This window comes from Chinchilla lanigera, unplaced genomic scaffold (genome assembly GCF_000276665.1).
Source record: "Chinchilla lanigera isolate Chin_1 unplaced genomic scaffold, ChiLan1.0 scaffold00030, whole genome shotgun sequence".
In the NCBI taxonomy this organism is placed as follows: domain Eukaryota; kingdom Metazoa; phylum Chordata; class Mammalia; order Rodentia; family Chinchillidae; genus Chinchilla; species Chinchilla lanigera.
The window spans coordinates 16,942,068-17,064,219 of record NW_004955431.1 but is presented as its reverse complement, the minus strand read 5'-3'; the positions used below and the strand labels follow the sequence as shown (position 1 = coordinate 17,064,219).

The window sequence follows — 122,152 nt, the reverse complement described above, 5'->3', positions numbered from 1 at the left end:
TCTTCTTCTTCTTCTTCTTCTTCTTCTTCTTCTTCTTCTTCTTCTTCTTCTTCTTCTTCTTCTTCTTCTTCTTCTTCTTCTTCTTCTTCTTCTTCTTCCTCTTCTTCTTCTTTTTGCTTTCTTTACTGTATGGTAGGACCTTGGCTTACTGAACTTTATGTTACCAGCCTAGAACTTCTTCTTCTTCTTCTTCCTCTTCTTCTTCTTTTTGCTTTCTTTACTGTATGGTAGGACCTTGGCTTACTGAACTTTATGTTACCAGCCTAGAACATAGTAAATGACCTTTCTGGTTTTGGTGAGTGAGGGAAACAGATCATTAGAAATCCCAGTCATTGAAATAAGTCTTGGTAAAAAAGAGAGTAATTTCCAGAAGAGGTAGTCAGAAGAAAAGTAGGATTAAAATGCTGTATCTCCTTTTCATCATTTTCCTTCTTAACCCTCAACCTAACAGTAAAAAGAGCCCTCAAAATTATTGTCATCAGAATTTGCCATTCTCTAAATCCAGCTTCCAAGTATTGTGCATGAGATTTTAGTTCCACATCTGTCACTTTGTCACACAATGTAGCTGATGTTGCCAGTGGCCATCTACTCCTTTTTGGCGCTCACTGTTCTGGGAATTCTAATGTCTTCTCCTACAGGTTGCTGGGACTCCCTATCCAAGGCTCAGTTCAGTGAGTTCAGTCCTTGTGTGAGACATAGTAGAGATGCTAAGGGAGTTGGTGGTTTAATGGTTAGCTAAGAATGGAAAGAAACATTAAAAATACCTAGGTTTTTTCCTCTGTAAGTGTGATAACTCTGAGGTATGCTTTGCACTGTCACCATACTTGTCTTCAGAAGAATAGACAAAGGTAACCTACCAGTGACACACGTGAAATTGCCTTTCTTCTATATCATTAACAATCTATTTGAATTCAGATCCTTAAGTTTTCTTCTCAGGAAGCTAATGGTAAAATATATTTTAGATGGCTTCTTAGTTAAAGAAATTTGAGAAATATTGGGTTAAAGTTACACAGGGGTCTGCCTCTTGGAGTTTTTAATTTGCTAATATTTATTGTGAATCTCAAAGGTAGCACATTAGTGTATGGTATTCCCAAAGTTAAGTAGAATTTTTTTGCCTGCCCCCTAGCATTTGATGAGATTAATTTGGGAACCTTACTTTTAAGACATCCTAACACCAACAAATCCTCCTTATAAGAAATATTTTGCTGCAAGATGCTTAGCCCAAAAAGATGAGGACTTGTTATATTGGACTTATTATTTATGACTAATTTGCATAACCCATCATGATTTTCCAAGATGAGAATCTCAGCCTTTGTAAGGTCATACCTTTGCCTCTACTTTGGATGATCAGCTTGATGAGTAGTTTAGTCAAATGATGGGTTACCATAACCCCTAAGAACCTTGCAAAGAATAATGGCAGTGATGAAGGGGGGACTATATTAAACCTTTTGGTTCTAAGAGAAATACAATACTCTGTGATTCAGAGATATTTCCATATCAATTATATATATGTATATATAATTCCTATTATACATTTATTCTTGTTACATATAGATATATATTAATCTCAATAATATATATAAATATATACTGAGATTATGCTTCAATTTATAATAAATAAATCTATATACATATCTTAGAACACATCTGTTTACTATCATCTATCTATCTATCTATCTCTTAGAAAGCTTGTGTGAAGTATCAAAGTCACATTGCTAAAAGCAAAAAGGCCAGGGTTCTAAGTCACATCTTCCACTTCCTAGCCCAGCACTTTCTTTTATTCAGCACTGATTTCATACATTTCAGGAACAAAAGGATTGGAACAGAGATAGACTGGAGATAAGGGTGAGAATGTGGGAGAACAGAGCTCTGGTTTGTACCATGCTTAACATGATGTATCTTTGGACAGGATTAAAAGTCAGTGTTGACTTCCTATTTGTGTCAGCTTCTTTTTTTTCTTCCTTAGACACATTCTGGCAGCTATGGCAGTGAGCAAGGTTTCTACCCTGGTAGTGTTTTATGTCACAACCTCTTTTCTCTACTCAGCTATATCTTTCTAAGAAATCCAATTTGAGGACTGAATATTTGATTATAAGAGACGGTCTTGGGTTAAAACTGTTTTCTTGCTATTGAACAAAAGAGCAGGGGTGAGAAGCATCTTTATTTACTCCTCAAGCATTTGAATAGAGAAAGCTTAATGGTATAATCAGGAAAATTCTACAGCTCCAGATCTAGGAAGAAAATCCACTAGAGAACTTTTTAAAGAAAGGAGACTGGGTGATGATAAGTGGATATTTTATTTTTCTCAAGATACCAAACATACCCATCATCCAAGGATATCTCAATTTTTATTATACTTCTAATCTTACACCCCTTGGCAGCAATTTTTAATCTGTTCTTCATTTCTATAATTTTGTCATTTTAAGAATGCCACATCTAAATGGAGCCAGACAGGATATAACCTTTTGGAATTTCACTTTTAATTCACCGTAGTATGTGTAGTTGTGTGTACTGATAATTTTTTGTTGTTATTGCTGAGTAGTATTCCATGACATGAATATACTACATTGTATAGTTTGGCCATTCATCAACTGAAAAGCATCTAGCTCGTTTCCATTTTTTATTATATCAATAAAGCTGCAAAGGAAATTTTTGAGATATGTTTTGAGTAAGCCTAAATCGTAAGTTCAGTGGAATAGAAGTCTCAAAGTGCAATTACCGGAGCTTTTAGTAGTTACAAGTCTAGAGTTACAAGAATCTGTCAAATGTTTTTATCAGGAATGTGTAAGCAATATGTTTTTATCAGGAATGTGTAAGCAATTGCTTCATGCTTGCCAATTGCTTTTAATTTTAGCCTTTTAGCCAGGTATGTAGATGATAGCTCAGTGTGGTCTTAATCTCGATCCCCTGATGGCTTATAAACATCTTTCTTGTGTTAATTTGCTATCTTTGTATTCTTTCAGTGAAAGTTTGCCTCATGTCTTTTGTTCATATTGTCCTTGGATTATTTGCTGTTTTAGAGTTGAATTCTGAGAATTCTTAAATCTAGATACTATTCCTTTCTAGGGTAGCTCTTCCACAGCAGAAAGTTTTTAATTTTAATGAGGTCCAACTTACTTATTTTTCTTTTGTAGACTATGTGTTAATGGCTAATACTCAAGCTTTCCATGTCTAGGATGCTTTTATATCTAGCCCTAGAGCTTGAATACTTTCTATTATTTCTTTCCTAAAATTATGGTTATGTTCAATTGCTCCAGCAGCATCTATTTAAAAGATATTCTATCTTTTATTGAGGACATTTTTGTATGTTTTAAATAAAATTAATTGGTCATATTTGTGTAGGTCTATCTATGTTTCCTGTATTCTGTTGCATTAATTTATGTGTCAAGCCTTCTGTCAATGCTGCACAGTCTTAACACACCTCTACAGCAAGATTTGAAAGTGATAGACTATTTCCTCCCACTTCATTCTTGCTTAAAATTCTTTTATCCGTTATGTTTTCCTTGTCTTTCCATATACATTTTACAATAATCTCATACTGGGATTATGATGGAAGGTGAGTTAAATTTATATGTCAATTTAGAGAAAACAACATTTTACAATGTGTCTTGTTTCCATCCATGATTACGGTATTTATTTTATCTTTTTTTGTTTTCTGCTATCAACACTGGATACTTTTCAACATAGACATCTTATATATGTCCTGTTAGATTTACATGTATTTCAGTTTTGAGAAATTTTAAATTATTGTAGTATAGATTATGGTGTCTGTGTGTCCATTGCTAATACACAGCAGCACAACTGATATTGAATATTCACCTTACATTCTGTAAGTTTGATCTTTTAAAACTCGATTCTGGAAGGTATGCTTTGTAGATGTGGGGGGATTTTTCTAAGTAGAGATTTACGTTATTGCCAAATAGGTTTGGTTTTATTCTTTCTTTTCCAATTTTTATATTTTCTGTTCCTTTTCTTACCTTATTGCATTGGCAGGACTTGCCAGCCCTGTGTTAAGTGAATGTGGTGACAGTACATATTCTTGTCTTGTTCTCAGTTTTAGGAAGAAATTATTGTTTTTCCAATGGTGAATATAAAAGCTATAGACTTTTGTTGGTTGCTTCTTACTGAGTGGAGGAAGTTTCTCTGTTTTTATTTTTTCAAAGACTTTTTATATAAAAGATTATCAAATTTTGTAAAATATTTTTCCATAAAAATTCATATGATTTCTCTTCCTTAGTTTGTTAATATTGATTTTGGAACATTATATTCATGAAGTAAACTGTGCTGGGAATAGTATATAATGTTTTTTTGTACATCGATGACTTTGATAAGGTTTTGTTATGTTCATGAGAAATATTTGTAATTTTCTGTTCCTGTACTGTTTTATCATCTTCATCTGGTTTTGGTGACAGGGTAATACTAGCTTTATAAAAAGAATCAGTTGTTATTTCAACCTTCCTACTGTCTCTAAGAAATTGTGTAGCCTTGATTTTAGTTCTTCTTTAGAGTTTGGATAGAATTCTCTGGTTAAACAGTTCAATTTGGAGATTTCTTTTTTAAGTTTTAAAATTATGAACTCAAATTTCTTTAACATTACAACAATAAGTTGTACCAGTTTGGTTCTTTTTTTTTAAATTTATTCATCCTTTTAACCTGCACTATAAAGTTCATGTATGTAGAGTTGTTAGTAGTATTCCCTATTTATACTGTAATTTTTATGTATACCTCTTTAAAGTTTTAGTTTTTCTCTTATTGTTTCTGTTACCATAGCTATGATGACAGATAATCCCAATAACCTGCTTCTGGGAGATTCAGCTGCATGCACCTAGATCAAAACGAATGACTGAGTTTCAGGATACATTTAGAATGATAGTTCACAACTCACTATAAATTTAGATTGATGAAATAAACTTTCTCTGGAATTACTCATGGGAGTTGATTCACATATTGCTAAACCAAATGGAAACTATCTGTACCCTTCTGTGGCACATCCATTGCTGAGAAGGGATGGTGCTTGAATCAACTGGGATAACTGGATGGGAACACCAAGATTACAACCATAGATACAGTACCCTAATTGATTCCTCTTCTGTGCTAGTTTTAATGCATCCCAATAAAGGGCTTTCCTTTTTAGATATTGAAACTTGCATTAGTGCATATATCTCACTCTTGTTTGCCTCCATCTTTTTAGTAAGGTAGGATATGAGCCTGTGTTAGTGAAGGAAGTGAGGATGGGATGGCAGACTCAGGAGAGAAATGCTCAGAAGCAATCACTGTAAAGATCAAGGGAAGGAAGAAAGGCAAATTATAGCTGAATATCCTGAGAGCTTTTGGCAGAGCTAGCAGCCTTTCATCCTCTCTCATTGGGCTACGAACCCATTGAAGCCAGGATGGTACTTGAACATTTCACAGCATGCTCAAATCAGCACTTATTAAGGTTCCAAAAGTACATTTCAATTGAAGGAGTACAGGGAGACAATATTTTGTTTTGACAAATGGTCTGAGTTATCCAATTTTATAGGGACCTAAATTATTTTTTAAATATCCTGATAATATTCCCAATATTTACCTTCCGAATAATTTTATTCTAAGGCAGTGGTTCTCAACTTTGGATGCACAGCAGGATCATATAGTTTGATAATTAGTCGTATGTGTCAACTTGCCCAGTTGTTTGGTCAGATGTCGTCCCGTTGTTGCTGAGACATAATTTAAAAGAAGCATTTTTAAAAAAAGACTTTAAGGAAGACAGAACTACCTTGCACAATGCTCTGCTAATGAGAAAAATTTCCTCCTGAGAATCTTTGCTTAATGCCTAGCAAAATTTCATTGGAAGATTAGACCAGAGAATTAAAATGAGGTCCTGTTTCCTAAGTGGAACTCTCTTATTTTTTGATTACTAACAAGAAAGTTTTTAAACTCCTGGAGAGGGTTTTAAGAGCTCCAGTCCTTTCCAGGAGCTCCAGAGGTGCTCGGTGGCTTTTGTTCCATGGGCTCAAGATTCTCTCCTGCTTTTCAGCGATGCCCCCGACAGAGTCACTGAGTTCCAGCTCTGACCAGTTGTCCGCGCAGCAGGAGGATGCATTTCAAAACTACAAAGTGAGTATAGGGATTATTAGTGAGAAAAAATAAGTGCTCCCTGGACAGAGTAACAAAAGGAGAAGAACAATCAGGAAACATCAACAAGGTAAGGTGCCTTCTACCTAAGTGGGATAGAAAAGAAGCAAGATTTCATTGTTATTGAACTCTTATTTTTAATTATGTTTGCCAGATGAAGAACTGTAAAAGGAACTTAAGGTTTGCTCTTGTGCAATTGCAAAAGAGGCTGTTGGTAGAATTTTTTAATTCTAATGTCTGTGAAGGCCAAAGAAGCGTCAGACACGAAACTCTTAATGAGTTCCAGGCAGTGTGCGGAGTGTGAAGGATAACTTAAGAGAGAAAGTGAAGGTCTTCTTTTGATTAGCTTAATCACCCTACTGAGAGGGAAATGGATCCTAAACAGAGAAGGACAGGAGAGAGAAGGACAGATCTCCAGGAAATGTTTCTGCTTCGAGCCACAAATGCATAAAGTCTTTCAGTGTCAGTACTGGAAACAAAACCTCAGTGTGTCATGAGCCAGGGAGCAGAGCTTTCTATAGCCCCTGGAAAGGTGTATCCTGGAGGTGCAAAGGAAGATGTTTCTTTCTGTCCCTGATGCTCAACTTTTTCATGCATTTTATTTGGTCTGAAGTTAGGATGCTGAAGAGGGATTTGCTGATGCTCTTATGTTGTTCTGAAGCTGGTAGTCAGCTCTCACTGAAAGATCTGATGAAGTCTAATGGAACACATGGGGCAAAATACCTGATACACTCATTCTGTGATTGGGCTCTGGACATCACAGCCACTAGCTGGGGATAGAAAAATGGGAAAGAAAGAAGTGTACTTCTAAGTCAACACATTTTTTGATTAAAGCAACATTAGTTCCCGCCCAGGAATATTAAGTTCTTGGTAACATATCTGTTGCTTAGTAGGAGACTACCATTTATGGAAAAGAAGTATGAGAGGAAGCACAGGATAACAATGTGCTGGTAAAGTGCCCAGGGAGGAGAGATGGGGGAGTTTTAGTGTTTGCTGATTGCTCTATGATGTAAGTACTTCCTCTATGACATGGGCACCCAGAAAGTGAGTAGCAAAAGTCAGAACACAAGCCTAGTGTCTCTTGTTTACAGTAGAGTTTTCCTACAGACTACGGGGCTAAAGATGGAGACAAGTATTTACCACCTACCTGTGCAATCACCTGGCTGCTCCTCTTGGATAAGATAACATCACACGATAAACGAGGCCAACAAGGTGTGTCTGTTTTATGAAAAGACAGTACACAGAGTGTCATAGGTAGCAAGTCCTAGTGGTGCTACCTGTTCTCTCTGCAACTGTGTACTGTTATCTTGTCCCTACTCCATGAAGCTTTGAGAGCTGGCCACCATACTGAAGAAGTTGGAAAGCACAAAGCAAATGAAAATATCATCATTGTTGCCTTCCTAGCAATCTAGCAGCAAAAGTGGCTTGTATGTGTACTGTGGGGTTGCACCCATTTTGGTCTGAATCCTAGTTCTATTGCTCACCGGTGGGCTGACTCAAGGTGAATAAGTAAACTTGTTAGAAACTCATTTTTTTTCGAGGTGCCCTGTTACAGGGGTGATGATGCTTCCTACTTTACATGCTTGTAAGATGTTCGAAAGTGGGCCTGGCAGCTAGCCTCTTGGAAGTATTCATCAGCCATCGGTCACTGTCATCATTATTATTCTGTGTTGAATTTCTTTTTTTTTTTTTTTTTTTCGTTTTTCTCCAGTACCGGGAACCGAACTCACGACCTTGCGCATGCCAGGCAGGCGCTTTTGCCGCTGAGCTAAATCCCCAGCCCTGTGTTGAATTTCATTCTGCATGCGATGCTGGTCTTTACTTGCCAGCAGGGATTTTGATACAAAGCAGATCCCAAGGAGCACAGAGAGGACACTGTGAGGGCAAACGTACTTCCCTTTCCAACTGTGCATTCATGTTGAGTGAATGGGTAAGATGGGGCAGTGTGGTGACAGCTGCCACTATCAACAGCCACAGGGAGCTTACGAAGGAACCCGCGTTGTGTCGGACTGTGGTCCTCTTCTGCACCACAGCACCTGTGCTCTGCTATTATCCACATTCACAGATGAGCAATCTAGCTCTTAGACTGAGTATGAATCATACCTCCCACTTAGCTGAAGTGGAAGTTAGGCCCAACGTGCTGATTCCAGAGCCCACTCTGCCTCCTGCCCTGTGGGCCAGTTGTCTAGAACTATAGTGTTAAAGCGTGTGGCTGGAAGCCAGTAGCAGCAGCAGTATTATCTGGAGACCTGTTGGAACTCAATCATAACTTCTGGCCTAGGGATCAGCAGTGTGGGTGGTGACAAGTCCTCCAGGTGTTCTGAAATGTTCTGCAAGCCACTGAAGTACAGAAGACCCCAGGGTCCCTTTTAGCCTCTCCCTCTGCCCTAGATTTCCCAAAGCAGCTCCTCTGGGGTGAACTTCCTCCAGTGTGAGCAATGAAACAGCATCAGAGCTATGTTCTGCCATTTGATTTGTCTTTCTAGGGAATTTCCCAGCAGACCCGGGCATTACTGTAATTAATTCATTAGAGGAAATTAACAGCACTACTTATATTCTTAGCATGCACCTGATGCCAATAATATTTTTAATTTTGCAGCAATATTTCCCCAAGATGTGCAGAGTAAACGAGGCTCTCTAGCAGTTATTCTCAACTCAGGTCCTTGACTTTGCAGGCAGAAAAGGAAACCAGGTCCTTGCCCAGCTGCCAGGCAAAGAACTGCTGTTAACTAAAATTGCTATTGAGTTTCCTCATCTGAGCACTGTAACACAGAAGCTACAATCTGATGTTAGATGCATGATTTTCTTTCATGCAAAAATAGTTGTTTTGTAAAATTTGACTTTCAATTTAAGCAATTTGGAAGTTAGGGAAATATGAGAGAAGATATGCTATAGAAGACTGAATTTTGTGTCCTACCGTGGGGAAAGTTGGGGGTTGGGCAAAATTGCTTCCAAAATACTGTTCAGTCATACAGAATTTCTGAATAATTCATACATAATTATCTCTGAAGAGAAGGGGGATAGGTTTCTAGCATTTGCTTCCAAATTTGTGCATCTGGCAGATGATGGGGTGGGGAATGTTATCTGTTATGCAGGAGGCAGGAAATGGTGTTATTTCAACAAAAAGTGTAGTCATGCAAAATTTAAGCATAAAAGAGTGATATGATATTTAAGCTCCCTCTCTAAGATCACAGGAGGTGCCTGGGCTTCAGCTGTAGTAAACATTTGAGAAAATGGGGTTCTTTTCTCCCTATACTCTTCTTCATGGACATAAGTCCCTTTGTTTATGCACGGAGTAACCTTGGGTGCCTGATTCATAGGTACCTCATACTCGGGCTTTCATTCTCAGGAGTTACAGGCAACTCGGCAAGCATCTGTGGAGGTCGCATTGAGAAGACAGGGGAAGGAGAGGAGAGGTACAAGAGCCAGACCTCTAGGCAGCTGGTCCACTCGGCTCTTGTGCAGATTGGAAAGCACTGTCTGTTCAACCTGTGGTGTGCACGTTCTGCAGATGGTGTCAAAGTGGTGGGAACATGTGTATGATCACATGGTGACTCAGGAAGCCAGAGAGATTCAGGAGCCAGACTTACTCTTTTCTTCTAGAAATGTTCTCTCCAGGGGAATCCAACTGGGATCCCGTGAGGATTATATTAGTTCTTTCTGAGGGCAGTACCCTCAAAGACTTAAGGACTTTCTTCTAGGCCCTGCCTCTGAAAGGTTGCACACTCTGATGACACTACTACACTGGGGACCAAACTTCTAGTTCAGGGGTCTTTGGGGAACATGTTCAAACCATATCTAAACCATAGCATTCGGTGTATTTTCTCAGAATATTGATGTCAGTTCCACTGGTCTCATAGAGGGGATTGTATGAGGATCATGTAAGAACATGAACATTAATGTGTTTTGAATTGTAGAAGTATGTACACACACACACACACACACACACACACACATACATACATATATATGGGACACAATATATTAAAATGTAAATTTCCCAGTCTTCCTGAACTCATCACTGCTAGCTAGGAGAGAATCTCATGTCTTCTTATGTAGCTGCTTTTTCTCTCCTCCTTCTTTAGAATAGTGGAGCTCAGCTTCTGCAGCTTCTTCACAGACTAAAGAGATGAAGAAGGCACTGCAGATTCTGCAGCTTTTGAAGCTTTGGGGTGGGGGTGGGGGGCATTGTGATGTTCAATATGGGCTCTGAGGAAGCTCCTGGGGTGTAGAAAAAGGTCCCACACAGGGTTGGAAAAACACTAAGGAAATTAGGTGTGTCTTACAAACTCATTTCTCTTTCATGCTCTTTAAGTAATAACTGGAAAGGCTTTTAAAATATGTATGGTTGTTTCTTTGACTATTCCACCATCTCTAGACAAGACCACCTGGGGCATGAGCTTGCATCTGGGCACTATTTTTAAAAGTGACATTCCTAATTGAGCATCTAAAGAGAATTAATTCTGGGAAGTAACTGAAACTCAGAGAAACAAAGGAATCTTAAACAGAGAAAGAAGTCCTATTCCCCTGACCTACATAGTGAAATGTGAATAAATATTTTATGTTTATATAAACAGTTAAAGGCCATCACTTCAGTGCAAATGAGATAACCTAGTTCCAGGGAAAAAAAATGCGGTTCTTACCATTTCCTCTCACATTTAACTAGACCCATTTGAAGAGCAATTTGTTAAAATTTAGCAATGACTTTCTGGTGCTAAATGAAATGATCAAGTTTAGCCCACTGTTATCTTTTCACTGACCTGTTTCTGTCCTTGACTCTAGGACCCCTGCTTGATCAAGGTGGTGTTTGCTGCAGGCTTTTATCTATTATTCCTTTATTCTCAGTGGATACTAGCATTGCTGCCTGTGGCTTCAATTACTGACATTCTAGACCTTAAGTCCTTCCCTGGACTTCTAGGAGTCCATGCTTGTCCTTCCTTAGATCTTCTGAACATCTCTATCTGACTCATCTATATGTCTCCACTTCCTGGCGAATGCATGCCTCTTTCCAGTCATGGAAATTAGAAATCAGGGTCATTCGTTGGCTTGGGTCTTTGTAGCCTCCACTTTCACTTCTAACCTATGATGAATTCTTATGAATTCAATCTATTCAACATCTCTGAACTCAGTTGTGCCTTTCCTTCTCCCTCTATGAATGCTTTAGTCTCGTATTTTTTTAAAAACAGTAATCAGCTTAATAACCGTGTTAGGATTTTCTATCTCTATTATTGCTTAATCTATCCTTTCCACTACCACCAAGAAACTTTTCTAAAATGCAATTTAAATAATTTCGAACTTCTTCAATGGCAGAAGTTTGTCCATTGCTCCCCATTCCTTAGAATAATGTTCAAATCTTTTGTGGTGTTCAGGATCCTTCAGGATCTTATCTCTTTGGATATTCCTAACTCCTTTTTATCATCTTTTGTTATAGCCGCATTATGTGAGGTACAGTTCCCTAAGTGTACATGTTCTTTGTGCATATTCCTTTCTCTAGGATGCTATTCTTCTCTGACTTCCCCCTAATCCCTACTTTGAAGTTTTGCAGAAATTGTACACCCTTCTCTACTAACAAATACTTTTGTAGATCATTGCTGAAGAACTGGTTTTTGGACCTCCACTAGGGCCATTTTGTTAAATGCAGGGGCTGTCCCGACACACAGTCGACTACAGTATCTGCAAATGTTTGTTAAAACTGCAAAAGTGGCCAGCAAGGCTGGAGTAGATGTGCAGGAGGACAGAATTCATTCTGGAGCCATCCTTCCTTCCTTCAGTCCCTAAACTCTGGTACTCTTGAGCTGCCCTTGGCCTCCCTCCACATTGTCTGGAGAATACTTGATGCATAATGTTGTCCAAAGGAAAAAGCACTAGAAGAGGAGTTAAGTAAATAGTTTTCTAGTTCACATTCTGATCATCATTAGTTGTGGTACCTTATGCTAAAATTACTACTTCATTAACAGTACTAAGTTGCTTCATAACAGAGATATGTAATTCAAAGAAATGCAAGGTTATTTTGTTTTGTTTTGGTTTTGGTTATACATTTATCTGTGAATATAAGATGTTTTGGCTGCCTGGGAAGGAATATTTCTAACTCGTTCAATCACAAATAAGAGAATTTTATGTATTTGAGACTACATGCCAGGGTTTAATTTTTCATTCTTTACAATAATTCTCCAATAATTAAGGTTCATAGTTACATGGCAGAAAACTGATAGTCAAACCTGCCTTTGTTTTGAAAGTGTATTTATTGTAACACATGTATTTATTGTAGCTAATTTACCTGCCTATTTATGGTTAGTATTGGGTACACAAAATGAATTTATGTTCTCTGGACTTGAAGGCCAGGGGCACATGAAGTCTTTAAGCAATGGTAATAATGCACGGTAACCCTCAGCAGGACAAACAATAATGCTTCAAGAGGCGGAAGGTGGGTAATTGTAAAATCTTTTGAAACTTGTTGATTTCAACACCTAACAATTAGCTTGTCAGGCTGCTAGGACTTCGGGAAGGGATTTGACAGTTTAATGACCTCTGGCAACCTCAGCACCATTCTGCCTTGTAGGGAACGCCCACTTGTTGCTTGGCAGCTGGGACCTTGGGCAGGGAGGGACCCTGTTGGAGTTTCCATTCTTTTAGGAAAGTTGATAATTGAGTGAGGAGGTTTCTGAATGTTCAGCCGGCAGTGGTCCTCCGTGGTCAAATTGAAACTCTCTGTGGCAGGTGGTTTTGGAGAAAAGTGGGTGGGGGTTAAAATGCCGTCAAGTACTAGGCATGGCTAGGTGCTGCCATTCTGGGGGAGAGCTTGGGTTTGAAGCAAGGTTTGTACTGGACTCTGTTACAGTTCACTAAAAGCTCGTGAAGACATAGTCTTCAGTGTAGCAATGTTCAGAGGTGTGGCCTTTGGGATGTGACTGGATGATGAGGGATCTTCTTATCTCATCAATGGATTAATCCACTGATGAATTCATAGCACAATGGGCCGTTGGGAGATGGTGAACACTGACGAGGTGGGGCCTGAGTAGAGGAAGGTCACTGGGGGCATGCCTTGAAGGATATGCTTTGTCCTTCGACCTTTCTGCTCCCTTTCTGTTTCCCAGCTGCCATGAGGTGAGCTGTTTTGTTCCATAACATACTCCCTAACATGATATTCTCCCCTATATCAGACCAGAAACAACAGAGCCAAGTGACCATGAACTGAAACTTCTGGAGCTGTGAGCCAACATAAACCTTCCCTTTAAGTTGATATTCTCAGGTATTTTGATGTATTTTAGTAGTTTAAAAAAAAACTACTGGATGAAAGTTGGCAGCTGATTAACTATAATTAGAGGGATGAATGAAGACAGGGTAAAGTTCTCTAATCATCCTAGATTCTTGGTATTTCTCACTTCAATAGCTATTGGGTAATGACAGACAAAACCGTTTTGCCATTCCTGATGCCTCACGCTCTGATTTACCAAATTGCGTAATATAGTAAAAAGCTCGTAGACTTTGGACTCTGACTTTGATGTGATTTTTAACTCTTCCACTTCCAGGTATGCATCCTTAGGCAAAAAATTTGATCTCTCAGAGCCCATCTCTATTCAGATGAAGGCAGTAACACCTTCACATGTGTTGTGTTTGCGAGAGTTAAATGAGAAACTGAATGAGAATGGAATGACAGTCTGACTGCATCATATAGAAGCCGAGTTCAGTTTCTTTCCTCTATCCTGACCTTCCCCATGATAAAGACAGTGGGCCTTTTTGTCAGTCCGATGCATGCCCAGAGGCTCAGACCATTCACACAGCCAGGATGAAGAGGAGCAGAGGAGCAGAGCCGAGGAGATGACTTTGGTCACACGGTTTGTAGAGTCATGATACCAGTGTCTTAAAACGTCTTTGAGGTCAAGAATCATTTTGACAATTCTTGTTGAGCAGAAAGCACCAGGAAAGTTACCTCATCAGAAGAAGAGTGGGAAGAAAGTTTCTGTTGCTCTGAGCAGCCTTTCCTGCTCTTGCTCTGCATTTCCTTCATTGCGTACAGTGGTAACAAGAGGCCTGGTTCTGGGCTCATAACCAAATGAGCTTCAGTGGAGCATGAAATGGCTTGTCTTCATGCTAAGACTGGTACTCAAACGAATTTGCTGTAATTCTGCAAACACCACAGGTTCAGGAGAACTGGTTTACTTAAAGAGTCAAGGATTTCATTTTAAAATAATTTATTATTATGTTCATCCCGTGATCTGACAATTTAAAGACCTTAACTACCCTCCCCTTGAATACATCAAAATACACATTCAGTAGGTATAGGGAAGTAGAGGCAAGGCACTGATTTCCTGGCTCTCTAAACTCTATCCCCCTTCTGCACCCCGCCCACACCCCTTCTCCACCAGGCTGATCTCCTGATGCCCTTTGTTCCTGCTATGCCTGCAAAATGGAAGCAGCCTTGTCTTCTCAATGCTGCGGTCATTCTCTTCCTGCAGCGTTCACCTCTCATTCTGTCTTCTCCAAGGCGTGGCCCCCAAGAGAAGTTTTACTTCAGTTTTACCAAAGACATTACTTTATTTTGGCAAGTCAGGGAGTTGGATTAGAACAATAGTTCTTAATAATTCTCTGAGCAGTAAACGCAGCAAGGTGCTGAAGAATCCTCACAGGCAGCAAGAATTGTCTCTAGACTGAGTAAGTAGGATGTCTGGCACTTACATGAAAGGCTACTGTTCAAGTACATGCAGTGCCTTTTTGATTAATAATTATTCTAATGGTGTTGCTTCCTTCACGGTAGTTTGTGTCATTATGTATTTTTTCAGTTGACAGTGTATACTTGTGCACTGTTCAGGTAACCTGATATAAATGTGCTGAAACAAAAACAAGCCATTTCCTGCCTTCACTTCATAATACTTCCTCTGGCCCTAGTGAGTCAAAAGTCAACTTGATCTGTCATCAATAACTGTATATGATTTCTCTATAATTCATAGCTCTTCTCAGTGCATATAACAAACATGTACTTATTTTGTCTCAACATTTACTCATTCCTCTCCTCAGCTAAGAGTAGCTTTGTTTTTCTTTGGTAACTTCCTCCCCATTTCTGGCTTTGGGATGGGCCTGTGGTGCAGGTCTGACAACCAGCATGTGTCCATCTACTCTGTGTACATGAGCACATGGTTGTAGGATGAGTTGGTGAGTGATTACAAGCCTTAAGTGTTTTGCTGGAACTCACAGGTCCTGTTTCTGTTGGAGCTCTAGTATTTTTGGATGTAAGCTGGAGATCAAGCCAGCCATATTTATTTCCTCAGAGGGAAATCTGTCTAGGGCAACACAGACAAATACAGTGGGGGAAATGGGACATTGAGAGCAATATATGGCAGGTGACACTGCTTAATCACTTTGATATACTTACGTTGGAAAGTACTACTCAGAAACTTTTCAGTACTTGCATAGAAATGTCTTATTTTGATTTAAAACCAGTTGACCTGGGGGTTTGTGATTCTAATACCCTGACTCATCAGACTAATCAGAGTCAGGGTATTACGGACACAAACCCCCAGCTCAACTGGGGGACTCTAAGGGTATTACCAAATTGAGAAGGCCTAGGATTTTCAAACTGATTTCCAAAGTTCATTAACAGGGACATAAATCTGCAATTATTGAATGAGAGCCGACTATAGAATTCTAGCAAGCTAGTTAATTTGTCTATTTGGAATTCTGTAGAGGAACCTGTTGTTGAAGCTCAGAATGCTCTTTGATGGAAAACATCTTTGAAGAGCCGATTCACTTTGCCTGGGGATTTACTTTTAAATATAGATGGAGTGAGAATCATCTCCTTTTAAATTTTTTTCTTCAAACACCTTTTCGCTAGCCCATCTGCATCATCATTTAATAAAGCAGCCTCTTCTACTCCCTCGCTCTCTGTCTGAGTGTAGTGTCAGGTATGGGTGCTCTAGTCTGCCTGCGTGTGTGGGTTTGCATCTGTTCTTGTCCGTACATACCCTATCCTGGAAGGGAGTGTCTGAACTTTGTCTTTGAAGATTGTTTTTTGGTTGTTGTTGTACTCACCTCTGGATCCTGTCTCATTTGAAACATATACTGTTTTACAAATAAACTCTCTCTTTTCAAATAAACTATGCTTTTCTTTTCCCCGTGGCAAAACAGATTCCAGGTGGCATAATGGAAATTTCCAAACTGTATTCTAGAAAGAATGCAGAGCAATAAGTGTAGGGAACGTACTTTTGGAGGGATCTCTCTGCTCCTTCACTCCTGCCTAAGGTTTCCAGCTACAGATCTTATTTACAAAATCTTCATGTGAGCAGACCTAAAACAAAACTCTACAAGTCTGTAGAAAAGCATTTGTTTTTAGTTTGCATTTAGAGAAGGAACTTGACTATCTGGCACAGAATATTTTCACTGAGAGACTCCTGACTACACTAATTCTCCACAAGAAGGAGGCTCTATGACTCTTACTGCTATGAGGACACTACAGTCTCTGATTCTGATCCGCAGGGCACATGTATGATAATCATGGAAGCAATAGTTAGAATTTATGATCACTTTTATGCCACTTGCTCTTTATGCCCTCATTAAGTAAATTCTCACATTAATCTTGAGACATCTTTAATGTGATACTAATGTCATAGAAAAGGTCAAAGGACTATCATATTTCCCCAAGCCCTGTGTTTTCAACCACTAGACTACTCTGTCTCTAGATGAACCATTCTATTCACCCTCCTGTTTAATTATCCAGTAAGACCTTCCCCTTTCCATAGTGTTGTATCTTGTGGAAAGTCACCATTCTTTTTCTTTTGCCATGCTCAGGTGTCATTAAGGTTAAATAGCTTCAATGAGTCTTTACAAGTATACTTAGGATGTAAAATAGAGTGATTATTTACAGAAAGACAGTAACCTCACAAAAGTCCTTTATGAGACAGTACAAGACTAAGAGCTGCTGTTGTTAAAAGGGTCTTCTGATGAGGAACATCTATAATGGTTTTCCAGTATAGAAATGAACACCATTAACTGATGGCCTTTTGGAATGGGTGAAAATAAGTTTTTAAGTGAAAGACTCAATCTTTCTAATGAGAGCTTTTTTTCCCTTTCTTTTTGATTGTACAATGTGAATTATTAAGTAAAGGACTGATACCAAATGTTACCATTGCTCCAGTAGAAACTGAATAAGATCAGATAGGCTTTCTGTTACTAAAACCACTCAGAAGCAGCAAGATAGCATCATAAACTAGGGATTACTGAAGACCTAGAAAGTAACAAATTCTGGATCGAACATTTTATATACTATCTTGTCCTATATTCACAATAACCTGGTTCTCTGTGTCTGCTGTATTGACCAGTAACTGTTTCTGACTTGGGTTTAGGACTGATCCTTCTCCAAGACTGTCTCTGCAACAGCCATGTAACTGGTATAGGAAGGGGAGAGAGTGAAGAATTTTTGACAAATATTCAAAATTCAGAAATTTCTAAAAGTTAATTTTCACTTTTTGAGTACTACTTCTGTGAGAAGGCCACCAGCAAGCTGGGCTGCCTGGTGAAGTGGATTATTCCCTTTCTTTACGGGTAATTAGCTCTTGGCACTAGCTCTTTGAGGGTGGAAAAAATGAGCAGTGTGATTTTACTCTGTTAAAAATTGCTGCAGCTTAATAAGTGGTGCTAGAAAATCTGGCTTTCCACATACCAAAGACTAAAACTAGACCCATGCCTACCACCATGCACTGAACTAAAGTCAAGATGGATCAGAGATCTAAATATTAAAACAGAAATACTAAATCTACTGGAAGAGAAAGTAAGTAAAAGTCTTGAAGACACAGTAGTAGACAGAGAGTTCATGAACAAAAACCAAACTGCATGGGAAATACTTCAAAGAATTAACAACCGGAGTCTACTATTGAAAAGCTTTTGCACAGCAAAAGACATTATCAACAGAGTAAAAAGAAACTCCATGAATTGGGAAAACGTTTCAGCCAACTGCCTCTCAGACAAAAAATTCTATCTAGAACATATAAAGAATTAACAGAAATCAGGCCCCCAAATTCAAAGACCCAATCCCAAAATGAGTATCTGAGATAAACACATACTTCTCAGAGATAAACACATACTTCTCAGATGAAGAAATACTAATGGTGAATAAATATATGAAAAATATTCATCACTGGTCATTTGAGAAATGCAAATTAAAACAACACTGAGATTCCATCTCACCAAAGGAAGAATGACTAAGAAATCAGCCAATAACAAATGCTGGAGAGACTGTGGGGATAAAGGAACACTTCTTCCACTGCTGGTGGGCATGTAGACTGGTGAAACCACTGTGGAAATCAGTGTGGAGATTCCTCACAAAACTAGGATTGGAAGTCCCACTTACCCCAGTTATTCCCCTTCTGGGTATTTTCCCAGAAGAATTAAAAACATCATGTCACAACGATATATGTGCACCCATGTTTATAACAGCATAATTTGTCATAGCTAAATCTTGGAAACACCCAAATGCCTGTCAACTGAGGAATGGATAAGAAAGATGTGGTATTTTTATACAGTGGAGTATTACTCAGCTATTAAAAAAAAGATAAACTCGAGGCTTTTATAGGTAAATGGATGCAACTAGAAACCATACTCATAAGTGAAATAAATCACATTCACATGTGTAAACATCATATTGTCTCCCTAGTGCAAGGACCTCAAAGAGTAAATAAAACCCAAAATGTAATGTAAATATTATGAAAGGGAGAGAAATTGCTGAAAGGAAGGAACAACTGGGACGAGGGAAAGGAGAAAAAGAGAGAAGGAAGGGAAAATATGTACATATATATAAAAGGATAGATGAGATAACTGTATTGCTGATGTTTAATGGTTTATTGAAAGGAATAATTAATTCCTACTTTCTTTCTTTTTGACCAATCATGCATGCTTATATCTGGTATTTTGAACAACTAATTTTAAGACAACAATATGCAATATAAGAACCATTGGTGAATTCCTACCATCTTGTCTAGTGAAACTTTGTATTATTTCTAATTTTTTTGTTTTTATTTTTTATTCTCTTTAATTGTTTGGTTAATCTTGCATTCTTACATCTGATAATCTGAGCAACTTCATGCAAGATAAAGCCACTCTTAATTCCTATCATTTTGTTCTGGAACCCTGAGTTATTGTTTTTGTTTTTGCTTCGTTTTGTTTTTGTCTATATTGTTGATATTTTGCAATCGTTCTTTTTTTAAATTATTCTCTTTAAAATAAAAAAATTTTAAAACTTGCTGCAGCTTGAATTTTCTCTCTCTTTTTAAGAGGTCTCTGCAGAATCTCTTCTTTCCCTCTTTGGCATAGTTGTCAGGTGTCCGAACTAGACCCTTGTCTGGGTAGGAGAGAAAAACTCCCCAAACAAATCTGTTATTCACGCCTCTAGGAGCACCACATTCAACAGGAAGCCAGCAACCTCCCCATGCAGCCCAACCAGCTAGCAGCTGCCCCACAGAGCTCAACCTGAAGTGGGCTGATTCCATGAAAAACCACAATTGACATAACATGCCTGCCAGCAGCCCCACCATACCCAACACCACCCTATCAGCTAGCCCCAGACCTCCTACTCAGAGACCCAAAATTTTGCACCCCCCTTAGCAATGCTCCCCTATCCTCCTTAAACTCCCCTACAAAATATGCTTTTGTGGCTTGCTAAGGGCCAATGGTTTTTTTACCCTTGGCTTGGCTGCACCTGGTCTGCAATAAAGTCCTTGTACATTGCTTAAAATCTGCCTGTCTCAGTGGTCTCAGTTGTGCCTCAGTTTACACTACCAATAGTTGCCTAAACTGGGCCCTAAGATGGGTTTTTAACTCTCATTTTAAGGTAAGAAAGAGACTGGTTAGAAAAGAGACAGGAAGGGCTTCTAGATAGTGTCCTTTCATCTGACCCCTCAGATATGTCTCATCCCATGCCATTCCAGCATCAGGAAAAAATTGAAAGACTTTGAAATGAACAAGAGGTTGTTCGCTATCCTTTTGGAGTTGTCTTCCAGATCTTTCCAGGGTTATCTGATTGTAGAGGGTCCAGTGATTTCACTGTCTTTGACTTTTGTAAATATTTATTATTCTCTGTTCTATAGCAGTAGAAATAATCCTATAGATATCTGGTGGTGATGCAGATGGTTCTTGGTCATAGAAATGTAAATAGTTTTGTCCAGCAAACCTGTATTTGATTTTCTGCATTAGAAGATGCTAGTGTTGCATAAATTAGAAGATATACTTCAATATTCCTGAATGTTTATTATATGTGTATATCTGGTTTTTGTTTTTTGTGTTTTTCCTCATACCAGGAATGTAGCTCAGGACCTTGTGCTTGCCAGGCAGGCACTTATGCCACTGAGCTATAGCCCTGGCCCTTTGTATATCTGTTCTCGAGGTTCCCCTTTGAACCAGTTATGACATTGTACTAATTCCTTCATCATTAACTGGACTGAAAACGAAATACTTGATATGTGCTCTTTTATATTTATATGTGACTTACGATTTTATCTTATTTAAAAAATAGTGATCTTTTAACACTCCCATAACCTAATAATTGGGAATAGTAAAAACAAGTTAGAATCTCTGTGGCCAGTCTTAAGTCCCTACTTTGCCATTTGCTGGTTTCAGTTATTAATTTTTAAAATCATTTTACTTTACTATTTGTAATGCTATTGTTACACGGCTTTGGGATGCTAGAATCTCCCTCTGGAGGTGGTTTCTGGATTTTTCCTGTCCTAAGGGAAGAATTGGTCAAGGCACGCCCAAAAGATAGCAAAGTTTTCTAAAAGGTAGGAAAGGAAACAGGCTCTGCAAAAGTGAGTTAGGTCAAGTAAAAGTAGGAAAAGTACGCCGTAGAGCTTGAAGGTGGGCCACCCTGCAAGAGCGAATACAGTGGCCAAAGACTAAGTGAACTGTCCTTTTAGCATTACCCACTATTGGGGCTGCAGGTCTAGGCCATTCTGTTGAAAAGGTGCTTGAGTTTTCCTGCAAGGTTTTGGGAACTGTTCTGCACATGTGCTCCAGGATCTTCTCACGCCTCCTTTCCCAGCCAGTTTTAGCCATGCTGTACCTCCTGTCTCACTATGACAGAATAAGAAGAGCTTGTAGAAGCTTTCTGACTGGAATAAAATAAAATAATCTGATGCATATGTCTCAGTTTGGAGTTCACCTTTTAGCAGTTTTATCCTGAAAGAAATTAATGAATCTGGTAGGTAGAAACTGGGAGTATTTTATTATGCTTACAGTATGCTCTGTGGAAAAGAGAAATATAGCCTTGAAATTCGTATTACAGAAAAGTATTTTGACCCAGGCATAGAGAGATCACTGAAACTTGTTGTGTTCAATGGAGTCTTTTTTGAAAATGTCATATACACCCTCTCACCTCTTCTTAAGATTACAGAAATATGCCACCATGCCTAGCTGAGGGTCGTATACTCTTTAAGCCCTTTGAAGCAAGCAAAAGCTCTGAACTTTTTCTGACCATTTCAAACATTTTCTACAGTGAAGATCAACAACTCAAATTCTAAGATCCCATTTGTATATCTCATCTCTTCCTGTGTTGGGTTAAATATTATCTAGAAGATAAATATAAAATGAAATGCAAAACAGATAAAATTAATTTCTTCTGAATATTGTGTCTAGAGGGATGTCTAGAAGTCAAGTAAGGCCTCAAGAAGCAAACATAAGGAAGAAACTTTTGGAAAAGGAGCTGGAAGTATTAGCTGTACTGATTAAGGAAATGGACAACAAATTTCTACACAGATTTCTAGGTTAATAGGATTAATAGGAAATAGGAACAATTCTAAATTCTCTTTGCCTGCATTGTTTATTCTTTCCTGCTTTTATATTTAGCCTTATACCCTTCATATATTTTCTAAATTTATTCATACTGAGGTTTATTCATTTACGCAACAGATGAATACTAAGAGCCTTTAACACACCAAGCTCTGTACTAGCTACTGGAAACAAAATGATGATTCACAAGGTCTTTCCCCTGGGTTAGCTCAAGGTCTGTAGATTTATTTGCTGTGCTATCCAGAGAATTACATGGTCTTTGTCTGCTATCCAGAGAATTACATGGTCTTTGTCTGCTTGCCCCAAAGGAATGAACTGATGACTGTGGAATATTCGGTATCAGCTGCAGTCCAGGAATGGAGGTGTTTAGCATCTGTGGAGTGATGGTGCCTGACAAAGACAGGGAGAAGGTGTTCTTCCCAGAGTTCCTAAAATGCCAGCAATATCAGGCTCTGTTCTACCTCTCCAGCAGACCCTTCCTGCTTTAAGCGGAACAAGTCAAAGGAAGGAGACTTTGGAGGGCTGCAGATACAGTCCTTTGATTTGCTATGCAACTTTCAGCAAATGTGTTTATTTCTTCAAATGTCAGAAGTTTCATCTGTAAAATGAGCCTGCAAACGTCTACTTCCCAAAGTTCTTGTGAAAATTAAATCTATAGAAAAATCTGTGCACTACTGAGCATTTATTAGGAGTTCTTCAGTTATTTTTTTCTGTCCTCTTGATGGTCAAAGAGAAATATAGGCTTGAAATTCACATTGCAGAAGAGTATTTTGACCCAGGCATAGAGAGATCACTGAAACTTGTTGTGTTCAATGGAGTCTTCTTTGAAAATGTCATATATACCCCCTCACCCCTTGTTAAGATTACAGGAATACGCCACCATGGCTGGTTGAGGGTCATATACTCTTCAAGCCCTTTGTAGCAAGCAAAATCTCTGAACTTTTTCTGCCAGCTGAGGCTTGATGGCTCACATACAGTATATATCCTTGGATTACGAACATTCAAGTTTCAAACTTTCACAGATACCAGATATGAATGGACTTTACATTAGGAACATTTGTAAATGTAACAAATCATGGAAGTAGCTCATGTGTCTGATGGACACTGTCACAGCTATGCTGCTATGTGCTTACTGTACAGTGTGGCAGTGTACACAATAGTAGGAACGTGCTATATTTTTGTGTGTATTTGGTTTTTCTATGCTTTACATTGTATATTTGTGTCAAAAGTGTATGACTCACTTGGTTGAACTTAATAAACAAATCCAACTTGTGAACATTCTCCCAGAATGGAACTCATTTGTAGGTAAATTGAAGACTTACTGTATTTGCTTCAGTGTATTCATCTGTGTTGTTCTTGTATGAGGTGTTCTTGGAAGGGGAGAACCACTACTACAACAGTGTCTCTGATTGATACTGAACCATTCAGCAAATGACTAATAAGGTTGTGCTCCTTCTGAGGTAGGAAGTGTCTTTATTGCAGACTGTTCATGGCTGGTTATATCCTGCCAGCCTATTGGGAGAGCAGCACAGATATCCCATGACCTGCTGAGATTCCTGCCTGATTGCTTTCTTTGAGTGTGGAGGATAATTTGACTTTGGGGAAAGCTGGATGCTCTGAGGGAAGTTTAGTTGGGGGATGTTGTAGAAGAGACCCTCATCCAGTGGAGAGAGATGGAAGTTTGTTAATAAAGTCCTCACCTTCCTCACTCATCCACAAGACTCTAAATTGTTGCCAGACCATTTCTTGGACAGTGCCTAGTAGGACTGAGTACAGGTCGCCCAGGACAGTAACCTCTTTGTTAACACACTCTGTTTCATTTGATTTCCTTCCTTCCCTTGAAGTGATTCCTGACAAGGTATTCGACCCAAATATTTGACTCAGGATCTGATTTGGTGGAGCCCAAACCAAAACTAAGCCTAGGGGAGACTGAACTGGGAAAACTGAAAGGACAGTCTTGAGCTGTAAGTTTTAAAGAAAGGGCTTTATTTATATGTGGAGCAGATTTTATCCAAACATCCAGCCTAATGGGCAAGATTGAGGTGGTACACAGGAAATGTGGGCATGAGTCAGAACCCAGGCAGAAATGAGATTGGCTTTGGTAAAAACTAAGGAACGCTAACTAGTCTTTATGCCTGGATAGCACATAGGTGTATCAGGCAGGGTCAAGACAGGCAACGAGGGGTATCAACAGAAGGCTTAGGAAGCTGCTACTGGGCAGTACGGTTTCCATCTTGGCAACCTTCCTGCCAAGAGGAATAACTTCCCTTTTGTTCCAGTTAGACAGAACAGTTGCTTTTTAATGGTGGTTGCAGAGACCAAAAAGACTTTAATATTTCATTGGCAGGTCCCATCTAGAAATGATGAACCCCTTCCCTGGATGATATTCCATACAAAAGCTGCTAGCTCATGGGTGCTTGGGGACTGCAGCGGATATTGAGATCTCTGCAGATAAATTTTTTAACCTTGATTGAGTCAGTGGGAGTTTAATGAGTAACTGAGAGTGTAGCAAAGGAGATAAATATGTAGGCAACCAGGAAATATAATTATAACATTTCCTTACTTCTCTAGACTTGGGAAACTAGATGAATTCGAGAGTGAAACATAACTCTAATTCATGGAAACACATAGATGAGACCATAATAGCTTTCCCTTCCTTCTCCATTTTCCCTCCTTCATCAAGAAAATAAAAACGAGCATTTTGTGCTGTGATGCAGGAGAAGTTTAATTGGGTGCTGATGATTCAATTTAGCTTGTAAATTAGCTGCCAGAGAGACTATAAGTGCCAAAAGTAGCAGCCTGACTGTCTTTTTCTTAACTTGTTGACATATTTGACGCAAATTAGATATTGATTTATGGTGCCACAGATGACTGGCTTCATGGCACTTGCCTTGGAGAATGAGTGACTGAACTTCAAGTCAGAAGTTTTCAGCTGGTCTCAGTGAAGCTGAAGGTTCCTCTTCACTTCAGCCTTTAGAGAATGAGTGAGACTGAAACACTTTATTACACTGGCTTAAAGAGTAACTGAAAGTTTAGAGCAAGTGTGATTTATTTACCTTTGAAAATAGACCTTGCAGTTCAGTCATACTTCCAACACATGGAGAATATCACCTGATCATAAAGCTGAGCTAAGAAGCAGGGGTCACTCAGATAGGAGGTTTAAGGTAATTATTTAATCCCCATGATAACCCTAGATACTATTTTCATTTCCTTTTACAGATGGACAACAGGATTAGAAAGTTAACTTGTCCAAGCTCAGACTGCCAGTCACGGGAAGAGCAGAAATTAAAAATCTATGAAGTCCAACTAAATTTAAGTCAAATGACTACTGCTGATCACCTTTGCCTTTCTGTCTATACTGCTTGATACCTTCTGATTCTATTTAGATTGGCTATCCTGAGAGATATCATTGTTAACCAAACAACTCTCTCTAGCCATAACTAAGCTGTCATTTTGCAAATGACCTTGAGAAATGGAAGCAGAGAGGATTACTTGATTCACCTGCAACTCTATGCCAAGCCACAACAGCTGAGTAAGCATTTATTTAATGGATACGAATCTCTTCCCTCCTATATTTGAATTCGTTCGTATTGACCGATCTTCTGATAAGCACACTAACACTAGAATCCTGAAGTGAGGAAAGGCTGCTGGAATATACTTTCAATGATATGTTAGAGCATTTACTCCACTCTGGCCTCTGAGCTTGAGATGTTCATGTAAAATCTCACTGCCCACCTTGCCCTTGCTTTGTGAAATACTACAACCACACAGGCATCCTTAGCCTTCCATAAATTGCCCTGCTACATTACACAGTAGAAACGTGATAGCCAAAGTCCCTGACTTTCTGAATATGCTTCCATACTGGTATGTTTCCTTCCTGCCTGGCTGAGCATATTTGGAAAAGAATCATGTCAGTTGCCAGTCTGACTTCAAAACAACCTACATAAATCTCACTTTTCTTTTATTAATGTGGCAACAGAGGTTACCAGAGAAAAGTCTGTCCTGCTCATGATGCAACAGATGTCATTTATGATCGCCTTTGCTTTAAATGCTCACCGAAAAGCCTGTGATGACTTTTTGTATTAAAATGTATGTTCTTTAGTGTATTTAAAGAACACCTATCCATTTTCCTTTGGAAAGAATTAATTATTTATCACCACTTCAAAACATTTGGAATCTACTTTCTTTGTTGACATGTCCATTAAGCTGTCTTCTCCCAGAAGGGAAGATTTTCAGGATTCTGATTGGGCCCTCAATGAATTTTGCCTGGTAGCTGTTCATATTCCCCTGAGACAGGGAGTCCCAAGCCTGTTTGATTTTACAAAATGCCTGTGTAGAAGATTTTTTTCTCCACAGCTTAGAAATACAAAGTTAGAATCAGGGAAAGGGGTATCTATAATTTAAAAATCATCCCTCTGACTCTTCAGTTATAACTAGGTTTGAGCAATTCTGTCCAGTCCAACACATCTCTCTTGTACAATAGTGGATTCATTCCCCATCAAAGCATGTACAAATGTGTTGGTTTTCTCACCAGATCATTCATTCATTGGTTCATCTACTTAAATATTTGGTCGGCACTAGAGCCATTGTTGGGGTGTCAAGTATGGATAAAATTGTCCTCATGCTCAGGGTTCAAACAGAATTCAAAGACCTGCTGCAAATATTAAAAATCCATATCATAAAATATCCAGTCTACACTTCTAGGGATAGGTGTAATTAATTCAGAACTGGCTGGGTTATTTGTATTTGTGTAAAGGGCTAAAGTAAAAGGAATCATCACGTTTGATTGAATGACCAGATTCTCCGTATTTCTGACTGTGTTGCTCAGCTCTGCAAGTCCAGGCTTAAGATTCAATCAACATATGAAAGGTCTCTTAAAATCCTTCTTGGTTTGGGAGACTACATCTCCATCTCATTTAAATATCTCTGCTTACTATAAAAATGGTGTATTCTCAGTTCATTTGTCATTAATGGAACATTTCAAAGACTGCTTTAGACAGCCTGGAGCAGAGCAGATTTAGGCAGCTCTCTGGCACCTTAGGAAGCTGTACAGATAGCTGCCTGCTCTTGCCCATTTAGCATTAATAGTCAGTATGTCTAAAAATCAAGGGTGCAGTTCTCACATTAGGCGTGAAAAGGTGGGTGTAAGTAGGTGTGTCTATCATTCTCTGACCTTCCTCCACATTCAAGACACCATGCTAGATGCATTACCTCCCCTCACTCACTTAGCTTTTACAACCTCTCTGTGAATAGGTTAGTAGGTGGGTCCATTTTACAGATGAGATGGTTTAGATTCAGAGTAGCTAAGAGACCAGCCAGTAAGTGGAAGAGCCAGGGTTGGAACTCAGATCTATCTGACTCCAAAGACCACGCACTTTCCCATAAAGTGTCACCTCAACTTTTTATTCACCCACAACCACGGCGTCTCCACTGCAGAAAACTTGGCATGAGTATTTTTAAAAAGGAAATGCATAATAACTTTCAAGCCAGTACTTCGGGCTCCAATTTATAGACAGAAGTGCAATCTTTCATCTGAGAGAAAGTATCTTTAATTTATTAGAGTGCCACCTTAAGTCAGAGAAAATACACTTGAAATTTTCGAGGATGAGCAAATTACAATCTGGGATTTCTGAGGACCTGCCTTCCCTACTATTTTCACAAAAGAGTAGTTCTCCAACTGGCATAGTAATTGTAAACTGACAACGTACTTCTCTTTGCAGTAGAATTACCAAAGGCCCCTAATGAAGAATTCCATTAAAGGTTCCTCCTCAGCTGTTCCCTCCACTGGGAGATGCTGCCCTTGCTCTCATTCAAAAGTGACTCATCTTTCTGAGCCTGCAATTCAGGTCTTAATACTTCTGAGCTATCTTCTCCTGCAGTTCACTGATAGTCATCTCACCACCTTTCAACGTCTCTAACCCATTTCCGTCCAACGCAAGCCACAGCTGTGCATCTCACATGTAATCTGACATTTTCTAGTAGCCACACAGAAAAACTAAAAAGAAACAGATAACATGAATTTTAAAAATATATTTTGCCTAGCTAGTATATCTAAATATTGCCATTTCTGTGTGCAAGCAATATGACAATTATGATTGAGATATTCTGCACTCTTCTGTTTATACAAAGTCTTCAAAATGTGAACTGTATTTTGCATTCACAGTACAATCTTCAATTTGGACTAGGTACAAAGTGCTAGAAGCCGCATCTGCCCAAGGACCTTCATACTGGAGAATGTAATTTGAGCCTCACGTGTGGCATTCCTGTAAAATTTATCTTCTGTTCTGTTAGACACATCATTCTCTATGAGGCCTAGAGATTCAAGGAATGGACCGGGGCCTGAGCCCCAGCTCTTTACTAAATGTACGACTTTGGGCAATAGTCAACTTCTGTGAACTTCAGTTTCTTAATGAGCAAAACACAAATGATTTTATTGTCTCTATCACACTGGGTTTTTATAAGAGTTGAATAAGAAAATATCTTAGAGCTATGAACACAAAGCCTTGTATACAGAAAGTTCTTTAATAAACCAATTAACCGGTAATGATGGTAATAAGGGCAGTAGTATCTTCTTATCCTTTATTGTAACCTTTACCTCCTACTCAAATTCTCCTTATGAGACCTTCCTTTCCTTATGAGACCTTCTCAAAATGTTCAAGATTAAGAGGTTTTATGTTAGCCATCATAGTCAGTTCTGGACTTAGTCACTGACATATGAGTCAGTTTTTTCCTTACTCCTATATTAGTGGATGACTTCTCAAGGGAAAAGTCTCTGGTTTGTTTTTCTCTTTATCCAAGGTCCTAGAGAAATATCTATCAATGGATAAAGCTTCAATACATACTTACTAAGCAAGTGAATGAAAACTACATTTTACTGATATTAATTTCTTATATGCATCAAGCCTGCTGAACAGTAAATAAACAGATTCTAGACCCATCTGATGAATGAAAACAAAAATTAAACTATTAAGCTGTGTTGATAATTAGGTATGGGAGAATGAAAGATCATAGATGATTTTTGACTTAGGTATTTATTATTGGATGCATCTTTCAATGAGAGAAATTATAAAAAATAGAAAACATCTGGGGGGATATACTAAGTTTTAGATATGTTAGATTTAGATTTCAGTGGGAAATCAAGGTAGCTTTGCCCAACAAGCATTGGATATCAAAGTTTAGAGCTTCCCAGAGGAGCAGTGAGTGGAGAATGGATTTGGAGTAATTCTAAAAATGCTGTCCTTAAAATCATTGGTGAGGACAACATGGTAGGTTTATACCTTCAGCTATCTTATTTCCAAGAGAACAAAGCATACAACAGGCAGCCATGGAAGGACATGAGATAAAGACAGAGGAGATATCAGAAGTCCATAAATGGGTGGCATGAAGCGGTCCTGGAGGAGGTCCTTCAGAGCAGAGGACATGGCCACAGTGCTAGGTGAGGCAGGCTGCTATAGTTGCCCCCTGAAGAGCTGAACAATAGAGCGGTTGGTGTGAATTCTTGACTCTGGATCAGTGGAAGTCTTCTTGATAGGACTGGTTTGTTTGGTCCTCACCTCCGTAGCATACACCCCCTCTGCTAGTAACCAGTCCCCTTTATTCTGCTTTGCATGTGCTTTCATTTCATGGTTTGAGTTTTGATCCAAGGAGAAACATTATCTTTGATTAAACATTATCTTTGCTCAATTACCTGAACCTCATTACCAGAATCTATTTTTACATCTTATTCAAATAAGGGCTGGAAATTGGCAGGGGTCAGTTAGGGCAGAACTGAGGTTTGTGACCCTAAGGAGGGGAAAATATTACCAAATGTGACTAATACTATATTTGACCTTTGGGTTACTTCTAAAACAGATTTCTTGGGGGAAAGATTATGCTGGCATAGCAGGACAGAAGGGAGATGAAGTGGATAAGACAGGGAGTGCTGGGAGCCTGGGATTGAGATAGAAACATTAGAGGACATATTTTTATGGATGTCTGGGATGATCGAGTTATGGGTAAACGGACGAAGTTCTATCCCATTCTAAAATTTTCAATTTCTTAGTTCCTTCTGCTTGGCTGGCTGTCAGTCTCTCACTGCTCTGTAGTTTCTGATGTTAGTTTTCCTTAATGTAAATTCTGGCAGTCCCTTTGGTTAATGCAGAACTTGGAGAATTCACAAGGTTCCTAAGAAGGGAAAGTTGGCTTTGACTGGTCTGGGTAATATCCTATAGCTGCACATTACGGTATCAGAGAGGATTTCAATTAATGGTAACAAATCCATCTTGTCTTCTATTTGTTTGAAAAAAGTAACATGAGGGACGGAGACTCACATCAATTTGGTGCCTATAACCTTTGAATCACTGGGATAAGTGCCTTGTATACATCCTTTTATTTGGTTTTTATTAATTAACCAGTGAAAGAGATATTATTCCTATTTTATACAAAAAGAAATAATGGCTTGAAGAAATGGAACAACTTACCTAACTAGTAAAATATATAAGCCAGACTTAAATTTGGATCTGATTTAAAACCTTGTGTTTTGTTCACCACCCCTGCCCTAAGATGTCATTTTAACCTCACTAAAATAAATTTTCAGACTAGATGTCTTTGGATAGAGTATTCAGCCTCTATATAAATGCAAATTTTGACTCCTCAACTGGGATTAGCATGAGCTCTAAATTAACATGAGACCCAAGTGAATACATCCTGTTCATTAAAAGGTATGATGCATTGTTCATCCCCGAAAGGCCTACTTTTCTCTGGAGTACTTTGGGTCTGAGTTTATTTCCTTTGAGCTTCTCCTTCTCAACAGGCAGCAATTTTATCTGCTCACTGGGATCCATGACTCAGATTTCTGAGTTTACAACTAAATAAGTGTCAGACTCACAAACTGCAGTATCTTCATCTTTACTGGTCTAAGGGTTTGGAGGAAGCAATTACATGCAGTGAAACTTTTACATTGTGGTCAGGTTGACAAATAAATGTCTTCAGGTTCCTAGGAGTTTGCTCAGAGTGCCCAGGACCTAGTGGGAAATCCATTGGAACAACTTTGCTATTAGCCTCAGGCACCAGCTACTTCTATATAGGAGGACAAAACCAGGTAGGATCAGAAACCAGGTTTGTTCTGGGCCTTCCCTCCAATACCTCTTAGAGTAGTTCTTAACTGATCATGTGTTCAAGTTTTGGGAGAGGGGTTAAAAATTTCCAAAGTTCAGAACACTCTCCAGAAAAGCTAAAATAAAACCTCTGAGGTTCAGGCATCAGTCATTTTTAATCCTCACTGGTGATTTCAGTTTGCAACAAAACACAGACTCACTCGAGTGCTATGTCTAGAAAAATGATTCTCAACTTTGGCTGTGCATTGTACTAATCTAGGCAGATACTAAAAATATACACTTCCAGGCTTCATCTGTGATTTACTTGGGCAGTATTAGGGTTTGAGCATCAAAAGTCTTAAAAAACTTTCCAGACAATTCTAATGTTCAGGAAGAATGAGATCCACTCTACTTGAGCAGAGCACAGGGCACTAGTTTCAGATCACTTCTCAGACCTGAAGAAAACTATGAATCCTCTAAAGGTCTTACTAAAACGTAAATGGCAGGACCTTCCTCCAAGAGATATTGACTTAGTCATTCTAGGGTAAAGCCCATGATGTGGTATTTTCTCTCAAGCTTCCAAGTAATACTGCTCATTCCTAGACCCTCTCAGCATCATGGGCCAAGCATGTACCTTACCATGCTTATCCAGTGGGATAGGTAAGCTGGGAACATACTTTCTCCTGTTCTGGTGCCTGTCAGGCATCTTATATAATTAAGTACATGGACTGGAATGGTTTTGGATTTGTTCTCCATCTTTGCTTCAACATTCTCTTACTGCAGGATATAGGCCAAAGCAAGAAAAGTTATTACTTTCCTTAACTTTAACATGAGGATGATGTTGTAGTTACTTTTCTCATTGCTGAGACAAAATACCCCAGCACTCAAAGTTAATCAAGGAAAGGTTGATTGTAACTCACAGTCTGTAGAAGTTTCTGTTCATAATTGTCTAGCTCCAAGGCACAGTGTCATGGCAAAGGGGCATCACAGAGGAGAAAGAGTTCATGGTGGCTGAAGGCAACAAGGCAGCAAGATAGCAAAGCAGCAAGGTAGTGAAGCAACAAGTAGCAAGTGACTACAGCAGCCCTTTTACTTTTCCTTCTAGTCCATTCAGGCTATACTCCCTTAGCACAGGTAGCACTTACACCTAGGGTTGGCCTTTCCATTCTCCACACCCAGAACTATGCCAAATCAACCGGTGGACTAATGTAGTAATCACACGCCCTTACTGCCAGCATCACACATATAATCCCAGCATCACATACCCTAGATCCAGCCACCTCTGAAAAGCCCTAGCTATGACCACATGAGGCTTTGGGTCGGGGGGACATCGAGACACAAGCCATAATAGATGATAATAGTAGCTACTGCATCGGTTATTGTAAGAGTTAATATAAAGGCTGCAGATAAAGTCATTAGTCCAATGCTTAACATGTTACAAGCACTCAATATTATGATAACAAATGTTTTACATATATATTGAGATCCATGAAATTACAATTTTTTCAATATATTTTAGTCTTAGAAGCCTTTCCTTAAAATTTACGTGGAAGCTTCATATATGCACACTTAATAAGGATGAATCCACTCGGGATATAAAGATATACTCACAGCATCTGGAATCTCTCTGCTTCTCCTCTAGCCTTCCACACCCTCAGCCAGGACAGGAGAGGTGCCCTTTCCTTTGAACATCCCAAGTCTAGTCTGAACTGTTCATTTATTTAACATAAATGGAAGGCACTTATTCAAGGTCATGCAACTGCTGTAGTCCACTCTAAACCCTCTGGTGGTCATTTTAGTAATTGCTTATTGGTCATTGGTGACAAAATGAGAGCTAAAGCTGCCAACACTTAGATCCAAATTTCTCTCAATAAAAGGGGAGCTTTTAATTAACTGGACTTTAATTTTGTAATCAAAATATGTTTTCAGTTAAAAAAAAAACAAACTGAAGGGAAAATGTTAATCCCTCTCCCTGTGACTCCAATCCCTACTTCTTAAAATGATAGTTTCTTGGCTATTTTCCCAAAAATGTCTATGTATATGTAATAACATGTAAAGTATTTGGAGGTATGTGTTCTTTTCTACAAATGGAAATAAACTATACATACTCTTCTGTTTCTAACTTTATTTCACTTTTTTGTTTAGAAAATTATTCCATACAATATATGATCTACCATATCATTTCTATGGTTATAAATTTTTTTGGCATAGTCTCCCTAATGACCAATAGATTGTTTGCTGCATGAACTATGGCTATGCTTATCTACTGGAACAAGAGTTCCTGGATTCATAGAAGGGGAATTTGAGGGGTTACTCTATCTGTACAGCCAGAGTTCCTTCTATTTTGCCACACTGTGCTATCATTTTCTTCCACAGGCTTGTTGGTGGATCACCCTTAGGAAAAAATGAAGGCACTTCCAAGGCGCAAGTGCCAGACTTATTCCACATTAGCCTTTTCATCTTGGCCCAGCTTGGAGAGGCTGAAAGTTTCAGCACCAGCTGTGGGTATTTGTTCTGAGGACCAAATGAAGCAAATGTTCTATCCTCAATCCCCCGCAGGGAACTAAACAGATATTTACAGGCCCAAATTGCTCATGTCTCATTCACCTCCCCAGTCCCGACTCACTCAGCCTCTCTCAGCTAACCAGTAATTCCAGTGTCTCTTAAAAGGTGCAAAACGATACTGCTTCCCATTAATAATTCTTTCTCCTCACTCTGGGGGGTTGTTCTGAAAATGGAGTTGTCTGAAATACACACCCTGATCTATGAATTTTCTAGTGGACCAAGTTGTTCAGTGTTTTTTTTTTTGCAGATGATTCAACTGGAAAGGGAGAGATGGTTTAAAGTCATGATTAATGCTACCATGTCCCTGGCTGCCTTACTTCCTCAGCTCATCACTGTAAGTAATTACTTGCCTGATCCTGGACAAGTCCTTCCATTTAGCTCAAGTCAGCTATTGATCATTTATTTAAGAATCGCCTACTCCAGGGAAGGTTAAAAAAAAAAAAAAAAACTTCTCTGAATTAATTTTTTTGAGCCCACTCTGGTCATGAATATATATCTTTCATTTCAGACAGTGTACATCAGCAGCTGCTTATTGTGGGAATTTGTTTACCGCTTCTGACCTGCTCCTCTGAAAATTGGTTCCCTAACCATGCTGTGAACAGTGGTTTTTAAATGGACACATTACATTTTCAAAATTGAATTTGACTTATTCTCTCTCCCTTGCGATAGAGTGCAATGTTTTGACAGGTACATGCTGGTGCTCTAGTTTATAGGACTAGAATGCTTGTGGTGCTTGGCTATCGGGACTATATACTCATCTCATAGGTTAGAATCCTGGGTAGTTTCCTTAACCAGAGGATGCCAACATGTGGTGTTGTTGTGCAAACATAACTTGAAAATTAAACAAACAAAAAATATCCAAGGAGGCCATTTTAGCAGCAGTTTGTATTCACTGAAGCTTCCTAAATGTGAATTTTTATGAACACTTAGTACAGTATTTAAATGCCTCTCATAATTTAAAAATCCTCCTAAATGTGCAAGCTAACTAGGAGAGGATGCCTTGAGAAAAAAGTTGTAGGTGCTGTGTGTGTACTCATGCTACTCCTACCTGTTCTGTGTGAGGTGATGTTAGTTTTAGTATATTCTCTTAATGTGCAAGCATTTTCTTATTATTAATTACTCAGTACTAACAACTTCCTGAGGTTTTAAAGCAATCTCTTTTGCCAAGGGATTTGCTGCTGCTTAGAAACATAATTCTGCTCCACCGTTTGACAAGCAGGTCAGACATTTCCCTGAGTGTACACTATTCAGAACAGTTCATACAGGCAGAACAATCATTCCTGAATGTAGTGCTCAAACAAAAGTCCTGTTTAACACCAACTGAGGAGCCAGCCTTTTGAAGTTCTTCCTCCTTAAACTTTGGACTCTCCAAGGTCACAGTCCGTACTCCTCTAAGATATTCTTCTATAAGAAAAAACAGACTGAAAATGCAATTGGGGAGCTTATAAGGACTGGCATATGGCAAACCTTGGCAGCTGAGGGGCATCCTGGGTTAAGGTACAGGCTTAACAGAAGACTGGGCATATTACCATCATCGCTCTTTGTGAGGCTTTTGTTACTTGGAGGAATTCAAGTTTGCCAATTCTCGAACCTCAGGGATTTGATCAAAACCCAACTTCTCTGTAGCTTTGGGAAAGTGGTTTGCGGGCAAGATGGGAAATAATGAGGTTAGGATTGTACCTGAAAGTGGACAACTGGGTTCAAAAGCATTCCCCAGTACAGGGAACAGGTGATTCTTAGAGAAATAGCTGGTCTTAGTTCTGGGGCAGTAAATATACAAGATCATTCTGGAACATTTTATAATTCCATAAATAAATTTTCACAAAACCTCCCAAAAAATCAAATCATATCAAAGAAACATAGGAAGACCACCAATTCATCAAGTTAAGAAAATTAAAGTAATAGAATAAAAAAGTAGTATTGGATTATAGCCCAAACTATATAATAAATATCTATGAGTTCATGCTTATGTTAATAAATTTTTGAATAAAATAATAAAAAGAAAGAGACATAAATCTCCTCTGCAGAAAACTCCAAATAACTTAGTATACCCCACTCTAAACGGAGGCAGCATAACTTCCCACTTTTTAAGTGAGGGATGTATATGGTGATTTCCTTCAAATGAACAGAATATAAAAGTAACTAAGTATAGAGTCACTGTAAAGTGAAGTTTGAAATATTCTACCTGACCAAGATGATCAAAGTCAATATCAGTAGTGCTGTCATGTTAATAATCTGTACCTTTTAGATGATATGATGAAAACAGACCTTTATCTCTCTGGTCTACCTCCTCAAAACACATATTTCCAGCCTAATCATGAGAAAAATATCAGATAAACTCAGAAAGGGGCATTGTATAATATATCTGATGAGTGTTACCTAAAATTACTAAAGTAATCAAAACCAACCAAGAGACTGTCACAGTTTTGGAGAGCCTAAAGGAGACACGACACCCATGGGTAACATGCTATCCTATATGGGATCATGGAAGAGAAGAGAGATAGTAAGTGAAAACCAGTGAGATATGAATAAATTAGACTTTAGTTGATAGTGGTGAATCAGAATTAGTGTATTAATTGTAACAAGTGTACCACACTATTATTAGATGTTAATAAAAGTGAAAATGGAGTGGAGGGTGGTACAAGGAAACTCTGTACTATCTTCTTAATTTTTCTACAAGTTTGTTCTAAAAATAGTCTATTAAAAGAAAACTCAAATCTTAATGTCTTTCAAGAATCAGGTCTAATTTTCATTTCTGTTTCATGTCCATCTCAGTTCAGTTTGAGCAGGTTTGTTTCTGCCTCATTCAAGGACATGGTTCTTGGAACCCCAAATCTAACTGTAGATAGATACCATGGGTAAAAGACCAGAAGGACAGATTATACACTTGTAAAACTTCCTAGAGGGTGCCTATGTCATTTCTGCTCATATTTTCATTGACAAAAGTGAGTCACACTTACCTTCCAGGAGGCTTGCAAGTGTAATTGCTCATATTCAGAGAAGAAGGAAAATCAGACATACTTGTGAGCAGCACTAATGACAAGGAAACTCTTGCATTATTTTTTATGCCATTTTGCAATTCTTATTCATTTAAAACAAAACTTCACTACCTTATTCCTTAAATGTAATACACACTCCTTGATTTGTGGGATAGAAAAGAAGGAAGTTTTTGTCCTTGAGGGAACTGCATTTAAATTGGAAAAAATGAGCTAATCATGCAATGACTCAAAAAATATTCCAAGTCTATTTAAAAACTACATCAACTGATGAGTATGCATTAGTATATGCACTGAATTCTCAGACAGGAGAGTTCCCCTGAGGCTGAGAAAAGGTAGATTCTTGACAGACTTCACAAAAGATGTGACTGATCAATGTGCAGGTGAAGGGAGACAGCCTGAGAAGATGGTAGGAAGCCTACACCAGGACTGCAGAGGGCCAGGTAGAAAAAGATGGGAAAACTCTTCCACTCAAATATAAAATCTTTGAAGAGGTTGAACTAAATGTACTTACCCTGCATTTGGACTGCATCTGGAATACACTATGGATATTTTAAGGAGTTTTTTGGTTTAAAAGACATTTAGAGACAATGAGTATGCCAGGTAATTGTGAAATGTATGGGCACGTTGAACCAGACTACAGAGTGTTGTGAATGCTGGATCAGAAATGTCCACTCCTATCTAGTAGTAAATAGGGTGCTGATTTTCTACCAATGGAAGAGATTAATACTTATTGGATCTTTGTATAAGGTATACAGTAATATTCTTTAGATACAAAGAATGATGTTTTATCCCTATCCCTTTTTGCAGGGCCTCAAAGATTAACTTCTTTTAATTAGTTCAGGAATTTATTGAAGAGTAACTGAAGAGAACATTTGGTAATGGCATTCAAGGTAGAACAAGAAATGGGAACTTTGGTAAGCAGAATAAGAACCTCTTGATGATGTCCATGTTTTAATCTATGTAAACCAGAATATATTAGTTTACATGGAAAAGAGAAGCTGAAGTGCTAATTAGCTGACTTAAAAATAAGCAGATTAGCCAGGTGTTTGCAATGCTGTCACAAAGTACCTAAAAAGTGGAAAAAGAGAAGCAAAAGAAGAGATTCAGAAGCAGATGTCCCTAAGGAAAAATGGTCTGAGAGCCATAATATTGTTTTAGTTACTGTTCTGGTAATAGCACATATGTTAGTTACTTTTCTCATTGCTGAGACAAAATATCCAACATTCAAAGTTAAAGGAGAAAAGGTTTATTTATCTCACAGTTTGTAAAGGTGTCAGTGCATAACTAGTCAGCTCCAAGGCAAGGTGGCATGGAAAACAGGCATCACAGAGGAGAAATAGCTCATGGCAGACAACAGGTAGCAAAGTAAGCAAGCAAGGGACCTTAACATTGTCTTTCTGCCCTTTTAATGTTGCATCTAGGTTATCAGAATTGGGGTGGTGCCAAACCTATCGGTGGACTTATTTAATAATCACACACCTATCAGTATTACATACTCTCGATCTAGCCACTCCCAGAAAATCCCAACCTAAAACTACATGAGGCTTTGAGGGGACATCTAGACACAAACCATAACATTCTGCCCCTGGCCCTTCAAATAAACCTGCAAATCCTCTCATGCAAAAGGCATTTAGTCTATCTTTAAGAGTCGCCAAATTTCTAATAGTTTCAGAACTGGTGAACAGTCCAAGTCCAAAGTCTCCCCTGAAACTTAAGGCAGACTCTTAGCTGTGAGCCCCTGTACAAATGAAAAGGAAGTTAAGCACTTCTAACATTCAATAGCACAAAGATAGGCATTTCTATTCCAAAAGATACAGATAAAAGGGATATAAAAGAATAGAACCAACACAAGACCAAAATTCAGCAGGACAAAAATTAAATTTTGTAGTTCCATGTCCAGCCTCTGAGGCAATCTGTGGCAAGATATGAACTCTAAAGGGCTCAGGTGGCTCTGCCCCTATAGCACTTCTGGTGGGTGTAGCTCTCATGGCTTCTCTCTTAGGCCAGCTCTGCTCCCTCCTTGTAATACTCCTCAGATGATTCACATTCTTGTCTTCTTCAACCTTCTGGGCTTTCCAGTGTACCTTCAGCCTTATACTCACAGCTTCACACACTGCCCTCTTGGGCACACACTACCTGGCCTCCCAGGCTTTCTTCTGAAATCTGGGAAGAATCCTTCCTGACTGCACAACTCTGGCATTTTGCATGTACCTAAAACTTGCACCATGTTGATGGCGGCAAGGTCTGCAGCCATCTGGGGTAGTAGCCAGCCTTCCTTTTCTCTTGGCTGTAGGGGTTGAGTACCTATGAACCAAACCCAAGGAACAACTTCCCTAGGCCACTACCATTCTGGAACATGGTGTTCTGGGTTTCTCTTCTCAAAGCAAAGCCTTTCACCTTTTCAGCTCTGAGACTGCAAAGGCTAGAGTCCTGTTGGTTCTCATGATGTATTCAGGTCATCTTTTCTGTTGTCTTCTGAAATATCAGTGACTGCATGATGCTTTGGGGTGACCTCTAGACCCAAGCCATAATAGCACATGAATCCTTTCTGTTTCTCTGTGTGTTCAATCCCCTTTCCTTACAAGTTCACCAGTCACACTAGACTCTGGGTACCCTAACAACCATCAGTCATATTTTGGGCACAAATTAGTCCATAACACCTCCCAGTCTTTCTCACTTAATGACAATTGTTTACTTCAGTTCTTCAAAAAATGTAGGAGTCAATTTTGTGTTCTCACTTACTCCACACACCATCCATTAGCAAACACAGTTGGCTCTCTTTCAGAATATATCAAAAGGTGCCCACTTGCCCAATGTCTACACCAAGAATCTGGTTCAGCAAAGATTTTCTCTCTCTGAGGACTTAATACTTTTAAATTTTATTGGTACACTTTTGATCTACATAATAATCACATCCATCATAGGGGGAAGTGTGTGTTCTTTTAAGCCAGTATGTTTATTTCCATTTGTTGCAACAATGAGAAAATATTACAGAGAATTTCAGTTTTATGATGCAATAGAAATGTGCTAAGAGGAGATGCATCTGAACTGTGCAGACTGGCTGAATGTCTTGTAGGTGTGAGATCTTATTATTTTAAAGGACATCCTAAGCACTCATATTTCCTTCATCTCTAATAACTATTTAAATGCGGAGCAATGGACTGGAAAGAAAGGTAGCAGAGGAATTAGATGGACATAGCAGACATGAAAAGAAAGTAGGAAATTAAGAAATATTCTTAAAGGGGTGTTGCTTGTTAATAAATGTGAAGGAGTAGCTACATAAATTGGCTACAAAAGCTGAATTGTGATTTGCACTAAACCAGGAGCTATTGATAAGTTGAACATAGAAAAAGAGTGCCTTGTAGGGCCCTGGGGTCTATTACTATTATTTTTTTTCAGTTACCACATATTTGGAGGATCAAGCTCTAATCTCAGTTACATAATTGATTTAACTTGAATTTCACAGATATTATTATGCTTAATTCTTACAGCAGTTCCATAAAGTCAGCATTGTCACTCTAATGTTGAAGGTATGGAGACAGGAACTCTGAGAAGTGGGCTCACTAGACTACATTCATAGGACTAAAAAGTGGAAGAGCCTCAGATTCACATCTAGCTGTTTCTTTTCAGCCAAGTTCTCTTGTCCAAAATGGTGGACCTGGCAATAAGATGCCACAGTAGTGTGATAGGTGAGGTACTGAGAGCTTGAGTGGGATGGTAGAAGTTGAGATGGGGTGGAAAAAAAGGAAGTAAAAGACTTACAAGTGACACTGATTCTACTTGATATGATTGGCAATGGAAAAATGAGAGAACATGGCTTACCTTGACATCATATTTTGTACTGGACATGCAGAAACACAATAGAACCTTTCAGGAAATAAGTAACTGGAAAGACCGTTGAAAGCCAGAGTACCATGCCATCTGCCTCTAAGGAAGAGGCAGCACAGAAAGATAGTCGTTAGCCTTGGTAATACTTTTGTCTGAATATTTTTTAAGCAAAAATTTCATTCAGTTCCTTCCCCCCTGATGTCCATTATGTAGATGGATATTAGGGGGCTCCGCCTTTCACTGGCAGTTTATAAGAGGTAACCCTTAAAATGTCAGTGCTTCTAGAAACAGATATTATGATATTATTCAAAAGGCCCCAGATTAGAGAATGTTCATCCTCCTCTTTCTTCTGATAGGATAAGCTTAGTCCACATTTTCTAATGCTTCACAAATAAGCAGAAGAAAGAAAATAATTTTGTTTCAAAATGCACGTCAGTATCAAAGGCTGCCATTTATTCTCTCTTATTTCAGCTGAAGTGATTAATATTCCAGTTTGTGCTATGTAAAAGAGTAAGCTATGTATTCTCCAGCCACTTATGTTAATTGTAGTCTCTCATTTGTATTGAAAGATTTGTAAAAGTATCAAGAGAACTTTATGTTGAATTAAAAAACGGGTGGATTGTGTATTTCAAGACTCAGAAAAAATGATTATTAAAATGAATTCAAATGTAAAATTAAATATAATCTATCTACAGAAGTTAGGAGTATAGGTAAATTGCCTCTAGTTAAAAGGGGTACCCTTATTCTCATAGTTGTAGCATTGTATATTTTATGTAAAGTTGGCAAGGGAGGTACAGAGGGAGAGAAATATGGACAGAGGTGGCTAGCATTCGAGCTTATTCTGTCTCCCCTTTACCTTGTATAGAGAAATCACATCTAGTCAGGGAAGAAGCCCTCCAGATATCTAATATCTTCCTAAACTGGTCAATGAACTTTCAGAAAATGTCTGTCTCCCATTCAGCTGCTAATATTTGTTCCAAGAGGAAAGTGACATGTCAAAGAAAAGAGTCAGAAAAGGAGCCCTGAATGAAAGGTTCTCAATTGAAAGCAGATGTCCTTGACTTCAATTTCCTTTCTTGGAAGTATGAACCAATTCAGCCCATTCTCCAAATAATCAAAACTGTCCTTGAGTTGGGCATGGTAGCCCGTGCCTGTAATCTCAGTACTTGTAAGGCTGAGGCAGGAGGATTGCCGTGAGTTCAAGTCCAGCCTGTGCTACATAGTGAAACCCTGTCTCAAAACAACAACAACAGCAACAAACCAACAAAAAAAAAAAGTCTTGGGCTTAGGCCTCCATCTAATCTACAGTTCTTTATCACTACAGTGAACTCACTTGTGCTCTTTGTTTTCCTGCAGACTTGTTGATTCAAAGCATCCAGCAAGCCCAGAGTCAACTAACATGGAGCTTTAGCCTCTTGGTTCTGAGCATGTTCTGCCTGTTCCTCACTACTTCCTGGCGTGGCTTCAGCCTTGCAGAACACACATTATATAAGAACAGAAAATAGTTAAGAGGAAGGAAATATAGATGGCATTATTTTCAAAAGCTCAAGCAAAAGTTTTATTTGCTATCTAAATAAAGCAGCCTCCTGTAAGGCACCTGGAAATTTGGCATTTAGATGCATCATATAGCAGCCAATATCTTTTGTCTTGGGAAACCTTCAAGTCTGAGAAATATTTTTACCCCATGCCAAAGTATCTGGTGTGTAGTAGTAGATCCTTAGGTAATACTAAACAAAACCTAGATCCAATCCTTATCTCTGGAGGAATTTCACTTCTGGCCAGGAATAGGGTTATCTCAAGAGTTAGTAGATATATCTGGAAAGTCCTTGATATGTGAGAACTTGTGAGGGTGATATGGTCTTTATTGGTTAATTCCTTCAATAAGCATTAGATCAGAGCATCTTTGTGTCTTGGTTTTGTTCTTAAATAGGTGTTGAGTACCTATATTGCTTTGGTTCTGTTTCGGACACTGAGAGACCCCTCAACGATCATCTACCTCTGTCTTTGATGATTTTGAGTTTGTGGCCCAAGTACACTAATTAGTAGCATATTGATCGAGACTTTACTGAACTCAAGTTTTTCTGTACCGTTTGCTGTGAGAACTCCAGCAGGAAGCAAGTACTTATGGACCACAGAAGTTATAAAATAAACACATGAAAAACCAGAGCCAATTTAACACTGATGTATTTGATATATTAAAGGAGATCAATCACAGGTGCTAGAGAATTTCAGAGCAGGGGAGGCAGAGGATGCACAAAGACGAATGTGACGAATCTAGAAAGGCCTTTGGAAGACTGCCCTCCCTCTTTGTAAGACTGATACTTTTGACTCTGTTTCATTATCCCACTTTCTCAGGAACCTAAGGCTGTCAGTTATCTTTTTCTTTCGTGGGTACTTAATTCCTTTATTTCACCTGGGATTTTCCTTCCAACACCAAGCACACTTAAATGTATCCCATGTTATGGTTTAGATCTAAACTGTCCTCTAAGAGTCTCGTGTGTTTGGATAGAGATTGAATCATAGGGGCATGATGTTCAGTTCATACCTGATTGCTGCTAGGAGGTGGACCTGGTTAGAGTGTGGTCACCAAGGTGTTACCTGGAAGGGTGAACTGTTTTCTTTTATCTCTCTCTCTCTCTCTCTCTCTCTCTCTCTCTCTCTTTCTCTCTCTCTGCTTCTTAGCTGCCATGAGATAAACAGCTGTCCCCCCCATACCATTTCTGCTTCAGAGCCAATTAATCATGGACAGAATCCTCTGACACATGAGTCAAAATAAACCTCACCTTCTTTAAATTATGAGTGTCTAATGTTTTGTACCAACAGCAGGAGAGTGACTAATAACCCCACAAAGAGAAAAGAAGAAAGAAAGGAGAGAAGGAGGAACAAATGAAGGAAATCACCTCTCAATCCTTTTCCAGCCAGCGTCCTATGTTTATTCTCATTTCAACCATATTTCTTGAGCAGTGCTCTAGGCTAAGTCAGCTCTGGTTACCTGACAAAGACTATGTACTCTTGCTGAGGTTAACAGTGAGCCTACATATCCTATATTTCCTTCTGTTTATCTCCAAGCAGCCATGCATAATGAACCACCATTCTTTTTTTCTTATGTAGTGGTTTTAAAGCATGACCTATTTGTTCACACTCCTCCCATTGAAAGGCTTGATGTGTGTGTTTCCATTTTGAAGCTGGATGGTCTTGTGCCTGCTTCAGTTAGCAGAGGACAGCAGTACTAGTGTGTGACTTTTAAGACTGGCTAAAATCAGGCTAGGCATCCTTTGTCTGGTTCTTTGGGACATTCATTCTGGGAGAAACCAGCTATCATTTAAGAAGTTCAGCTACCTTGAGATCATCACGCGGATCGCCCCTGTTCAAGAAATCTACTCTCACGTGCAACTTAGTTCCCAGCTACACCAGCCATTACTGGCAGTCATGTGAGTGAGCATCTTAGATGTCTCATCCCAGGGAGCCTCCAAATAACTGTGACCCAGCAGATATCTGACTGTAACTACACAAAAGACCTCCAGTGGAGGACTACTGAGCTTTGCCATTTCCTTTGCAAATTCCCAGTCCAAAATTCACAAGCAAAATAAAATGTTTATTTCAAGGTGCTACATTTGGGAGACAGTTGTCACGCAGCAATAGTAACTGAAATACCCTGATTGCTGTGGTAACAAAGTCTCTTGATTTGCCTCCTAAACCTCACTGCACTTTTAGTTTCAGAGTCAGCTTATCCCTGGCTCCATGTGGGTAACACAGAGGTGTCCTGAGGACACAAGTTCTTTCTTCAGACTTCCAGCTCCATGGATCCCATTGCTCACTTATGTAGTGCCCACCATTGTCCTTATTTCGGTTCCATGACCTGACCATACCATGTTCATTCTACTGTGATGCTTCCATGCATACTGGATTCACATCTCTACTGTTCCCAGTGATGAATGTAAAGGTAAGAGAGACGGGAGCAAGACAACCCCATGCCTCAGCTTCTTTGCCCAGTACTCAGCATTGCACAAAGGCTGAACCTCTTTTCCATTGCTACTTTTCCTCCAGATATTGGGAAGAGGTGGGGTTCGTGTTAAGGCTCTAGCCTGCCTCTACCAGGATCTGAAGATTGAAGGAAGTCTGGGGAATAACAGAACCACTCTCTTGCCAAATATGCCTGCTCATTATTTAGTGAGCAAAATGATTCCCACTTCTGATTTGTTGACCTGGGGAAGAATGACTGCTTGGTAACCAAATGGAATGTGGACTGCTTCATTACCCTTCTGTTTTTGCATTTATTCTGAACCTAATTATTACTGTTGCCTCCCACTGCTCAGGGTTGAGCAGGGCGACAACTTATTATGTTTGCATCAGCCTTTTTTTATCACCTGAAGATGTGTGTCAGCTGTGGCCTCCTAGAGCTAAAGGGATTCGTAATGAGCAAAAGATGAGTGGGACTGAGCAGAGGGATGACCTCTGATTATGAAGTCTCATGTGTTAGAAAAGCTGCTTTCCAAGTCCAGACTCTGATGCAGTTTCCTAAGATTCTGGGCAGTGGGTTCTAAACAAATGGGAGGAAAAGAAGGCTTTCACAGGATCATAGTATGACATAGAGTCTCACATATGCAGCCTCAATAGCCTGTCACCCTTTGGTTGAAAGGTGTAGTATTTTATGGTTCAGACCTATGTCCTCTTCAGAGGAAGTCACCTCTTTCTTTTACATAGCCACCATGCAAGCAGCTCCAGATAGATCATTTATATGGAAATTACATAATTTAGCTTCTAAACTGGGAGACTTTTGGAGGTTGAAAGGGACCACTAAAATAATCAGTGAGCAGGTATTTATAACAGATACACACTGGGGCTCTCCTGGGCAGACTAGGACATATGATACACAGTTAGGAACCAGTGACCACACTGATACATCCCCTCAATAGAAAGAAATGGAAAACCCAGGGTAATAGTCCCTAATCTCCAAGAAAAATGGGAAGCTCTGTAACACAAAATGTGACAACTCAACTCCTTTTTGAAAATGTAGAATAGCAACATCCAGGTTTGTGCCCTTGGAGACCATACCATTTACGGAATACCAAATAGGAGGAGAAGACACCAATCTGGAAAGGCTACATGTTGGACAATTCCAACTAAATGACATTTTGGAAAAACAAATCTGTGGAGACAATAAAGAGATCAGTGGTATCTAGGGCTCAGGGGAAGAAGCACAATGAATGATTGGCACAAAGAAATTTTTGAACAGGGAAACTCTTTAATACTACATTACAATGATAGCTACATGGTAATTATAAAGTTGTCATAATTCGTGACCTTCCTTGGCCAACAGGGCTCTCAGACTTCCTGGAGCAAGAACCCTGAAGGGGAGTGAGAAGGTGAAGAAATGAAGACAAGATGCAGAAGGCTGGGATCAGCTGAAGCTCTCTTGGTGGAGAAAAGAACTGCTGAACAAGTGCAGCGCATTTATTCATACACTGGGCAGGTTAACGTCAGGTTAAACCCCTTTGCCTAACAACTAGCTCACCTCTCACGCCCTGTGTGAATGATCTCCAGCTCAGCCACTCCTGACAGGGACCCTAATATAAGCTATGAACTTTGCTGGATATGACTAAGCTAGTGTTCATTCATTGATTATATCAAATGTGCTGCACTGATGCAGGACGCTGATGGTGAATGCATATGCGCGTGTCTGTGAGGAGTGGAAGTATATGGGAATTTTCTCATTTCCACTCGATTTTGCTAAGAATCCAAAACTTCTGTTCAAAGTAAATCTAACGTAAAAACAAAAGTGGTCCTAGAAATTGTACTAATTGTAATACGAAAAGAAAAGTTAGAAATTCAACATATCATAAAGGGCATTTAAAGCTATTATTTGTAAATGGTGATGGCATTTCTAAAAAATGCAAAAGAGATCAAATGCCTAAAAAACATTCCAATATGAGTACAAAAAGTTGATTGGTTATAAAATAAATACATGAAAGCCACTTTACTATGTTAGTAAAAACTAGAAAAAATTAGTAATGTTATCAAATTAAAGATTTTGTGAACCATGTTCACTAAAAATAGAAAATATAATCTTATAAAATGTATGTACAACCTACATAAATTAAAATTTTAAAAAATTCCTGTCTTTTAGGAAGTTTTAAAAATTTTAATTTATATAGGTCATACATATGTTTTATAAGATTATATTTTTCTATCAATTTTGCATGCTTATATCTGGTAATCTGAGCAATTTATGTGAAGACAACAATATGCAGTATAACAAACTTTGGTGAATTCCTACCGTCCTGTCTAGTGAAACTATGTATTGTCTCTATTGTTCTTTTAAATTACTATTTTCTTATTCCCTTTAATGGTTTGATCAATCTTCCATTCTCACATCTGGTAATCTGAGCAACTTCATTGAAGATAACAATATGTAATATAACAACCACTGTTAATCCCTATCATTTGGTTTGAAACTCCATATCATTTTTAATGTCCTTGCTTTGTTTTGTTTGCATTTTGCTATTGTTCTTTTTTGTTACTATTGTCTTTAAAATAAAATTAAAGAATTCACTTCATAAGGTATTTACTAGGTGAACAATTTCAAGATTTTGAAGACTAATAGTTTATATAGCTTTAAATTTAAGATAATATCAAAACTCCAATGAAAATTTAAACATGAAATATAGAACAAGGATAATAAATTTCTTTTGGAAAAATAAAATTTTAAAAATTATATAGCCAAGGAAAGTACATTTTGTAAAAAGAAAGCAGAAAGAAAAACGAAAAGGAAAGAAGTAAGGGATTAGAACTATAATAGGCCAGAGGCTGCCTTGCTCTATAAGAAATTAAATAAGATTTATCAAGTAACATTAAATGAAACCGACCCAAGAATAAAGATGTATATGATATGTACAACATTGCAAATCAATTATCAAAATGGATTTTTCAAAAAATAATTTTCAAACAGCTGATGGACCATTTGGAAAAGTATATAAACAATTTCCCTTTTTTACATGCTAGATGAACAAAACCAACCAAATCAAAACACAAAAACCAGAAACACCAACCCAAAGCCAATGTTTTTTAAATTAAAAGTAAAAAATGGTAAAGATTAATAACCACAGTTTAAGTAATATGTCTAAGTGGTTTATTGGAGTTAAACAAGGGACTAATAAATATTCTGGGAATCAATAAATTCTGTGTATGTAACTAAAAGTAAAAAAAATAGGAAAATGTTGAAACACACATAGACAACAAAGGATTAATGATTTTATTATATAAGAAACTCTTGGAGTCTATTATATAAAGGCAATCCTATCAGAAAATGGATTTTTCTAATCATAAAAAGCATTTCAAAATGTATTAGCACTCAGTATTGAGGCGGGTGTACTAGGAAATGTATCCACCATTTTGGCAAGACAATTTGTTAACATGTGTCAAAAATTCTTTAAAAATACATAGCTTTTGACCAGGTAATTTCATTCTATGAATTTCTTACAAAGACATTCTGCTTTATAATAGTGAAAAATAGGAGAAACTATCCTGTGTCCAACAGTATGAGATGTATTAAATTAATTAAGGTACATCAAATCGTAGACTATTTGTCAAGTTCTACAAATCAAATCTCAGAGAATATTTATATTGGAGTAAGTATGCTCACAATGTACTTTTCGTTATTTCTAAGAAGAAAACCAAGTCAGAAATATCACAAACACATGAAGAGCTAAATTTCAGTTACGTGGAGGAGACAAGGAGGCATATGCACATATATTTACATAGTCATTATTTCTGGGGAACGCGATATAGATTTTAATTTTCTTCTCTACATTCATGCTTATTTTTCTTTAATTCTGTACATTTCATAATCTGAAAAGAAACACAATAAATATTACTTTCAACAGGTAAGCTGAGCAACCTGAGAGCTAGGAATTGCACAGGTACGTGGGGAAACCATGCATAACTCAGGACTCAGAGGAAGGAAACTTCCTGGGGCAGGACATAAGAAGCCAGGCTGGGGTGGTAGCAGAATTCCCTGAGTTCTGGACCCAGGCTTGTCTGGTAGATGGTAGGAGAAAAATCTAGGCAGTCTGTGGACATAAACAGTGGCCAGTCTGGTCCAAGTACCTGTTTGTGGCAAGGTACTGGAGAAAATGCACCTGAGTAACAGGGTCACCACACAGGAAACATTAATTTGGTACTGGAAACCTGGAACAAGCATTTAGTGGTGGCTATAAAATAACACCTACTTTTGTTAGCATCTTAAAATGTGGGTTTTTGGAGCTAAATTGCTTTTGTCTTTGGATGACTTTTATGCAAGAAACTCTAAGCCAGGCTTTCATGCTCCTCTTTCATCTCTTCTCCAGCTTTTCCTAAAGTTTCCTCTTATCACTGTATCCTTTGGTTAGGTCTCACCTCTTTCCTTGTCTTGCTAAGGATACTAATGCAACAGAATGGAATTGCATTAGAATATTGACACAATGGTCTTTTTTATTGTGAAATATAAATGATCACACACTTGTGCATACTTGCATACCACTTATGCCTGTTTAGTGCTGTTTCTTACTGTTGTTCCTAATAATGATGATAATGTCATTTGGTCACTCATTCATTCATTCAGCAAATATTTACTTAATACATACTATATGCCAGGGCTGTGTTGGTCCTGAAAGAACAATGAGATCATTATAGTCCAGTCCATTGGCAGAGATAAACACTAATCAAATTATTGCACTAGTGAATCCAGATTTGCCTTTATCTATGTGCTCATCCCAGAAATATTTAAGATGTTCTGTTTTCCTAATGGCTGGAGACACACAAAGAGGAGACACATGTGGGCATCGCCCTTGAAGAGCTTGTGAGGAGCACACTGCAAACACCTGTAGAGTACTTCCTAGGGCCCAGCGCCCTGGCCAGTGGACTCAAGGGATTATCTTCACTAGAGTCTTCACTACAGTTCCAGAGGTAGATATTATTGATCGTATTCAAAAGATGAGAAATATCAAGGCTCAGATTGAAACTTACATGGCCTGGATTTGAATTTAGCTCAAAAGGATGTGCATATCAAAACTGCAACTCATTTTTTCTACTCTTTAAACAGTGAAAATATAAACAGCTATAATATGGAAGAGAGCTTAAAGGCACTAAGCAGCTATAATGGAGGTTAGTTACCATGCGCTGAGAATAATGTGGGCTGTCGCTGAACACCCCTATTGAGGAAGTTGGGTCTCAACTCTCTCCACAGTTGCTACCCCCTGAGCTGGGCTGTGGAAGCAGACAAGGCACCACTGTGCTGTGCTCATTCACATACTTTCTTTGTCATCTCAGTCCACACTTACCTGTCACATCTCCAGGTATGGAGATGCGGCTTGGACAACATGCAGGTTCCATTAGCTTTGCCTAGGCTTGAATGAGCTGAAAATAAGTCAAACTGATGGTGAGGAAGGCAGAGCACAAACAGCACTCTACCGAAGAGAAACAAGGATGCAATGTGGCCATGGGTCAGCAAGCTTGAAGGGAAGAGGCTGACTGTGGTTAGTTTCATGTGCATTCCCTCTAAGAGTCCTTTGATTTGCAGAATTAAACAGTGATTTATATGCAAAACAGACCTTAATGTTTCTTGGAAAATCCCCACCTTTCATAATAAGTCTTGCAAACAGAAACAAAACATCAGTGCCTACAAATGCTGTGAATTGTAATTTATATATCTTTAGACATTAAAAACCACCTCGCTTTGTTAGAATGATGTGCACCATTAGCATCACTGAATATGTAAGACGGTGTCAAATCACAGATACTGTGTAGGAGGTGGTGTGAACCTGCTGCTTTTAGCACTTGGTCCACATTTATGGGCCAAAAACGAGTTACCCAGAAGTGGTTTTGGGGAAATGGTAGTGAGAACTGTTCTTGGGAAGATATGTTGAGCTATATGAAACTTGGGAAAAAATGTTAACATAAAATTATGTTATTGTTAAAATTTATATGGAGTAAAATGCAGAAAGTCAGGACTGTCTAGTTTACATGTGACCAAACCTGCCAAAACCTTAAGTCAGAGTCATTTAAACACCACAAATTTGCTCCTTGTGTAGCTGAAAGTTCTAGGGCAGTGATGGTGAGGCTTTTAGAGCTTTCAATAACAAACCGCTGGCTGTGGCACATGTACCACAGGTTTCACCACTGTTCTAGGGCTTCAGAGAATGATGGTGCAGAAGCTCAGACAATGTCATCAGAACAGCTCTGCCTGAATTTTGCTGGTCTCAGCTACCTTCTTTCCTGGGGTCTCTAGTAATTCCACATTTATATTTTCCTGAGTTTAAGCTCAGATGAAAGAGAACTCTATTCTTTTTTTTCTTTTTGCAATGTTGGAGCTCAAATCCAGAGCCTTGTACATCCTTAGCAAATGCTCTGCCACTTTAAACTACACCCTCGGCCCTGAGATGTTCTCTTCTCATAGTTCCAGTTAAATTAGAACATTGCATCTGTTGGCTTGGCTTGGGTCACATGCCTTTCCAAGAGCCAATTATTATGGGCTGTCTATGGAACTAGTAATGTGGTCAGGTTTATCTTCACCCTATGCATTGGGTAGAGGAAAGTTATGGGGCTAGTACTAGCGAAGGGAGAATAAATGTGGTGCAAGAAAATAAACCAATGTCCACAAAAACTCAGAAGCATACTTTGATCTCTTCCTGGATGAAATGGTGATGTGTTGGTAACTTTAACTAATCAGATAAAAACTGCTATTAGGCACCTACTATCATCTAAGTACTCTACTAGCAGTCCTGCCCTGACAGCGTAAGTTAGGTGTTACTATGTCTATTTTGCTAATGCTATAGCCAAAGCTCAAGAAACTAACTGAGTTACCAAGACTCTGTAGCTACTAAAGGGGAATGCTTTACTCAGTTCTGCCTTGGGTCCTATCTCCTGCTGTACCTGACTCTGTGTAGGCACGGCTTACTTCTGACTTGTCAGCAAGAGCAGGTGCGTGTGTGTTAGGAATTGAGAGATTGATGGATAAGAAGGCAAATTATAAGGGGAAAGAAGATGCCATTAGAGTGGGCATTTCTGATTGGGTCAGGATGCCCCGCCACCAGTGTGATTTATCTCATAGTATTATAGACAGCTAAGTTAGGTAGAAATATTACAGGCAGTCAGACAGGGTTAGGCCCTCAAGGAAATCAATGCAGAAGATGAGGATACATTACAAGTGTGGCTAGAGGCACATCTGTTGAAGACCAGGCTTCAAGATAAAGATGGAATGACCAGACCTACACAGCTCCCCAGGGGATAAACAATATACTGCAATTGGTATCACCTGGTCCAATAAAGTTTAGATAGACATCAGTCACCCAAGTGGGTGACCAGGACCTGCTGACTCATCTCTTCCCAAAAAGGTCCTTGTCCTTTCCAAGTACACTGCTATGTGACTTGCTTCCCCTTTGGATCAACATTACCTAAGTGTCTATCCTTGTGATCTTACTGGTTGATCACAGTTTTGTCCCGCATTGTAACCACCTCACAACTTTGTAACCACCTCACAACTTTGTACCCACTCATGATTTTGCTTTATAAACCTTCCTTTGAGAAGTGGGTTTGTTGGCAGTACATTTACGGGCTCCCTCCCTTCTCTCAGGAACTATCTCTCCCAATAAAGTTTTCCTACTCTTAACCTCCACTGTTCCTTAGAATTCACTCTTCAGTTTTGGAGAACACAAACTCGGTGTATCTGACATGTAGTAGGTTGGGAGTTACAATATCTCCCCTGTATTATTTGGAAGTCCTATCTCAATAGGAACAGCCTGCATTGCTTGAACCTGGGAGACCCTAACTGGTACTGATGGACTCTGGGAAGTTGGCAATCAGTTTTCCAATATCACATATTCTTATGACTTTGCTTGCTTTGTCAAGTTCCCAACAGCTGTGGAACTTATTAAGCCTGAATTGTGTTGCATATTCATCAGATGACTTGTTAATCATCTGCCAAGCCCCTCTGGAGAACAGGAGTCCAGGAGCTCAAACAAGAATAATAGACAGCGTGGCCTTACCTGCTCTCTTGAGCAATGTGTTTTTGACAATTATACAAAAGTTTAGCAGAAAGTAGGTTTAAAGTAGAGGGAAAATTTGCTTTTTGTGGATATAGGATACTTTCTTTTTGAGCATTTATTTGCTATCTTCTTGCAACTCCACTGTATAGGTAAAGTAGGAATTCTGTAGTTTACAGAAAGGAAAACTCCAGAGTTTGAATGATGGAAAACATTAGAAAGGTCTCCTCACATTTCAATCTGCATCCTTCATGTGGGCTTTGATGCAAAGTTGCAAATTAAAACCATACGTGATTCTCTAGGATACCTAGCTTGTATCTCTTTAGTTCATGACAAACCTTGAATTCCTAGAACAGTGCCTGGGCCATAGTAGTGATTCATAAAAATTTGTTGAATGAGTGAATCTAAATTCTCCAGACCTAGAGCAGACACCTTACCTGAAATGCCAAGATCCAGTTCACCATGACTACAAGCAGTGGTGCCCGTGAGCCCTGCACTGGGCCCCCAGTCAAGGTTGTTGATTCCAGGAGCCCAGTCTAACTTCATCCCTTCTCACTCAAGGTGCTCTCTTGGCTTCTCAGTCTGTCCCACAGTGGCTCCTTAAAATTGCTTCTCCTGTGTATTGTGTTTCCTCTGACTACTTGTCCTTAAAGACGGGCTCAGCCTAATTCCTCCTCAACCATAGATATTGCCAGGTAGAGGTGTTTAATAATAATCTTCCTTTTCTGTGGAACGAGCAGGATGACAATACAGCCTAGTTCATAGCTGTCATCTGGAGTCCCTGAGATAATGCCTGTGAAATATCTGGGCACCGAGGAAAAGTATATATGAAGGGAGAGTCAGCTCTTCCATTGTCATCATAAGATAAAAGCTCAGACTCTGAAACCAGATTGCTGTGCTCAAGTTCTCTGCTCTTTAATAACAGTGATCCTGGGCGAGTTACTTAACTTCTTGCTGCCTTGGTTTCCTCATCTATAAAATGGAGGTAGTAATAGAATTTGCTCCACAGGGCTGCTATGAGCTGTAAATGAATCAGAATCTGTAAAGAAGTCAGGACATCTCCTGGAATATTGTAAGGGCCATAAAGGTAGCAGTGGGAGCAACATGCGGGAAAACTCAATACCAAGCAGCATTTATTGCTCCTCCTAGAATCCCCAGCTCCCTCTGCCCTCATTGTTCTCTTTTCCTCCTCACTCTTACTGTGCCACCATTTGGGAATTCCTCATCCTTATCTACCCAGCTTTTCCCAAATTTGGAGTCCCCACCTCTCTCTGGACCTTGCCTGAGAAAGAACAAAAAGTGTTAGAAATGAGATGTAGTTGTTCCTCCATAAAAAAGGCCTGTTGCACTATTGACTGAAGTTCTTCAAATGTCTGAAGCATCCACATTTGGAGTCCTAGCTAGGTTCTGGTTTTCCCCAGGGGAAAATGTAGATGAACACAGTAACAAAGCCAGCAAACTAGTTTCTCTGCACAAGAAGGAGAAAAGATTCTGCCCCTTAAGAGAAACAAATTCCTACCCTTGCCTATAGAAACTGGTTATGACACTTAGCATATTCTTTCCCTTTTCAATAATTTTAAGGCCTGAGATATATTTCCACTTGCCAATAAAGCAACTGCTGGTAACTTTACATAGGAGTTTATCTTGCAAGGTGCACCGTATATTACTTGCTTCTGGATCAGCTTTATAAAAAAAAACTGACTTGGGGATTTGTTAGAGATAAAAATTCTCAGGTCACACTTAGCGATTGTTTACAATTACAATTACAATTACAGTTGTTTAGGTAACATGTATATCACCTCCAATAGGATTCCTTTGATACCAGGTTTTGAGTGGGCATGTGTCCTTCTTCCTCCAGACCCGTAATGTACGGGGTTTCTGGTGAGAAAGTGTCTGGAATTTTGTTCCTACTTTAGATCACACAATTCAACCCTTTAAAAAAGGCCTCTCAGCAGGCTAATGACTAATCACCCATGAACAAATATAACTGTTGTGTCATGCATTTCATATTTTTTTAATTTGGAGAAGGGTGCTATTATTCAAATCGCTGCTAGGCCTTGACATAGTCAAGTAAGCTGTAATTTAGCTTAAAGGGTATGTTGTTTTTTTCCCACACCACAATCATAAAGTGTTAATCCATACTTAGTGGAAATGAATAGAAGACATGTGTATACATGTATTTGTAGTTACAATCCGAAAACCCCTCTTACCTTATGACCTTAGGATATCCTGATATTTGTATATAATAAAATTTTTATTCTTTCATACACTTGAGACATATTTTTTAGCTATCACTAGGCCATATATATATATATATATATATATATATATATAAATCTAATGTATCTAGAACTAAGTTTTAGCCTAACTCCTAATTAACAAATTGCCTTAAATGCAAAAATTCCATTTCACAGCACATCTTATTGGCTAGAGCTTTTGTGTGCTTCTTCACAAGTTTACCAAAAAAACCACTAACACTGACATAGCCCTTTAATTTAGCAGTCATTTAGGCCCACTGAATCAGGAGCTCTGAGTGCGGGTCCAGGAATCCCTTTTAGCAAGCTCTGCAGATGATCCTAACTGGCCACTCAAGACTGAGAACAACTATTTCACATTAGTCTTGATGTAGAATGGATATGAAAGTGGGAAGTAATATGGCAGCTGTGTTAAAATAAATAGCATCGAGCGATCCCTCTTGTTTTTTAGTCTTACTTGTGATGCAATAAATAATAGATCAATCATTCTCATGGCTTGCTACACATTAAAATCACCTAGGCAGAGGTTGAGACTGACACGCAGTACTCTGATGGGCAATTAAGTCCAGCTCTCTGTGGATGGATATCAATTTTTTATTAGCTCACCAGATGCTGCCAAGTTTGGGAACTATTATTCTAGATTTCTTTCTAGTCTCTCTGCAAAAAGGATGCTTCTATTTGGATGTGAAATACCCTCTATGTTTTAAAGGCTTGATCCTCCCCTGGCCTTTGGTGCTGTGGGAAAGTGGTGGAACATTTAGGAGGAAGGGTCTCCTGGAAGGAGTGAGGTCATGGGGAGGGCATGCTTTTTCTCTTTTCACTTCCTGGCCTCCTTCAGACAAGTGGCTTCCTCTGGCTTTCTCTGTCACATACTTCCACCATGATCTACTGCCTGGCCATAGGCCCCAATACAACAAACCAGTCACGCATAGACTGAAATCTCCAGAACTGGAAGTAAAATAAGCTTTTCTCCCAAATGGATCATCTTAGATATTTTGATGGAAAGCTAACATACGGCGTGAACCATGCAGTTTGGCATTGTAGCATGAAATCTTTTTCTTGTATGGAAGGTCATCTGTCTGGCAAAGGTTTTCTGTATATGCCCTGTCAGCCAAGGAGAGCTGCCCACAGCTTAGGCCTGATTGCTTTCTGTATCCTCAAGTTAAGAAAAATACATAGCTTGAATTCAGGAGTTGGTAGTTCATGATGAATCAGACAAAAAGAAAATAGTTTTCAGCTGGTAGAAGGATGTGCCTAACAAGCATTTCAAAAGAGTTTAAAGCCAAGAACAAGGACTCTAAAGCCAAGAACAAGGACTCTAAAGCCAGAATGCTTGGGTTTGTGGTCAAAATCTAACATGTACTCACTGTAAACTTTGACAAGTTATCTTGCTTCTCTCAGCCTTGGTTTCTCCATGTGTAAAAGGGATCTAGTAAGACTTACCTTTTTTGTGTGTGTGTCTTTTTCAGTCAGGCTCTCACTATGCAGTTCACGCTGGCCTTGAGCTCACTTTGTACTCCATCTGGTCTCGAACTGGCAGTGTCCTCCTGCCTCAGCCTCCTGAGCGCTGGGATTACAGGTGTGCACCACTATTCCTGGCTTAAGACTTACCTTACAGTAATGGTGAGAATTAAATGCATTGACACAGGTGAAATACTTAACACAGCACTTGGCATGTCAATAAATGTTACCTCTTACAGTGATTACCCTGAAGACTTGTTTCACCCTGCCTCATTATTGGCCTGTGTGTCAAGCTGATGTGATCCTAAGACTTTTCTGTATGTCTCAGCTTCTATGGCTGGGTCTGTAACAGCAGGGTTGCTTTATCTCAAATTTTGTGATGCTTCAGCATATCTCTCTTCTTTTTTCCTCTCTTTTAATTTTTAATACTCAATGCAATGCCTGACACATATTGTACTGACTTAATAAATGTTTGAATAAAATTCAAATGAGCTGAACAAAAATATACTATGAGCTGAACTAAAATGAGCTGAACTAAAATATACTATGGCTTCTTAGACTCTAGTAGTTTTCCTGTAAGAGTTAGAGAAGGGAAAGTATGTACTTTAAAAATAATTCAGGTACAGGCAGGAAGCAGAGGTGTGGGAGAATGCAGCTGCCCCCTTCCCTTTATTGTGAAAATCATCACAGCATGCCTCATGAAACTCCTGACACTAGCTCCCCAGCAGCCTGACTCACTGTTTCAGATCAATTTTTTCTGGCTGTTAATTTTAATAAACCTTCTCATTCCAGACTTTGCCAGGTCTCCATGTCAGCCTCACTAATTCACTCAGCTGTGAAACTGGCGATCCTAATTATAAGCTACAATGGATTAAATCTCAAAAGGAACTCTGTGGCAAGGTCTCCCGCTGTCGAAGCAGTCATAAGTCAGAATGGGGCTCAGCTCCTCCCTGCTCCCTGGATGCATCAATTCAACTGCCAGACCCGTGGCTGTGCCATAATGGCCTTATCTCTAAGGCTCCACAGGCTCTGCTTGGGCTAATGGGTTTGTTCTCCTCCAAAAGGAAATATTTACTTGTTTGAGTGTCTTTCTCAGGGGCTTGAGAAATCCAGCTTTGACAGCCCGGAAACTGGGAAAATGGTTGGTGGAAGTAGAAATGAAATTAAGGAAGTGGTAGATCTTCGTGGTGTTAAGAGAGGAGGCGTTGAAGCCAGACTTACTTGTGTTTAATGCCAGCTCCTTTCCTCAAGGAGTCCTGTGACCTGGGGGCTGCACAAGGTGTAGTTCATAGACCTCTGCCCATCCACGGACTGTGCTCCCAGGCAGCGAGGAGATGAGGAGCTTGCACCAGGATGGAAATCAGCCACATCATTAAGCACACTACTACTTTCAATGACTTTTTCTTTTCAGTGACAAGACTCTGTCCAGGAAAGAAGCACCACGTTGGTTAACACTCTATTGTAAGTTTCTTATCCCCCCATTGAGAGCAGAGCAGTCCTCACGGAACACTACTTGGGAGCACCCAAGTCATTGAACCATATGAAAACTTAGTTTCCCCATCTAGTGGGGCCCATGATCCCACAACATTAAATAACTGCTGTGAGAATACATTGGGGTATATATCGCATGCCAGCTGCCTCATATGGTGCCTGATACCTAAGAAGTTCTCCGAAAGTTGGAGCTGTCATTAGTTTACATGAAATAATCCTAATAGTTCCGCAGTATGTTAACACTTATCTAAAACAGCAGTAATTACAGGTGTTCAGAAAATAATGGTTCCCATCAAGGGTGGTGGTGCACACCTGTAATTCCAGCACTCCATGAGGCTGAAGCAGAAAAAGCATAAATTCAAACCTATCTTGAGCAACTTAACTTAGCAAAGGAGTAGGGATGTAGTTCAGAACAAAAGCCCTTGGTTTAATCCCCAATACCACCAAAAAGTTTAAAAAAAAGAAAACAAGGATTCCATAGTCAAATAAGTCAAATAAGTTTATTAAACTTAATTTACTCTTAAGAGATGAGAGGAATTTGTCCTCCACATATGCCATCTTTCTGACTCTGGGACCAAAGCTCATTTATACTTGAATCTCCAACACCATCAAACACTGTGCTTTCTTGAATTGAGTGGTTGAGTCTTCCATGTCAATTCTAGCTAGCTACAGTGTCTTTCCTCCGATGTCCTCTATATCTGTCTTCTTGTAACACTTTTAAGAATCTGGTTACAGGAACACTTTACCTGAAAATATCCTGAGCATTTGAAAGGCCTTTGGGTATTGTGACTCCAGCAAATAATTTTCTAAGGGCCAACTGACCTGGAGTAAGGAACATGTTCTTTCCAGGAAGTCACAAATCTGCCTTGGGGGCAGAGAGATGCAGGATAAAGCTTGCCCATGAAATAAAGGAACCACTGGAATATAGCTATGGATAGAACTGTATTTCAAGGCAGCAAGATTCAAGTATTTTCATCTTACTACTTTCTAATGTTTTCCACTACAAAATTTTAATGTTTTCTTTTAGCTAAATTATGATGTATTTGCTTTAGACTTGATCCATAATAATCAGGACTCTTTTGATTAAGGATGACAGAACCCAAATCAAAGTAGTTTAAGCATAAAAGAGAATTTGTTTCCATAACTGAGAGGGACAGAGGAGATACTAACTTGTGTGACTGAATCCCCAACCCAGACAAAGCTCTCAGGGCTCTCAGCCCTCAGCTTTCAGCTCTGCTATTCCTTCTGTTTCTCTTTGTTTACTTTATTTTTTCTTTGTATGGATATCTTTCTTCCCAGTAGTTGTAACCAACTGCCAGCAGTTCTATGGGTCACTTTCTTATAACATATAAGCCAGGTGACAGAGGTTCTGTCTCTGGGCCACTTATAGAACCCTAGAGTCACCATTCCATCATTGGTCATATTTTAGTCCATCTGAGTTGCTATAACAAATGCTTATAGACTGGAGAACTTATGAATGACAGGAATTTATTAGTCACAGTTCTGGATGTTGAGAAGTCCACAAACAAGGACATTGGCCAATTCAGTGTTCATTGAGGGGTCTTTTCTACGTGCATGGTGCTTTTTCAGTGAGTCTTCATATGAGGAGGGGCAAATGATCTCACTTGAGTCTTTCATATAAAGAAATTAATTTCATTCATAAAGACTCTGTTCTCATGACATAATTATCGCATGAAGGTCCTGCTTCTTAGTACTGTTGCATTATGGATAACTTTCAACACGAATTTGAGGGGAAACACACATATTCTCTTGCAATAGTCAATTTTAATGATCAATTAGAGCTGGCTCATATGACATTTGGATTTTCTTGTTTTCCCAATCCATGTATTTGCCAGAATACTGGTAATAGTGATCTAAAGTCAACCTGGAACTTCCTAGATTTGGAGAATGTGCAGTTTCTCAAAGGAGACAAGGAGAAGTTAGGATTTAAGAAAGGAAGAAGTGGGACAATTAGCAAAACAAATGTCCACTAGAGAAAATTGCCAGGAAAGGGCAGAACTTTATGACAGCACTAATAATGGAACTTAAAATCCAAATTAGGGAGCAAATGCAGGGGTCAGGGCTTATTAAGGTCACTGAAATTACTCAACACTTGCAGCACTTCATCTGTCTAAGAAATGAACATTCACTCTTATTAAAACTACTAACTCATCTCAGTCTGAGAGAAAAAACACATTCCTTCCATTTTCAAGTATGCATTTTGTCATGACTGACTTGGCATTGTTGATGAACTTGGCATTGTTTCGCCTCTCTTTGGCATCTCTCTTAAAATATATGCCACACTTCTGTCATTTTGATTTATGTTATTATACAGTATCATTAAGCATTTATAATAGCCTGGTATTATAATTGCATCTGTTCTCATGTGTGGAAGCTGAAGCCCAGAGATTTGGGGACTTGCTTAAGGCCACACCAACTAATTAGTGGGCCTCACATTACCAGGGTGATCTGACTCTAAAGGCAGAGCTCTTGACTTTGCCTAACTTATGCAATCTTGGGAGAAGAGGGGGAAACAATGTCTGCTTTGACACAAATCCAGTGCCAACTCTGTAGCAGTAATTCATACCACCTTGGTTTGTTGGCAGTCTCATCACAGTTACGGCACATTCTCTATACAAGGATCTCTTATTTAGTCATTAAGACTCGGAGAAGATGACGTTGTCTTGATATCCCAGCTCTATTACATACAACAAAATCTCCCACAGACATTTCTCCTCAATACAGGTTGAGAGTAGACACAGATTGAGGTAGTTTTCAGCCATTTCATTTGGTCCTTTACTGGCAGGTTTTTGTTCATCCTTTCCTCAGTAATTTCAGCATTACCAAAGTTCCAGATTATCTCCTTTGTCACGCGATTGCTGTGTTTGTTCATTTTCTGCCTCCTGCCAAGGTACTTATCCTCATTTTGTATTGAGAGTCTTGGCAGATGCAACGAGACTGTCAAGGAGAAAAAGTAAATATGAAACTACCTCTGGGTAAGACAGTGACAGTGCTTTCTATTTTTTTATTTACTGAACTCTTAAGTCTTCACTGATGTGTATATAGATTTGGAAAGGGGTTTACAAGAGAAAGCGGATTATTTGCTGTAGAAACTTTAGTTAGAAAGTTCAGTGGGAGTCAGGACTCTCCTGAGTCTTTTCTTTGAAACTTCATGGCTCTCTTCCCTCCTCTCTAACTCCCTCTACTCTCCTTTCCTGGCTCCCCTGGCCTCTAGTATTTCTCAGGTTAATATCTGATATATTAAGAAAAGCCAGCTACAAGGGACAGCTTAAAATACAGAGATATCTGTCTCATATAACACAAAATCCCCAGCTTGAGCAGTTACAAGTTGGTTTATTCAGCCGCTTAGGTTGTTCCCTTTTTGGCCCCAGTCTTTTAGCTTGGCCTTTAGGCTCATCCACTTGTAAGGTGGTCCACTTGGAGGCTTAGAGCTCATGACAATGTCTTATCCAAGTCTATATCAAGGATCTGCACTGGGAAGGCCCAAGGGTCAGTGGTGGAAGCTAGAAAGTCTGTGCCAGCAGGGTGAAGGATATTTGCCACCAGGCTGAGTGAGCTTTGCCACTAGAGCCAGGGGCAACAACAGTCAGGGTAAGGACCAAAAGCTCCCCCAAAGAGAATCACAGCCATCCTAAGCAACAGTGAGGACCCAAGCTCCTCTCATGATGATAACAGCCGAGGTCATATCAGGAAAACCACAACAAGCTACTTCAGCAATAGCACATTTTCCCCTTCTGTTCTCCTTTTATGCTGCTGGCAGCAATCCTCAGGTGTTGGATCTTCCACACCCAAGACTGCACTGACTCAGTTCAGCTGGGTGTTCCAAGTTGGTCATAGTTAACCCACCACAGGCACCATGGCTGGGCAGACACTTAACCATACGGAATGTGAAGATGAAGAGAAATCTGGGCTTTTATCTAAGTAAACAAGGGAAATGGGCTGAGTAATATCTACCTCACTATTTCTTCTATAAGCAGAGTCCTAGTCACATCTCATGGCCTTTGCTATAACCAAGAGGGAAGCACATTCCAACTATGTGTATTAAGAAATTAGTCCAGGGGCTGGGGATTTAGCTCAGCGGCAAAGCGCCTGCCTGGCAAGCGCAAGGTCGTGAGTTCGGTTCCCGGTACCGGAGAAAAACCAAAAAAAAAAAAAAAAAAAAAAAGAAATTAGTCCAGCTTTCTTTTGAGAATCAGATGAGAAGCTTTATGCTTCTGCTTTGCTATTCAATTTAGATGTATGAATCTTCTTTTTGGATAACATACTCAACCAGCTATCTGCCACTTGCACATTGCAGAAGCCCCTTCTAGAGAATATTTCCAGCCTATGTTCATGGTTGGGAACGCTCAATGGTGGTTAACAGAATGAACAAGTAGATGTCTCCCATTCTCTGTGCGTGACACAGCATCTGCCAGAGGTCATTATTGTCGTGTCTTATGTGAGCAGAATCCCTCAAGACACACACACACACACAACATACACAAATCCTTGCTTCACCTGGTATTGTGTGACTTTAAAAAATAACCATACAAGCTGAAACCACAGAAAAATAATAGCAATAATCAATGGGGGAAATTTCGATTAGTGCTGTGACCTTTAAATATTTTTATGAAACATCAAAAACTTTCTTACTGTCACTTAAAAATGTGCAGGGAAATGTATAATTAAAGCTTTCTTGCTGCCATTTATAAACGTACTGTATAGGGAAATGTAAAAAAAAGTGAAACTAAAATTTATTCAGTACCATGTTATTGAAAATATTAGAAATACTGAGTATTAAAAAGGTTTCATTTCCTTTCTATTTTAAAGACAAACAAATGAAAACATATTAACAAACACGCATTTACAAAGTAACACAAAAACAATACAAGCAATATAGAATTTCAGACAAGGTGACAGGGAATTAACAATAGCTGTTGTATTACATATTGATATCTTCAAATTGGTGGCTGTTATGAAGATTACTGTATTTGAATCACACCTGCCTCCTTATGATTGTATAAGTTAGGAATGAATGCCACTTCTGTGCCCTGCTGAATTATACTTCTAAGTTTGGAGTAACTTTTAACGTTTTGTCCTTTGTACTTACAATGCTGAGGTATAGTTCTGAGAGTCTGTTCCCCCTTGCCCCACCCCAGTACTGGGAATCGAACTCATGACCTTGTGCTTGCCAGGCAGGAGCTGTGCCACTGAGCTAAATCCCCAGGCCCTCTGAGAGTTCTTTTATAATGAAGGTTTTTGATGGTGACAATTTTTCCTCCTTTTCATCACCAGTACTTTCCTCACTTATGCCCGGCAGTTACGTCACTGATTTCTGGTTGGATCAGGTCCCTTACATAGCACAGGGTGAGCATCCTCATGATCAGCTGCTGTGCTCTGTTTATACTGGGTTTGAAGTTGAGAGTTTTTCTTGTTTCTTTGTTGTGCTTTCCTCTATGTTGGCCGATTCTCTCTTTTTATTATCAAGTTTTATAAAATGTCCTGTGAATTTACTGCTGGAGACTAGGAGACCACACAGCCACATATTTGGCCGGATGCTCATAAACTGAATAGCAGATGTGCAGTGACTAAGCACGATAGGCTTTGCAAGAAGTGATTTGCTTGGCCTCTTGTCACAGGGGGAATCTATCACTTATGTAGTGGCTTGTGGACCTAAGGCATGGCAGCGAAGTTTGTATTTCATTCAGGCAGTTAATATACTGTGGTAACTAATAATTGAGCCATGCTGCTGGGAGACTGATGGCATTGAACTAAACCACTGTAGCTGAAATCTGTATAGGTGGGAACTTTGCAAAATGAAGGCTGCATGTGTTGTAATTCAGACATAACGACTCCATTCTGCACCTTGAGATACTTCCAGGTTCTTGTGGAGTAGGCAAGGTGCAGATGCTCATCCAATACCTTCCCTGGCTGTTGAATGCCTGGGCTCTAGCTTTAGGAAAGGATGTTCTTTTAACATTGAGTCTGTGCAGCACCAAACTGGAAACCACCTTGAATTAGGGATGCAATGTGCAGAATAGCAACACTAGAGGCAGCAAAGCTAGCAGCATATTCCACAGAACCAATGATGACCGATGGATCCACCAGTGATGGTAAAAGGTACTAATATGGAACTGCATGTTCTACCTTCTCCTTATTATTGCTAGTCCTTTTATAAAAATGAAAATTCATTCTTCTAGGACTTAGCCTTCAGATCTGATCCGGTCCAATCTAATACATAGAGTGCAGGGAAGAGACCAGCTAGCCTGTCACTGCCCTGCTGTGTGGCCTTGTAAATGATGTCAGTTTGTTTTTTTGTCCCTTGACTTTCAAATCCTGTGCATGCTACCAGTCTATTGCTGGCCCGCTTGATATCCTCAGGGATGAACTTGGTCTTGACTTCCAGGTGGTTTGAAATAGTAAGAAAAGTTTTAGACCCACTGACTTGGAACTAATTAAGATCACAACTTCTTTTTCTTTTAATAAAAATAGTATGTGTATTTTCTATTTTTTCTTGTGTCAACTTAATTATACACTTCCTTTTATGTGACAAAGGGAACTATTAGCTTACGGAAGGAGCATAGATTTTTAGAGTTGGATGGGGCTGAGTTGGAAGCTAGCCTAGCCCCTGACTATACACGGAATCTGTCGTATCATCTGTCTGAGCCTCTACTTTTCTTGTTATAAAATGGGTATAATAGTTTAAATATTGATATGTATAACATATATAGCCCTGGACCTATGTAAATCATCTAATATATTGTGAGATCTATCCTGTAATATTTTTCTATGATTAATTAATCAATGTGAAATGTTTTACATTTATCAGGTTACTTGATCCACATATCAGTTTAGTTCACGTAGTAACCGAGTCAATGAAAGTGCTCAGACTGCAGTTTTCTTAGTTTCTTTTATATTTTAGTTTCTAGGATGCACAGAGTTCAGTTATAATGGTTAATGAATCCCCAAGTATTTAGTATAATTCTCTGCTCTGCTTAGCTATGTGTATGTGTGTGTGTGTGTGTGTGTGTGTGTGTGTGTGGTTTTGATCACTATTTCCTTTTGAGTATGTTTTGCTATTAGAAATCCACCCAAATCATTGACACATGCAGATGGGGATACAAGAATACAAATAAATAATAAAATTTCCACTTCAGTCTTCATGATGTGTATGTCATTATTCCCTCCTTCCCTTTGTCCTGATCATTTGCTGTGATATGCAACAATATGCTTTAACATGTGTGGAGTTTATTCTTGGAAATTGTTCAATTTGCCTTGTAGGTGTTTTGTTGATGCCAGATACATGGCACATAGTCAAAAGGATTTTAGCATGGTGTTTGATTCTCCAACCCTCCATAGACAGCTTAGAGCAAGTGCTGGCATAATTCAGGGTGGCAGAAAGTATATTTTGTATTTGTTAAAGTCGATTTCCTCTGTTCTTCCTGGGCACCCGGGAAGATGATCATTCCTTTGCATTTAGGTTGAGATCATGACTGGCTTCAGGCCAACAGTGTGTGAGTGGAGGTCATGAGCTCTACTTCCAGGGCCATGATGCTCTGTTCCTGTTTTCCAGTGATTTCCAAGACCATGTTTTTTCAACTGGCAGAATGTTAATACAGAAGAGACCTGTATGCCTGAGTTACCATATGCAGGAAAACCACTACTGAGAACTAGCTAGACCTGCATCAGAATTTGAAATGAATAAGATACCAAACTGTGGCTCAGCTTCTGAGACAGCAGGATTTATTTATTACTACATCATAGTTTATTTGGCACTGACCAAAACACTTGCCATTTAGCTCATGGCACTTTCATGGGAATAAAAATGATACTGAATCCTTGTAGAAGGGAAAGAAAGTTCTTAATAGGAAAGAACAACTGGGATGAGGGGAAGAAGAAAAGAAAGAAAGAAGGAAGGGAAATATATATATATAGAGAGAGAGAGAGAGAAAGAGAGAGAGAGAGAGAGAGAGAGAGAGAAGATAGCTAAGATAATTGTACTACTAATTTCTATTGGTTTATTGAGAAGAACAGTTAATGTTTAATTGTTTGATCAATCTTGCATCCCTATATCTGGTAATCTGAGCAACTACTTTGAAGATAACAATAAGTAATGGAGCAAGCATTGTTGATTTCTTATCTTTTTGTTTTGAAATCATGGATTTTTATAGATTTGTCTTCTTTTTTTTGTCCTTTTCAAAGTAAAAAAAAAGTTAAAAATGATACTGAATTCATGTTAGCCTTTGCAAGTTTTATACCCAAGTAATATGCAAATGCATTGTATTGATATTTGTGGAAAGCTTCCAAATTTGAAAATCAAGAGACTCAGCTCTGGCACAAATGTCAAACGTTTGGACCTTTCCTATCTGCAGTCTTGTCATCTGTAAAGTAACAGTTCTAGTCCTTGTCATGACTACTTCTCAGGGTTGTCAAAAGATGCAAATGAAATCATGGTTTCTAAGATCTTGGTAAACTATAAAGGTATGTCAAGTAGAAGGCGCCTTATCTATTTCTCTGGAGCCCCAAATCTCTCCCGGGACTGCCCTTTCTTCATGGAAGAGGGATACCTCACTACCGCCCCAAAGTGTGGCTGTTTTCTAGAATGTCAGCCCAGACTTTTGTTCAGCAAAGCATGAGCTCAAACCCCCTGACTGCAATCTGGATCATTTGGCAGGTATTTTCTGCCTGGAACAGCTGCTTGAAGCTGAAAATAAAAGTGCCTCTGATTCTAAACACAGAATGTCTGGAGGGGAGGAAAAATGGAGCTTGCACGAAGTTTCAATCCCTCTTGTCGCTGAGGATGAAAGATTAGAGGATGGTGTGTGGTCTACATCTCATGCAGAAGGACAAAGGGTCAATTTCACCCTGGGAAGGACAGCTGCTGGGCCCGGGAAGGCTAGAGCATGGTCCTCAGCAACACACTCTGCTGCTTACAGTGTGTTTACAAGAACAGAAAGGCCCCAATGTTCTAATCCATTCTGTACTTGGGCTCTGGAACTCCCTGGGTAAAACTTTTCTTCTTTTTAGCTGACAGCTTTTTGTTCTGTTCAAAACCAACCAACAGACCATCTCACGGGATAGATTGTTCCAATAGTTAATATTATCCTAGGGAAACTGGGAGATGAAGAAACAAATGCAGTTTTGATAGCACGGTAGAGAGCACAGCAAAAAATTCACAGACAAAAACCGAGGCACCAAGGTCAACCACAAGGTCACTTAACCCAGCCTTCTATGCAGGAGCCCTGCTCAAGGGGAAGCAGGGTCTTCTGAACCACAAAGTATGCATTCATAGCCCTTGCTGCAGGTCAGGCGCTCTCCTAAGTGCTTTCCAAGTGTTACCACGTTTATTACTCTCAAAACCCTATGAAATAAGTACTGTTTTTTCCCCACTTTACAAATGGGGAAACTGAGACCCAGGGAAGTTAAACTTAAACCCTGGTATGTGGAGATAAGAGACAGAGCTAGAATTCACACCCACTCAGGAGGCTCTGCAGTCCAGACTGGAAATATTAAACTCAGCTGTCTCATCTGGAACAGACCAAGAATATGCATGTAACCTCAGAGATCCCAAGCTCCTCCAGTACCCTGGGACTCTCTGAGTTGAATTCATTAGGCGAGAGCCAGCCAATTACAAACAAAATCAACAAGACAGCGCTTCTTGACCAGCTCATGTCATGCAGATAGGTGATCATGGCTCACAGAAATGAAATGCAAATCAGGTTTGCCCAATTCCATGTTCCTGGAAACGGCCTCATTCTCTGGGCTTCTGCAGCAATTTAAACAGTTCCATTAGGGAGCCCCCAGAGCCCATAGCAAGGAAAGCCGGCCCGAGTGAACTCATTACCTGTGACTTGATTGTTGGCTAAAACAAATAAATAAAAAGGAACAGCTCCTGCAGTTAGGCTCTCAGTTCGGGGTGCTCAGATTCATTAGCATGTCTTCATAAAAATGCATGTCTGCGGCATATGTTTATTGCTCATCACAATGCTCATACACACCTCATTAATTACCAGTTGCCTTTAGGCATTTATGTGAAGATAGTCAAGTGCTATGTAATCAAGCAGCGCTAACAAATTACTTTTGTGAGGAATCTTGAAATAAACATCTGCTGGCTGTTCATCTTAGAATGCATCAGGCATCACAGCACACCTGGGCCTCAGTGAGGCCTCTCTCTGATCTCAAAGTTTCCTTCCCCCAGATGGGTAGCTCTCTAAGGTCTTTCCTTCCTACTTCTAAGTCAGTACTGTACTGACTATGTAAGTACAGACCACCTCCATTTGGTTTACTTGTGGTGCTTTATTAAAAGTAGGTGTCCCGATTCCAACATAGTCCCTTACTCAGAATTTCTGCAAGGGAGGCCAGAGTGAGCTGACTGCATAAGTAGGCTTGTACTGTATCCTTAACTCAGGGGTTCTTTCTTTCTCAGAAAAGTTTTGGTTTTAATAACAAGGTACGTGAGCACTCTGATCCTGCAGTTACATTTTCACACATCCCCTGGTGATTTTAATGCATGATAAAGTTAGAGCACCACTGTTCTAACTACAGTAGAGGCACTGAGTAAGATAAAACTGTTTGTAATAGTGAATTTGACAGGAAGAATATCATTCTCCACTGTAATTTCTAAAAATCATGTACTTACAAATATTTGTTTAATATGGGATTCTGCAGAGAGAAAATCACAAGTATGCTTTCTTAAATATTATTACAATATTCTCTGTCCTCTAATAGGAAATCCGACAAAACCAGGTCAAAGAAGAGAAGTTCTAGGAAAGCAGTTGGGCCCACATACAAACCCACAGGCATTTCTGCAACACGGCCCTAAGGAGATGTCAGCTTGTAGGGGCTCCTAGCATTATCCACAGGCTGCAAAACTGCAAGCAGATCTCCTACACTGACAGTCTCTGAGTCACAGCCTCCAACAGGTGCGTTCTGCTCTGCACAAACTAATTCACACACTTTGTGACATTTGCAGACATTTGAAAAGCAGATTTAATATGAAAACCTTATTTCTGACTTCACTTGGAAAATAAGAGAGGGCGGTGAGACTGGGTGTTGTTTCCAGAGGGCAGCAGAAGGCGCTAGCTGAGGAGTGGCTGTGTTTCTTTGGACAGACCTGTGTTTCTATGTCACCATCCTAGCTAGTTGGCTTCACTCATCCCCACTGCCCACCTGACCCTATGGCCACTGGTGGTGCTGCCCCTGCTCTGTTACCTGGTAGTTCTCAAACTCAGCTCCATATTAGAGTGATCTTGGGAGGAAAAAACCAGATAAATAAAAGGCAAGACTGAGCTTGCCACAGAATGTAGCCGCAGGACCTCAGGAGTGTGGCCGAGCCAGCCACAATTTTTTACACTCTCCAAGTGATCCTATGCCAAGAAAGGATTGAGAGCTACTGGCTCACCACCACCCTTACGACCTTTCCAGAAACTGCTACAAAAGAAGATTCCAGCATGAGTGTGCTCTCCGGTGCCTTAAGACTCATCTACAACTGCCTTGTTTAAGAATCTGTTAGCAACTTTGACGCTGAGGTGCTACTCTTGGAGGCTCTGTTTAGTGGGAGTCTTTATGACCCACTGGGCTACTTGCTCAGAGCGCTCTCTTTCCCTTTCTTACAACACGTTAGAAAGAAAGGTAAGGGCAGGAAAATCAGCCATCCCAAATCACAAACAAAGCTAGTGGGACTAATACAAGTTGAGCTTGTCTAAGAAAGCTGACTAGACATTTATTTGCTAAGAAACTGCATGGTGTTGTAAAAGAGTTCTGCTCAAGGCCTCCCCCTCATGCTCCTGTTCTTTCAGCCTGACCTCAGTGAGCAGCTGGTCTCTGTGAGATGAACTGCCAAGGTCTCTGATGTGCAAGTACCACAAATAGTTCTTGATCAGAGATAATTCTCTCCTTTGCCTGCTCAGTGCCATTTGGTCTTTCAGAGTTGTCCCTATTGTGCTAAAATAGTGCAGATGGAAACTTACCAGGATGGAGGCCAGTCAGGATTTTCCTGACTCTGATTTAATTTGGTCCAGTGGCATAAAGTCCCAGTGGGCATATTCATTGGATAGTTTCTTTCAAAATCCACACAAAGTTTCAGAAAGTGGAAATATTCTGATGTCAAAGGGCTAATAGGAAGGACTTTAGATCAAGCCGAAGAACAGTCATCTAGAAGAAAACATAAATGACGTTTAATTTATCTTCCATGAGCCACTTGACAGCACAACTTTGGGTCCTCTTCTCAAGTCACAAGGACCACCCATCTCCGTGTCCCCATTTCTGGGATACAGTGAAAGAGGCCTCACTGTGTCACTTATAAAAGAATAAAACATCTTATTCTTGAAAGCTCAGCTTAAGTCTTAATTCCAAGAAGATTTTGCTAATCCACCCAAACCATGGAGGGTATTTCTTTCCTCTCAACTCATTTTTTTCCCAGCCCACTCATATATAATAGCAGTGGTGATAATGTTATCCATGTTTCAGGGAGCATATTCTATGCATCAAGCATTACAGGAGAGGATTTATGTAAGTCACATTAATTCCTTCTCTCAAACACTCATCTTTCCCTTCTGCCATTCCCTAAGGATGTGAAACATTTCCAGCTCAGGACCTCTGCACATACTGCACTCTCTGCCTGAAAAGCTCTCTCCCAGATTGCAGCAGATATCTCTTCCTCACTTTCCTCAGTTTTCTGCCTCAAATATCACCTCCTAAGAAATGAAGTGAATGGGCCACTCCAAAAGACAGCCCATTCTGTTATCATCTCCTCTCCCTGTTTAATCTGCTATCAGGGTGTGTACAGATCTTGATGACTCCCACACACCTCCAACACACTGTACTGTTGACAAATATAAGACCTTGCTACACAGTGGCTTAGGGCAAAGATTCTGGAGTCAAAGTACCTGGACTGAATCCTGACTCTGACACTCTCCCAGTTAAAATAACTGCATTGTCATCTGAGTGACTGAAAATCTTTTTGTTTCAGTTACATCTTTAAGTGGGAGATAAGTGGGTTGTTATATGGATTGGAGTCAATATATGTAAAGTACTATCTCTAGCAGTTACATGTAAGAGGCACTTTTCTAAAGAAAAGAATTTTGTTACTTTGTCCAGTAATATATTCCCCCTTTCCTCAACACCTATAACTGCTTAAACATATTAGTAAATTACTCAATAGATAATACCCTGTCAAAAATCATTGCATCAATGACATCTAGAGGTTGGCCTCTTGAAGGAAATGGAAATAAAATGAGATAAACTTTTGCAGATGGATCAAATTAAGAAAATTAATGTCTGTACATAGGATAGGCTTTCAAATAATTAGTCTTCCTCAACAAGAAATATTGTTGTCTTTGTAGCATTTCTGAAAAATCATACTGTGGAAGACTTATACTTCTGACCAGTATGGAATAGCAAGGACTCATGAAACAGCTTAAAAATAAAACAAACAAACCCAGGTAATACATATGAGACACTGGCTTTGAAAACATTGGACGCATAACAGGCAGTGAACAACAGCGATCTTGGAGACAAGGCAAAGAAGCAAGGTGGGTTCCATAATTGCTTGGCTTATTGGCTGGAGAACTTCTAGGCCACAGTGTAAAGAGTGGAACCCAGCAGTGTCCATGAGTGAGGAGACAAAGCTAGCAACATGAGGAAGCCAAAGCCAACCTTTTAGGACAAAGTACTAGACAGTAGAGAATCCCACAGGAAGAGAACTCCAGAGATATGCAGAGCATTATTTCAGCTGATTACTGATCTCTGTGTGTCTGTGTGTGGTTTTTTTTTTTTTTGTGTGTGTGTGTGTGTCTGTCTGTAAACTATTTGAGACTGAAGAATGAACCACCCCACAATGTCCTCAGAGCTCACACAGGGCCAAAAGTAGTTCTTATTCCCATAATTTAGAATAGAAACCTCATAATTTATAGGGACTTAGATCATGTAAAGGTCTTTGCCTCAATAGGGAGATAAAATTAACCCCGGAGAAATGTTGCTTTAATTTCAACCAAGGAACCTTCAAACCAAAACTCAAGAGAATTAAATTGCTCCCAAACAACTTAATTACATTAAAAAATAAGACATAGGAATCTTTAATAGTGAATTAAAAATGTATCACATTGTCAATAGCTTAAAATGTCCTAAATTTAAAGGAAATATATAAACTTTCCTTCAGAAATAATGGTCAGAGAATAACACAACTGCATATTTAAAGTGATTTATTACTAACATAAAAATATTTTTAAAGAAAATAGTGAATCTAGAAATCCTTTAAAAATATCATAGATCTTAATGTATGACCTAAAACTATTAAATTTCCAGAAAAAAATTTAGGTGCAATTTTTTGTGATCTTTTAGGTTAGGCAAAGATAACCTAGATATATCACCAACACAACTCTATAAAAGAAAATTCACATTTGGACTTAATCAAAAGTTAGAACCTCTGTTCTTTGAAAGGCCTGAGGAAAATGTTTGAAAAAATCAGATTTATAAATAACTTATATCCAGAATATATAAATATTTCTCTAATCTCTGTGAAGAAAATAAGCAACTCAAGTTTTAAAAATAGAAAAGATTTCAGTAGATATTCTACCTTAGGAGATAAAAGGTGGAAAATAGGCATGTATAAATGATTTCAGTATGATTAGGCATTAAGGAAGTACAAATTAAAATTATGTTGTTTTGTCACTATATATGTCTTAGATTGTCCAAAATTAAACAGATAATATCAAATGCTGACTAGGTTGTGGAAGAACTAGAACTCTTACACTCAGCAGATAGAAATTAAAATTGTCCAACCACCGTGGCTAGGTTTAGCAATTTTTCAGAAAGAGTGTTCCTACACTGTATGTTCCAGCCATGTTACTTCTAGTTATTTAGCCAAGAGGAACAAGAATATATGTCCATAGAAGACTTATTTGGGAATGTGTACAGCAGCTTTATTTGTAATAGCTTCAGTCTGAAAACAATCTAGATATTCATCAACAGGTTGACAGGAGTTTCAGGCAGGTAATTTAAGGGTTTACACTCTATCTCTAGAATCCAGCATCCCATTGTCTACAATTCTTGGGGTTAATTCCTCTGTCTTAATTAAATTCTCAGACATACTTTCTCCTCATAGTGTCTGACATGGTGACAGAACATTTAGCTTCATATCTAGTTAAGCTTAAGCTCAGAAAAAAGGAATTATTAGTCCTAGCAAAATTATCTAAATCTCATTGTCTCTGTTGGATCACATGCCATTTCTTTAATTATGACAGGGGAAATAATGTCTGATTTTTCGGATTTAACATGCCTTTTATGTCTAGAGGTAAAGGTAAAGTAAACTCTACTCAAGACAAAGTCACTGGAAAGTCACTGCAAGTCACTCCCCTAAAAAGGGAGCTACAGGCTGAAAACAAAACAAGACAAACCCGAGTGGATTATTCTAATGCAAAATCACTACAAATGTATCCTGTTCCCCAGTAGTACCCTCAGAAAACCTACAAAATACTACCCAGGCTAAAAGAGTAAATAAGGTGCCTGGAATTATAGCTATATGGGAAACTTTTAGATAATGCATCCCCTTGTATAGAACAATATAAAATATATACTGGATATAAATCTTTAATCCTCTTTTTCATACAACTCATATATTTTGATGTACGCAAAAAGAAAGTAAAATTAGCCTCGCTCTTTGTTGTAGTTCGGGGTTTTGCAAGGGGAACAATACAATGCAGAACATATATTTTATAAGATTATTTTTTAAAAGTCATTCAACGAGTAATATACAGAAAGTGTGCAGGGAGTCTGTCCACACACTAACGACCATAGAATCTAGCTGTGGGCATGGATCCCATAATAATGTCCTGCATGAGTCCAGCTGAAGACCTGGAGCCCATAACAATGCCTCCCACGAGTCCAACAGAAGGCCTAGAGCCCATGACAACATCTCATGCAGGCCTGTTTTATGGATCTGCACTAGGAAGGCCCAAAGATCAGGGGTGGAATCCAGAAATTCTGTGCCAGTGGGATGAAGGATCTGTACCAGCAGGCTGAGGGATCTGTACTGGAACCAGGAAGCAATGCTCAAAGTAAGAACCAGAGCTCCCCCGAAAAGGACCATAGCCATTCTCAGGAATGGTGAGGTCCTAAGCTCCTCCGATGATAACAGCCAAGCTCCTATCAGGAAAGCCAATGTAACAAGCTTCTCCAGGAGACTGAGCAGTGCACCATCTTCCCTGCCAGAGCCAGGAAGCGGTGCTCAAAGTAAGGACCAGAGTTCACCAGAAGTGAACTGTAGCCATTCCCAGTGCACCCAGGTCTTGAGTTCCTTCAACAATAAGAACAGCCAAGTTCATCAGGAAAGCCAGCATGACAGGCTCCTCCAAGGGAACCAACTGCTTGCAACAGCTCCCTACAGACTCTAAACTTCTTCCTCTAGTCAGACAACAATCCTCAGGTGCCCTCCCCTGACCTAGCATCACACTGATTCAGTTCAACTGGGTGTTACAAGTTGACCACCAGTTGTCAATCCACCACACTCTTATAATTCCAAACTACTTTTGCCATTCATTTTGATATTTAGAAAGGTAATGGAGTAGGAGCAAGTATGTGTGACACACTGGACACAAATAGGAGAAAAGTGATATTGTGAGTTCTTTAATTAATTAAATTCTGTCTTGGTTGCTTTTCTGTCCTTGCTGAGACAAAATACCTGATGCCCAACATTAAGGAAAGAAGGGTTTATTACTCTACAGTTGTGGCAGTTTCAGTCCATACTCAGCTGGCTCCAAGATGGGGTGGCACGTGGCTGAGGTGTGTTATGGTTTGGGGCTTATTTTGCAAAGGGGAGCAATATAATACAGGACACATATTTTATAAGGTTATTTATAATAGTCAACCAAAGAACAATATACAAAAGAGTGCGGGAAGTCTGTCCACACACTAAGGCCAAGGAAACTAGCCGAAGGCCTGGATCCCACAGAAATGTCCTGCAGAGTCCAGCTGAAGACCTAGAGCTCATAAGAGCTCACAAATCTAACTGGAGGCCCAGAGCCCACAACATATCTCATGCAGGCCTGTTTCACAGATCTGCACTGGGAAGGCCCAAAGGTCAGTGGTAGAATCCAGGATGTCTGTGCCAGCAGGCTGAAGGATCTGTGCTAGCAGGCTAAGGAATCTGCACTGGAGCCAGAAAGCGATGCTCAGAAGAACCAGAGCTCCTCTGAAAGGTACCACAGCCATCCTCAGCAATAGTGAAGTCCCAAGCTCCTCCAGTGATCAAGATGGCTGAGTTCCCTTCAGGGAAGCCAACGCAGCAAGCTTTTCCAGGAAACTGGCAGTGAACCGTCTTCCCCTCCAGAGCCAGGAAGCGATGCTCAAAGTGAGGACCAGAGCTTCTTCAAAGCGAACCAAAGCCATTCTCAGTGCCAACAAAGTCCTGAGCTCCTCAGAGGATGAAAACAGCCAAGTTCATCGGAAAGCCAGCATGATGAGCTCCTCCAAAATAATCAACAGCTCCTTACAGTTTCTACCAGCTCCCAATAGCCTCTCTCCGCTCCCAACAGCCTCTCCTCTTCTCCCAACAGCTTAGCTTCCTTCTCCAGTTCTGCCTCTTATGCTGCTGGCAACAGTCCCCAGGTGGGCCTCCCACACCAAGCACCACGCTTACTCAGTGCAGCTGGGGGTTATAAGTTGACCACCAGTTATCAATCCACTACAGGGGCAACCATTTATGGGAATGGAAGATATCAAAAGCAACAAGAGGAGTAAGCCTCTTTACCTCTCTTATATTGTATGCAGGTTGCCTGTCCTAGGGTGGATGTAGCACTTATACCCTCAATCCCAGCACTAGACAATGAACCAATCACAAACTCTAGATTCGGCCACCTTAGAAAAGCCAGACCCTCATGACTGCATGAGATTTTGGGGGGACATCCAGACACAATACTTTCAATAGGATTGAACATCTATGTTCCTTTTTTTGTTTGTTTGTTTTCTTCTAGATGGTCTCTCTAATGTAAAGAAAATTTCCCATTGCACTATAACCTATAACACTATTCACAAATAAATGTTTGTATTTATGCTATTCCCATACATTCACACACTTGCAGACAGTTATAGGTCAGTGTAGTGAATCTGAATCTTCTGGAAGGTATTGATCTCATTAGAAGAAATAGAAGTGAAATTAAGGTAGCTAAAACTTTAACAATTATTTCAACTTTCCCTTTCCATTTGGCATTGTTAGCAACAAATGGGTTTAACTTATTTTCACATTTGCTTTCTAAAAGTTCTTTCTCCTCAAAGCTAAAAAACAAAAAGAAAGCACAAAATCTTGGCTGGGCATAAGATGCTATTTCCTCCAGCAGGAGGGTACAACTGTGAAGCCAGGAAGAATGTTTTTTTTCTCCCGTTCCTTAAAGCCTTGGATAAGCTTTGCTCTTTGCTTTTCCTTTTGCAAAGGGAAAGGTACAAGTCTATTACTTAGGAAGCAAGTCACACTGAAGAACTTGAAATTATAATGAAACCGAGGTTCTATGAGGACAAAAATTTACATGGTTCAAATACAAAGCTAGTACAGGGAAGAAGTACAATCCACAAGCAGAATATGGAATCTAGATCCATATCTTTCACCATGTATTTAGCTAAAATCAAAATGAATCAAAGAGCTGAATATGAAAACAGATACACTTAAATTGCTGGAAGAAAGAATAGGGGAAGCTCTTGAAGACATAGGCATAGACAAGGACTTTTTGAACACAACTCAAATTGCACAAGAAATAACATTCAGAATCAACAAATGGAATCATATAAAGTTGAAAAGCTTCTCCACAGTGAAGAAAACAATCAAAAGAGTAAAGAGATAACCCACAGAATGGGAAAATTTTTTGCCAGGTATTCCTTGAACAGAGGACTAACACCTAAGAACTAACAAAAATTAGAGCCCCCAAATCAAAGGCCCAATCAAAAAGTGAGCAACAGAAATGAATAGGCACTTCTCAGAAGAAATAAATACATAAAAAAACTCAACATTTCCGGCTATTAGAACAACGCAAATTAAAGTGACACTGAGATTTTTATCTTCTTCCGAAAGAATGGCTACCATCAAGAAATCAAATAAGGTCAAATGTTGGCTAGCCTGCGTGGAAAAAAGATGCCTTCCACATTATTGGTGGGAATGTAAATAGTATAGCCATTGTGAAAATCAATATGGAGCTTCCTCAAAAAACTAAATGTAGAAATTCCATTGAACCCAGCTCTCCCCTTCTAGATACCTTCCCCAATGAGTCAAAGGCATCATATTACAGTGATGTATGCATAGCCATGCATATAGCACCACAACTCACAATAGTTAAATCTTGGAAGTGGCCTAGACATTTACCCATTCATCAACAGATGAATGGGTAAAGAAAATGTGGTCTTTATACACAATGAAAAATAAACTTGAATCATTTGCAGATCATAATAGATGAAGTAAATTAGATACATATGCTTAAATATCAAATGAGAAACCCCAAATATAAATAAAGAGCAAAATGAAAGATAATAGGAAATTGGTACATGGAGCTTTTGCAAAAGGGAAAGGATCAAAGAGATGTAGGATGATAAGGGTTGGTACATGTACCAACTCCCCACAAGGAATGTGATCATTATGTATTACAAATAGGTATTAATAAAAAGTAAAAATTGAAAAAAATTCACATGGCTCTGGGTGCCAGAATGTAGTGAAAAGATATTGTGTCCTTTTATACCTGCCAGTGTCCCACTTTTCACTTGCATAGTGAAAGATAAGGGACAGTATGATGGTAATATGACTCCGCATCCAATACGTTGTAATGTGATAAGCAAGGGCATGCTCACTGCTAAGAAAATGAGTTTTCATTCGTATTGATCAGTGGAAACTTATGGTGTAAGACCCATTACACTAGTAAAAAAGTGGACTATCTGGAGAACTCAAAATTTTTTGCAAATAAAACTGAAACTTCTAGGCATGTGTTTATACCCTTTCTCCTGCCAGGAATACTCAACATCATCTTACCAGGAGGGATACTGTCTACTTCTCAATTATCCATGAGAACATAACCCACTCAGCTCCTGGTAAACTTTGCCCTTCCTACCACATGACCATGCAACCCTTGCCATGTTGATGACATCCACCAATTGGGAATCTGGATGAGGCCCACAGACTGTGGTCAGATTGTGGGTACCACAGCTAAAAGATCACAACATGTTGAGGAAACTGGAAGGATAGAGCTGATCTGGTCCTCAGTGAAAAGGAATGTGGCTTTTGTTTCTGGTTTTCTAATTTTAGTTTTCCCAAAAGCCCAGTTACTCTTTCTTGTCCTTTCTTGCTCTTTCATGTGTGTCTGAGGGTCTTAGTCTACTCAGGCTGCCATAATACAATACCATAGACCAGGTGGGTTTAGCAACAGATATTTATTTTCTCTTTATTCTTGAGCCTGGAAATTGACATGGTGTGCCATCATGGTTGGTTTTTGGTAAGGGCTATCTTCGGACCTATAGGTGACCACTTTCTGTGTGTTCACATTAAAGAGATAAAGAGAAAGCAAGATCTTTGGTATCTCTTCTTCTTATAAAGATACCAATCCCATCATGAGACCTCTACCCTCAGGACCTCATTTAAACCTGCTATCACTTACATATTCATCTCCACATATCATTACACTGGGGGCTAGGATTTCAACATATGACCTTGGAGAGACACAATTAGGTTATGGCTCTGTCTTCTCACCTTTTGTGTCCTTACTGTTGTAAGCCTACGTTAGTGAGTTCCTTAACTGACCTTGTAATCCAGAGCACCTTAACTGACATTGACCCATCATGATAGAGCCTGAGAGTATACAAAGTTTTTTCATAAGCACTAAACTTGTTTATCACAGTAAGTGTATGAGATATCATTTTGATGAGAACATCAAGCGTGGGATTTACCCTCTTAACATACTTAAGTGCACAATATAGTATTGTTAACTATGGGCACAATATTATTCAGCAGATCTGTAGAACGTCTCTTGTTATAACTGAAACTCATACCTGTTGAACACAGACCTGGGAAAAATAAGTTTCAGAGAGGGGATACAAATTGCCCAAGCTTACACAGGTAGAGAATGGTGGATTTAGCATTCAAGTGGAGGAGTTCTAAGAGGATATTGCCATTTTTGGTACACCTGATCTTTTGTCTTTATTTATACTTACAATGTAGGTGTGATTTGAAAGTTGAAATACTGTATATGGCTTAAATAACACTTTTTTCCTTATATGTAGTTCCTGAGTAGAAATTCTACTGCTGGCTAGGTTTTGTTTTCTGTGGTTATGCAGAGACCCAGGGTTCTCTGTGCTATTGTTCTGCTGCCCATAGCATGTTGCCCCTGCCTCCTGGTCCAAGATATCTCATTTTCATGACCATGTTTCAAGAAGCAGGAAGAGAAAATGGGATTTGGTGAAGCAGGACAGCTCTTGCCTTTAAGGATGTGTCCTTTAAGTTATAACTTCCTGTCACCTTTCACTAGCCACAACATATTTACCTGAATACAGCTAGCAGCAAGGGAGGCTGGCAGAGGTAACCACTCGGAGCTGCTCTGTCCTCAGCTGATAATTGGTGCTACATTGATAGGAGTTCATCATTTCTTAGGACATAATGGATTGGGGTTGACAACTAGAACTCTCTGCCCACACACCTCAAGTTCTTTCCATTGTGTAATTTTGAGGATCTTGTGGGCCATATTGAGTTTTCTTTCTTTCTTTCTTTCTTTCTTTCTTTTTTTTTTTTGTCTTTCTTTCATAATGAGTGAAATCCAGAGAAACACTAGATGTCTCACCTCCTCTGTTTTCACAGCGTCAGAATTGTAGGTTTTAGCCCAAAGGGTGAGTATGACTGATTATGTTCAACCTCTGAGTGTCACTTCCTCTTTGGGTGAAGCTTAGCATCAAGACCAGCATATCCTCCGAATTTTTGCCTATAAGTCTCATACTGGAGTTGAAGATATTAAATGATGTCACTCATCAGTTCAGGAACTGGCAGAGGCTGAGACACCACTGGATTAAACCATTTGAAAGACCTGGAAACAGAACAAGGGAAAAAAATCTCACAACTATTCCAGGGAGAAGTGACAGTAGAACTAGGTCTCCTCCTTCCTTGGGCATGCTCTCATTCACATCAGGCAGCCTCCATGTCCTTCCAGCCTCCATGTTACTAAGAGTGCTCTTTTCATGGTTATAGAGCCAATCCCGGAAGAATCAGAGAGCATCTACAAGGTTCCATTTTAAGACCTTCCCTGTGCCATAAAAGGAAGGCTCCAAGAGTGCTAGCCTTCTCGCCTAGACTATGGATGTGTGTGTGTGTGTGTGTGTATGTGTGTGTGTGTGTGTTTCCTGTATCACATTTGCCTACTCTGATTGACCAAGATGGTAGAAAAACTACGTGACACATGAGTTAGGACGGAGCTGTGTCTCCTCCTTTGTTCCCCACGACCACCACAAAGTTAGAAGTCTGCCTTCGTTCTGCTTCCTGAGCCAGCAAATCTTCCACAGATTTATGACCCAGGGGTAGATTTGGACTAATTGATTAGCTTAGGGGAGCCCCTGTATTGATTAGTACAATTTCCAGAAATAAAGACCATATGAATTTGACATGATTAATGTGGATACAAATACAAAAGAAAGTAATAAAGATTTGACAATTATTAAAAAGTGTTGCCAAAGAAATATGAGTGATTATTTTAATATACACACACGGTGTGCTGCTTATCCTCCTGCTTCTCCTTAATTTCCCCACAGACAGGCCACTGAGCATGGCATACCCTTGTGAGGCAAATGAGAAATTATATTTGGAATTAAATTTTAAAGAATTGCAATCATTTTAATTATAAGTCACCCAGTGTGGATCTCAAGTGAGACAGCCCCTCAGGCCCTGAAGAATGGGGATGCCAGCCTTGGCACGGGACTAAGATCCAAGACAGGGAACTCGACTTTGTGGTAGACATTGGTGTCTATGTTCCAGATCCCATGGGGAAGAGAAATTTTTTATTATTAATTATTATTAAATGCAAAAGCAGAGTTACAGCTTTTTCATTTTAGCATCCCCAGGTATTCTAGCTACACAAATCCTGTTAAACCTAGTGGGACTCCTCTGATTAAGGCTGCATCCTCCAAATCCAGAAGATGTTCCTTAGTGCATGTATTGAAGGAGCCCCTGAAGTCTGTTTGGTAAGTAGTCTAACATTAAATTCCCATTTAGTTATTTGAACTCCGAAAGATTCCTCCAGCACATGTACTGAATTTATACTAGGTGCTAGGAATTCTGCAGTAACTGGTAGCCCTTTCTGATTCAGGATGATAAAAACAACATGCTTGTCCTTCCTGCCTGACACCTGTTCCTCTTCCTGCATTTTTAATTTCAGGTAATAGTATCATCCTTCATCCTGAGATCCTGCCTTTCTCCCCATTTTCAGCTAAAAGAAGCAACAGTAATTTGCTCAATTTCCAGGAATGTGACATTAGATATTTTCTACATGACGTTCCAGCCAAACATTGTCCATACACAGAGATGGTTCTCACAGTGAAACATTCTCCAATTCATCCTGTCATATTATCCCATCCTCCTCATCTTTTTGGTCACTGAGCCTGGTGAATTCTACTTTCTGTACCTCTTTCTCACTGGTTTACTTTTTTCCTGTCCTAATTATTGCCACTCACTTAGAGATGCTTCAAAGTTTCCTTATCATTTCAATGAGGTCCAAGCTCCTTGTCTTGGTAATACAGATCCATGCTGATTTGATTGCTCCTAACTGTTCAACCATACTTGTCATCAGCCCCATCTTTACACTATTCTTGAAGCCATTCTTAACTCACTGCAGTTCCTTATTATATTCAGCAGTTATTTCAAGCCACACTCTCTTTCCTTAGAACACCTTCCCCAGCAACCAGTCTCCTTCCTACACAATATTCCAAACTCAGCTCTTCCATGAAGCCTTTCCTGTCCCCAGGCTGGATGTACTCACTCTCTCTCCTCTCAGTTACTAATATGTTCCAACCTTAGTCATAACACTGTGGCCCTTAGCCAAGCCCCTCCTTATTGGGAACAGAAGTTTGACTCTATATGAGATTATGGCTACAGATCTCACCATTGTACCCTTCCCTTTTGCAGTAGTAGCAGATCTGTGGGCTAGCACTTTGCAACTGTGTGATTGTCTTATTACTCATCAATATTGTATGCAGAGGTTTAACAGATATTAATAGTCTTTTATTGAACCATTACATTGAAAGTTGAAATATGCTAATTTTCTACCCCTATTATTTCTCCTATTTATTAGGTTTTATTGTTCTAATAAGTAGGACTTTTCCACTGCTTCTGTTTCTATTTCTAAATAACCAAGTACATATTATCAAAAGCATTCAGCATATCATAATTTTCTATCCTTATTACGTATTTCTGATGTTTAAATTGTTTCAGATTTTGCCAGTAGGAACTATTCAAGTTAGCTCCTGTGTGCTGATGTGACCCTGCTAAGCTTAAGGCTTTTCTGACACATGAGAACTACCAAGATCATCCCATATGAATCTCTGCTACAGACCTGGACCTCATTTCTCTGGCTGCTTTTTGAGTGACTAGCATTTAGAATCCAAACTGTGAGGCTGTGGCAGAAAATCCCTCCTACCCCCAGCCAGCATACTTCAGTTGCCCAGGTGACAGTTCCTGTGACCAGGTCCTGTTGCTTCTGTCTCCTAGAAAGGGCTGGTCACTGTGATGGATGCATATGTTAAGAACCAATCAGACAGACAAGTAATCCACCTCTGTACTTCCCCGTTTAAGTCCATAAAAACCTTCCTTCCTGGGCCTTCAGGGCCTGATATTCTGGGAATGATCCTGATCGATGTCCATCTATGTAAAATAAATCTGCCTCCAGTTCCTGAGTGTCATTTGGTGTTTCTGCTAGCTGCTTCAAGGCTACTGGGGATAATTGCTTCCAGGCCCTTTCAGTAGCAATCATGAAATACATGTTTTTAAAAGATGAGTTCATATTAGAATTTTCTATTCAAATTTAATATCATTGACCTTATACATTTTTCTTTATCTTCTTTCATGTTGTATATGTATACCATTTCTATTTTAGGAACCATCTTTGTTCTAATGTTAATATATTTACTTTATACCACCCAGTTCATAAAAGAGTTTCTGAATCACAATAACTCTTTTATGCAAGGTTCCAAGATTGTTTACAGGTTTTCTTTTTAATAAACTTTTTTGAATTAATTATAGGTTCATAAGAAGTTGAAAACACTGATCAGGATAGTATTGCATACTCCTCGGTGTATCTACCCCTGGTTACATCTTGGTGAACTTGTAGTACAAAATTGTAACCAGGATATTCATATCAGTACAATGCACAGAGCTAATTCAGGTTTCACTGTCTGTATCCATTCAATAGTGTATTGTATGTGTGTGTATGAGGCTCTGTACAATATTATTACAGGTGTAGATCCTTATAATCCCCACCACAACCAAGGTTCAGAACTGTTCTGTTGCCATGCACCTCTCTCCTTTGCAGCTCCTTTTGTCTTAGGAACCATCCCTACAAATACTTCTGATCAGGACATTGTGTCACAAATTACTTGAATGAAGTCTTTCTTTGTATATTTATGCCATTGATTTAACACAGCTTCATTTGTTTCTATTTGTCCCTAACTTTAAGGTTTGCTTTTTTTCTCATCCCTTTGATCAAACTTATTTCAAAAGCAAAAGCACTCTCTACCTTGCCTGTTGCCACTTATCTATTAAAAGTAACAGCTGGTAATGGTTTTTGATGTATTTTTTCCTTTACTTTTTTCCCAAACATTATCTGTGGATATTTCTTATTTCTTTTTTGCAAGAAAGAACACTGTATACACTTTTTGCTACAGCAGTAGCTTTCAGACCAGATTGGGTCAGGCCCAAGGTTCCATGCGCTCGCTGGGCTCCTCTACAGAAGTATTTGCATGTGAGAGGTAAGAGGGGAGCCTGGGGAGGCTGCAGGTTGAACACCTCCCACAGGTCCCATTCCTCCTGATTTGTATGTAGTTTTGTGGCATGTTTTGTTTGGAATAAAACATTAAAAAGCACTCATTTATGCTGAAGAAATAAGAATGACATGCACGTTACACAGATCCAGGACAAACATGGCTTTTTCTGCTCTAAGAGTACCCTACTCTAACACAGAGACCATTTACAATGGCAAGGGTCTGGACTTTGGTTATTTCTGGCTATTCTCCATGTGTCACCTATGTCCCGGCCAAGGCTGATCTCCAAGGACTGCACCAGAAGGATTTCCTTCCTCTAGCTTGTAGCTGGGTCTGGCCAGTAGGTGGCATTGGTAAAGACTGGAAGGTGAGAGAAGAGATGTTTATGGTTACTAGATTTAATTTAATTTAAGATTTAGATATACTGGGAAATAATTTGTAATGTAACTATGTCCCATGAAGTGTTTAGGACATACTTACACTACAGAATTATTTGTTGTTTATCTGAAATTCCAGTTTTCTTGTGTGCTGTATTTTTGTGGCAATCCTGGAGAGGCTGGGCTAATTCCTCCTGTCCTTCTGCACCCTTGCCATGGTTTGGATAATGACTGTGTACCTTTGGTAACAGCTTCTGTTGGGGTCCTTTCCATGGCTCAAGCTTTCACTGGGCTCTGGAAACCATTTAGTTCCCTAAAAGCTCCCCAGTTCCCAGTCACTGACAGCTCCACCCTCTCCAGTTGGTTCTCCTAAGCCTGCCCTGGCCTCAGGAAATAGTTCTTTCATAAAATTCAGTTCAGTGAAGCCCTTTGGATTAGACCGCCTGCTTTCTGTCCAGCACGAGGACTACAGTCCTCTGTAGTCCTTCATCAGGCTGATGGTACTTCAGGATAGGGCATGCCAGTTTGGAACCTCACACTGTGCCCATTCTTCACTCAGGAAGGTTGGTTAAGTGGCCAGTCATTAGCATATCAGTGTCCATTAGCATTAGAATATGCTATAGGTGGAGATGATTTCCTATGCAAATACTTTAGGATGGATCCCAACCTGGGATCCAGAAACGTGAGAAATGCTAGCGTTGCTCTGTGTAAGTGTGTATGTGTGCAATATACATTTTCTAGTTCTATTTTGAAAATTCACTTCTCAGAGGAATTCCTGGAGGTGAATTTCTAAGAAAAAGATTCTTTTTTTAAAAAAAAAACATAAGCTTGCTTTTCTTGTGAGATAATATGTGCTATATCTGCCATAAAACAAGGGTGATACAGTTTAAGGAGGCTGCGTATGATCCCCCTGTGGGAGGAAGAGCTGTATTTCCATCAGCTTATGATGTGCAGGCCAATTTGCTTGTCTGTTTTTGTCTTTTTGAGATGGAGTTTCATTGTGCAGCCCAGGCTGGCCTCAAATGCACTGCGATCCTCCCGCTGCACCCTCATGAATTCTGGGATTACAGGCATGCATCAGCATCCCCAGCCCTAAAGGCCAGTTTTAAGACCCACTGAAGTGATGTGTGCCACTTGTTGACTCCTGATTTATGATTTCAGCATGTGTTTATGCATTCATATATGTTTATATATATTTATGCGTTCATATATATTTATATGTATTTTATGCTTATATGATATCATTGATATGATTTATAATTTCAGCAGATATCTAGGAGATGCTGTTTTTGTATTTTTAATAAAATAAAAAGTAGTCGATTTCTGCAATTTTTTGTTTAATTATACAACTTTTAATTCACACATGAATTTCCATAATTCCTTGCAGCAATTCATTTGCAAGATGATGTTGTGATATCTACTTTATTTTAAGTATGCATTATCTCTCCGAGGCCCATGGGTATCCCATCAACAGTGCAGTATTATATAAAACCTAAAATAGACTGGAAAAATTACTGACCAAGTGCAGTCTTGCTGCCTTAACTATCTGGATGATCTCTGAACTTTGACCAGAGTTCTTCGTTCATCCTAGGCTTCTGGTTTCTTCCTTCTGAGCCTGGAAAGGAATGAGAACACCTTTTCCTACTCCTCCCAGTGGTATACTTCCTGTCCTTCAGAAGGAGTCTGGAGTCTTGGGAGATGTCCTCGCTCACTCTTTCTTAGGTGTTGATTTCCGGTAAACTTAGCTTTCCTGATCCTCAGTTCTCCTGCCTGAAATAGGCATACTAATGGCTGGTCTAATCCTTTGGGGTACTTTGGCTGATTTGCAAGGAACTGTAGGATTTGAAGTTTCTTCAAAGTGTCAGAAGCTGATACTTAAGGTTACAGTAAATGGATCATCTTGAAAAAACTGAATGGAAAAATCAGGAAACATTTAGGGTTCTTTTTTTCATATGTTTCTCCTATAGAACTAGGAGCAACTTGATCCTACTTGTTATTTTAACCTTGTAAGAGAAATTTTCTTTCATTTTAACAAATGTGATGTAGGTACCTGCCATGGGCCAGACAGAATGGCAAAAAGGATAAATGAGAGGTTAGTTTATAACCCCTGTTGTTGGGAGCTCATAATCTACTTTGGAAGCTAGTTAGGAGACAATATGGTTAGAACAATCAATGTATCTTCAGAGAATTCTGGGAGCATGTATGAGGGAACATTGCCCTCTGCCTGGGGAACCAGAATAGTTGTGGAAGGGTTTTTCACTGTATGTTCTTTTGCTCATTCATTAAAAAAATAACTTTTAAATATTGGTTTTGTTGTAAGAACTATGCTCAGCCCTGGGAATATACCAATGAGCAAGTCAAATGGTTTCTTATTTCCAGGGTTTAATGGGACAGAAAAATATTAGCTAAGTACCTGACTTGTTATATAAAGAAAATATATCATTATAACCCATGATAAGTGTACACTAACAGAAATTCAGGGCCCTCTGGCAGAGTCCAACTGACCTAGCATGGTGGTTCAGAAAAGGAAGTAAACCTATAACAGTGGTCAGAGAAGGATTTCTAGAGGAAATAATATACAGGGTGGTAATCTGAGGATGTTTAAAATGGAATGAATAGAAGAAAGACAAGCATTGTAAAAACACCAAGGCATGGTAGGAAGATACACTGAGACATAGCAGTAGGTGTTCCTGAAGATTTCCCAATCTTCTCAAGTTTCATCTTATTTTCTGTGCCTTTTCTATCATCTGTTCTCAGGTCACCAAGTAGGACAATAGTGATCACCAGTTTTGAGACATTTTGCATCCTTTCAGCTATGTTTCCTTTTACTGCATGTATCTTGAGTTATTCCCCAGAAAAGAAGAAATGAGTAGAAAGGTTGTGAAAAGCAGGAGCTGTGTCTCAGGAGTGAAATTTCAAAGATATTCTCTCTTTAAGCTCTTATACAAATGTGACTCTGCTCCAACTCTGTTTCACAATTAGGAAAAGGCTTACAAGTAGAAAGATTTTATTTCCTGATTTTACAATTACTGTATAAGTAGAAAAGATCAGTTTCCATGGCAGAAATTAATAATACATAAAGGAAGGGTGCACCATGGGCAAGGCATTGCTCAGAGAGCTGTGGGAACATTTTTAATTTAATGTCAGAGTAACTCCAAATTAGATATGAGTATAATCCCCAATCCGCCTAGGAAAAAGTGAAACATAAAGCAGGTAAGCAACCTGTTATGATAGCAACTAGTAAGGGAAAGAGCCAGGCTTTGAACTCAAAAAGTCTGATTACAGATGCTAGGAATATCACTGCTTGGCCTTTGGCTAAGATCAAGTATACAGATGTTAGGATTTTAAACACTATGTTACCTGGAGATAACCCAATACAGACATGCACAGGAATCAGTTTCCAGAAAAGGAGAGGTTATTATGAGTCAGGTAGACACTTGTGTTTATTGTATATGCCAGCTCTGGTGTTATGGTTTTTGTCTAGATGCCCCCACAAAGCCTTATGCAGGCATAGGTGGAGATTTTTCAGAGGTGTCCGAGTCTAGAATGTGTGATTGATTTATGGTGAAATGCTTAGATTAAAGGTGAGTGATTACTAAATCAGTCCACTTTTTGATTCATTACCATGCTAATCTCAGGGACAGAAAGAGGCTTGTCTTGTTCCTTGCTTGCTTTGCTACCTTCTACCCATCATGAATGGTTTCTCCTCCATGATGCCTCTCTGCCATGCTATCTTGCCTTGGAGCCAACTGATTATGGATTGAAACCTCTACAAACTGTGAGCTAAAAACCTTTTTCTCCTTTAAATTTGGGTGATTCTTTGTCTCTGCTGACTGTTGATATTTTTTCTCAGCAACGAGAGAAAAGTACTTAAGACATCTGGCTTAGATACTTGTTTCTAAGACTTCTACTCATCTCTTCCCCAGATGTCTAGACCAGAACCTAGAATACATTGCAGAGTTCTAAATGACTGAACTGTGATGCTACCAAGTGCATACAGAGAAATAGACAGAAACTATTAGGTGCCTACTTTCCTAGTTAGGTGTAGGTCATTCTCTTGTCAATACATTTGCAAAATTACAAGCAAAAGTGCAGCAATTCTAGATGCTTTTCATTTTCTTCAATTCCATAGCATCCTCTGGAACTAAATGTTTGGCTCCTGCCTTGGCAGAATGTAGTTCTGTCTTCACCACTTCCCTGTACATCTGCCTTCAGAGAACTTTCTTCACTTTGCCTTTAAATCATGGTGCAGAGAATTTATTAGTTGGAAAGAAATGAGCAGGTCCTTTAGGGTTAACACTATTTCTAATTATTTTTCTGTTAGGAATGACAAGGAAGCAAACACAATTGACTACAACAAAAAGGGCTTCTGAGAGTTTGCTGAAGCCTCCTTAGTCACAAGTGCTGTTTCTTCTTAGCCAGTGAGAGGGATTGGTAAGGGGTATTGCTGTCTAGCTCAGAAAATGAATCAACTACAACTTTTCCTTTGGAAACTTGCACTCTCAAGAGGGCTTTTGGCCATATAGGAGTAAACTGGTTGTTTATAACCATATTCTAGCAACAGAATATCATAATATTGGGAGCAACAGGAGACATGACCTCAGGAGAGAAGAAAAACTGGCCATTGCATGGTAGCAATTCACCATTAGGGAAGCATCCACAAATCCTCAGAAGAACTTTTATGGGACTCTAGAGTTCACAGAATTGTAAATGGGAGGAAATCAGAGAAATGGACTTGTGACGATTTTCACTATGTGTTTTAGCTACTCTTCTCATTGCTGAGACAAAATACCCAACACGCAGAGATAAAGGAGAAAAGGCTAGTTTAGCTCACAGTTTGTAAAAGTTTCAGACCATAATTAGCTGGCTGGGGGGCAAGGTGTCTTGGCAGAAAAGAATAGTTCATGGAGGGCAAAATGTAGCGAGGCAAGCAAGGGAAGGAAGGGAAAAGCCTCTTTCTGTTCCTTATATTGAATGCAGGATAGTTGCCCTACAGCAGATGTAGCACTTACACTCTTAATCTCAGCATTGGACCATGAATCCATCACAAACTCTAGATTTAGCCACCTCTGAAAAATCCATCCCCCATAACCACATGAGGCTTTGGGGGGACATCTAGACACAAACTATAACACTATGTTTTTAAGGGTTATGGAAGCAGCAAATCTGAGTATCACGATAAAGAGTTTTGACATAAATAGCATCATACATGCTGGAAATTCTTGCTACTGCTATCAGGAAAGAAGAAAAAATGGAAGACATGCAGACTGGAGAGGAAGAAATACTACTGTCAGTCTTCATAAACAACATAATTGTCCATGTAAAAAACTGAAGAAATTTAAAAAACAAATAAACAAGTAAAAAACCTCTAGAATGTAGATGTAAGTTTAACAACACCCTAGGTTAAAATGTGAACATATGAAATTATATTTCTGTATGTTATCAATAAACTACTGAAAAGCAAATAAAAAATATTTACATTAGATTTGTGAGAAAATGCAGATTAAAGAAACTTAGTAAGACCTAAATACATGGAAAGATATTGTGCCCATAGATAAAAAAATTCAACATAAAAATAAATCAATAGGATTTGTGGTAGATATAGACAGCTCATTTTAATACTCATATAGAAAGACAAATGAGGTAAAACAAAGTTGAAAACAAAGGAAAAATGTGAAAAATTTCACTTATGTGTTTTCAAGATTTACTATAAAGCTGTAATAATCAAGTGTAGGGATAATACATAAATTAGGAAAATGGAATAAAGACCCTAGATATAAACCATACAAATACTGCCAATTGATTTTTCTTAGTTTTATTTTATTGTTGACTGACACTAATTGTACATAATTATGAGGTAAATATGACATTTCAATACATACATACTGAGTTACTAATTGTACATAATTATGAGGTAAATATGACATTTCAATACATACATACTGAGTTAATTGATTTTTGCCAAAAATGCAAGGTAACATAATAAAGGAAAGATGGTCTTTCCAGCAAATTTTATTAGAATAATTGCTTCCAACAAAGAAAAGCCCAGGTCCTGATGGATTCACATCTGAATTCTATAAGAAATTTTTTTTTTTTTTTTTTTTTTTGGTACTAGGAATCAAACTGAGGACCTTGAGCTTGCCAGATAGGTGCTTATGCCACTGAGCTATATCACCAGCTCTGTATTAGAAATTTAGAGAAGATTTAAAACCAATTCTTCTCAAACTCTTTAATGAAAGTGAAAGTGAATGAATTCTCCCTAATTCATTGCTGGAGACAAGTATTACCCTGATACCAAAGAGAAAGACCCAACCAAAAAAAAGAACTACAGGCCAATCTTCCTAATGAACAGAGGTGCAAAAATTCTCCATAAAATGCTAGCAAACAGAATGCAGCAAATCACCAAGAAGATTATACATCACGACCAAGTGGGATTCATCCCAGGAATGCAAGGACAGTTCAATATATGAAAATCAATTAACGTAATACACCATATCAATAAAGCCAAAGACAAAAATCACATGATCATTTAAACAGATACAGGAAAAGCTTATAATAAAGTCCAACACTCATTCATGATAAAAACTCTGCAGAAAATAGGAACAGATCATCTCTACCTCACTCTGATAAAAGCCATCTATGACAAATCAACAGCCAACATCATATTCAATGTACAAAAACTGAAAGCTTTCACTTTAAAATCATGAAAAAGACAAGAATATTGACTGTCACCGCTCCTATTCAATATAGCTCTGGAAATATAAGCCAGAGTGATTAGAAAAGAAAGAGAAATAAAAGGAATAAGAATAGGAAAGTAAGAAGTGAAATTATCATTATTCACAGATCACATGATACTCTACATATAAGAACTCAAGAGCTGGGGATTTAGCTCAGCGGCCCAGCGCCTGCCTGGCAAGAGTGAGGTCATGAGTTCAATTCCTGGTACTGAACCCCGCCCCAAAAGACCTCAAAACACCACCAAGAGACTTGTAGATTTAATAGCCAAATTCAGTAGCATAGCTACTACATACAAAGTCAACACTTAGAAATGAACAGTGTTCCTATACACAAACAACAAATGCACTGAGAAAGAAATTAGGGAAACCACACTTTCACAAGAGCATACACAAAATGAAATACTTAGGAATCAATCTAACAAAGGAAGTAAAAGATCTAGAGAGTGAAAATTATAGTACTCTGAAAAAAGATATCAAAGAAGATTTCAGAAAATGGAAAGATATTCCTTGCTCTTTGATAGTCCAATTTTGATAGGAAGAACCAACATTGTGAAAGAGGCCATACTCCCAAAATTGTTGTACAGGTTCACAATCCCAATTAAAATACCATTAGTATACCTCATAGATCTAGAGAAAACATTCCTAAAATTCATCTGGAACCAGAAGAGACCTAGAATAACAAAAGCAATCTGGGCAACAAAGAAAAGGCAGGAGGCATCACAATCCCTGCCTTGAAATTATACTATAAAACTACTGTGATAAAATCAGCATGGTATTGGAAAGAAAACAGACCTGAGGATTAATGGAACAGACTAGAAGATGGAGACACAACTGAAAGCACACTCAGTGATCTTATCTTTGACAAAGGGGCCAAACATATTCAATGGAAGAAAGACAGCTTCTTTAGTAAATGGTGCTGGAAATACTGGCTTTCTGCATGCCAAATAGTAAAACTAGACCCATGCCTATCATTGTGCACTAAACTAAAGTGAAAATGGATAAAAGATCTAAATATTAAAACAGAAACACTAAATCTACTGGAAGAGAAAGTAAGTAAAAATCTTGAAGACATAGGGGTAGGCAGAAAGTTCATGAACAAAAATCAAACTGCATGGGGAAATACTTCAAAGAATCAACAACTAGGATCTCATCTTATTGAAAAGTTGTTGTACATTAAAAGAAATCACCAACAGGGTAAAAAGAAAACCCAGGAACTGGGAAAAAATTTCAGCCAACTATCCATCAAAGGACTTCCATCTAGAACATATAAAAAATTTCAAAAAATCATTCCCCCCAAATTCAAAGACCCAATCCAAAATTAGGCACCTGTGATAAATATACACTTCTCAGATGAAGAAATACAAATAGAAAATAAATATATGAAAAATGTTCAACATCATTGGTCATTCGAGAAATGCAAATTAAAACAACACTGAGATTTCATCTCCTCTCATAATGATATAATATATAATATAATATATATATTATATAATATATATAATATGTGATATATTATATAAAATATATAATATATAGAATATAATATATATAATGACTATCACCAAAAAATCAACCAATAACAAATACTGGAGGGGCTGTGTAGGAAAATGTACCCTTCTCCACTGCTGGTGGCCATGTAGACTGTGGAAATCAGTGTGGAGATTCTTCAAAAAAACTCAAATTAGAGGTCCCACTTAACCCAGTTTTTCCCCTTCTGGGTATTTTTCCAGAAAAACTGAAAACATTGTACCACAGCAATATATATGCACCCATGTTTATAGTAGCACAATATGTCATAGCTAAATCTTGGAAACAATCCAAATCCCCATCAAGAGAGGAATGGATAAAAAAAGATGTAGTATTTTTATACAATGGAGTATAAATCAGCTATGAAAAAAGATAAACTTGAGGCTTTTATAGGTAAATGGATGCAACTAGAGACCATACTCATAAATGAAATAAATCAGGCCCACATATGTACACATCATGTTGTCTCCCTAGTGTAAGAGTCTGAAAGAGTAAATAAAACTCAAAAAGTATACTAGATAATGTGAAAAGGAAAGAAATTTCTCAAAGGGAATGAACAACTGGAATAAGGGAAAGGAGAAAAGAAAGATGGAAGGGAAAATATATATATGTATATACAAGGATACCTGAGGTAATTGTACTGCTGATGTCTATTGGCTTATTGAAAGGAACAGTTAATGCTTAAATGTTTTATTCTTGACCGATACTGCATGCTTATATCTGATAATCTGAACAACTAATTTTAAGACAACAATATGGAATATATCAACCATTGTTGAATTTCTACGATCTTATTTAGTGAAGATACTTTGTATCATTTCTAGTGGTTTTCTGAATTACTTTTTATTCTCTTTATTTAATCAATCTTGCATTGTTACATCTGGTAATCTGAGCAGCTTCTTTGACAATAACAATATGTAATATAAAAACCATTGTTAGTTCCTATCATCTTATTTTGAAATCCTGTGTCGCTTTTTTTGTCTTTGTGTTGTTTTGTTTTTGTCTTTGTTGTTGTTATTTTGTTATTGCTTTTTCTCTGTAAGCTAAAAAAGAATAAAAACTTCCAATAAAAATTCCCCACCTACATCTTATCTTTTTAATAATTTTTCCTCAAGATGAATCTGATATAAATATAAAGTCATGAACATCAGGTAAAATATTTGTGAGGAGGGCTTAGGCAAAGAGGTCTTTAATATGATACTAAAAATAGGATGTAGAAGAGAACAAATGAGTAAGTTGGACTTTATCAGAATTTTAAGCTGTCTCTGTGATAGAAGCCATAAAGAGAATGAAGAAACAACCTGGGATAACGTATTTCAAAATCATTTATCTACAAAGGACTTACACCCAAACAATGTTAAAACTTATAACCATCAATAGGAAAAATACAATCCAGTTAAAAAATGGGCAAACTATTGAGCAGACATTTCGTTAAAGAGGACACTTGAAAGTCATTAAACACCTGAACAGATGACTGCCTTCACTAGGTATTAGGGAAATGCCAAATAAACTCATGATATTAATGTACTCCTATTAAAATGGGGAAGGTAAAAAATACACTCACAAATATTGGAAACCAACTGGAACACTTATACATTACTGCTTGGAATGCCAAATTATATTATTACTCTGCAAAGCATTTTATCAGTTTTTTTATAAAATAAAATATGCACTATACTAATCATATGATTTAGAAATCCTACTCTTTGGTATTTACTGTAGAGATATGAAAGGTGTTATGCATATAAAAACCTGTCCTCAACTCTTCTATTAGAATAACCAAACCTAGAAACAACCTAAATGTCCTTCAATAGGTAGACAGATGATTGAAGTTAATGTGGTAAATGGAATGAACAATTCATAGATAAAACAGCTTGGATAAATCTTAGTCATTTCAGGCATGAAATCGTACATGCTACATGTTTCCATTTATATGATGTCCTCCAAAAGATGAAACTGTAGTAAAGGAGAACTTCTGGATGGTCCCTGAATTTGAGGGTCTGCAGGATATGACAACAAGGGATAATATGAGGGTGTTTTGCTGGGCTACAACTGTTTTGTATCCTGACTGTAGTGGGTGTCCAAATGATTCTGTTTTCATTTATCAACATTGGGAATATAATGAAAGTACTTTCAACTTGGGAAGAAAGCTGTTATCGTTGTTTATTTCATTAACTTACTTATACTGTTACAAATTCTCAAATTTTTTATATGGGCTGTTTCAGTGTTATTGCAAAGTATGCTCTTGCTCCCTACAGTATGCTTGACAAAAATATTCAACCTGTGGCAGGTGTGTAACTCAGGGCTAGAGCATTGTCCAACATGTATAAGGCTCTGGGTTTGATTCCCAGCACAATACAACAAACAGCAACCACGAAAAGACAAAACACACCCCACTTGTCACTCAGGAATAGCCTTTCTTGCTCTGTTCATAGAGCCTCTCTGCTCAGCTTGTGCATATTCTGAGTCCTCAGAGCAGAGGTGACCTTCTTGCATCAGTGCTTGCTGCAGAGTTACAGGAAATATATACCAGGTTGCAATAACTTATTAACTAAAAGGATAACTTTCCCATTTCACTCTGAAACATAGTTCCTTGTGGGGAACAGAATCATCAGTGTGTATTCCAGTGTGCCAATACTAAGCATTCCTTCTTTAATCCATGTCATCCGTGCATCATTCTTGTTTCCCAGTTTTATGTCCAGCATCCTTAAGGCTACAAGTACAAGTATTCCAGTGCTTTTTCTTCTGAACCAGCAATCCGTGGGGCTTAGATTTGTTCTTTGCTACCTTCAGTCTGGGCTTCTACCACCTTTCAGGATATTTAAAGATCTCTGCCTTAGCTAAGGACAGAATTCTTGTGCCTAAATCTCAGCCTAGGCTGCATATTTAATTCTGTGTCTCCTTGGATAAATTTGTACATTGTACATTGTACTCTTCAATGGACATAAATAATCCTACTAAGAAAATGGGAGAGTATAAAGCCTAGCGTAGCTGTAGCAAACCTGTTGAGGGAATACCAATTGTAACTGAAAAAAATCTTACTGGCCTTTTCTTTCTAAGCTCTTTCCTCCCTTCCTTTTCCATTCCTTGCTCTGTTCCTCTCTCCTTTTCACCTTGTTTTATAAAAATGCATCAAAATGAATATTTTTCTACATAAAAGTGTTTTTGAGAAATAAGTGTTAATATATTTTTAACAGCTAGCCTAGCTTCAGGAGTCCTCTCCTCAGTAAGATCAGTGTTTAGGTATATCTAATCTTTTGGTATGTGGTTGGTCTTGGTGCTTTGAAGAAAGATTAGAAATCATAAGAGGTGGAAAACTCTGCTTTTCTAAAGCTTCTAAAATCTCAAATGCAAATTTTACCTAGGACACCTTTCTCCCAAATCAAAGATTAATGTCAGTTTATAAGGTGTGAAGGATGAAGTGTAAGCCAAGCTTGAAAAATGCCAAGGTTACTTGGCAGAGCAGCACCATGCTTATGCTTTTGGTGAGTCCATCTTTTCGTTCAATCCATCTTGAACACAACCCCCACCCCACAGCTGTAAGATTGGCGACTATGTCCTGTAAACAGTTTATGGTACCTTGTTCTCAAAGCATTCATAAGGCTCTGTCTTCTTTCAAGGCTAAGTTAATAATTGCTTTGACTTCTTGCTATACATTCACTTGCGTCCTCCTGCCCCGTTTCTAAAGACCACTACCCTTTAGTCAAATGTTTAAACCTAGAACCTTTACTTTGTTCTGGTGCTCATCCAACTTGGACATCATAAGGCCTAGCTGAGCCAGTGTGCACCTAAAACTCAATAAATCCTCCTCTCTCCCCATTGGACTCTTTGATCTCTTGGATTCTGCAACATTGGAAGTAGAGAAAGTCTATTTGCTCAGTTTAATAGCCATGCCCATGATCATGACATGAATCATGATCTATGCCCAGAGAACAATTTGGAAGCAGTATCTGAGGGAGGGTGAAGTGTGTTTCCCTTGCTAGGTGGCCTTGCTAAGTCCATGGATATGGTGGGAGGACCAACTTCTCTTTTTTTATTTAATGCTTTAAAGCTCAGTTGGACACTAAAACCATTTTCTGAAGATTTTATTATCAACTACTGCATTATTTTATAACCAGGAAGGGTGTAACATATCTTATAACCAAAAAGGATATAATAAACAAAGAGCCCCATTGAACATAGGAATTTTTTAAAGTATATACTTCCCTAGATTCTTACTGAACAGGTAGTTTTTATAAACACTGAAAATATTCTGTATTATTGAGTACATATTGCCTTTGTCTTTGCTTTTAAAATGAAAGCCAGTTCTTAACTGCAAAGATGTTGTCTACTATTATACAAGTATACACAATGACAAAATGTAGGAAGAAATGTAAAGATATAGAAAACTATATTCCAAGTTTTCATGATAGATTGCATTTAAACACCATCCTTGATTAGGTGTGGGTAGAGGATTATAGAGGCACTGGAGGCAGGAGAGGAGGAACCAGCAAGAAGTGCCCATTAAAAATTTCCCCAGTTACGAAGCCACATGTTCAGAAAGGGGAAAGGAATAGTTTGGGGTGTATGCATGTGAAAATAGGAGGTACCATAGGGGGGAAGTTCTGGAAATGGACAAAGGTAGATAAATCTAGACAGCAAGTTTGATGAGTACACAAGAAGGATAAGCTTGGGAAGGAAGAACTTTTCTCTTTGGGGAGGTTTCTTAGGCCTGACATACCCAAGAACTTCCATGTGGTGATTCTGTTTCTAACAGTTTGAGCGGTCTTGGACTAAACTTGCCAATTCATTTTTGTTAAAGTTTATTGAAATCCTTGTTAAATGCAGTGGAAAAGCTCAAAATAGGCTTCTCTGTGTGTCTATGCATGCTGGTATGCATATGTATGTGTGCATGTGTATAGTATTTTATATGTCTGAACCAATCAATAGTAATATAGATAGGATGGTTTGGTCCTAATTAGGGAAATGGCAAGAGTTCACACAGTTTGTGAGCTTCAGGCTGGTGCCTGAAGGATTCAGAAAGCCTCCCCTCCCAGTTGAGTCTCAGGCATTTCTACTTGGAGCTGCTCTAGAGACCAGAGAGAGCCTACAGCTTCCTTTTCTGCTAAGCACTGAACCTGGGTGAAAAACCATTGATATGTGATGGTTGATTGCAACCCATGGAGGTCAAGAAGCTGAAAAAAGTATGCTTATTGGGAATAGCAAGTAGGGTTGGTTGTTTTGATTGTTTGCTTGTTTAGCTTTTTTTTCTTCTCCTAAGGAAGCTTTGGCTGCTAAATCACAAGAAGCATAATAAACACATTCACAACCTAGATTTCATCAGTTTCAGAGTCTCTGTTCTATTTGCTGACTAGTTAGAGTGTATTGAATTTCCTCAGCAGGTTGGGAAGAGCAGTGGTGGCTTACAGCCCAGAATGAATCCTGAGCCCTTGTGTGAACACCTTGTCCTTTGTTTGTGACAAATCCAGTAAAGAGTAGTTTTGTAACTCTACACGAATGGCTTCTTGCCTGCTCGCTACCCCTGGACAAAGTTTTAGCACACCAAATCACCATAATAAGCAACATTGCCAGTATTTTACCTGGACAAATAGCACGTTTTTACTAAGCTTTCCTTTTGGGGTAAGTGGTTAAAGGTCGATTTGTCTTGAGTCATTAACAAGTTAGAAGAGGAATAGTTCTGTTCAATATTTTTTGCTGATATAGACAGTTATAAATTAATGTAAATGAAGGAAGCTGCTTTCATCTGGAATCCTCACTTAGTATTTTGTGTTGTTGATGCTTGTCAAAAAAAAAAAAAAGTCTCTTCCTCCCCTTGGCAAACAGCTGGGTTTGTTTTTAGGCACTCACAAGATCAAGTGTCCTTTCCTGGTTACTCTGAAGTCAGAGCTTTAAACTCAGGAGAAAGAAGACTTCATAGGATTGCCTGGGTTCAGAAAGAATTCTGACAGAGAAACACCAGTGTTTAGCTGACTGCATGTAGTATGTAACCCTCTACAAAATCGCCTCAAAACCAAAAAATCTTAATTAGGAAAGAATAAGAGCTGTACTATGTCAGGTGAGGAGAGGCTCATAAAAAGGTTTCAGGCTCCCCACAGTGCACCTTACCAAGTCACCAGAATGGAAAATTTATTCAAGAAAAGAACCATGCTATTCACAGGGTCACTCTGTTAGTGGCCAGAGTGCCATTATAAAGGTAGTACAGTGAGGGGCTCTGGGCCTACTCCCATCCACTCATCTGAACCTGCACAATGCCTCACAGCCAGTTTCCTTGGCCTTTGCTCTTCTAAAGCCCAGTACATAGATACAAAGAGAAAAATAACAAAGACTCCCTGAGAATTCTAAAATGCAAGGCCAGGATGCAGCCATGTGTACACAACTTGCAGTGACCTTTCTTCCCTTAGAGCTTGTTAAAGTTCATGCATGTATAGACGGCATCTCACACATCCAATTTTAACAGTGAATTAGGGGAAGAACATGCAATGTAGGTTGAACTGATATGACTCAGCACTTTATCAGTTATAGTCAATCATGCCATGAAAGACCCAACGGGAGGTGCCCTAGGTCAAACACACATTTCATATCCTTAAACCCAACCAGTTTATCACCTACACCATTTTCCTTCCTGCTCGTGCCATGTTTCTTTCACCCAGCATGCACCCGCTCACTCTGAGCATACTTTCTGCCTTTGAACCTCATTATACTTAGCTGCTTTTTCCTTACCCTTGCATGGAGCACTCAGTTCTAGTTTGTTGCACACCAAAACCTGAACACCTACCTGCTACGACCCCATCACACATAGTAAGACCATCAGGGCTGAACCTGGGCTCCAGCTGTCTGAGTTACTGAGCTTGTCTACCCATCCTCAACCAAATGTGAGAATTGCTCATGAAAATGGAAAAAATTAGTTTACTTTGAAAAAATTGGGAAGGCAGCTAGTTCATCTTCCCTCCAAATGCACAGAAGCACTCCAATTTAAGGAAGGCGTAAAACAAAAGCCACGAGATAATCAGAGGTAGATTTAGCCAAGTGTTGATGGAAGAGTTGGAAGTGCTGAATCCTCCAGATCTTCACCTGATGGTATCAGTTTACATGCTCAGCATTAAGAAGCCTGGGGAAACAGTTCATCTTGGGGTTAAAGTATGGTGGTGCACACCTGTAATCCCAACATTTAGGAGGCTGAGGCAGGAGGATCACTGCTAGTTCAAGACCAGTCTGGGATACAAAGTGAGTTCAAGACCAACCTGAACTACATAGCGAGACCCTGTCTCAACAAGACAAAAAAAAAAAAACTTTAAAAGATCCATTTATCCATTTAGCTTGACTAATCTAAGTGGGGGAAACAATAGTCCACCCACCAGCTTTCTAAAGCATGTGACCCCACCCTCCCATCCTTTACATATATGAGTTTAAGTTAATGTAATCTTCACGAAGAACCTCTTAAAAAGTAAAGTCTTTTTGAGAGTGAACTGGAGTGCCTCGTCCTTCCATTTAAGCACTTAAAAAGAGTTCCTCTACTCGGGGAATGATCAATGAGAGCTCAGCCAAAATCACAAGGTGGAAAAAACTTCCATAACTTGTGTTGAAACTGGATACATTCCAAACTTGAGAGACCAATGTTAAGAGAATGAATCAAGCCCTGGGAGCTGTGGCCTATGGAGAACCTACTTTGCTTGTCTGAGATCCTTTCCCCGTTCCTACAGCTGGTAGTAGTTTTGAACTATCTTCTGTCCTTTTGGATGTTTTTTTCCCTCTGGAATAAAAGCTTCCCTGATTTCCTGTTTGTGATTTTTCTTCTCTTCAAATCAAACCTTCCTAACGTGAAATCAGTTCTGTTCTAGAAGAGGGACATTTAGCACCTACTCAACCTGATTGACATTGTCTGGCTTTAATGACTTTCATAGGATAAAATCCCTAAACCTTTGGACAAAGAATAATGAGATAGCTGCACTTACCTTTTAAAAGTATTCAATCACTGTCTAAAAACTCAGGGCTTTGCTTCACTCACAATTTCCTTCCATGGGGAATCCTGTGGCTGCAGATCAGGGCGGGCCTATCTACTTGGCCCAGTGTGACCACAGCTTGAAAGACAGATGGCTGAGGTGGATGGAGCTAGAGAAGACAAGTAGCTGAACAGCCAGGAAGTCCCATGCAGGGAGTAGGAAGACAGATTTTAGAATCAAATGCCCTTGGATCTCCAAGTCCAAGAAACCCAGAGCACATTCAGCAAATAGTGAGGAGAAATACATCTTTGAAGTCTTTGGTGCACGTGGACCCAGAAGTGTTAATTAACCAGAGAGTTATGGAGTTCATTCTAGCCATTCTCTCTACCTAGTTAGCAATGATTTACCATGCAAGGGAGGATGATAAAGAAACCAAGAATGTCTCAAATTAGAATCATGTGATTGTAGTTTAGCTTTTTTTGTATAAATTCCCCCCTCTTTTGGCATTCCTTGTTTCTGGCTGAGGCGGGAAGACTTCATGAGATTGGACAGGCCAATCCTCTGTTTGGGGAGGTTATCATTGTTATGTGTTTAATGATGAGAACAAAATGGCTCACTTTGGCAAAATCCAGAAGATTGTGTAATTCAACTGACAATTTCAGGAAGTGGCCATCTGAAGACCTTGAAAGAAAACAATAAACAAGCCAAATCACAGTTCTTTCTCAATGACTGTCTATCAGGCTAGCTTTTAGTATTTGTCAAAAAGGTAAAACAAATACAAAAGGGGGTAAAGGATACAACCAACCCAAAAGAGGCTCAGAGACTTTGACTCTTAAGAGGCATGATGATGTGGGGTACAGAGAAGCACTTGGAAACTGTATATTGTTGTCATTTTCCAGGAGATTCTATTTCTGACGTGGCCTAATTAAAAAATCAGTTTCATTTCCCACATATCAAGTAAGAGAAAATAAATATATCTGTACTGATGATCTTTTGCCATGATCATGCTATACTGTATCCCAGGCCAAGACACAGTGGCTTAAAATAATGATCTAAGGGAGAAAAGTGTGACTTCACAGGACCTCTATTGTAGGCTGTGTGTTGCTAGGTATTTTTTCATGCTCCACCTAGGCCCACCCTCTGTAGCTGGGTCTTGGTTGATTGTGCCAGGATAGTCTCAGCATGCACGACTGAAGTCACATCACAGGAGCTTCTCTTTATGAGACTCTCACATGCCTCCTGTAGGCTGGCTCAAACATGTTCTTACAACACTGTAGAGAAACAAGGGGGAAAATAAAGACATCTGCGAGGGCTTCTACAAATATCTGCTTGTATTAACTTTGCTGCTGTCTCATTGGTTAAAATGACTGACTGGGTCCCACTGAGAATCAGTATCAGAAGGCACTCCGAAACTCGTGATACAGAGAAGCCACTGACTGTGGCCATTCATGCAGTCCTTCTAAAACACCTTAAGACATGGAAACAACCCAATTGCTCATAAGCTAAGGAATGGATAAAAAAGAGGTGGTATTTTTATATAATTAAATATTATTCAGCTATAAAGAAAGATAAACTTGAGGCTTCTATAGGTAAATGGGTGCAACTAGAGATCATATTCAAAAGTGAAATAAATCAGGCTCACATGTGTAAACATCTCTAGTCTCCCTAGTGTAAGAACTTGAAAGAGTAAATAAAATCTAAAAGGGATAATAAATATTGTGAAAGGGAAAGAAACTGTCAAAAGGGTAGAACAACTGGGATGAGGGAAAAGAGAAAAGAAGGAAAGAAGGGAAAATATGCATATATGCATTCACAAGATAGCAAAGATAGTTGTACTACTAATTTTTATTGCTTTATTGAAAGGAACAGTTAATATTTGACTGTTTGATCAATCTTACATGCCTTTATTTGTTTATCTGAGCAACCAATTGGAAGATAACAATATGTAATACAACAACCATTGTTAACTTCCCATCACCTTGTCTGAAATTCTATATTGCTTTTATTGTTTTGATGTTGTTTTGTTTATGTCTGTGTGTTTGTTATATGTTTTCATTCTTTTTAAAATAAAAAAAAAATAAAACACCCTAGGAAAATGCAGTTTGATCAGTTGTTTTACTCCCAAATTCCTGCTGGCTTTAGGATACTGAATCTATCTAGATGAACAATACCCATGGGAATCTGGTCTCTATAGCCCTGAACATTGAGAATCTGGTTTTCCCAAGAAATTCCAGGTTCTTACCCATTCTTTCTTCCCCATCTGACCCTAATTGGCTTTTAGTTCTAGCTGCAGTCTCTGACTAATGGAGCAGCCACATACAGGCAGAGCTCAAGTCCAGTGTCTTTCTCTCATGGTACATCTTCCACGTCCTTTCATGTTGTGTTTGCAGGAGAAGATGAGCATACATAGGAGCCTAGAGGAGGAAGGGAACAGTAAATGGATACTGGATAGTAAGGATAGGATCCCCTTTAAGGTCTCTGGAGATTGGTATATTTATAGTACAGATTCCAGAGATGGCGAGAACTGAGAGATCAGGCCTTCATTGGTGGTGATCTCCACACCTAGTGTCACCATAACATTTGGGGAATCTCATGTTCAGATTTTAGCCTTTCAGAGTTGGTTGCTTTTAACCCAAATAATATACAAATAATATACAGTAGCAAATAAGCCAAATAATAGCATTTACCCCAAATAATATACAACAGCAAAGCTGGATATCCTGACCAAGGTATGACGTTAACAGACTGGATACATTTATGTTTCTCCACAATGTCAAAATTTGTTGAATAACAATAAATTCATAAGTTTGCTATAGCAGTTTTCATTCACCAGAGGTGAAGAAACCAAGTAGCATTTGGGGAAGAGGAAGGAGCCAGACTTTATTATGCTGGTGGGCCCAGAGGAGTTCAACACTCTGAAGTCTGAGCCCCAAGCATGGGGTTTGCAGGCCTTATCTAGGGCCTCTTTGTGGAAAAGGGAAGCAAGCTAAGGTACAGAAACAGAACAAGGCAGTTACTCAAAGTGACAGTTTCATAATTCTGTACATCCAGGTGGCCTCCACCAGTGGGAGAGTGAGAGAGCAGGATTCGGTGAGGTTGTTTGCTTATCACCCCAAGGTATAGCTGGTACAGGAGAGTGTAGCCTGTATGGGAAAGGGAGAAAGGGAGGGTATAGTCTGGGAACCTCTGGATTGAAAAGTTTAGTTTTCCTCAACAAGCTGTGTCAATTTCATCAACTTTGTCTGGCCAAGTACTCAAGATTTCACTTAATAACTGTAGATGGGTCAGGGAATCACAGGTTCTTTTACTCTAATCTTAACTACTAGTATCTATATGCCCAAGTAACACATCACACTCCAAAATGACTAAGAAATGTTAAACTAGAAGCAAAGCCAAGGACCCACAGAGGTGAAAAGTCATCACAGGGGGCCAGACAAGATTACAAATTAGGCAGAATGTATTGCAATGCAGGGTTTGTTGAGAGCACAGAGCTGCTTCCAAGCCTGGGTCCTGCAGGCGCACAGTTCCCCTTGGCCATGCCAAGTAAGAGAGATGCAGTTGAACTAGTGCAGGTGAGGAGAGGGTGGGAGGGTGTTTGGAGTTCTCCACCAGTCGATCTTGTGACAGTCACCCAGTGGTCAACCAGCCAGTGTGTGTCACCACCACACCCAGTATTGGATACATCTTCTTTCATATGATCTGAGTAAGGGGGTTGCATCATTTTTAGCCTGGTGTGTCGAATAAGCTCGTGGGTCTGGTTTTCTCTTATGTAATTTGGATATGTCATGCACCCCTGCGACCCTAATTTAATTTGATAGGTTTATAGTTGATAAGTTTTTATTAACATGATGTGTTTGTCTGTCAGTTTATGCCCTATGATTGTGCTGTGCAGCTAGGAGTTTTCTTTCAATAAGTCTGGTGTGTCCAGCATCTGGTAGTTGTCTATTTGCACAGCCAAGTTACCAGGTCATTCTGCCTCCACATTTGTACACCAGATGGAGCAAACTACTGTTCTGTAAGGTGGAGTCACTCCAGGCAAGGTATGCCCTGAATGGTACTATTCTGTACAACAGGAGGTGACTTGCAGCAAGGGACACCCTGCTTTACACACTGGGGAAAACCATCTGGGTCCACAAAATTAAGGAGTAGAGTTGATTATGTAATCTAATTTCTTATCCCTCCTTCCCGTACTCTTAAGGCACCTTCATGCTTGGTATCGTCCTCACAGGGACAGCTCTTGACCTTTCCCATTACTCTCTGCCAGCCTGGATACCAAGTTGGCTCTGTCCCCTTGCCCTAACTTGCTAGTGTACTCACCTTCCAGCAAATGCAGACTGCATTCTATCTTTGTTCACCATCCTCTGCCCTCCTTTTCTACTTCTCTTCTTCAAGGCATAGACTTCACTTCCTTTTTTTTTTTTTTTTTTTAACTTCACTTCTTTATCCTCAGAAAACTTGCCTCTTGGCTGTTTTCTCCCTTAAGGAAGGTGAGAAAGTGACATAGTAGCTATGTTCTTTGATGAAGCCCTGAGATAAGAGGATAGAGGTAAGGGGCAAAAGCAAGAAATAGTATTTGAATAACGCTATTGAGATTTATTTATTCTATTCATTTTTGCTCTATGGAAAAGAAGCCTGAAATGCCGTAGGGAAAAGGAGTCTATACATAGCTACATACCAATGCGTTATGGACCCCAACTCAAGTCCCCTGGTTCCCAGCTCTGAGCTGGGAATGAACGTCATTACCCATTATCATGATGAATAGTCATTTTACTTCAAAAACTACACGCAGAGATAATAAAGTCATCCTTGACCTGTAAATGTTCAAACAAAAGACTGGAACCGTTGCTTCAGGAAGGATTGCATCCAGTGGTCTCTGAGATCATTTCTGAGGCTGAGATTCATGTATTCTGAGTCTTAACTCCTCACTTTACAGATAAGGCAGCCAAGAGAAGTTAATACAATGCCCCATACCCCGCTGGCCTCACAGCTGGAAGAAAATCAGTCTTCCATCCTTGGGCTGTGTTCTGCACTTTCTGTCTTACAGTGCCTCACTTAGATAGTAACTTCTGTCTTGATTGTTTCTCATCTAGACTAGCTTCTCATTTCCTGCATCTAAGTGCTACAGAAGAGGGAAAAAGTTCTTATATGTTTTATTTATGTTTTCTGGAATCTTTTAATTTGATCTAAGGTCTAAGAACTCCTTTTCAAAAATGTGCTGTAAAGTTGCCCAGAAACATTAAACCCTAGTGTTGGGATCATTTCAACAAATTGATTTGTTTTTAATTTTTTTCTCTTGCTCTTTCTTAATTCCCTTTGAACAAACACCAAGAGAAAAGTAATTTTTGAAAGGATCAAACATCTTGCATTCCTTTCTCAGATGATGGCTCTTTCATCTCTAATGGTCCTGTTTTTACTCTTTAAATGAGTGGTACTAAATTGTCACACAAAATACCCTTCATGAAAAGGGAGATCAAGTTTATACCCCTGGAGGTCTGTGGACACACCTCAAGCATTTCCTGGTTATCTTGAAATTTCTTTGAGGATTTTACCCTAAGAGGAAATAGGAATTTTACATTTTAATCTCCAACCTATCCATGCTTCTTAGTTTTTTTTTCTTAATCAAATGTCATAAATTGTACTGTTTACAGAACACATGTGCTGTCAACTTCTAGCTGAAAAGAATGTAGAATTAGTAAATAGTAAAAAACATGAAAATTTAATCTGAGTCAGGCACCTATAATCCCAGCCTCTCAGGAGGCTGAGGCAGGAGGATCACAAGTTAAAGATAATTTAGTGAGGCCTTGTCTCTCTCTCTCTCTCTCTCTCTCTCTTTTTTTTTTTTTTTCTAAAAATGTTTGGAATGCAGTGGTAGAGTGCCTTTGGGTCAAACACCAGTGCTGCAAATACATAAATAAATACAAATACTTCAACTGGATAAATGCTCTGAAGGAGCATTGCAGTATTTAATCAGTGAGTCAAGGGCTGGGGATCTCATGCAGCTTTCTGGCCTGAAGATATTACCCTGGCCTTAGTACGTACAGGGTGGATTAAGAAACGGCATAAGGAAAATTAAGAAAACTGGTTCAGCAGTTAGTAAAAATGTTTAGGCAAAGCAATTCACACTAGAATGTTAGGTATGGAGATAGATACATGGGCTGATTAGACATATATTGAGGAACAAATTTAATATAAATTGATGATGGATTGAAATGAAAAGCTAAAGAATGGTTTATAGTTTCTGATTTGCATCACTGGTTGAGTTACAAGCCATTCACTGCTATAGGGACCATGATGAAAAGACCAGGCTAGGTGATGAAGATTATATTTAGGGAATTTTCTAATGGGAAGCCCTTAGGAGCCTCAAATAAAGGTACCAGATAGGCAGTGAGATACATAGACGGTCATTTTATAAAAGAAGATGAAACTAGAAGCATAAATTTGAAGGTTATTGACATAGATAAGATGGGAAGATTACCTGGGGAGAAAATAGAAAGTAAGGAAAGAGGGCATAGAAGGGAAACATGAGGACTTCAAATATTTAATAATCATGCAGATGGGAAGATTTCCAAAGGAGTTTCAGAAGCAGTCAGAAAGTCAGAGATAATTCATAACACCAGACGTATGGAAAACAGAGTGAGAAAACTTCAGGAACGAGAGGTCAGTTGTGAAGGATATTGTTACATAGTCAAGGAAAACAGAGACTGAAAAAAATAGATCTTAGTGGCACCCGTGCAATGGTGACCTCACCAAAAGCTATTTTTTAGAGTATTGGGTGGGTATACCCAGCTGGAATGGAGGGAGGGGTGTCTGGGAAATTCAAATGAAATTCTGCAAATATAAACAATATGTTTGAGAAGCTTGACTGTAAAGGGCAGATGGGAGACAGCATGGTAGCTGTGAGAACATTTCCCAGCTTGTCTTAAGCTCCCATTTTCACCTCTTAGTTAAGCTAATTCTCTGCTTAGTCAGCCCAGACTCTTGCCTCCTAGGGGTGTGTGTGTGTTGATATTTTTTGTGCTCTTCCTCCGACCCTCAGTGTTCCCAAAGTTTCAGATGATTAGCTAGCATGGCCCTGTACTCATGGCTCCTCGCCCCTTGGCCTGGTTACTGGAACATCTGCCAGGCCTGCTGAGACAATAGGGTTGTCCTTATTGCCCTTTACAAACAGAAATGAGGGTGATCTGCCCTGGCACTTGGTAGATAGGCTTTATTAAAGCCAGAATAAATTGTGTGTATATGCCTTTAGAGAAGGAAAGGGATGGTGAAGGCAAAGTTAGGTTAGCTTAGTCCCAAACCAAAATTTGGTCTCTCTCTAATGAATTAACTTCATTACCATTCTACACTTTACAACTGGAGAACGTTGGACATCATAGTTTTGATGGGAGGTAGCATTTACTGAGTGATTCCTACGTACCAGGTACTGTGCTAAGTATTTTACATGGACCTTATTATTAGATATTCACAATACTGTTATATGCTATTATTATCATCTATATTTTATGTAAAACATCTAAAGGACTTAGAGATGTTAGCCATTTGCTTGAGGTCCTGAACAAAACTGAATGATGGAGCCCACAAATTCATTTGTTCAAACTCTTGGAAATGTATTTGACCCCGTTGTGTTGGACCTGCTTTCATATCTTCTCATGTGAGAGCATTTGGATAGACCATCTTCCTGAGAACTTGAGAAATTTAAATGGTTACATTCCTGTGTCCAATCATAAAAGAAAACAAGCACTGCTGAGATTTTTGGTTTGTCCTGTTTTCGGCTAGACAGAGGGAGCAAACTTTAGTGGAAAAAGTGCTTTGCTCAAGAGTAGAAGGTCTATTTTCAACTTGAACACTACCACTTGCTAGTATGTGACCCTAGAAAATTCAGTTCAACTTTCTGGGCCTATTTTAATCATTGGTGAATTAAAACTAATATCCAATGAGTGCTGAAGATATACAAGACATTTTTGTAACCATTACCTTAGTCATTCCCCAAATCCCACATGAAGCATTATTTCCATTTTGCAGCTGAGGAAATGATTCACTTTGAGGAAACTGCCTGGTGCACTTCTCTGCATATAAATCCCCACCTCTGTGTGGTGTTAGCTCCTTTCCTGCCTAGAGAATCCTTCATCTCTTCCTCTTCTTGTCACCCTCTGAGAGGTTACCTAGTCTCCAAGTCCCTCCTTCCAGGCCCGCCCCTTCCTTTACCCCAATCAATAGGATAAGAGCTCAGCACCTCTTCTGTGCAAGACTCTGCAAGACTTGGAATGGGAAGTTGTTAGCATCTCTGGAAGCTGACTTAATTCACAGCTGCCAAGGGCTTGGTAGAGCTTCTATCTTTGCAAGGAAGTCATGTCCTTTCTGCTAATTCCAGATCATCTCAATGTGACCCATGATTTTATTTGCTTTTCTGCTAGGACTGCTGCAGAAGAGAAGTGGGGTGAATCCTTAGCAATACTGATGCTTTCTGCCCAGCAAAGGTTCCATACTGCTCCAAGGGCTGGATGTCTGGTGCTCACCCAGGGCATCCAGCTGGGTGATTGGCTCCATTCCATAGGCACAATGAACCTGATGAGCATAGTTATAAAAAGCTAACAGCAAATGCGCTCATTAAAAACTCAGTCCCAAGCAAGCATGACTTCCCAATGGTAAGAAAACAGGAGGCAATTTTTTTTTTTTTTGTATAGCACTGTCTTGACCTGGAAAAGCACTGTCATGACCACAGGCAACCGTCACCCTTGAAAAAGTCTCTGTGCTTTTAGATATTAATGTATTGAGTTTTCTCCCTTTATTCTCCGCAGGCTGAGTGTTGGGATTAGAGAGATTTCTGGTACATAGTGAAGTGGGGACTTTAAGAAAAAGGTTCATACTCCAGGTAGGAGGCCTACACATGGTGGTAGCTTCACTGTTCAGCAGCTAAAGGTCTCCAGCAGCTTCTACACGTTTCTGCACTGATTCTATTAACAACTGATATTGCTTCCTGAGTCCTTCCTATTATCCTTCAAAACTAGCATCAGGGAAAATTGTTTTGTCTTCTCTCACATTTTTAATTTTTATGAATTCCACTTGACAGCATATCTTAGCTAAAACCCTAAGGCCATTTTTAAGATTTCTTAGTAAGATTAGAATATGTGCCAAGTTTGTATCTGTATTCTTATGCAGACAGCAATGACTTACTTTGAAAAACTTTATTTTGGAAGGGCTTTCTATATAATTACTAAGAATGTTAAAGTTCACATTAGTGCCCACTACAATATTAGCCTTTCAAAGTAGTGCAAATTTAAGTTTTAAAATATTAGGTAAAAATAACCTCAAAGTAATGATGAGGGTAAAGTGCTAAGTTGATTTTTTTATCTAGTCCAACTTTTCTAGGCATGTACAAATTAATAATCATAATCAAAGATGATATCAGCATTCAAAAGCAATTATCCCATCCTCCCATGCACCTCTCACTGCAGAAGTAATGGTTTGCTGCTAAAGACTTTGTGTGTAGCCATCCAGAAAGTCTTCCACCTCAGAGGTGGGCACTGTAATCTACTTCCAACAGCACTTTCAGATGTGCTTACAGGTGGCTTTCTAAATTGTTGTTGTTGTTGTTTTCAGTGTAACTTTAATATATGTATACACTAACCTTAATTTAGTAGCTTCTTTTGATTACCTCCCCATTTCTTCTTTTCCTTACTTATTTTTTTCCTTTCCTCTTCCTCTCTTTCCTCAGTTATTTCCTTCATAGTGTGACAACCTTTGTTTTCAGTTAGTTCTATTGAAAGCATGACTTCAAAACCTGATGGTAGATTCCGCTAAAAGTTGCTCATTCTGTGTATGCGCATCTCTGCCTGTACTTGATGTTGTTTTTCCAGTATTTTCCACCACTATTCATCATTTCATCTTTTATCGGTGACACACAGAATGTTTTGTAATCTGACCAAGCCACAGTTTGGGATTCTACCCTGATGTTGACATAATTCCTTTTGGTAACCGTTGTTTTTGTTCTTCGGCACATGTTTCCTGACTTACTTCTTGATGCGGAGATATGTGGTAAGCTCCTCCATATTCCTTCCACTGCTCTCCCAGTGTTTTATTTTTCACATATTTCTCTTACTTTAAATCTTCTTCCTTCAATCTACGGACACAAACTGAACAGGACAGCCTAGGCCACTGTGAATGAAGTGACAGAGCATTCAAGGACAATTGGTTGAAACCCTTCATGTTGTTAGAAGTAAACCTAGTATTCTGAGAAAGTGTATGCTGATCCATGGAGTCTTGCACAATCTCCATACCATCCATCTTGCTGTCCTTTCAGAGCATTTTTGGGCCCTTGTCATATATACATTTGAAATTTATTCAATGGACAGGAAAAAAACCTGTCAAGTGGAAACTTCCCCAGGTCTCACTAGCAAATGTTCAAACTCTGAAAAAGGTCATGGTCATTCCTTTTGGAAAAAACTATATTGTAATCCATAAGAATTATGCCCCTCCTGGTCCTCTCCCCTTTTGTTCTAGTAAAGTGACTGTACCATACATTTTCAGATTTGAAAATTCAGAAACCATTGTCTTGTGCTCCCCTAAAAATCATTCCAATTTTTCCAGAAATCTTGTCCTATCATTGCTCAAAAACCCAACCTAGAAAACGCTAATCTGTAGTTATGCTTAGCCTCTTTGTGAAATTCAGATCTCAGTTTCTTTGGAGGTACCTTCGTTGACCTTCCTTTCTTATGCAGTTCTGCAGGCACTTGCTATTGCTTTGCTCCATTTCAATTTTCTGTTGTGCCATATCTGGTATTTTCTTATTCATTTGCTACTTTGCAACAGTTTTTAGCCAGAATGAATGGTGATGATTCTACAAGAGCAGGACATTTTCTCTCTTATTTAAATTAACTTCCCACCACTGGGACAGTTAGCTCTTTCTGTGTAACAAACCATCTTTGAAATTTAGTGACTTAGAACAACAACAAACCATTTGTATATTTGCTTATGATTCTGTGGGTCAGCAATTAGGTGGAAGATCTGCAGAGACAGTTTATCTCTGTTCAGTGTAGTATCAGTTGTCTTCTCTTATGCATTTGCAGTCAGCTAATAGATAGTGGTCCTACTCCGCATGTCTGGGAGCGGGCCAGCTGTTAGCAAGGATAATGTAGATAATTGTGCACTAATGTTCACTATTCATCTGGTAGACTAGCTTAGACTCTTTCCTAAGGTGATGGTTGCTCACTTCCCAAGAGTAACATGAAAACCTCATTGGTCTATCTCGTTTCAAGGACCTGCTTACATCACACTTGCTAATATTCTCATTAGCAAATTAGTTGTCTAAATCAAGTCACATGATCAGGCCCAGATTAAGGGGATAAATAAATACAATCCTGATGGGAGAAACTTCAAAGCCACATTATAAAGGAGCTACAGGATAAAAAGTGAATACAAAGATGGTAAGTTTATGACTATTTCTGCAATTCATGGTAAGCATTGAGCACAGCCTCCAGTGCACAGTTGGCAAGTGATAAATATTTGTAAAATGAGAGGTAAGAAGGAGAAAAGAAAAAAAAGAAAAAGAAAAATGAGAGGAGAGGGAAAGGGTTGACTAGGTAGAATTCTAGATTCCTAATACCAGTTGTACTTTCTGACACTCAGTATTATGTTTATTAGTTCATGGCTTCTGTCCTGAAAGAGTTCCACAGAGATTGAAAACAACAGAGGTCATCCTCTGGGTGTGCACTTGAGAGAAAACTCCATACCCCCAGTAGTGGATACCCTTCAGTAACACACTGTATGTGAACCGAGGGCCACAGACCTACCAGTGCAGATCTACCAAGCTGGTAAGTAAAAATGACAGTGAAGAGATACCATCCTCATAAGTGAAATAAATCAGACCCACATGTGTAGACGTCATATTGTCTCCCTAGTATAAGAAAATAAAACCCAAAAAGCACAATAGATATTGTGAAAGGGAAAGAAGTTGCTCAAAGGGAAGAAATAACTGTAATGAGGGAAAGGAAAAAAGAAAGAAGGAAGGGAAAATATACGGGTATACAAAGGTATCTGGGATAAATGTACTGCTGATGTCAATTGGTTTATTGAAAGGAACAGTTAATGTTGAAATTTTTCTTTTTCTGACCAATTTTGCATGATTATATCTGCTAGGAAGAAGGACTGCATTAGGTGCTGGACTCCAGATCATGTGTGTGATGGCTATTTTGCTCATGTCTGCAAGAAAATACTTGTGTTGCTTGAGTATCCATAGCTATACCAAACATATCCATAGCTTGGCTGAGTATCATTTTCTAGGTTTGGATTCATAAAAAGGTTTGAGGCTTCCTTGTATTATATTTTTTGAATTACCACATCTTATGTTGGGTGAGTCTCACTTGTACCAGGATTCAACACAGCATAAGGACAAGAACCCCCTAGCTGGTAGCATAATTTTTAGTTGCAGCCATTGAGTATTGCATTTGTTTATTAAATTAAGAACTACATCTCTCTGAAGTCCTTGGCAAGATTGATCAATCCATCCATCCAGGATTTGTTGAGAAATTCCACTGTACCAAGAAGAAGGCATCACTTAGTTGGTGTGGATGGCTAGTGTTAATACAATCTGACTTACAATGGGTAGGGGATAGGCACTATCACCCCCATTTCATTCACTAAACTGTCAAGGACACAATTTCTAATGTGTGATAAATATTAATATTTTCATATTCAACTAGTATTTTAGCTGTATTAGAGGAATCAAAATACTTCAGCAATTTGATATCCAGTATCTTCAGTGTAAAGATACACACACACACACATACACACAAACACACACACACACAGAGTTCTTTAATAGTTGGAAATTTTATATCAGTTCTCTTTTTTCTTTGAATGTAAATTTCCATTCTACTTCCCACACAGAATTTTATTCTAATGTAATGTTTTTTATGCATGAAACTATTTGACAGAAAGCTCTATTATGTTTTTCTGCATCAAAATATTATGCATAAATTGATATGTAGCTTTTTATTGCCTGTGAACCTAAGGCTCTAGCATTAGCTCTCTTCTGTTAGCTATTATTAATATTATTACCTTGTATATTGATCAAAAAAAGAAATATGTTGAAAAATTTGAAAAACATTTACTAAATAAAAAATAAAACTTTATGGTAAACATATTTCTTAACGAGATGACTAGGTCCTTATTCCAATTAGATTATGTACTTTTGAGTGAATATCATTTCAGGATTCAACATCAATTCTTATTCTGCCTGGTTTTTATCTCTGAAATGTTAAGAACTATAAACCATATTCAAGATTTGTGACAGCAGTGGCACTTAACTCATGGAATTACTTCTAAGCAATGTGGAAAAAATCATAGTGATTTATCATAAAAAATTATTGTTAATGATCTGCTTATTTAGAGCTGAGACTGAGCTGCCCTTCAATGTTATTGAAAACAAACTGAAAACTGCCTGTGATGCCAAAATATTGATTTCTAAGTCGTTAGTTATTCACTTTCCTAATGGCAATATTAGGATATCAAAATTGGCCTTTGTTTACAGTCCAGGAGGTCTCCATGCCCTGGGAATGTTTATCTTGGTAAGAATTATCAGGATGACAGATGACACACTTTTCTTTTATCAAGTAGGAAAATGAAAAGCCACCACCATCTAAGCCACCCAGGATGGATTCCCACACCTGCCTGAGCACTGTGTGGATAAATTTAACCCTCAAACAAAAACACTCAGATTTGTGTCCTTTGCTTAAAAAGACAATATTCTCATGATACCAACCTGACCTCACTGATTGTCTGATTGGAGAAAGCTGCTCCTCTTACTCTTCTGAACCAACGTGAGCTGAACCTAGGAACTCTGCTGTGCCAAGTGAGCTCAAGGTTAGCCTGAACTACATAGTGAGACCCTGTCTCAAAAAAGAGAAAAAAATAAAGTCTTCATCTGTGCCAACTACCCTCTTGTTGCCCTCTGTGCATGGGCCTTTCTAAGTGTCCATGTCAATCTCAGCATTTTTTAGTCAAAAAAGAATTTAAATATGATTATTTCTAACTCCAAGTGCACATTTTACAGACAAGAGAACTGCATTCCATAGAAAATAGGAAATTCTCTCAAAATTGTGATGTAGGGAAAAATATAACTCTCAACCTGCTAAATGTCACATACTCTGAGTTTATGTTCCCTGAAGTTGAAGAATGAATTCTGAGGAACAACAGAGGTTAAGAGCAGGAAAATTTTATCAGAGAATCTGAATAGTTCCTGAGAGATATGAGGGGTTGAGTGTTGCTATTGTTTATGTCTAGATATCCCCCCAAAGCCTCATGCAGTCACACATGTAGACTTCTAGAGTTCATGACTGATCCATGGTCCAATGCTAGGATTATGGGTGTGATTGATACAACCACCCTGGGGCGGGTAGTTTGCATACAGTATAAGGAAAGGAAAGAGGCTTGCTCTCCCCACTGCCATGCCTCCATTTGCTCATGTTTTTTGCTGTCTTCTACCACCATGAACTGTTGCACCTGCCATGTGCCACTCTGCCTTGGAGCCAGCCAAGTATAGAATGAAACCTCCACAAACTGTGAGCTGAATAAACCTTTTCTTCCTTAATTTTGGGTGTTGGATATTTTGTCCCAGCAATGAGAAAAAAGTAATCATGACAAGTGGGTTGCTGACAAGCCCACTTGTCTAAGAAAGTTTTATAGAACAAAATCATGAGGTGGATACAACATAAGTCAAAACTATAATCTATAAAATTACAAGTATAGCTGCTTGGCTAATATTGATCAAATAGTAGCAAGAGCATATAGATGACATCATTAACTTTGGTTGATAATCTATAGTCATAGTCTTTAGTCTTAGTTGTTTCAATCTTAGTCTTAGTCTTAGTGGGTGGTAGAATACTACCCACCCTAATGAGATAATGGTTTATTTACATGAGAAATCTCAAAAAGGTGGTACCAATAATCTCAAACTTCTGCTTACCCCTAGGTAAGTATGTAAATCTGACCATTGTAACTTTAATCTTCAGATGTTCCTCCAGCTACAGCTCCAATGTGTTCTCATCTTCTGCATTGACTCCCTCAAGGGCCTAGCCCTCTATGACTGCCTATAATAATTCTACCTAATTTAGCTGTCCATAATAAAATACTATAACTAGTTATTTAGTAGAAGATTTGAGCCTAGAAGCTAGGTCTTCTGCTTAGTTGTGTCTAATACTCAGGTTAGTGGTTTCTAAAATTCTACAGTCTCAGAGATGGAAGGGGCCATGTGGAAATTTTAGTTCAGTCTCTACGAGGATAACATTCTTGGAGGTGAGCATTTAGTTTCTACAGAGATGATTTTTTAAAGCAGTATGGAGCATTTGATCAGAAGCATTCTGTATTAATTTTACTAAGTTATTTCTGATCTGCTTTCTGTGGACTTCAGAATTCCAATTTTTCCTTCATGGACAGCCTTCAATTATTGAATAATTTTAATCATAATTTTCAGCTTTTTAAAAAAAGGTGGATATGTAACAAACCAATACTGTCAGAGTAACCATTGGTTTACACTGGTATCCTCAGGCTGTGAAAATCCTGGGTTAGCCAATGGTTGTCTGACATTACGTACAGAGACATTATGACACTCTTGGCATTAGATCACTTGAGCACATCATCTAAGATACAACATTCATCTACCTTAAAGTCCTCTTTCACTTTCCATACTCAAATTTAGCTTTATTTTACTATCATAATATCATGAGATATTATGATCTTTGTTTAAGGATAAGCATGTAGATTAAAAGAATAAAACTGGAGGCCATAAATGTACTTACATATTGATATTTACTCGATTTAGGGTAAAGATGCCCATATGGTTCGTGCAAAAGAGCACACTAGGACTCTTACTCTGAAAATGTACTGGAAACATAGATGTAATAGGTAATACTATAAATTTTTTTTTTTTAATTTTTAGAAAAGTTTTATTTGGTACCAGAAATCAAACTCAGGACCTTGTACTTTCCAGGCAGGTGCTTATGCCAGTGAGCTATATCCCCAGCTCCACAATTCTTGGAAGAAAATACTAGAGTAAACAACACTGAGTTAGGTAACAGTTCCTTAGACACAACACCAAAAGCAGAAGCAACACAAGAAAGCATAGATAAATTGACTGTCAAAATTTAAAACTTTTACGCTTTAAATGTTGCCATCTGGAAAGTAAAAGACAATTCATACACTATAGGATTGCTGTACCTGACAAAGAATCTTTCCCCAGAGCATATAGAGAACTGAGGAATACAAATAACCTCATTTTAAAGTGGATAAAAGATTTTAGTAGACATTTTTTCAAAGATATACAGACAGACACATAAAAAGTTAACATAATTTGTCATTAGGAAAATGCAAATTCAGACCACAATAAGATATCAATTTTTTTTTTTTTTTTTTTGGTTTTTGAGACAGTATCTCACCATGTAGTTCAGGCAGGCCTTAAACTCACTATGTGGTGAGAATATGGAGAAATTGAAACCGTTATACATTGGTGGTGGAAATGTAAAATGGTATAGCTGCTTTAGAGAATATTTGACCCAGCAGTTCTACTCTAGATAAATAAGATCAGATACACAATAAATTTCTCTATTAAATATGTGTTCATAGTAAAATGATTCTTAGTAATTCAAAATTGGAAACAGCTAAATTTCCATTAACTAATGAATGGATAAACAACATATGGAATACTCGTATAATAGAATATTATTTAGCAATAAAAAGTACTGATACTTTCTAGAACATGGACAATCTTCAAAATGTTATGCTAAGTGAAAGAGGCCAGTCAAAATATACCATAGGCTATGTGATTACATTTACATAAAATTTTCAAAACAAATTATGAAGACAGAAATTCTATGTAGATATAAATCATAGGCTTCAGTGGAGGTGGCACAGGGTATGAAGGAAGAGGAATGATTCCTAATGGATACAGAATTTCTTCCTCAAGTGCTAAAAATTCTAAAACCCAATACTATTGTTACAGCAATTTTAGATTTACCAGTGGCATGGGAACATGAGCAGTACTCTAGAGAGATGAAGGGAGACGAGCTTTATTAAACTGGCTGGCCCGGAGGAGTCAGGAACTCTAAACTCTGAGCCCCAAGCAAGGGGTCTACAGGCCTTTTATATGGCTGCTTGAGGGGAAAAGGGAAGCAAACTAAAGTACAGAAACAGAACAAAGACCGTTATTCACAGTGACAGTTTTATAGCTTTGAGCACCTGTTTAGCCATGATTGGCTATGGAGTAAGATAACAGCACGAGTTGAAGCTGTTTGCTTATCACAGCAGGGTGTTGCTGGTATGGAAAAAGGAGGAGGATACAGCAAGGTACAGAAAGTGCTGTAATATTATGGTTAAAAGGCAGAACAAAGTAAGAACATAGTATTATCTGATGGGCGGAGCTCGGGATTGGGTCTTGGAAAGAGAAGGATGTCTCAGGTGGTCTATATTTCTATCTCACTATGATCATTATATAATTCTGTAAATATGGTAAAAAGCACAAAATTGCGCATGTTAAGTATGCAAATTTATAGCATGTAAATTATATTTCAATAAAGCTGTTTAGAAGAAAGTTAAAGGATAATAAAATAAAATTTAAAAAAGACACAATAAAGGGTGTAGCAGTTAGTAGCTTCTGGCTCACTGAGGATCCTGGTTTGAAAATGCTAGGTAGGGGGCTGGGGATTTAGCTCAGCGGTACAGCGCATGCCTGGCAAGCACAAGGCCGTGAGTTCGATTCCCGATACCAGAAAAAAAAAAAAAAAATCCTAGGTAAAAGCCATGCACTTGAAATAGTCTGCAGGTTGATCTGTCTCTATCATGGTACTATTTCTGGAAAATTCTATGAGATGCTCAGATGAAACCTCATTGGCATGGAAGCCTAGGAAGCATATGTGTGATATCTTTTAAAATGAGAGATAGGAGTCTGAAACTCAGTTCTCTTGAGTTTTACAGCAATGCTTGTCATAAGCATAACCTTGGAACAGTAATTACAAAAAAGTTCAAGGAAAGTTTTATACTCACACCATTTCATGTATACAATGTCCCCTGACTGAAAATAAAGCAGGGATTTTGATGGCTGCAGACTGGGAAATGCCCCTAACCTGCTGTTTATAAATTTTGTTAAATTGCCCTAAGTTGTATTTGGTCTCATTTAGGCCTTAAATGTCAAGAATCAATCATAGGATGTAGGCTATTGACACATACGGAACTTCTGGTGACCAGGCTCAATGGAAATAGTCTAAGAGTTAGTCATTAAAAGGTACCTAACACCCATGAAAATCAAGAGCATTCTTTGAGCATGAATATTTACATTTCTGTGATATGTTTTACAAGTTTCATTTTAGTTTGTCACTTATTCTGCCTATTTTTACTGGAAATTGAGGGCATCAAAAATTTTGTCCTTAAAAGTTTCCTCAAAAATGTCTTCATTACTACTCCAGCAAAGTGGGTATCCCTATGACAAAATAAATATATGAATATTTACTAAATGGGAAAGAAACAGAAGTTTCTTTGCTATTGTCAGAGTAGCTGACTTGCAGAAAAAAGAAGCTCTTAGCTGAACAGAAAATAGACATTGATAAGAACATATTTATAATCATATACAGTGGATGTTAACAGCCGTGTTGCCTCAAAAATCATATTCAAGTCATTTGTCACTACAAAAGTACCCTCATATCCAAAGTTAACTAGACAGCACTGGTAAGTGCTACAATTTCATCAACTGTACAGAATCAGCTTCTGGGAGAGGAATGGATTTGAGCAAGCTAGAATAGCTTGTGATTGCATATCTGGAGTGAGAGATTACTGATTGAGTTCCTAAATAGAATTTTTCACAACAGGTTACAAGTTCTGGTTTTGTAAATGGGTTTCAAGCAGTTCAAACAAGGTAAGGAAAACTTCTGAGTAAGAGTACAGTCATGGGGGGCTGGGGATTTAGCTCAGCGGCAAAGCGCCTGCCTGGCAAGCGCAAGGTCGTGAGTTCGGTTCCCGGTACCGGAGAAAAACCAAAAAAAAAAAAAAAAAAAAAAAAAAAGAGTACAGTCATGGGGTTCTCTTTCCTCTGGAAGTAAAAGGATGGAGTTCAGAGTGTGACAATGATAGAAAGAAATATGGATGAGCAAGAATATAATTTTGTAAGAAGTCATCTAGAAGCAGAAAAGGTCCCAGGTATTTTTCAGACAATGTGATAGATCAAGAGGCTAAGTAGAGATCCTGAGTTACCTGAAATCTCTGTTAACCCTGTGGCTGATGCTACTGCACAAAATGAAGACAGAAGTCTTTTGCTGTGAGGCAAACTGAGAGGCTATAAGACAAGGCAGGTCTTTGTCATCTGTTGTATTGTGTTAGAACCCCAAAGTTTGCTGGGTATGGTGGGGCATGCCTGTAATCCCAGCACTCAGGAGGTTGAGGCAGGAGGACTGCTATGAATTCGAGTCTAGCCTGGGGTACAGTGTGTATTCAAGGTCAGCTTGATTACATAGTGAGACCCTGTCTCAAAAAACAAACAAACAAACAAAAAACCAGAAAAGAATCCCGAAATTTGTCTTGATGGCACAAATAGAAATGTTGATGATGATGGTGATTCTAGAGCTAGAATGTTTCCCAGAGAGAAAAGGTACTTTTCAATGAGAACTTCAGGGCAAGGACTCACATAGTTAGCCTACATTGAATCATTTAGACAGGAAGCCAGTTCAGAGAACTTGCAGATGAAATTTTGGCTGTATTTAATCAAAAGCAATGTAAATATTTAATTTTAAAAAAAATTTACTACAGCCATAGACACATTGCATCAATCTCCCTCAAAATACTTCCCTTCCTTTCAAGCACATTTATCCCATTTTTCTTTCCAATTTCTGAAGCATTTCTGGAAGTTCTCTTTCATGAGTGTCATTAGTTTTGCTGTTGTGGCTGCCTCGAAGTCCTGAATGGATTCAGGACATAAACATTTATAGTCATTTGGACTTTGAGAAAGAACAAGAAGTCTCACACTGCCAGATACATTGAATGAAGTGGACAAGGACATGATGTTTTTATGAGCCTGCCCTTTGAATGGCACTTGATGGCACTATTCACCATATTTATTATATCTCATGAAGACATTCAAGAAAAGCCCAGAACTGTTTTATAAAGTGGTAAGAACGGTTGGACAAGTGTGTTTCAAAGGGGTATTGTGAGGGAGATTAATGGTAACATGTCATTTAATTTGATAAATTTTTAAAATTTAAACATTCACCTTATATTTTGATCATTCTTTGCTTATGACATCAAGGAATCTTTTAATTTGTGTGCTGGTGATTGATTGGCTGTGGAAACTCACAAATATCATCTAACCTTTGAGCATTTTCATTTTGCAGTGTGTCATGGCCTAGCTAGTGTATGTGAATATGACAAAATTGAATGTAATCACTTGAGACTTGTGTCCTTCATACACAGTGCTTTCAGCAAATACAATTAATTCCACAAGACTCTTGATTTGTATAATGTTTCACATCATATTATTTAAAAGCAGAATCCTGAGTGATGTGCATGTTTCTAAATCTATGATGAACTAATTTTGATGATAAGACAGTATTTTGTAATATGTTGGGACAAACTTCTGATAGCTTATTGATTTCCCCAGGTAAATGGAAATGGATACTAGGAGTCTGCACAGAAGTGTGTACTAAAGAGGCACAGCAAACTCTCCAATGAGAAGTAAACCGCTGTCCTGGGGTTGATGACATGGTGGCAATTAAGTTTTGAGGTTGTAGGAAAGCAAAAGATACCATCTTGGCAGTGACACATACCTCATAAAAGGAGTGATTGTGGCTGGGCTGAGTCTGAGGGTCCCCTGAAATAAGAAACCTACCCCACTCTTGTAGAATGAGTTTGTAGGCTCACTGACTCCCTCCTGTGGTAGAAGAATTTTCAGAATGCATCAATCACAGACATGGGAAGTGTTTATTAGAGATTTTAGGATGGACTCAAGAGTGGAGTATGGGCATTCAGAGCAAAGAGACACACTGTGAGCCAGAGCTGGGTACATTTAATGGGGTATCTTCAAGATGGGTGACCGAGGATGTGTCTTCCTACTGTCTGTCAGGTTACAATGAAAGCCGTCTGTGTGTGTTTCAAGTTGCTCACCAATACTGCTGCTTCTTTGGAGTTGGAGGAAGTGAAGTTTACAGGTGAAAGCACAGGTCCAGAGGTAGGATTTGAATTTACAGGTTTATTGTCCTTAAGACAATTTTTTAAAAAGTAAGTTTCCTGGAAGGGAAAAAGGCTTGAGTAATTTTGTCTCTTGAAGCTGCCGTTAAGTAGAATTTTGAAATCTTGATTTTTTTGTCTCCTTTCCACCTAGTGTTTATTTCTTCCATCTTTCCTCATAACCAAGTTCATCTGTCTTTCTGACAGACAGGACATGTGAATTACAAAAGTAGATATGTAGGATAATAAGACCTTTCTGGAGATCTGAAATTATGATGGGTGGAGTCCATCAGTAGCCTCCTTTTCTCAGTAGGTATGTAGACAGTTTTAGTAAAAGCACTGCTGAATTACTTCAGACCAGAAGGACGCAGACTCTAGCCATGTCTCATATGTGGCCTATTGGACCTTATAACACAGAGGCTTTCTGGAACAGATGTAAGATGTTCTGGGTGAGTGATCAGTCTGTGTAATCTTTAAATTATAGTCCAAGTATTATCCTTCTCCTGAATGTTCCAGAAAGAGGTTATTTATTCATATTTAATAATGGCACCCCATTAGAAGGTAGTTCTTATTGCAGCTTGATTTACTAGAGAGACATCATTAGCCACTTAACAGTTTACCCTGAGAGTCACTTGGGCAGCCCATTTGTTTACATACTATCTTGAGTGTCGCTCAGGCAGGTGTCATTTCAATCAGTCAGTTCTTGTACTGAATGAACTTGATAAAATTACTTTTATATTTCCTGTTATCTTGTGAAAATTAATTTAAAATGCAGTTTTGGGCTATTCTGTATTTAAATAATTGGACTAGTAAACAACAAAACACCC

General features: G+C 38.9%; 1 long non-coding RNA gene across 3 annotated transcripts; it reads left to right on the top strand.

Annotated features, from left to right (window-relative positions):
* The first annotated feature begins 7,200 nt into the window (after positions 1 to 7,200).
* Positions 7,201 to 45,935, top strand: LOC102026663. 3 transcript variants are annotated; one of them, XR_261486.1, is made up of 4 exons: positions 7,201 to 7,326; positions 33,769 to 33,855; positions 37,328 to 37,434; positions 45,669 to 45,935. It is a non-coding gene; the product is annotated as an uncharacterized LOC102026663 (long non-coding RNA). The 3 variants fall into 3 exon arrangements; XR_261485.1 differs by lacking the exon at positions 7,201 to 7,326 and adding an exon at positions 25,139 to 25,414; XR_261487.1 differs by lacking the exons at positions 7,201 to 7,326; positions 37,328 to 37,434 and adding an exon at positions 25,139 to 25,414.
* The last annotated feature ends 76,217 nt before the right edge of the window (positions 45,936 to 122,152 follow it).